The sequence below is a fragment of the Temnothorax longispinosus genome, chromosome 3 (assembly GCF_030848805.1).
Source record: "Temnothorax longispinosus isolate EJ_2023e chromosome 3, Tlon_JGU_v1, whole genome shotgun sequence".
In the NCBI taxonomy this organism is placed as follows: Eukaryota; Metazoa; Arthropoda; class Insecta; order Hymenoptera; family Formicidae; genus Temnothorax; species Temnothorax longispinosus.
Genome location: NC_092360.1, coordinates 20,347,307 through 20,491,119, shown reverse-complemented (window position 1 = coordinate 20,491,119; position 143,813 = coordinate 20,347,307). Strand labels below are relative to the sequence as shown.

The window sequence follows — 143,813 nt, the reverse complement described above, 5'->3', positions numbered from 1 at the left end:
CGCGCGACGCGCAAAAAAAAGTGTTACAAATCGCGTCTTTTCAGCAAGATTGCAAGATCTATCGCATGTTTTTTTTTTAAGATAACGGTTGTTGTTTGACGACACTACCAGCGAATACTCTTAATTGAGCACTCTCCTAATTATGCCCACAGTCACCTATTATCATCGCCATCTCACAACTAACTGTATTCAGAAACATGCAAAGATACAAGAATTATGCTTGAGCACTGTCGATATGATCTGTGCCATTAGAGCTATTGTACGGTTCATATCACACAGCTGCATCGGAATTGAATTCTCATAATGCAACGATTATATAAGTTTTTAACATCATTCCGGCTTTTCAGAAAATGCAAATAGATAAACAGGAAATCCTTTACGGGGAACTATCGCCTCTTGAATAACCATAAAGCTAAGTTATATTGTTTGCGCAACATTAAAAATTCTGTTCCCTTCCTGATTAACTCAGACAGAGTAACTTAGTTCCGTTCGCCGATAATGTAACGTTGAAAGCATTGCACTTGTTCAAATAAGTTAAAATATTTATAAGTTAATTCAAGCAAACACATTTAACAAAAATTGCAAGATATTTATATACTGCTAGAAAAAATATTCTTAACATACTCATTTCTTAAAAATTTACAAGCAGGAAAGATAGTATCGCGAGAGGCAAAGGGTCCTCTCGTAACATCGAAGGACTTTCACTCCCATCCTCCCTTCCTCCAAAACGCATTCCTGATGAATCATCTTAGGTATTTCATTTGGATTAAATTCTTCGTAGGGTGATATTAATCATCATATTGGTATGCAATAACGTAACTTTTTTTTCCAGAACTTTATTTGTAGAAAGTTTGTTCAATCTAAAAATAATTAATCTTTAGAATTTAATATTAAGCGCTTATAATCAGATTAATAAACTTATTGCGATTTTAAAGAATATATTCAAAATTAAAATTTATTTACAGACAAAACTTAATCTTACTTTAATCTTTTTGCACGTTGTAGACATAATTATCTGGAAATCTTAAACTTGTTATCAGTGAGATAACAAGCCGTCTAAAAGCATTTTGCAAAGATATCATGACATTTATTTTGAAAAATGTTCAGCGTGAATAATGTAGCATGAAAACCTGTTTCTCCCCTACCACTAACAGGTAGATCGTCCATGGGAGATATAATTTCTAGTTTGGATCGTTCCGCGTATAAGGGTGGATCCCAAAAGTTACCCGTACGATAGCTTCTGACACGAAAGGCATATTGAAACCCAAATTCACTCGGCAAAGCTATTATCTCAAATACATCAAATTCTTCTTTGTTTCCAAGTTGAAATAACGTTACCTAATATTAAATTGTCCAATTATAAATAATGATGCGCGCAATTTACACCTGACGTAAAAATTAAAACAATGTAACGCTTGCAAAAATGTTATTTGCATTTAAATCGCATAATTATTGTCACATTAATATATTCTCTGAAAATTGCGCAACGTTTATATCTCGTGCCGTAACGTGCCCTCTCTATACAGTAAGAAAATGAGCTTTGCTGAATTGCTCTCGAATTGCGGTAATTTTGGGCAAAATTGCGCCGGTTGAAAGACGAATCTCTGGTAACAACAAAGCGTACACGTTCTTCCGACCGGTAATTGTTCCTGCGAATCGCGCCCGGTACCCCTATACGCCTCTGAAGCAATTAACTCTCAAGATTGCTAATTAACCCCGTGAGAAGATCGGTGAGGAACTTGCGTTTCCACCTACTTCTCGAGTAGCCTCAAATGCGCGACGTCTAACATCGCAGCTTGAAGCTAGTTTCCTTTTTGTGCTAGATGAAACAGTTGACCTTCCACGATAAAAGCAGACAACGCTTGCGATGATGGACCAACGCGCGATTATAGTCGTGGCGGCGCGGCGCTCCTCGCCAATCACGAACGAAAACATCTCGTTGTCCGTGGAGCGTCGATCCCGTTACAATGGTTAGTCGTATCTCTACATGATTGCGAAGAACGTGACAGAGAAATGATATAATAGCAAATAAAGTCGAAGGCTTTTATTATCGATCCGCCCAACAGCAGAGAAAGAAGACAAATAAATTCATGCTGTTATTTTATATTAAAAATGTATATGCCTTCCCATTCCAATTTAAACATTTCTTAATCGTATTGTGTATGAATATTCGTGCATTAAAAGGCATTAACGATAAACGAGGCTCAATTACGTAGAAGGCTTATTACATAAAACTCGCAAAGTTAATATTTTGCATATTTATTATATGAATTGTGTAAAATATAATAATACTTTAAAAATAATAATTTAAAATACTTTAATAATAATAATAATTTAAAAATATGCATGTAAGCTAAATAATATAGCAAACTAGAAAAATTACAGTATATAATAAGCACATCGATGCAAAATTAACACCTCTGTTGTGATTATTGGTTGAATAAATTTTGTTTGCATCACAGGTTAATATATACGTGCGAAGGGAATAGCTTGCGCGTTGAATGGAAAATAATAAGCTCCCTCGCGCGTAAAGTATCAAGACATTTTATCTGTTGGGCACACCCCATTTTCGCTGTTACCGTGGGATTATTTCGAAAGATGATTCTCATTGAATTTCATATAGCGTAAAACTTATCTGGAAAAATACTCGCACACAATCTCTTCTTTGTATAAAAATTGTCCTATAAGTACTGTTTCCTTTTGCTAGAACACTAAGCCGCCAGAGCTCATCGATACGTAAAAGTGTCAAGGTAGCATATTATAAAAACAACAGCTCAAAACATCTGTCGTTGCACGCAACTACAGTTATCAATCGTAATTGTAATTAAGGGGGGAAACAAAGAGAGATGCTGTTGATGAGCATGTTTCATAAACATCTTCTCTGCGTATTCATCAAAGATTCTTTGAATTTGTCAAATCACATATAAAAGAATAAAAGATTACATTAAGGGAATTACCTTCTTCCGCAATTTTGATTTGCTTACCTTAAGTGCGCAGAAAATGCAGGATTCTCGCATGCATGCATGTCCGGAGAGCTCTCTGAAGCTTCGGCGAAAAATGTCGAGATGCCACAAGACCTGAAAAATAAATATAAAAAATATCGTAACATAGTTTTTTAAATTATACTTTTCCAAGTAAAAATGTTCTCCGGATACAGTATAAATATCATATATTAACAAGAGTTATATTCGAAATCTTATATCTATTTACATAATATTTTCCATCTAAATTTTTTTAATTTACATAAGCCAACATAATTGTATGCGCTTATATCTGACGATTGTAATGTTATAGAACGTATTTTTTTAACATTATATTACAGGTTTTATTATATTACCAGCCCGCGCAGGGACATGACTAAAATTTTTGACATCAATTTTGAATGAATTTATCGTATCCTTTGTATTAGCGTACAGTACCGAGTCGAGAAAGGTAGCACGTGGGTGTACACGTAACACAAACAAAAATGTAAATGTGTCGAAACCTTATATGGCATCGATCTATAGCCATATACGACAATAACCCAATGCGAGCGCATTATTATACTAGGGGAAAGTAAATCACAATTTCCGTGCCCATGTCCTGCATAGCGGAACATGATTTCCTCTTTTCTTGTGTCACGATGCGAAACGATATTCGACACTTTTTAGAGAATAAATTTATACCTTTTTAAAAAACTTCCCGCTTTAACAATTTAATAATCATACAAGAGAGATTTCTATAAATTAGAAAATAATATTAATGTTTATAATATTAGTATTAGAATAAGAACGTGAGCATTTTTTTGTATAAAATAATACATATTCTACGAATGTATTGCACATATCTACCGCTTTGTTTAAAATTACACCATTGGAGTTAGTTCGAATGACCCCATTAGTCTAATTTTTTGTCGTTAATTTAAAAGAAAAACTATTGAATAGGTTTTTTAATTTGAAATGTTTTTAACAATAAAGAAAAAATAAATTCAATTAATGGAAAATAAAATTACTTTTTGCTAAGAAAAAATCGATAAAAATTGTAACAGAGCGACCGGAAACACGACATGCACTTTCCCAGGCAAACAAAGCGAGCTTGATGAAATGTTCGAATGGCGGAGGAAGCAGTGTTCCATAAGAGTTACTCACACGCGAGTTCGGATTTGTAACGCGCGATAGTCAATTTATTTTAAGATGATTCTTATTACCCCGTGGTTCCTCTATTCCTCCGTCCTCCCCTAATAAGAAAAAACTAATTTTGTTATAACTTCAATAATTTTTTAATCAAGACTATTATAACATAATAATCATAGTAATCTTTATTATTGCATCGCGAAATAAAATATACTCATCACGAAAGGCCGATATCCCTGCAGGAAATATTTTTGTGGTATGTCGAAAGAATCGTGAGAATGGAAAAGCACAAGCAATCCTTTTGGAAAACGGATGTAATTCTTGAAACTAACAATAAGTGGGAAAGAAGTGTGTCATCGTTTATAATATCTGACAGTGGTACTTACAAAAAAATTTGAAAAAAATTGTATAAATGTTGATAAAAGTTATAATCCTCTATTTTGTCTAATAATAATATTATTAGATATATGTATATAATATAATATTATAATTATATTTTTATTATTTTTGACATAAAATTATGAAACCAAAAATTCTACTTTTCCCTCTCTCTCTCTCTCTCTCTCCCCCTCCCTCCTCTAATAAACTTAATTTCTAATTGTAAGTAAATTAACGCAGGCGTACTATTCTTCCATCTCATTGTTGTTATTAGTTATACCGTAAATAATGATTATGCATTACACTCTTTTCCCTTCAGCAAGGTTATAATTTCATAAAGCACACTCGTCTCAAGTGTACTCGATACCTGTTAATTGGTTTGCTACTCAATGCACAAACCAATTAGCGGCAGAAGCCTGCGAAAGACTCAAATATAACGGTTGTTAATGCTTATTAATCCAGCGATTATTTATCTAACGTATCGTATAGCTAGTGATTTGTAATTGGATATGGTTTAACTTCATGTAATTAAATAAAAACATTTAAAAAATATAAAAATATACCTATAATTAAATTTTCAATATTTTTATATCTATATTCTTCTATGTATCGCTATAATATAAATATTTTTGTATATATATAATATAAAAAAAGATATAAGAAAATCGAAATTTATTGTAATACTATAAATAATAATCATAATACTAACGTGAAATTTTTAATCACTTTCTATCTATCTATTGATAATATGTTATAAAGCAATAATAATTAGATGTAATTAGCATGTAACTAAAACTGAAATCACCATTCGTCACCATTCTTCGCATAATTTACTGTTCACCCAGGCGTGTTAAGAAAAAAATTCAAGAACGATCGCATGAATTGTGTCTGATGAGAATTTCAAAGTGCTCCAAATACCTAGTTACCGCTGCGTGACGATCGTGCGAGATATTTTCCATGGTGCTACTATTACGAAGCTTATACGGACTACTTCTGCACATAGCGCAAAATGTTTTTTCAATATTGGTACTCGTCTTGCTCCGCGCTCCGATAATTTAAAACTTTATAAGTGATCATTTATAACTTTATAAGTGATCCATTATTGCATCCATCATATATGTAACAAGAATTACAAGAAACATCAGGCTGCTACGCGATATCGTTTCACCGCGTTTTCTGCAACCGCAAAATTTATTACATAAAAGAATATGGATATAAAAATATCGAAAATTTAATTATACACATTTTTATATTTAAACAATTTTTTATAAATATATGAAATTCCATTGTATCCAATTAAAAATCATTGGCTATACGATATACTCGATAAATAATGTTTAATTTCAAATAATTGGGAAACCACATTCAAAACTTTTCGGCCAATTTATGACATGTCTACTTCATCAAAGAGTTAAATTGTTATTCTTCGTTTTGGCAATGAACTTAAAAAATCGGCATCATACTTTAGACCGCTGTATAAAGTCGCACGGTTCACGCTGGGTCGAGTTAATTAATGGCAGAAAAAAAGCGCATTGTGCATTCCACGGGATTTTCTACAGCACAACAAACAGAAACCGCTATCGTCGGAAAATTAAATAAATTATCCACCGTTTTAAAGAACCACGCCCTCAGATCGACCTTATACCTTCCTGCAATGGGAATGTACATAAGTGCAGATATTTATGTTATCTTGCAATATTTCAAATTGAAAAAGAGATATCGAGAAATTAAAATAATATTTGTTAAATAAGTAGGAGAATTAAAGAAACTCATTTAATTCAGTATAGAACGTAACTTCAGAGCGCTTTTAAATTAGATAATATTTTAATTGCAATATTATTATTTTTATCGCAAAGCGTTTTGTATAAGTACTTTGAATTGTTTTATATAAACAATAATTTACAGTTTAATATAACATTAAAAATAAATTCAACATTATATATCGCACCATCGTCCAGTCAAAATGTCATCTGTCAACATATCATAAACACATCAATTTAAATCGTTAAAGCGCTAAAAACATAATAAATTATTAGTCAATTGTCACGTTTCTTCCCCACAGTGCAAGAATATCGACGTAAGATGATCTATACGCCGCGGATGCTTTGGGAATCAACAGGTACTCCGGCACGGGGCCCCGCGGGGTAGAATAGATATAACGGTATATACATTATCGCACGCGTATCGACCCGCAACGATTTAACGACATTTGCCGATTCCAATGATGATAAACCGAGAGCAATAAGTAATAAATAAAATACTAGGAGAGACAAGAGAAACCGTGAGACCAAACCTTGGCAATCTGGAAGAGGGCCTGTCTCCGCGGCCTCTGATCCTGCTTCATAGCGGCTGGTTGGTTTGCTCCAATTTGCGGTCACCGTTACTTCCTCATGAAAATCCGTGGCGGAACACTCGCAAAATCATTGACGATCGCGTCGATTATGAAATTACACTGTACATTACACACTAGATCCCGAATAAAAGAGGAAACGCAAGACGCGCGATGCGATCGCGCAGGATACTCTCTTAAGCGGGCGTCGATGCAACAATGCCCGAGCGGAGCCGGGGGACTTCAACACCGATGGCAGCGCTACGCGGGACTCTTGTGGGCAGGTAAGAAAACGAGCGGGCCCCGGTGAACGCGGTCGTGGGCCCACAGGTATCTATAGTATGATAGTACGATGTATAGTACGCTGTAGTATAGTATAGTACGCTGTAGTAACAGCGTACGATGCTCGGGGCCTCACAGGGACGCATCTCTTCTCAGCGCGTATTGAAAAACTATTGAAAACTGTCCGCGTGAATTTGTTCAAAAGTACTGATTTCAATTTTTTTAATAAATATATACTATATAACGCATAACGTGAATTTTTATTAGTTAGTTCATTAAAATGAGTTTGTATCGTATCTATAGTCTTAAGCTGCTTTTACAAATTATCATCAAAAGATCGTACAAATCGAAACAAAAAATAAATGTTAACTCTCAATCTTTTATATTTTTAAAATATGTATAATTATGTAAATTATAAAAAAATTATGCATAATATATCAATTTTAATATATTATATCTTTGTAATATAAATACGTATTAACATATTACATGAGCGACAAGACAATAATAAAAAATAAAGTACCAATAATGAATAAATAGATACATTGTAAACGTAAGTTATTGTAAAAATATTATCATCTAAAATAATTTATGTTTGAATAGAACACCATGACGATCCGATCCTAACACATTTACTACAGTCTACACAAGAGTTGACCATTTTTACTACGAGGCTGCAGCGTGGGTGAGAGGCTCCGTGGCCCGGGGTCAGTCGGCTCCGAGCAAGGGACGGGGAGAGGATAAGCGGCTTTACAGAGTGGGAGAGGCGACCAGGTTTCCAGAGGAGCGGAAAGGGGAGCTAGCACGAACACAAAGTGCCGCGGAAGAGGATCGGTATGGGGGAAAGGGACGAAGAAAAAAATAAAGAGTGGGAAATGGCGAATGAGACGGATAGAGGAGAGGGAGTCATGGGACTGACAACGTTTTACGTTACGCTACACTGCTACGGGAGATCGTTACGCAATTTGATTCGGGAAAGAATGAACGAGCGATTTGGGAACTCTCTCTTTCCCCTCAGGTCTAGTGGCACTCGTATAAGTCCGATGTCCGACGTATGATGGACGGCCTAAATGAATTTAAAAGAATATATTCTCACGGAGATAGTAGATTACCATTTGCCTTATTAATTAGATATAATAAAACGTAACGTATATTTTTCCGACATTCCACATATATGTAAAGAACGTTCATTTCATACACGGATAAAAAAAGAAAGGGTACGTTCTTTTAGCATAAAAGTATGATCCGCTACAATAATTATCGAGACGATTACAATATTCGTCCAAAAATACTGTCTTTTAGCTGCAATGCTGCGAGAGCAGCTGTTGGCAGACGAGTTGCGCGCTGCCACACAATAGCGGAGTGCAGCACGAGAATCTCTTTTTGCAGTACAGAATAACGCGCTTGCATATGCCTTCGATAGCAATCGATACGTACGCGTGCGAATTTTTTCGAGTGCCTACACACAATAGCAAGAAAGGCAGTTATTACGATACCAGTTATTGCAACAGAGTGCATATAGGCCCACCGGTAGCGCAGTTGTATTGCGCACATGGATACCTTAAACTGTCCCATATCCCTATGCTCACGCTGGATACGTGATAACCGCGAGCACGGTGAACGCGTGATACAGCATCGCGTGTAAAAATGTCAAGCTCTTTGTTCGGTAAGGATTGAAAAAGGACGATATTCTGGTCGAGCCGCAATCAGTATTATTTATGTTGCGATGTAAATCATTGGCAGCATGTCAAATAAACAGACCGATTATGATCCTTCAGTTGAAACATTTTACCTGCAAATTGATCGTATAAGTACGATCATCGGTTGATTTATTTAACACCCACGCGAACGTATTGTATTTGCATGGCGCCAGATTCTTACTTATTAATACCCAACACATACACAGAGAAAAGAGCCGAACGCCGATGTTCTTTGTTAATCATACAATGTAGACGGATGCTCTATCTCGTAAGAGCTAGATTAATAAGAAACTAATTGTGTATTCAGTAAAATTATTGTAATTCAGCCGCTATTTGCTAAGGACTTAACAAGAGATAGCAAGTTTTACTAAAGCATCACAATACTTTGATTACATTTCTCTTAGAGGAAAGGAGTTTTATTAGGATAAATAAAAGAGAGATGTATTAACATAATTTTGTATATAGTAAAAACAAAACTATAATCTGTATTAAAAAAAATGTATATTTATCTCTTTGAGCAAGCACCTTCACAAAGTTTGTGATAATATTAGTGAAAAGATGCCAGTATTCAAAGTTCCGTGTGTATGTGTGTTAGTTCTGCATTGGGTCTGTACGTGTGCATGGTATTGGTTTACTTTAATCAGCGTAAAACATTCTACACAAAAGCGACTCGCGAAGAGGCGTTTGAAGATTTCCAGACTCCACTTGAGGATCATGGCAATGACAATACGGAACTTCCTTCATGGAAAAACGAAACCGAAGGACAAAGACGACCGTTGTAAATCTCATTCGCAGTATGTAAATTCTCCAATTTAAGGGAAGGTTTCTCCAATTTGAACATTTTCAGAAACAACACACTCTTTGATCCTTGAAGAAACATTCTACGTTTTACTATTACTGCTGCCTGCGTTTTCGAATTTAAGAGAGTTAAGAATAATATCTAAAAGTGCAGCGAAATATGTTATCCACAATTTTTACGGCTTCAGAAAAATTTTTATGTTGAGTTCTATAAATATAAAGAAACACATATTCTCTTCTCCGCGTAAACACGAAAAAATATTTTTTTTCTTATTTCATATTTAATAGAAATTATTACGCATTACGATAAAGTAAACCAATTCCATAGCAAACAAAGATTATTCCGAAAAGAGCTTTTCAAAGAATATTACTCGTTAAAATGTCAGCAGTTCATTATTTGAAGATGTTCTTAAATCATCGCACTTTGCATCGGTAAACGGGCCCCTCCAAACGCATCGCATAAGATCCTATTGTTCGAGGCGAGGCATGAAACAACTTCACGGTGGACGTTAATTTCCCACCGGAAAAATGTTCACGTAGGCGTGAAAGCGCGAGAAAAAAACGCCGGAGTACTTGAAGTGCGAATAAAATCTATTCATCGTTGATTGATTTCTATTCATCACGATTGATTCCAAATGTCAAATTGAAGAATTTAATTCTTACTGTTAGATATACACAATTACACAATATTTTCGTTGGAACGCAGTTATCATATTTTTCATATGTTTCAATAGAACATATTTCCATATCCTGTAAGGGTTTCACGATTCCATTGCATCTGCCATCTTTTAAAGCAGTGCAGGTGGCAGCCCATTTGCCATTCTATAAAAGAATATTTTCTTAATAATAAATTTATAATTCTGCCATCTTTAAACATACAAATTTAAAATCAACCCAAAACCCAACGATTGCATTTGCAAACTCTACGTATTGGAATAAGGGAACCTTTTCCGCTTTTTTCAAATGCACTAACTACAGAGCGCAGGTGTAACGAAGATTCGGCTGCGTTCGTGACGACTTAAAGGACACTATACCGAAGAGAAGGCTACCCCAAGCCGATTGGTACAAAGGGACAGGTATAAAAGTGTTCGTGCTCGACGTGAGGGTCGACGGAGACTACCTGCTGCCATTTTAAACAACCTGAAGTCGGTGTCCCGCCTTAAATTGTTAAAACCGGGGTGGATCAAGCGGAGTCTCAGGTGCGCGCCAACGATCAAGGAAGCGCCAACGATCATCCATTCGTATTCAGCGATGTGTGACTTTCGTAGCTGAAGACCCGCTTTTAACCCCACATGCGAGAAACTGTTTACACATCCGGCGAGATGATGCTGGCGCAAGTGACGAGCTCCAATTGCACCCGGGTGTTCAATTTCGAATGCGCGACACGAGAGACAGCTTAGAGAAATCTTAAGCTGGTTTTATCGCAAAATTACGATAAAAACTCTTAGTCAGTGACTTTTCAATCCTGATTCTCAAGGCTACGTGTAGTATAATAATTATTAATGCGCTATGAATGAAATCATTATTAACGCGCTTTTTTTAATTTCAGATTTAAATTACATGTGAAAGCTGATTAGAGAAATAAAATTAATTATTTAATAATTAACTGTCTTATTTTTCTGACAAATCTGTGCTTTAACACGGATATTCATCTGAATTTTAAATTTGACCAATTTGAAATTATGAAGACGAGCTGCAGAGAGAGTGAGTCGAGCTACGAAGCGGCGAATAAATGTCAACCTCGGAGCAGATGAGCCACGCATTCTCGATCTTCGTGATCGAATCGGACGGTGAAAGGAAAGGGTTTCTCGTGAAACGCGCCGAGCGCAGAATGCCAGCACGGCAGTAGAGACTGCTCATCTCCCATGATTTATGCAACCTCATTGAAGACGATGCTATCCCCGTCGACGATCCGTATTCGTTCCGCCATCGTGTCGTTACAGCATCCAACAGAATCTAGATCGTAAAAGGCGAATCCAAAAGTTGAAACAAAGATCGAAGCTGCCTCGTTGTCGCGTGAGAGAAGGCTCTCAACAGAAGAACGACGATAATATCGTACGTCCTATTTTAAGGAGAATTTTGCAAAAACTGTATTTTCTTTAAAAAATAACTTGCAAAATTATGGGGCACTTTAGAGCATTTGAATTAATTGCTCGAAGATAATAAAAAGAGAAAATAAATGCCCCTTTCCCTCCTGTTGAGAATCATGATAAAAATATATTTTGCAATAAAGCGTTTCATGAGTAAACTCTTAGTTTTGCATTTAAATTTTGCCGATAATATCGCAAGAGAGAAATACATAATCTTAACTAGCTACAAAACGCAACTCATGAATCTTTCAAATAGAAGTGATATGATTATTTCATTGAGAATTCTCTCGTGTAAAACATACATGTAATGGATCGGGAATAAATTTGTTTTGCACATATTAGGATAGTAATGATAAAAGATATATACGTATCTTTGGAAAATGTAAATCCACTTTTCATATAGGAAAACACTCGGCTTGTGAGAATTGATGGAACCTTGCTGTTTGATAAGAAAACACAAACATCACGAGATAGATTAGATGACCAGATTCTTACGAAATACATATGCGAGAGGTTTGCTATAACTGTAGACCCGGGAGATTGCATAGCTCGCCTGGTTTGGTCGTTTCCGGAAAGTTGTTAAGCAAATGAATGCACGGGCACTTCCCACAAGAAGGTAACAACCTGAAAAGAAACCGCTAGCATCCGATATGTTCTCTCACCGTAAATAAGATTCGACATATCATTATTTTTCTATAAATAAAATTATGTTATTTACACATTCGTCTACGATTTATTCATGAAAATTTTATTACATGACAATACTTTCTCTATTAGTTTCGCTTTTTATTCGTTATTTCTAAAAATTTTGCCCTCTTAATCACGAGACAATTCTTTAATGCAATCTTCTCGTAAACATATTCTGATCAAAATATTTGCATTATAATTCAATAATTAACACAGTGATCGTAATTGTACCGCGAATTAAGAAAACATTGTGATAATTTAAAATGCGTACGTGTATACCATACCGATGTCGTTTATTACACCACATCGAAGTGACACGCACGTGCTATAACTGTGAATGAAAATAAGTACTAATGTAAGAAGAATATGTTGATGTCGAATTGTATACAGTATAAAGGTGAGGGGAAAGTGCAATCACTGCATCAGCGTGCACCTGCAGCTCGATCGCTTCCTACAAGGTTCAGTAGGCGAATTCCGACCACGAGCCCAAGGCAATCAGCATAATTATCACCGAGAAAAAGGACAAACTCATTGATTACATCGAGCCGACAAGTGCTCAATCATTATGATCAAACGCTCTGATTGACAATTTAAATCTAAAAAGATTGTGACTAGCAAAATTGAATCCCGCCGCGGAATGTGGTCCAATTTGAAATATAAATTACTAAAGTAGCGAAAAAGTGTCAGAAGTCATTCATAAGTACAGTTATACAATAAAAAACAAGAAAATTCTGATTTTACCGTCTTCTAACAATATTTAATATAATATTTAATAACATTTATCTCATAATGACCATCAGCAGTTTTTTTTCCCCCAAAGAAATTCGAAAAGCAACGTGAACAAGAGTTACAATTCTATCACCAGTCGGTTTTCGGAGACTTCAATGATATCCATTATTGTTTTCCCCCTCTTTCAAGCGAAGTGTTAGCCGAGTCTCTCGACTTTCCAAGGTGCTACCCGCACGTGCGCCGTTCACCGCGATAAGAAGAAGAAGAAAACGACGACGACAACGACTACGGCGCAGAAGGAAAAAAAAATACGAAATGCCACGAAGAGCAGGCGAAGAGAGCGGCAGCGCGCGAGGGTAAAACTGGTTTCCTCTACGCTGTTACGATGGCGAATGCCGTCCACGAGGCGGCATCAACGAGGCGACGTTTATACGCACGTGGCGGGATGTCGAGATTAAAGCGAAATCATCATTTGATTTAATGCCCTAGCCCGAGCAAGACGATATCGAGAAAATGTCTGAATTGAATGCGCGAAAGAGCGGAACTTGCGCAAAAACGGTTTTGCAATGCGCAACCGTGCGCGGTTCACGTGGAATTCCCGGTGAACGTATCCGCTCCAGTATTTGCTCGTCAATCCCGAGCACGTAACAAATATTCGTCGTATATTAATGTGACGTAAATCAAATCGACTTTTGAGAAGCACTAAGCCATTCTGCGGCGTCCATAAGAAATCAGATTAAACGAATGAAAAATATTTGAAATATTTAATTGATTGATACTTTTGGTTTGAGGCTCCTGAGTAGGTACTCGCCGCGGCAATATGTTAGATCTACTTCCGAAAACTATCCTTTTCCCTTGACAGTTTAAGCAGCCGTAAAATGAATGTGCAAAGTCTAGTCATGCGTCTGCGCAAGCCTGCATGACTAGGCTTCGTATTGTACATTCGTTTTACGGCTGTTTACTAACTGTCAAGGGAAAAAGACGGTTTTCGGAATATTTTATAAGTGTGTTAAAGCGAACTGAAATATTTTTTCATCCAAATATCTTTTTATTTAGAATTCTCAGCGTGTCATTTATCGCCTTTGACGTCATGATCTCACATGATCGCGGCGAGATTCCAAGAGCCTTAACTATCTTCAACCAATCCTACAATTGTCTTTTTATTTCTAGAAAAATTAATCATTTCTCGTTATCATCGCGAAATAGCGTAAAGAAAAATCGGCAGATAGCAGAAGTGGGTTATTTTGCAACGACATAAGGAGGACGAGTTTCATGCACTCGGTAGATAGGTTAATACAGCTGACATGCATTTTAACCGCGCGCGCGAGAGGAACCATGATCGCATCGCAAGTCTCCGGCGCGAGAGGAGAAAACCCGTTGTTTTCGTATAGCCTGCAGGAGGCCGTACTACCAGGAGAAAAAGAAAGAGGGAGAGAGAAAGAGAGGGGAAAGGCAGAGAAGGAGGGACGATATGCGAGAGGAGGATCAACGGAGAACCGGTTTTCCAAGAGGCCAAGAAGCGACGGAGTTGTGTATATGAGTAGTAAAGGAGGCTAGCGTGGCCTGTTACGAGAGAGAGAACTGGTTCCACGATACAAACTGGAGTAAAAGTGTATTGTATCGTCGTCGTCGTCGTCGTGGCGACGGTCGTCGCCAAATTGTCCCGCGCACTTCCATGTTTACAATTCGGCGCACACCGTAGGTGGCCCAGAGATAAATAAATACGATTTCTGGATAAAAGATAACATATCATTTGATGCAAAACCACAGATACAAATATGTTTCTTGACGGATAAAGGAAGCTCGCATGTAGAATAAATTGAAATCAATTTATCATTTTATCAATTAGAAGTTTATATTTTAATTGCGCGATTACTTGATACATTTTCTTTGGTACAAATATTGAAGCTGCGTCTTCTATGAGTCGCCGTATGTATAAGTGCCTTTCCTCCGCTGAAGGCGAACAAGTTTCCGGACTAGAATCATTATCCTCTTTCAATTTAAAACGATTATCACCACTCCTTACTAAGAGACCCCTTTCCTTTTATCGATTGTAAAAAACTAAACAGGAATAGGTCTTGTACGATATATGAGAGATCAAATGAACGGATATCGAGTATTAATTATCATCCACAGTACGTTGTTCAAAGTTTTGTTTCAAAACGTCATAAATATTAAGCTTAAATAAGTTTATCTTTAGTTCGTTATCTGACTCTGCGCGTTCTCTTCTTTCACAGTATAGACATCAGATATTCCATTGTTCGTATTCATTGTTCGTCAGATCAAGCGATCGAAAGTGTACTCGCGGTTGATTTTGCGTAACAAAAGATCGATAACGAATATGCTGTTGTAAAGTTACAACGGTATCCACGAACGCAGATAGCACGCCGGCATCATCAGGATTTAATATTCGCTTGTAAGATTTAATTAGTCTCATCCAAGAAAGTTTCTAATTATAATCGCCATATTTTATTTTGTTAAGTAGTGCATTATAGGTAAAATTAAATAAAACGACATACAGAGATAAAAATAATTTGCAAAAAAAATCAATAATAGGGGAACTGTACCTAACATCGCACCCTAGTTTATAAAACTAAAATTTTGACTTAAAACATCTTATAAGAATATAACTAAACCATATTTAACTATCTTTTCTGAAGAAAAGCAAAAAAGTGGCATTTGACAATATCGAAAAAAAGTGTTCCTAATATCGCACCCTTACATATTTTTATTAAAAATACAATTAGGACACACAATACATGCTGAAAATAGACCCAACTCAAAAAAGGGCACACAAGCTAAAGATATCCCCTTTTAACGATTAAGAAAGCTCATGGGGTTTCACGGACTGTTGGATGAAATGATGTGGTCAGCATCCCGCCTGGGCGATTTACTCTCGGAAAAAATCCTGTTACTCATTGGACAGGAGGCTGAGGGAGCTTCACAGGTATTCTAAAGGTAGACCAATTAGAAAGAATGGGCGGTATAATGAATATTCCCAGAGGGCGGGATTAGGAATACCACAAGAAAGAAACATAACCGATTAAAGAATTACAACAATGGCTAGCAACAAATATCTCTAATTTAGGAATTAAATTAGACACAATATTACATGTTTTTATAACAGAAATTCGTTCTTGGTACGTATCTTTTTTGCTGTATTAATAACGGAAGACACCTCTTGCGAAATTTCGAAACGTCGTTGAAACTATGAACTGCCACGCTACGCTTTATATCACAGTTCTGACTGAAATAAAACAAAAGATCGCCCAAAATAGCGTTGTTCAACAGCTTCCACTGCTCACTGACAGAATGCAACACGAAACAATCTCAATATCGTAGAGTGCGGAATTAGGGACAAGGGCGATATTAGGTGTACAGTTTCTCTATTAAATAATTTTTTTACTAAATTACAAGGATAATATTCTTACACCTACATATCGCAAAAAACATTATTGCACACTGCATCGTAAGCATGAATTGTGAAAGAAACGAACATCTCCGTAAGTCCATTAGGATGACCTTTACCATCGCTTCTGCTTTTCAAAAAAAGTATCCAAGGACAAAAGGCATCAGCGCGGGAAAGGTCCCTATTGGTGCACGGTTCCCGCGAATTTATACCAAGGGTGATTTCAACGCCGGCCATCGTGGCGGGAAGATGGTCTAATGGACCCCGCCATGCTGCGTTACCATCCATTTACTCTTAAAAATTAAAATCTCCCACGTCGCTAAGGAATGCGCTGTGTTCGCGAACGTTTCTTTTTGAATATAATTATACCAGGTCATAAGTTTTAACATTTCCATATTACAATTATTACAAACATTACTACTTTACAACAAATATCAACTAATTTATATTTTTCGTGTATAACCAGAATTATTTTATATTATCCAAAGATATATTCTCAATTTTATTAAAGCAACCTCAAGATAAATTCATAATCTTCCATGATTCATGCATAAGATTTGGGACAACGCGTATATTCGAAGGAGCTCTCTCCTGGATAGAGTGAGCGGTTCTTTGTTCCTCTCTGTGGACGCGCGGACCGAGGTCAAACGAATCGTGAGCGAGAGTGGTCCACGGTCGCAGCTCGCAGCTTCCACAAACCAGTTTTCGTTAAAAAGATCTGCTCGGCGGCGCCACTATACGATGGCTGCAAGCAAGCGCGCCTTCCGCCGCAGGACCGCGTTCTCCAGGGCGGGAGGATGTTGACCCGCCGTCGCCATTTTGAATCACGGTCTACGTGATCGTAGTACTACTCACAGCTGGTACCTCAATATTACTCATGCACGACGTATATACGAGCGCAGGGAGCACGTGCACGTCTCGATATCGAGTCACGTATCACAGGAGATTGTTTTTATTGAGATTATATCTACATGTATATATGTTATAATATGTAAGATGTATCTCAATTTATACTTGTAAACTTGTAACATTGTTAGATACCGATAAGCACTAACACTTACTGTTCTACTATTTCTTCTTCGATAAGAGCGATTCGATTTCTCCTTCAAGAGACATAGAAAAGTTACTGAAAAATCTAAATTGTCAACTATAGAGATACATATAATATAAAACATTTATTTAATTTAGTACAACCATAGAAAAATAAACTTAATTAATAGCTGGAATTTATAATGTTTTAACAATAAAGATTTTTTAGCCGACCCAACTGACTCATATCTTTATTAATTATAATCGTCATGACGTTTTGACCATTGGTTTTGGTCCTTCTTAATCGAATTAACTTTGATGTTAATAAGCATTCTTTTTAAATCATCGTAAAGAATTTATTGCGAAAAATATCACTTCAGCTAGGGGGCCTATTACGTATCTTTTCACGAGGTGAAAATGAGAAAAGTGAGAAAATTCACTAGAGTATCTACGATTTCATTGGTCGAAATCTAGTAAATCTGTTCACTTTTCGCATTTTCACCTCGTGAAAAGATACGTAATAGGCCCCCAGAATTCAAACCTGGATCTCCTTACAATTCGTGACGAGCATCTTCACCAATTTGTCTCAGACATGTAATATTCATCGCAATAACCGGTAAATATTAAGGTAAATAAACAATAAGATTGATAAAACACCGTTCTTTATTAGATCAACGGTGTATAAGTAATTAAACCAAATCAGAAACTTTTGCTTTGCCATGCAGTAAATAATTACCAATAAAGATTTTTTTTACTCGACTTGATTGATTACCTAGTCGAAAACGTCGTGACGATTATAATTAATAAAGGTAGCCAATTGGTAAAAACATCTTTATTGTAAATTTTATTTACTAAATGCGAAGCAAACGTTTTTGATTTGGTTTTATAACGTTTGTTTAAGAACACCTGTTATTGAGGAAAGAAAAGCAACAGTAGAGTAAGGAATATGGTATCTGAGTTGCAACAATTTGCGATTATCACGCATTGCTTACACGTATCTACGAGGCGTGGCTATGCATACCTGTACGTTCTATCACTGGTATTCGCTTATCGATATTGAGATTCTCTCCTTCGAACTACTTACTAATACAGAATGTACCTGCTAGCATCAGCTATAAAACCTTCAAATACGTACACCTGTCGACACGCCACCGGGCATTTAAATCAACATCACCGAGTCCTAGATAGCTCCATCCGGACACTTCATTTTCTCCACTCCAAGCTATTTTAAATATTTAAAAGTACACCTCTCCGAAAGTCCCAGTGACAAAATGTCGTTTACTGTTACGTGAATTAATTAATTTACTCTAACACGAGATAAGATATTGCTTTAATGTTTTGGAAATTTTAATTAACTTAACAGGCATTGCAAAGCTGGGTTAATATTTTTAGTAAACATGAAGAAGATTAAGATAAAATTTGATAAAATTATCGTCGAAATATTTTGTACATGTAAATTGTTTATGAATGTCTTAAGATTCTCTGTCTGTATTATTCTCACAAGAGCAATGTGGATAACATTTCCATTCGTTACGACATTTCAGTCGTAAACAATTCTCCACAGATCATTACCCTTGGAAACTATAGGTATTTCTCACGGTATATCGCACTTAACTGTCAGAAGAAGGCTGAATCAAACAAATCGATACTAGACTCTATACTATAGACTCTATTAGATATTCAGATTATACTAGACTTTATCAGATATTCAGAACAATAAACAACTAATTAAAAAACACGACAATTACTTAAACTATTATGTAAAAATATAGTTAAATAACTAATGTAGACTAATTCTAAAGTAAATTACGTTTACTGCTTGTCAAACTTTATAACTTGCTATTATAACTTGTTATTTTATTGTTATAACGTATTAACTTAATGTTCTTATAATCATTAATGACAAATCTTAATACGCTATAATAATTCACTATAAGGTTATGCAAAACAAATTTAAAAAAATGTGTATCTATATAGTCATACAATCATATTATATTACAACAGTTATCTTTTGCAATAAAATCGAATTCAATTAATATAGCTTAATTTATTTGGATAACCAATTTTGATTACCTAGTTAAATAAAGTCTTGAATTCTAATGCGTACACATAGGCATCACTTTCAGTATGTAACTTGTTAGCATGTATTCATCTCTACATCTACTATCTCTTACATATTCATACGGCGTACGGTTCTTCATCCGATAAATCGCGAGAAAGATTTATTCGTAAATGCTAAAAGATACTCACGTTTCTATCTTAAGCTTGGATTTATATCTTCCAAATTTTGTTTTCTGATTTTTACGTGGATATATTTCAAGCGCAACAAAATGTCACGTTTGAAGATGCTTTCAAAGGATATTATGTCATGAATGTAGCCAAATTAATCACAATTTTTGTAAAACAAAAATTGTTTAAATGTTATTTCTTATTGTTAGTTCTCCAATGATTAAGAACATTAAGAGAATTTTAATTTAAATTAGGATACATTAGAAACTAGTAATAATTTAACAAACTAATGAAGCAAATCGAACATCACAAATGACAAGAGCAAATTTGGCGCTTGAGAAAAAGAAACAATAGGCATCGACGCAAAACCGTTTTTTTTTTTTTTTTTTTATCTGATGCAAGCATTCGCACTGACACGGGAAAATTATCTTGACCTCTGCGGGTGAACGTCGGCCATGTGAATCTACGAAGTAGAAGCTGTTCCGGTGACGGCTTCCGGTTTAACCTGACCTCCACACTCTCCTGCCCCTTTCGACTTAGTCTCCCATTCAGCCACCATCTTTCCTATCTCGTGGGCATTTTACTATACCATTGCCTACCACGTGGTCACGGTGGCTGAACCACGTGGGACCTGGCGTCCCAAGTGTGCCTTAATAATATCGGGGTCCCCGACGTGTACTCCGATTGGTTCTGATACTAGACAGTATATAAAGTGTGATGTACTCCCGTGGCATCATAATACCCCACTGGATACTTTGATTTTTCTTTCGTCTGGCGCAACACGCACCGCTTCGTGTCGTTTAATCATACGGTTACGAAAAGATTGTATACCAATAATTTCATCTTTTTAAATTTTAATAATTATTATATCCGTAATTAATATAACGCCAGTACCTACTGGTTGTAAAACGCACTAAAAAACTTATCAAAATTTGATAAATGATTATGATTAGAGAACGTGAGACTTCATTTTTGTGCTTACGTTAATGGATGTTTATTCTGCACTTTAATTGAATTATTCATCATAAAAAGTCTGCGGCGCCACTTTTTTATTTTGCCTCTTCCTTCGTACGTTTACGTTCTCGCTTTTGCATTCTCTTCAGTTATCTCGTCGCGCAAGGAAATCTCTCTTCTAGCCTCAATTAAGAGCGAGGTTATCTCGTTTACAAGCTATTATCTATATCTATCCTCTCTTTAATCAAAAAGTGCAAATTTTTCGTAAGTAGATAGATATCGCCTAAAAGATTAAAAAAGAAAACTTCCTATTCTTCTATCATAATTGTTATGGTCTTTCACGTATTATATAGCGTGTCCCACTTTTCTATCGATTGTATCAATAAAAAATATCTGAAAAAAGTTCGATTTTTTAAATCCCTAATTTCCCAATTTAATTGCATTATAATCAAAAATAGTTATACAGAGTAGGCGGAAAACCAGGGATCATTGTGTTACTGCAATGAGTCATTGTTGAATCGAAGGAAGCAATTCTCAGGAATCGAGTTAAAGACGCCAGACTTGTTCGAGACGATTACTCCCACGTGAGGCAGCTACCGTGTCCAGATACTAGCTTTATTTCTGAAGTTGATTAATTGATAACAGCGTATCTCCTGTCTCGCCTGTGTGGATAATATAGCGTAACGTATCTTTACAAATGGAGTACACACTGTAAATCTTTGAATAAAATTTTCAATCGTGATCCCCATTGTTACGGGATCGAGCAATAAAATTTACATTAAAACGTGATTATAACCGATCGTTATATACCTGTGATCCTACTTTTTGTACGACAATTAGAGATGTAGGCGTCTTGATTTTCGTCACCAATAACGCATTAATGATAGAACGTATAAAAATGATGATGATCCAGCGCAAACCTTGTTAGCGACGATATTATCACAGTGCATCATCGCGTTACATTACCTTACCAAATCGTCAGTAATATAGCGAAGCGACGGCGGCGTGGCGGCGTGTTGCGTCGAGTCGTGAGAGAGCAACAAAATTACAACGATGATGATTACCTGTCCGCCGTTAATTCAAGCACTAACGATTCTCAGCATGAGGATTCCCATGAGAATGTCTCGTACGAACGCGTGTTTACTTGCCCACGAGCCTCTCCGAGTAGGCTAAGAACAAAACTCGCTCCTCTGTATTTGCTGCCGTTGGCTACTTCCTTTTCTTCCTTTTAATGCGCATCTCCTGCGTGCGGAGGAGTTAACGCTCTAATAGTGTATACTTTCATTTTTAATTAAGCATCAGTGCACGGAAAAAACGGTTTTGCTCAAGTATCTACAAATTTAGCTTATACAGATTTGAAAATAATTTTGTCGCACCCTCAAAATAATTATAGTAGGTCGCTGAGTATGACGATAAGGCTGTAAAAAAACTTTGACATTTTAGCAATCAGTTTGACTGTTCTACATAATTATTTTGATGGTGCAACAAAATTATTTTCAGATCTGTATCAAGCTAAATTTTTAGATACTTCGGCTAAACCGTTCTTTTCGTGTGTATAATGGACGTATCTTACAATATAGATAGTAAAATCTTGATTTTAAGCAACGATCCAAACAAAACTTGAGCAATAATTCAATAATTGTAGCAATAATAATTCACATAAAGATGGATATTATCTATTAAAAAAAAGAAGTAATTACCCATAACTTTTATTATGAGTAATTAAGAAGATTCGAATGTATAATTTGTTTCTGTAAGAAAATTCGTATTATTGATAAGTGATCGGTACTAACGGAGAACTGTTTCAAGAGATCTGGAACAAAAATACGCGAAAGAAATTTGAAATAAATGATCCTCTCTCTTAAAAGCTGCTACGATGAAACTTGTTACCGGTGTTACAAGCTAAATCAGATTATATAATTGATAAAGCACAAAATTCGAATTTAATAAATATAAAAAAACATTCTTTTTTAATACATAAAAAATTAAATATTGATTAAGTGCAGATTGTATTTTGATCATGTTTTAAGTTCTAATCCTCTTTAAGTCGTCACTGCTCTCAGAGACCGTCCAGATTTAAGTTGCCTGCGCGTTTTATAGAAAGACAAAGGTAACACTCCGGTGCAAAGAAGAACCTGGGGGGAAGCCTGGACATTTAGTTTAGCCACAAAGAAGTTGGGAGGCACTTTGCGCACATTAACTGCATATTTTACGACGTTACGAGCAGCGTCTTCCGTGGGGTTTCTTCGAAAACGGGCCCTCTCCCGTACCCCATCGTGGCGAGTTACTCGCGCGAAATGACCGGCACGAGCTCGGGATAAGAAGAGCTTTCCGAATCATTATCATTAGTACGTTACGTTCCATCGTAGGAAAACATCGAAAAGACATCAGATAATTTTCTGCAACATTCTTAGCGTTCTCCGGAGGCGTCATCTTTTTTGCAATTCATGTTTATTTATATAATTGCTGCGCCAAAGCGTCAAAGAATAATTATTATTCGTGAATTGATATCTTACTCTTCGATACATTACTCTTCGACCATTTCTGAACCATTTGATATGTTTAAAACATTTCGCATATTAAGATTTTAATATGCAGATATCTCAAATTTATAAGGCAAATACCTAATGATTTTCTAATAAAGCTTAAAATCCTAAAAATTGACAATGGCTATATATAAATATTATATTCCCTCTCGTCAAAATTTAACAATACATGATGTCATTATTATTTAACATATTAATATTATTATTATCGTTATTATTTAATATTAAATAGTATTTAATATTACTATCTCATAAATATCATCAATATTATTATCATAATTATTTAATATTAAATAGTATTTAAGGCAATTATATACTACACCACGAATATCATCAATATTCACTACGCTATGTAGCATCTGTATGACATCTTCATTGGCGAAACTAAACACAGAACAATTTCAACGGCACGATAATTGGTGGCGATTTCATCACAGTAATCCATTACGACTGAGAATCGGGAAATGATCGTGCGCGCAGGATATGCGTCTAACGCACACGTAACGAAATTCCAGGCGAGGAGAAAATTGCTTAATCGTTCTGCCGGTTAAAAAGACGCGGGGAAAAAATATGATGATCAATGGAAAATAGAAGGAAATGTCTTCCATTTGCGTGCCTAGCCATCGATGCCATAGAACCTAGGAATGCGTCGAATGGCCGTGCAGCTAGAAGAACCGCAAGAACGGATAACCGGGCGCCTATCAGCGGTAGTTAACCGCCGCGCCGTGCCGGTTGCACTCTCCTGCTCTTTTCTTTTTCTCCCCGTTTTTTTTTTCACCTCGCTTCTGCAGCGCTCCTGCACTGTGTAATACGCGACCGCGCCCACAATGCTCCCGTTTAAAGCGTTAAAATTCCGTGTAAACGCAGTTTCAGCCGCACGGACGTCGTTGGTTTACTGTTAGAGAAACGATAACAGTTCTTCGTAAGCAAATTGTTTTCTCCGCCATAAAAATCACCACTGGTTTCCGGTACATCCGTTTAAAGCGGACTTCCGATCTATCGATGATGTCGAAAGGCGGTTCGACGTACCCTTTAAGGATATTCGAAATCGTGAGTCACATCACGCACGCAGGTATCGAGGCAGTTCCTTCTAGACGACCACTCATGGAATCATGGTGATCGAGATCGGGACGATGTGGGAGTACGCGGTGATGTCATTGATAGCGCCAGAGGTAAAAAGCAGTGTGTTACGCTAGAGCGAATTTCTCGAGATTACACAAATCGCGAGTACGTTAAACGGCAATCTTTCAAGTGTGTCTGTTATGTACGGCGATGTGTCATGATCTCGGCGTGTTCCGTCACGTCATTTGTTGTCCGAGAGCAAGCCCGATTATAATCCCAATAAACGTTCAACAACGGAACTGGGTCGCGTGAAATGAACATGTCGCAAACGCTTGCGCCTTTCGTCATCATTAAACAGGACACTAAAAAGCGAAACTTATTATACTACTCTCTTACGTCGTGCAAATCATTAATTAAATCCATGTTAAAAGTGTAAACGTAACCGGTCTTCTCGGAACGACTCATATCCGGACCATAAAAAGAAAATGCAACTGTCATTCACATAAAATAAACTATCTGTATATAATAAAAAGCTTAAAAAAATATATGTTATTAACGTTCTTATACTTAGCGAGATGACTCCGGTTATTATAAACTGCAATGGAAGCATCAAGCGTGGAAGGTTTATCACGAGAAAGTTTATCACTGGTGTTAGGTGAAACGTGCGCAAGCGCTGCGACTTCTATCCCGCAGACAAGATTCAGTTCCCAGAACTTGAGATGAGCGAGACGGTTCTGGTCCACTAAAACCCTTCGTGTTACAGACGCACTATAACAGGCGAGCGTTTCGAACCATCGAAAGCGTTAGATTTCACAGGCTGATCCACATTAAAGTAGTCACTCGAGTATAAAGATAGGAACTTGGATAAGTCCTGCCAGAAGACGGCCCAAATTAACAAAGTAGACCAACCGTGAGTTATGACTTAAAACTGACCGAAATTATTCCAATTGAGAATTACAAAGTGAATTTTTTATATTTTTATTTAGCAATTTCAAAAGTTAATAATAATAAAAATCAGTAGAATTAATAAATTAATATATTTATAAGTTTATAAATAAAATAATAATGTATATCTTTTTTTATAAATTATTTAGACTTTACTTTCAAATATTTTTCTTCTGCGAGCGTCAGTTCAAGGAAAACGTAATTTCTTTCGTGGAAATTTAGAAAATCAGCAGCTAATTTATTCGCGCTTCCTGCAACTAAGTGCCAATTTCCATATGCTATCTGACGAACACGATGATGTGTCGTGGAGCGCGAGTTTCATGAGCGAAAAGAAAAGTCACGCGTATATACGTTAACACGCGTATAGGTGGTCGAGATACATTTACTCGTACTGTACACGTGCGTGCGTGCGTGTGGGAGTAAGACAACACATGCATGCACGTGCGAACTTACGATCGAACGCACGCGTTTCTCAGTCTCGCATCGCAGACTTTTCCCACACGTATGGTTCTTAGACACGGCTCCCTTTTCTGTGTTCTCCTTCTAGGCCGACTTTGCCTCCGTCCTAATCCCTACCATCGCCCGCCTCGTATACTCTTCTCGCTTCTCCATTTCTTCCTCTCGTTATTCCTTTTCGTCTTCCTCGAACGAGCATTGCAACCGTTGTGTAACCGTGGTTCGCCATGTACGACATTATGCCTTTGCGTAGGCTCATTCGCGATTGAAAGCTATCTTGAGAAATTGACGAGGCCCATATCGATAACATGATTTCGAAAATAAAGTGGTTAATAACGGTAAAAAGAAAATTTATGGACAGTTAATGTCAAAAATTATAATAAAACAGATATTACTTTTTCAAACCAGTCAAATTTTGCATGTAAATACGCAATTACAAAAAAAAACTAAATTAGATTAAATCTTTCAAGTAAAATTTTTCATCTTTGTCATACAAAAATATTACAAAGATTGTTTTAATATTTTATACGATACATTATTTCGATCGTTTTATAAATATAGTAGTATCGATTTAACTTTTACTCTCGTTTGTCTACATGACCAGCAAGCTGTGTAATAGTAAACATCGAATAACCATAAAATACACCGAGTAATCGAGTATTAGATCCGTCTGCAGCGCGACATCAGCTACGGCAAGGTAAAGTTAATAAGCCGTGGCGAAACGGATGAAGTTTGAAGGATGCGCGAAGTAACGACACGGTCTCTTGATCACGAAATCAAAGCTGGAGACGAGCAACGGACGGAGCTTTGCTTTCGTTCGTGAAGAAAGCGAGAGAGAGAGAGAGAGAGGCGGTTTTGTGCCTTCTGCGGGCGAGTTTCCGGTTCCTTCCTTCCTGCATCGGGGCAGGAATATCACCTGGCGATGAGTCAGAAAAGTCGCTTCCCAGACACCTGCTGTCAGAATCGCGTAGCAGGTTCCCCATCCGCCATTAGCCACGCGTGTGCTCTCCCTCAAGGGTCCGCGGGCGCTACTTGTGCGCGCCTTCGATACAAACATGCGCCGCGTCTTACTCCTATTGTCACCGAAACGAGTCCCGGATTCATGGGCCAGCGACTTGTGACATCACGGGACCTTCGGGCACACCCGTTTCTTTCGTTACGACGCTTTGCTCCGCGGACGCAATTAAGTTTAACTTCTTTTTACCGCAAAAAAAAAAGGGACACGAAGTCGAGATCTTGCTAAAATCGTATCACTGAAATCTACATCGATCAAGATAAAAAAACACGCAGAGGCACAAAGTCGGCGAAGATAAAACAAAATTGTCACATATATATAAGGTAATTGGTGCAAATTATCGAGGGTTGCTAAATTCCTGTTGACCGTTCTCTTTGAGTAATTTCCCTCTGGATTGACACCACGAGGCGTGCATCTGTATTACGTGAATCGCGAAACAGCTGTGTCCCCGAGATGGCACGTGTTGGTATCCTATACCCTCGCTCCGCCAATCGCAAAGCTAAATCCTAAGGGAAGATCGGGTCAGGTGTACATCGCGATCACGTACCGGCAGCTGGAAGATACGGCTTTTTTTTATCCTGAGCAACAGCACCGTTTTTGCTCCAAAGAGACGTGCCTTCTCAAGTGGTATTTTGTGGTCAAATCATCACGCTATTTAGAGCATATCATGAAATATGAGCATCCAAAACGTAAGATGTGAATAAAGAGTTTAAAAACATCGAACGATAATTCATACCGTTACAGAATTTCAACAATTACATCAGCACTGAGTTTCGGCGCTTCCTTTTTCGACGGAGCTCAAACAGGAAGTCTCGCTCACGCAGCCAAGAAGAGTCAAGTTAAGATTCCAAATAATATAAATGACTCATACAATTAGCAAATATTTTATCCACGAGTTTTTTTACATGGGAATCTACGACAACGTAATCTTCAATTATGTACAACATATATGTGAATTTAGATCGTAACATACAAATAACGTTATATCCTTATAACGGATTATAACGAAGAACAGTTCATCACATACGAAAATCGCGTAAAACAGAAGCGCTGTATACAGTTATAATGGAGAAACCAGATCATCGAATACGGAAATTGCGTAAAACAGAAGCGCTGTACAGCCGGTGACACCAAGGGGAGAAAATAGTAAAGGAGAAAGCTCCGTTTTGTCTTGCACTATGGGAACATTTGTATGCAGTGTAAAATGCATTAAATGTGTGCGTTTGAAAGACATTGCGGCTTGCTTTCCATCCTTTTACGCTTGCGAAAAACGGGGCACTTATTTAATTGGATAAGAGCTAATTAACGCGATAATGTGCGTATACGAAAATGAGCGTGGGTACATTTATTTTTCGCATTAATGCGTCAGAGGTGGGAGTGTCGATAAAACGGCGGACGTATTGAGAGATCCCGCTTTCTTGCGATTATTGTTGACGGTGAGAATGAAAGCTACGCCTCTTTATGAGCGCGACCGCGAGAGAAACCTTGAACCTCGGCTGCGCTGGCGTGGGTGCAGAAAGCACGAACGCGAGGACGATGGCACAGGATCGTCCGGAAACAGAAGCAAAACAAAAAATGCTACGTATTAATCACCGTGACGTGTTACAATTCCCACCACTGCATCTAATTGCATTAGCGAAAATCAGCTTAAATAATATCTTTAACTTAAACTTGCTAAAATTGGAAAATAAAATATTTGGATTAAAAAAAATAGTTTCTCAGCAAAATATAGAAATATAAAAATATAAAAATATCTAAAAAAAACTCGACAATAATAAATTTAAATGAGAAATAATATATATTTCTCAACATATATTTTATATAGCAAGACAGATGTTAATCGATTCATCCGCACGAACGAGCAGTGCAGCCCCAAACACACGAATAGCCTAATTGCTTCCGGAAGTTTCGTTCGGATCGACGAGTTGTTCCATGACAGGTGTTCCGAAAATAATAACAGGTTACATATGCCATTACTATTGCACGCGTATAGTATACGATCAGTATTAACTCTCAGTCACGTTGCATATATGCATCATATTTCGAACTCTTTTTTTGAGGGATATAAAATATTTAAGTTAAATACGGCAAACACTCTTTTAAAAAATCTCTCAAACTTTTCGGCAAATATGCGAATAATAACAAGCATAAATCACACGAGAATGCAAAGCAGTGACAAAATAGCGTTATCGCTTGGACATTGCAGCACCGTTATGTACGGTAGTCTAGCTAAACAGCTAGAAAGAACTACTCATATACCGCTTCTTTTCGTAACGCATTCGTAACGAAAAGCAAGACAAAGGCTTGTCACCAAATTAACAGCAAAAAGAAAAAAGTATTTTCTCGCAACTCTCTCGAACAAGCGAGCTGTCATCATTTTGTTCACTTGCGATTCTAATATTACATTACGGAATTAAACATTATTTCGATTGCGTATATCAAAACTTAAATCGAAATTAATTCTATTCATCCGCAGATTCTGTTTATATGCAAGATTAATGTGCAAAATTTTATAACGATAAAAAAAAATACGGCTGAGCAATATTTCGATTCGCACAAAACGGAATATCAACAGAGAAGCATGAATCAATGCCTCGCGACCTGAAACTTTGTAGCCCGTAAGAACTTTAAACCTACTCCTTGAAGCTCCTTGAATACGCCGTACTCGTAACCTGCAATTTGCTTCTGGTAATCGTGAATGCTTTATGCGCATTCCGTCGAACGAACCGATCGTGATCGCGCGTCCGAACGCTTCCCCGCTTCTTCGAGAGATCGAAGATTTTTATGGACGTGCACCGCAAAACATTGAACATCTTACGACGCACGATTGGAAACGATTCGGAAAATCTACCGTGAAAAAGGCCGTACACGGCCAAGCAAAATCTAAAAAATTAGGTCTTTCATCATAACAATATTATAGCTGTGTATAATCAAAATGTTAAATCTATTAAAATTATAGCGAATTCGTAACGAAAATTCCAATCGATTGTCTGCTTATCGCGTCCATGGATTATCTCATTTGAATTCTGCTGACATCGTCGACAGATTGATAGCACTCTCGAAGTCGCTTGTTTAACATGATCAGCGTAAAAACACACGTCAGAAATGTAAGTAGTTTTCCGCTGGCACACTGCTGACGTTATCGATGCACGCTTCGTGCTGTTACGCCGCTATTCTCACCGGTGACTATCACGTATCACCAGAGAGGGATGGGAACGCAGATACGTATGCATTTTTATCGCGAGCTTTTAAAGCCGTTATTCACCATGGCTGGCAGCGCCAGCGTGGCAGCCCGTAAACGATAACGCGGCCGTTTAACGATCATCAGACACTTTAACGAAATCAGAAACACTCTGCAGGCTGTTATACAGCATCGCGATAGCCGACCAAAACAAGTTTCGTATCGTCGCTTCGTCAGTAAGCTCGCACCGATGATGGTGCACCAGGCCCGTTGGGTATACACCCCAACTTCCGCATCGATCCGTTTCGGAACTTTGCAAGCCGATTAAAACGGCCTAGCGGTATTACGCGGAGAAAAATTGCAACTTGGAAACGCAATTAGACCTTCATGAACAATTCATCTCAATGTCTGTACGATATTTGTTCATCGGTCATGTAATTATATCAATAACGACATATATCTTTGCGCATGATGCACCGTCGCGAAATTAATAAGTGCTATAGGCGCAAATATCTGTCGCGAAACTATTACTATACGGCCACGAAGGAAAACCGACACTGTCACGCCGTTTGTTTTCCATTCGTAACACGCCAGACAAAGCAGTTACCACACCCTGGCTGCGTGCGCGGTTTGCGCTTAAAACACTTGTATCACATGTCACGTAAGACGCAGTATTAGTACGCGTGCCTCACGACCAGGCCTCGACAACTTACAGAATGTAACTTCTCTCGAATTAGCATTTGCGTTTTTTTAAATAAAATCGACCATACGACCCATTGTTTTAAGAGAAAACGAATGAAATGTACATACGTGCGCATATAAGTGTGCAAAGGATTACTTGTTTCTTTAGAAAACAAAATAAAAAGTTTAAAATATCGCAGGTGAACCTAACACAAGTGAAGAAGATGTTTTCTCTGGTGCCTCATCATAGCGTTTAATTCTCAGAGGTGGTTACCTCCTCAAATTTGTCCAGGCAATAAATCATATTTAATACGGCACTCTCGGCCGCCTCTTAAGCGTAATATACGAATAAACGCGACTCCTCTCTTCCTCTGGACTTTAGAACCGGTGGTCGATGTCCCTAACTGAGGAAGTAGCCCGACTGCAATAAATGTGTTGTAAAATTTGCCGTTAAAAGGCGAGAAGTTTACAGTGAGGCCGAGAGATACCAATACTCTCACACGAGAGTGAGTTAAAAGCAGTCTCACGATCCGGTTGGAAAGACGTCCCCCATGTGTCCCGTCACTTACCGCCGGTCATGAATATTTACGCACGCTTCGAAAGACCTCTTAGGACAACGCACGCTTAAAGATTTGGCGATGGATTATGTTCATAAATCGCGGACGACGCAAGACTCGTAAAAATCTTCAAGAAAATGGCAAGCGAGAATCGATGCGCGACGTCTTTCGAATGCCAAGGACCACAAACTTTTGCATTTCTATTTATAGATAAATGTATAGGTTGGCCTTATTGCACACATTATTTTTACGCATTTAAATTTGAGATACATTTCGCGATAATTTTCTTACACACGTAGTTTTGAAAACTTTATAATAAAAAAAAAACTAAATATTATCATATAAACAAGTTCTCTTATTTGCCGGGACTGTTTTAATATTGGTTCTCTGTATAAATTTCTATTTAATTAAATTATTTATAACTGATCTGATTATATATAGCTTGATGTGTAACACGCTTGTTTGCGCCTACTTGCGCCGAGAAAGTCCGAACAGCAGGATCGTTCAGCGGGTTGCATATACTTAAGGCGCTTGTTTACCTTCTGGAAATACGTATACGATACCGCAGAATTGTATACGTATATGCACGTGTGTGCGTGCGCATGTGTGATTTATATATCTTTTTTGTCTTTAATTAGCCTTTATATGCATTTTCCTGCAGATACCTTTTTCTACCATAATCCAATGTGTTTTTTTGTATTTAATTAGACTTTATATGCATTTTTCTGCAGATACCTTTTTCTACCATAATCAAATAAAATACATTTATGGAATTCACTAATAATATTTAGTGAAATACGATTCGACGATATGCGATATCTCTTACCTGTACGGCGCTGTTGAGGAAACAATTGTTCTGCCCGGGTCCATTGAGCAAGCCTTTCGTGCTGGTAAAGCTGCTGTTGTGCTCCTGATGCGGCGATTTTTGACAACCCTGCACCTGTCCTTCTGTCTGATGGCATTGTGTAGATTGCAAGTAACCGGCAAAATCCACTGTGTCTTGGGATGCAGCCTGCTGCTGCAATCCCATTGTAGATGCCATCCTCAGTAAATCAAAGTAGAGTCATCTGTAAGCAGTCATCGATAAACACATTTATTTATAATAATATTTCATCTCTTGCGAAACTTTTAGAAAAAAATTCGCACAACCCTTTTAACAGATAAGCATATTTTAATAAGATATATAAATAAGATACATATAATATTTTTCTGGTAACTTCAATAGTGTGTTATCATTATATAGAAATTATTTTTAATATTGTACAAAATTTTATTAAGTTGCGGTATCGTGCACTCGAAAGAAAGACCTTATTATGCTTTAAGCTATGGCAATGAATTCAAGTCATAGCATTCGCGGGAACTCATAAAACCAAGTTAACGAGGAAACTATAGAGTATATAATTACAGGGGAAGATCAGAGAAATCAGTTTACGAGTATACGGAAATGCAATGTAAGATTTTTATGATTCGTAACCTCCAGAGAAAACCGATTACGCATGGCATGTACACGTTCGTTGGTTTCAGTTTCAATTCTCCAAATTAAAAACTAAAATGATTGTCTTGCATTTTTGCGGAAGACGGCGACCTCTCGGCAATCGGCTCACACAAGTGGAGTAGGGGAGTATCACCTCGAGTGTGTCGCCTTCAAAAAGGCAAAATCATCATAAAGAGTCGTATATAAAGGGTAAAAAAAAGAGGCAAAAGGAGAGAGAACCGCCATGCTAAATGCTATTACAACCGAGTGGACGACGGTTAATTTCGAGGAGCCGAGAGAAAAGTGGTCGGAGCGAACGTGCTTGAGAGCAGGCCTGGCGCCAGTCTCCGCCGTCTTGGCTTTCAGGGTTCGGATACAATACTCTAGTCACATTCTTCTGCAGACATCGAAGTCCCGCTCGGTGTTGCACTTATCACGAGGTCGACGAAGAAAACCAGACGTGGTCGGCTACGTTTACGTTTTCCAACTCAGTAACGGAAATCGTTGGCGTAATATTCTTAGTAACTTGGTAAAGCAGTTAACAACTGCCACTGAGAGAAATTTAAGTGACAACAAAATTTGATTTGCTGCGAAAGCAAACTTTTTGCTATTGCAACAAAAAATTTGCTACTATTGCTAAATTAATTAGCTCTCGCAGCAAACCAAGTATTTGTTGTCACTATAATGATAAATGATTTGCTAATACAACAAAATTATTTAACAATAAGTTATGAATATTTATTATATTAATTGAAATAATTTTGTTTGCCTAAATAAACTGTTTAATTAACGCTACTGTGTTAGTTTCTAATTTGAATAAAATCTATAAACGTAAAAAACAATATTATACGCTCTTAGACCATTCAATTGTATAAAAAAATCATAGAGAACACAACGCTAAACTATCAAAGGCATAATCGGACGAGATAATTCTGAATATTTATTAGCATGAAATCGAGGGACACGGTACGTTACGAGAACGTCGTACTGTAGAATAGAAGCCATCGAAAACCGGGAAATAGAGCACAATGATGACTGACAATTGCATTGATCCGTCGCTCTTCACAAACTGCACGACGAGCACAAATGAAGCATAAACACACGCTCTCGCGACTTTCCTTATACACACCCATTATAAAATTGCGGGTTTACGGCAAATGGCATTTATATATATAGATCTCCCAGTTGACCATGTGCAAACTGCGAGTAAGCTGCGGACTAGTTGGCCTCCCGATGTGTCGTCCCGCGTTTGCTGTCCTTGACACGGCATGCAAAAGGAATTTCCATTTACACGGCATGAGTCGCGGTAACCAAGAATACCCGATTTCACGCCTTTCGAAGCTGCTACATGATACCGCGTACCAAAACAGACTATTGTCATGCACGGATCTAATTTTAGATTACACCACCCGAACAGCAGACATCAATGATGACGTCGTACGCTAATTTTTCACACTCGATGAAAGCGCCGAGTATAAAATATATTGCACTATTAATAATTTAACGTTAATTATTCTTCTGATATTTTCATCTCGTATATATAATGTCAATACGTAATGATACAAAAAATACCTATTTATATGATCTAAAATCACTAATTAATTTTATTATTCAAATTACTACTTACGCCGCATTTTATATTTAAATGTGACAAGGTTTATATAATTTCCTACTATTTGTGCAAACATAATTATTTCATTCTATCAAAAAAGCTAATGACATAATGAAAAAGTAAAATGTAACAATCATGATTAACAGTTATATCAATTAATTCGTCAAATCCCTATATTGTAATAATAACAAATAATATTTTTAATAAACTTTTAAAATATAAAATTGCTCTAAATTTTATAATAAACAAGAGCAAAAAAATATATTCCGGTATCGGGAATCGAACCCGAACCTCCTGGGTGAAAGCCAGACGTCCAAAAAACCTCGAGACCATACCGGATTACGAATGACATTTCATCTCACGAGTTTGACATTGTTCGAGAGGGATGTTGCATCTGGAACATTGTCAAACTGTGAGAGAAGAAGTCCCATCGTAATCCGGTATGGTCTAGTGGCTAGGATACCTGGCTCTCACCCAGGAGGCTCGGGTTCGATTCCCGGTACCGGAATTACTTTTTTTTTTTTTTTAATTTATTATAATATTTAAATCAATTTTATACTCTTTCTCTTTTTTCGTGTTTTTTTAACGTTGACAAATTAGGTATTTTAAATATACACTAAAATGTTATTTTCTCTGCGCGCTCGTAAAACAGTCGAAATATTTAATAAATAACAAAAACTACTATACAAAGAAAAATAAAAAATTTATAATAAAATATTTGCTGCCTGATAATCACACACAAAAACATGTAATAATAAATTCTAAGAATATCATATCATAATTACGATATAATAAGAATAAAGATTGCTTTATCTATGAAAATTTTGAATTTGTATTGTTTTATATTAATAATTAATATCGTAATTTTTGTTAATCGCATAAGTTAAAACTTGTCTATATAATGAGTGTTATTTGATGCTTTGCAGGTTCTGAAATACGAAGAAATTTCCTGAACAACGACAGTCGTCTGCCCCACGTACGTGTCGTGAATACTAATGATACCGTTCCTCTCGTATAATAAGCACGAAAGCGTATATTTATAGACGATGCTGCGCAATGATTTCTTCTCTTTTACGCCCTAGACACGCAACTTCTTAATTTTTTTCACAAACATTCAGCAACGGTGATAACGGTACGTAATTTTTCTGAAAAAAACTGGAGGAAATAAACGGAGAGAAGGAATAACTCGTATCTACGAATAAACGACGAAAGAAAAAGAGACGCACGGAAGCTCACGCTTGATGACGCGAGGAGAGAATGCAAACTGAAGGAAAAATGTCGTGAATTACGGCATAAAGTTTAAACGCGGTGCTATCGCGTGGTTATTTTCGTTGGCGTTTCGCGACACTGTTCGCGAGATGTCGAGGAGAGGGAACAGTCGGAGGCGCCGCGATGGCAATTCCCTCGTAAGAAAAACATGCAAATTAAACGACACTGCCGATCCAAGTCTGAAGATTTTGACGCGTAAGGCCGTTTGGCGGATGTCAGACGGTTGTAAAAGTACAGCACGTGTAATAAAAGTTGGTGAATGAATTAAAAGACGAGGACTCTCTGGAGTTCTGGATCGATCGATTCCACCGAGAATTTTTACGCAACGATTTTTCGCACATCAAACGATTCTCTCGTCACGTTACGCAGTAAAATTTTTCTATATAAAAACTATAGGTATGCGTGTCTGTGTTTAATTTCGCCGAGAGAGGGATTTTTCAGCATATTATCACGTCGCGTCGCGTTTGCAACGTTTCGCGAGTGTGGCGCAATGAAACTTGTCGCCGCTGTAACAACCGCAGTCGACGCAAACAACAATACGTATGAACATTGCGGAAGAAGAAAGTTGGCAGAATCCGCCGCGGCGAAAGAAAGCCTTGGCCGATGTTGGTCACGACGACGGGGAGAAAAAAACCGGACGTTCTTCATTCTCGCAGAAGTAATTCGGTTTTCGACCGTGCGGTTCGCGGTTTATGCGGCAGATGCAGATGCGAAATGATGAGGGAGAAAATGGCTTTATATACAGAAACTGGACATTAATCTAAAGGCTTTATTGAACGGAAGATTCGTTGGATTACTATAATTTCGAATTAAGGATCATAGAATTTATACTTCTCTTTCGGCAACTGTTTAGAATCATTAAAGCATTGTGTAAGATAATTGTATACATAGAAAGAGATTTGCCTAATAAGATTTCAAATCCACGGCGCACGCAACAGAAATGTCGATTTATTTGCTGAAAACGTCACGCGCAGAAATACCTAACGTGTAACTTCGCTACTTTTCTTTTCGACGGAGCTTTTGCAGTTATACATTAGCACCGCGAATGAATCCCGCACGTATATTTTTGTCGGTAAACGCCTACTAATTAATTATGAATCGCATTGTACTTCCCGACCGTGCGAAGTGAATTTAACGCGAGTTAGTTCCAGGTTTATCTGCACGGCTTTCCTGTAAAGCGGCGATTTTTATAGCTCCATATTTACGTATGTGCGAACATGACGAAGTAGCACGACGAGAAGATACACCTTACAGCGGAGAGAATGTCCATGACGCTAAACCATGATAATGATAATGGAACAAGTGAATAATTTCAAAGAAACGTAAATGACCGCAAGACAATTTTATGACTTCATAACATGGCATGCGAGTTTATGTGGAAACAATAAGTTAAGAGGTAAAAGCATGCGGCAGGAAAAATTATACTGGTGCGCTAATCGAAAGACAGCGGAATAATTTTCTTACAATCAAACAGAAGAACGGACGTACCCTGAAACGAGTACAAAGCACCATATACGGAATGTAGGACGAGAGAAGCAAACGTAAAACAAAGAATCGTTTCAAGATCCTTTTTTCGTAAAAAAAATTGCAATAAAAAATTCTTACAGAACACAGAAGTATTGTGTATATTAAAAAAATTGCTTGGAGTTTAGACAATGGAAGAAGCTGAGCGTTTTTATTATATTCGGAGATTGACGTGGTAATCATGGATTTCACCGGCCATTTTTCATCTAAAAAATCCGTGGATTTTCAGGCTCGATAACTGTATTATCGAAATTTTCCGTGCCAATAACACGCAGAGTGATCAATAAGCTGCAAACTATCTATCAAATCGTATATCAACACGTCTATCAAAACCTAAATTTAGAAGTTCAAATCGAAAGGAATTCTAAATCACTTTAAATAAAATTATTTAATTATCTAACTTATCTATCTAAAAGACTTAATTTATACGGGATTACTGTCAAAATTTGCAAACATATATTATTAAAATTTTAGTATTCCACGGTTTTATATACGATATATTGATTTTTCTGCCCTATTAAACGATAACCTTCGAAGCCGGTTCAGTCATAGTATTATTAGTCTCTCACAAGCAAAAAGACTTGAACCTTTCTCTCTTTCTCTTCATGCTTCTGAAAGATCCTAAGTTCAAAAGCGCCGATTACTGTAATTTACTGGGCAATCCACAGGTGCGCTTTTGTTGGTGCTTCTCCTTTTTTAGAAACTGCTTTAGCGTAATCTACAGCCGAATTTCTTGGAAGGCTACTTTTGTGCTCGATATGTGATTGCTGATCGTAACACGCGATCATCGTTAACACATTAAATCACACATGATCGCGTGACGCACATATGTTTGAAAATTGTCATAAATTCTACATTCTTATCAGATTATTCTTTCCTTTATTGCTTTGTGTTTTGATTCAAAAAGCAGAGCAGACACATATTCTATACATATTTTTATCAAAAAGGTAGTTATTAAATTATAAAGAGTAGTATGCTAAATTACATAGCTTTTATATTTTAAAGTTTTTTTTCATAAAATATCGGAAAAATTAAAAATGCTAAAATACTGTGCTTTTACATAAACACATTAAAAGAATTCACTAAAAAAAATATATTCAAAACTTAAAATAAAAACTTATTACGTCATATATGCACTTGGAGAAGCGTTTCGCTGTTTGTTCTAGAGAGTAAATTATTGAAATATATATACATTTTTTTTTCAAAGAGTTCAAAAGTTTATTTTTACATTTTATATGATACTATTAAAGCTCCAGGCATCAACCCGCACATTTTTTCAAAGGGACACCTGCATATAAAGTATCGAATGTTACCGAGCTTCAGGCATTGCGCTTGCGGTCATCGGGGAAAAACTTGTCTGACTGGTCATGCATAAAATACATCCAGTCTATTGACACGAGGACCAACAAGAGCGAAGCACTTGGAAGAGCACGAGATTGCGGTGAAACGTACAAACCTTTAATAAATTATCTTTTTCTGATATCATTGCAGCGCGGAATTTACATAACATGAACTACACGTCTCCTTACAGCTTCCTGTTCTAATAAAAAAAAACAGGTTCAGGTTTTGTATATTTATAAGTAATGCATGAAATATCTGCTAAACAAGGCTTATGTATTAGTTCGCGAGTTAATATTCATTCATAAGATCATATAATGCAACACGATGATTTAATTCGCGTGTTATGCGGTGCCGCAATAATATAGATATGGAAAGAATGCATAGTAGTATGCCACGACAAACTAATTACGACTAATTATATAATAAACACGGAAAGGGAACGCTGTCACGGCATAGTTGGCTCCGACTGATGGTTGGCCGCTCAACTTCGTGCGAAACAGGTCAAACAGGTGCGACAGAAGGCCTGGTGAGTGTATGCTACATTTAAATAAATATCTAACCAGTCCCAAGATAAACTTTCATGCGAGTTGACAGTTCGACGGCAGACTAACTCGACATGTATTTTTTCTATGCGTGTAGTGTGTACGCACTCACGATATAAAGTCTAAATTATTTCCTTACATATTCACATTGCAGTTATTATATACGTATGTTATTACATATATGTATATCTCGATAAACTCAAATGAAATAAAGATGATTAAAAATATCCTTTTACATTCGACACAATATTTCTGATGTAAACTTATTAACTTAAAAATATAGAAATAATTGCCAAGAAAAAATATATATTTTAAACAAATAAGTTATAAGCAACGAGACGTGTTCTTTAATATTGTTTATGTAAGGTAGTTTATACATACAAATCGTATACATATATGTTATGTATAAATATATATTAGATATATATTTTTTAAAACATTTAAAATTTCAATAATAAAATAAATAGAATTACGATAAAAACAATCAAATAAAAGTAATCTAATATCATATTTGACTTGTGTCATTTGAGTTTGAAGTGCCTGTCACAGTAGAGTCGTGATACAATGTTTTTTATTAGACCACTCGTACACACTCGACTATACGGTGACTACTTTACACCTTCGAGGCCACCAATGGAATGTTGTTACTCAGCGATGATAATACGGCTTGCTGATTATCGTGGAGCTCGAAGCCTCCTCCCAGGGTCGCTTAAGATTACGTCGTAATGATGCCCAGGCGGCGAACCGGTTACGGCCGGCCCCCGGACCCTAAGGCCCTGCCACTGCACTTATTTGGCCCCGGGACCGCCCTCCATCACTAAACCGATCCCGGAGCAGACGAAAATAAAAAGAAAAAGGCGCGAAGGAACCCACAAAAATTAACCACGCGCTCGCTCGCACCTGGTCCGAAGATGAAAACACGTAGTCAAACTGGCTCAAAACCCTTCACCGCAAGGAGAGACCTCGACAACTCTTATAGATGCTACTTCTACGGAATAATTTATCTACACGAAAGAAAGATCTATAAATAAAATAATCGTCATTGCAAAAATAGGCGAGCAAATATTGATGCGTTATAAATACAGCGTTATAAATAATTCAACGTGCTGCATGTAAATTTCGCTTAAAGAACTAATAACATCAATCACTGCTCAATACAACTGCCTTCACAGCACTCGGTGTTTAAATTAATGTTAACGTCGCGAATACAATGCGATAAATATTCGTGTCGATCCGCCCCCGCAATTTTTAATTCGTTCCATTACTCCGACGACAATAGACGACGGCTGCACGACGTATACGTTCCCAAAACTCCTTCCTCTCGATAACGCGTCGATTGTAAGGATCTCCGGCGCACAATACCGCCAGATAGTCGCGCGCTCCATTTTCAGGAAGATACAATACCCCCCCAGCTGCGCCAAAGGGGGCTGGACTTATAAATCCGACGATAAATCTATCACCGGCAAAAGCTGACCGATATCGTGCTTATGGCCGGTTGCCAGAGCCATCCCGCAAATCTTGTATTATACAGTCGCACGCAGGACATTCTCTTTCCTCCTCTATTTCGCATAGCTATACGTATACCCTGCCGGTCCAGCTCGTCTCTCCTCTTTCGCGAATGAGCGAGTCGTAAGAAACGATTTATTTCAGCGACGTTATTTTTTCTATTTGCTACTTCGTTATTTGCGGCCAGAAAGCGAAGCCCTTCGAGCGAATCTTCAAGGACGGGCGCTTCCTACATAAAAAAGTCCATAAATTCTCCGCGAGATATTCGACGCGCGCTTTCATATTTACACTCATATCTTATTATGCAAATAGCTGAATTCTACAGCGATCCATTATTAACGCGGAAAAATTAAAAAATTATATATGCGTATTTGCGTGGAGCAAATTTCATTAATTGAGTAAATTTTAATAAATTCTATTTATATTACCAACGAAGTTTGATTTAATCTTAGTAACGCGTAAATTTTCATTAATTTTGTTGTTTTGAATAATTTTATCCCCAAAGTTATTAAATGATTGCATAAGCACCGTAAAAGTTTCAATGTCCAACTTGTACTTCGTTAAGGGGATCCACTCTGCTAAATGAAACATTTGCGTGTCGGCAAATTGTATAACATTGTTAGTTACTTGGTGATGTCCACCTATATGATATTACAGGGCGTCACGCTCCCATAGGGGAAGGTAAATAGGCGGTGCTCCTGCAAACTATCGTCCAGTCGCCGTCAGTAATATGCGTGTAGATCGTCGAAGCAACATGTGCCGCACCATAATTTGTCGTTAACTTCTTTCATGCCTCTTCCTGCGGTGTGAAGCGTAGTCCGATCGAGGCGACGAACGGTTGTTATGACACAAACACCGAGATTCAAGGAAAATGTGGAAGCAGGAATTCCATACGTAAGAATTTTTCGACGTGTTAATAAGAGACTTGGATAAACAGATTACAGCAAATCGCTAACCGATAAATCTTCTGTACAAACGTCGCACGATGTTCAACGTACACGATATGAAAGCATCGTACATAGAGAATCCATTCCCAGTTCAAACTAAGATGCCTATCGTAACAACTAATCCTACCAAAATGAACATCATTATACCAGTCATCCCCGAATCCATGCGCAATATCATGGACCTCGTGCTGCTAGTGACAGGCGTTAGCCTAAATGCCTTCCTCGGTCTCTTCATCGCGTTAAATTCCACCATGTACAGTTCCACTAACTGCTACGTAGTGGGCCTGGTGTTTTCGAACGTCGTAATCCTGCTCGAACCACTTCAGCGAATAATTGAATGGATCTTCGATATACGCTTAGAGATGGACCTCGACTACGTATTTCTGATCAGCTTCGCCACGTCCATCCTGACGATAATTCTGCTGAATATCGAGGCGTACATTGTCATTTGTCAGAAAAATTCGCCCCTTCGCAAGTCGTTCTTAAAAATTTCGACAGCTATGAAAGGACTCTTATTCATATGGACAACGTGTATTATGGTGATAGCCATGGAATTACATTTGTATGACCATTTCGAGAGAGATGTCATGCACGACATCTACGTTTCATCCACCATTATGTTTCTCGTGTTCCCGTGTTTCATTTTTATTATGCTCGATTACTTTATCTTGTATGACCTGATAATATCGAAATCAATAAATGGAATGTGGCCAAGCAAAGATATCGAGCATTTTATTTTTCTGGGTAAGTGAACATTTCACTTTAATATTAATGCAAAGGTGACAATTATGTCAACGTTAATCTACAGATTTCTTATACTTTTTTCTTTATACTAAAACAACTTCTATGTTACGCAGTTGGTGTTAGTATGGGATTTTTTCTAACTATGATACCATATCGGATTACGAGATCCATGGGGTTCCTATCGAAATCTTACCATAACGACACAGTGATAGAGATAACTTATACGATGGTTAAAGTATACCCGATAATCCTACCAATAATATGTTTCGCAACATCAAAAGAGTTCCATCAAACACTTAAGGTTTGTAATATATCTACAAATATATTAATTCACAAAAATTAATAAAATTAATAAAAATTAAGAAAATTAATTAATATAAAATGAATAATTCTGGTATTTCAGATAATGCTACACTGTCAACGGCATGAAACTTCCGCCATAACATAAAAGCTATTGGGACAAAACAAGATATCAAAGTTAATGCAATTCCAAGTAATCTATCTAATCTTTTGATAATCTAATCTATCTTGTTGCGAATAAGAAATATTTACTTCGTCAGAAAATGATAAACAATTAAGAATTTTAATCGACTCGACTGGCTATCATCGTGTCATGATGATAGTAAGTAGATTAGAATTCTTAATTGTCTATCTCATTACATTTACTCGGCAAGGTTTATCCATACACACGTCACGTTTTTAGATACTTTATTATCTCTGAGAAGAACTTAAAATTTGCGCATGCGATAACCAAGCACATCCGCTCTCATGAGAGAGGAAAAAACGCGATGTGCAATCTGCACACAAATTTTCGAATTCACTGAGCTCTCTGTATGCAAATTAGTTTCCATTAAAATAAGCTTCTTCTTAAAAAATCAAGTATAGCGCGTACTTATAAACTGTGTACTTAATTATGAGATAAGAAAATATCGTATTTTGTTTTGCACGAATCATAACAGATATTATTTAATTAGGTATTAAGATACATAAGTAAGCCTTATATGGTCAGACGGGATCTTTGTGCCTAATAATATTATTGCTTGAAATTTATATACATTTTTCAACTCAGCAGATTACGCGCCGATTACTGTCGGTCGTAAAACGCAATCTCAAACTGTAGCTGGAATAATATAATCACATAATTAAATTGATAATCAATTTAATAAAACCGAAAATAAGCATCTTTAAAATCATTACATAAGATTGTTGATATTATTTAAATGAAAAGTTTTTGCCATCTAATTATGTATGCAATACTATCACATTTTCATGTAACATTTAAATTTTTAAGTATTATATAAAATTATAAATATATGTTTCATTTAAAACAATGATAATAAGTTAATTTTTAGAAACTTTTATTAAAAAGTTAAAACAAAACTTATACGGTTTATATATCAACGAGCAGCTCGTTGAATTAAGATTACATTCGGGTAAAAGGTATTTCCTCCACAAGCCATTCAGCTGTAACGCGCCACTTCCTTTCTAACGAGAAGTCGGTGTTTATCAAATCGAGGATAAAACTGAGTTTACAACCACCAAGCAGCCTGCCTGTCCCTTCGCGATTAGGAATTCCTCTCGTGACTCGTTTCGTATTCCTTCCCTCGCAATTTCACGACAAGATCTAAACAAGAAGGTATGCCAACGACGCGACGGTTATAAAGATTGAGCACGTGTATATTAAAACAGATAATGCAAGATTGCTGATAAAGATCCGTTTACACTTAAGTATTTATAGTATTTTGAATTTTAATCATCCTTTATAATTAACGTCTTAAAAAAAAAGCGTCTAGATCTAACTGTATCTTGTAATCTCACGGAATTATCCTGAGAAACTGTAAAAACTCGCGAATTGGTAAAACTTTTAATTACTCTTTCTTACTTTTAGCTATTCTACTTTCTAGAAAACGCCAAACTAAAAAGCAGAATAATTTTGTATAAACAAGTTTCTCACGAAAAGTTGCAAGAAAAATATTTGAAACAATGTAGTTTTCTCTCCCTACATAAATAATCTCTGTAAAATACGTTGCCAATATGCGAGATATATCCTATGTGTTGTCGGTGCGGAGAAAAGGAAAATCACGAAGAACCAGGAAATCGGTGAAGCAGAACGCTCAGACACAAACTTCCGGTTCGAAGAACGAACTAAGTTTACCTTTCCAAATACGTATATTTCTCAATTGAGTTTCATAAGGTTTAAGTTAAGTTCACTATTAAAAAAAAAAATTTGTATCTCATTAACACTTTAAAAAAATTGCTTTAAAAATATAATAAAAAAAAAATATTCAATAATACGATAAATTATTACGCTGTACAACGAACTTCTTACAGAAGTTATTGTCATAACTTCTAGAAAACAAGAAGAATCTGTTATATTTTCATATTTATATATTCATATTTTAAATACGACTTAAAACTGCCAATCACGTATCTATATTTATTTTTTTTTCAACTTTAGGATATTAAAAAGTGATTTTGCTTCTTATTTTCAGCAATTTTTCATTTTGTAACATTAATGTATCTTGATGCATATGTAGATACTGTAAAGAGGGTATATTCATTTTGTGTATACCTATATAACTTTTATGTAATATGTTTATAAGTAAAATATTGATAAAAATTCTAATGTCATCCGTTATTATTTAAAATACTGTTATTTAAAAACCAGATTGCAACAAAAAAAATAGAATAATACAGAGCCTTGCACAAGCTTAAAATCATTCGTCGTTGTTATTTTTGTAATAGAATTGAATACTACCTATTTATAGATAGTATATACAGACCAGCCTCTAACTTTCTTCATCGGTTTGCACCAAGCTAGAATTTGATTTACATTAATCTTTTCTTAGGCCTCGCGTCTAATTTACTCCTAAAAACATACGGTATTAAAAACATCGTTTTGTGCGATATTAAAAATGTTAGTGTAGGGAGTTTAAATTATAAGCACGTGCTCGCGTCCTTGCGGTCCAAATTTCGCAACACTGTTACGAGCGGTTTGCTCACGACGATGCATCAGCTTACATGGCTCTGCGTGGTTGGCGTTCTATAAATACATACCATGCACGGGCGATTTAAAAATGCAGTGACAGTAACACAGCCAGGGCCGTCTTGCAGCCGCATTAAAATATTTTTAGCCATCTCATTGTCTTAAAAGCTCGGAAATATGTAAAGGATTGTAAAGCAAACGGGCGAATGGCAAAGCGTGTTCTAGCTCGCAGCAAAAATCGAACTAGGATCACCGGAGACCGGTGTTACAGGTGTATGCATATGCATAAACGCATCGCTGCACCGTGCAGGGGGGACATGGGAAAGGCGATAGACGCCACGCTGTTTGCGGTAGCCATCAGCGGAACGGATGAATGCGAATCGAACGTAACATTCACCCGACGCGACGTGTGAATGAAGCGACCGTGTACCTAACGCGGATAGAAACTCCATTCAGGCTCGCTACTGGAAAAACCAGCGCGACTGTATCGATTGCGATCAACGCCGAGTTTGACGTAGGGGACCGACGAACACCCAAAGCTTTGTTCGACCGCTCGCTTGCACCCTTGTGTACCCGAAATATTCGCGCTTAATTATTAACTTTCCAGCGCGAGACGACCGTGTGCTCCTTTATTGCAGATACGCGCGACGATAATATAGTGCGATAAAAAAGTCGTCAAAGATAATTTTGGCAGCAGGCATACAGTATAACATAAATCTTCTTAAAAACAGCCTTTTTCTTCGAGGCAAATGACAACGATTATATCAGCATTTTGCGCACTATCACTGTGATCAACGTGTGAAATAAAAAAATCCAGTACCGGATGCTTCACCAAACGTATCGTGCAGAATTTATATGAAACATCCTCCCTCTCTCGACATAAATTAACGCGACCTTTATTTTCACGCTAGCTTATCCAAACACCGATAGACCCCGCGCTCCTGCATCCATCGTAGGGCAATGTTTTATCAAGTGCGGGTGCCTGAAAAGCCTCGAGAAATTTCTAGCGGGCGCAGCTGCCCCGAATAATGAGTTTGGAAATACGGTGTGCAAGCCTCGCGCGAAACTCTCGTCTTGACCCGCATGATAACAGATTGCAGTCCGCGTTGTATATTTTACCTCAAGAAAGTTAAATAGCTGTCGCTAAAAATAATTAACGCAGAGCTTTATATTATAAAAGTTAATTATAGTACAAATTTATGTATATTTTATAAATAAAATAATACATATTCACGAGTATTTGGTGGAATAAATAGGTAACAAGTGAAATGAATATATTCAGAAAACGATAAACATGAGTTTTCAGGATTGAAAAACATTTCAAGTAATATTCAGGTGCAAATATAAAAGAAGAGAGAGAAAGAATTGTACATTATCATATTCAGGCTTTATAGCCTTCGTCCAAGTTAAGTTTAGTAACCGTTATAGGTTCCGGAATCGTTTCTGTTGAGTAAAGTCTCACGAAGTTTTAATGAAATCATAACTGGGAGATCCCGCGCGAAGTTATGCTCTCTTCGACATATTGCTCCTTTTGGTGCTTACGCGCAGCCACAGACAAAATCAGAACTTTATACAAAATCCGTCAATATTCTTTATGAAAATAATTATATTGAAACTTTCATGAAAAGATGGCAAGAGTACAATGTTGATTATATTAATTTTACCATAATAAAGATATACAATATCAATACGAAATTAAAGTGTAGAGAAGTCTTTCCGATTCCTAAGATTAGTTAACGAGAAATCAGTAAAAATAACACGTGGATTAAAAATTATCGATCACACGATCATCGCGATAACAATTAAATTATTATGATCATCAAAACATAGCTTGAAATGTGTTAACAGCTAACTCGATGAAACTGGCTGACTCTGTCTTATACCGTTGTTAATTTCGTCACACGTGTTCTCATAATTGTATTCATGTTACGTATGTGTGTATGTGTGTATGTTCGCTCGGTTTTCTGCCGTTCATATCGATCGAGCAATCGCAAATAAATTATTTATGAATTCCCGTCCGAACGAATACACCATCGATTTTCATCGTTGACATTTCGCATGCCCATCACGCAGCGAAGATGATTAAAAGTCGGTTCCTCCGGGCATGATTATTTTTTTCCATTCCCTCGTACGATTTCGCGGTACAGCGATAAAGGTTAAAGCGTGATTGAATGTCATATAAAATAGCTTTACATTATGTATGTTATTATTTATTCAGCCACGATAACATAATTTGAAAGACGGTATGACTTATGGAATTAGGGGAAATTTATATTCGCTATACAAATTATTCTGTCATTTTGTTTAAAAAATCATTATATATATATTATATATATTTCAGTTTATGTTTTTATTTTATTATTACCATTAATATTTTAATTATTTCTTACTATTTCTTTCATTTTGGTTAAAATTTAAATCTCTACCGTGCATAACGCACCATTAATTTAAATCGCAGAATATCTATATTATATTTATATATTAAATGCACACTGTGCACAGTACAGGCGCGCTTCCCGACGAAACAACAGAATCAAGAAGCGCTTGAGTGTGCATTCAGTGGGAACTTACACGAAGAAATGAATGGATTTCTCTCACTCTCTTTCGTCGCTATCACGACTATATAAGAAGTCGATGTATGTCTTCGCCGGCGTGTGTTGGAACTGCGAAAGGAGTCTTTCTCTATAATAAGATGAGTAAGACAGGGGCTTTGTTAACGAAGAATCTTTTGAAGTTTCTGGTTATGTGCCACTGTGCAAACGCGAAACAAAGTAAATGTGCAACAAAAGAACTTCGCGATATCTCAGCAAGTACCGCAAAAAAAAAACGTGGATAATAAACTCACAAAAGAGGAAAGACACATATGTGTCTTTCTTCAACAAATGAGGAAAGACGCGTATGTTTATCTGAATTTAAGTAATTTTGCTTCGTCCCATTTAAAGTCTCTCGTTTTTGCGGAATTGCGCTGAAGAAAATCGACGCGTGTTAACGAGCGGTTAAATTTTTAAAGTCGCGCATCTCGTAAACCGGCAGTTTCACTCTCATCTAAGAACCATGCTCGACGATCAATGTACTATCATGTGACATCCCATGTATATATACCTACTGCCTGAGGCAATGCGTGGGTGGGCGTTTTGCGACGCGGCAACAGGACCGCGGAACGTCAGCATCTCTGTGCAAACACAGGATAGGTACAGAATGGAGCGCCCAGTACAAATTCTTCGGTTTAAAAAAATGTCCAGCATGAGTCAGACTCCGCTGTGGCGAACGGAAAGGATGCTGCGCGAATATTTCGACACACACGTCTATTTATACATGCGCCACGCTATAGTCATATGCAGCTGACTCGAAATTTCACTTATCATCACTAACGCATAAATTAATTTTAATCTTTCAGAGATACTTGATTAAAACCGAATAATTCTTACCAGGATTTGATTAATGCGTTTTTTAAAACTTATCGTGCGTTTAGTTGTATAAAAATAGTTAAATAAACAAATAAAGTATTCATTTAAGATAAAAAAACTTAAGTAATAAATTTAAATCATAACACTCTATCTAATCTCGCTTGTGATTTCCTTGTAATTATCAATAATCGAGCATAATTGCTTGCCTCGCGTAAAATGATTGGAGGCATCGCCGAGCTTATCGGCGTCTAACGGTAAACATCGAACCGCGATAAGAGCGACAAAGGCGCGCCACACACACGTTCGCTTGATTTAATTAGATTTTAATGAAGGAGATGTCTGGCACCGCCGATGCAGCGGAACGACTCCGTTTATTCCCTGCCCTGAAACGCTCCAATGTTATGACGTCCTCGTAAAATTTCTGCTCAATACAATCTCGCATTAAAGAACGAGGAATGAAAGATGAAGAACGGTAGGTGGCAGCGATCGCATTAAGACCTAATAATTCTTTCTCTCTGGCCGTAACTAACGATAATCTTTTTTCCAGCAAATAGAAAGATCATATTTTTACACTGCGACAGCAAGCGAAATAAAAAATAACGAGTTTTTTCGTCATTTATTATGATTCAATGAAATATTGCAATGCACATAAAGTGCAACGTCATGATAAATTAAAAAAACAAATTCAATCTCTATCAAACTCTGCCATTCCAAAATCTGGCATGCATTCTTTAAAATGCGATTAATTATCCTAAACTGTGTTTCAAAAGAAAGCAAGAGACAAAGGAGCAAAGAAAATAGACGTAAAAATAGTACTACAGCGATATTTTTACAATAAACAATAGATAGAGTGAAGAAGTAACAATAATGTCGTTTTATAAAATTGAATTATCTACTCGCAATTGATACAACTCAATATATGGTTAAAATTTTTCCACTGTTTCATGAAAGAATGTATAAAACGTAAATCAATATTTTTCAAGAACTTTCGCAATAATATACTTTCGTGGTGATTCGATCGGAAGTCAAACTTCCCATATATTGTTAGAAATATCGCTTTTGCGATATTTACATCGCGAAATATAAGGATAGTAGGAGAGACGATAAGAAATATATTGTGCTTATGCGAATAGTGGAAGTGCCTATCAATCCAAACATTTATATCGTAAATAAAATAAATATATAAAAAAACAATGAAAAAAATAAAATTTGATTTTTACTCTCGCAATAATTGCAACGAAAAATTTTGACAAGATAAATCGCGTGTACTGACTTATCTGGAATACCTGGCATTAAAATAAAATAAAATTGAACAAAACCACATAACTGAACAGAGCAGATAATTTGCCTGATTTAAGAAACAGTCATTGTGTCTATATGCGAAGTAAACTCCGGTTCGCTTTCGCATTTAGAATGCGAACGGCGAACAAAAGTACATAGTGGAACACGCTAAACGGCTTATTGTTCTCGAGAAGAAACAATGACGTGTGGGCAAATTATCGGCAAAATTTTCCGGATAACAATGAACCGACAAACTGAAGAGAGGCTTATACCGCAAAAAAAGAAATCGATTTGCGAGACGCGGCTCCGTCTCGTACCGCAGAAATAAAGTACTGTTATTCGCAATATCGTATCTACCTTCTCGTTAGCGCTTAGAATGCGTTTTTAATTGCACGTTTCCAAGCTCGCTTATCTTACTATTAATATATCAAGTTGTGCACACTGTATGAAGTATCATAAAATGAAATAAGGTGAAAAAAGACTGCATTATCCAGATTATCGTTATATTTTTAGACATTGGACGATATCGAGAGTTGACTTTCTGCTTCTACTTGTCGTTTGCAATTAAGCAGATGATCAATATCTGCTTTTTAAATTACGATTACACCGCCGCAGTCGAATAAAACAATTATGGCACTAATTGCGTAGATCGCGGACTAACGAAGTTCCGCATAATAAACCGGTTATGATCGCGTTACTATCTGCGACAATCTTAAAGCTGGAAGATTGAAGCTTAGAGCTTAAACGCGACATCACTTTCGAGATGTAACTTTCTAGATTATGTAAAGAAGAACATTAAAGATAAGTAGTGAAACATTCTAAATATTATATATATCCTGTAATAATCAACTGAATAAACTCTCCGCGCGACTGAAACATCAAAACGGTTTTTTCATCAACGCAGATTAATATCTACGTTATAAAATAATTTTCCAACATAAATAAATAAATTGTCAGTCCCTCCTAAATTCGTCAAGCGTACTTTTCGATTTCAGGCTCGACATACACGTACAGGCTCTAACCCTTTCTTCCAACAGTCTCGCAAATCGAAGCGAGACGTTCGTTAAACTCGGCAAATAAACGCTAATCCTGGCGAAAGTGCAAGGCTAAGCTAGGATCTCCTACACCGAATGCACGACGCGATTATGCCGTTTACGCGACACGCTTTCTGCCCGGCAAGGATGCCATTGCCGCACCACATAATCAAGGTCGCTTATCGCGATGGGATCGCGCAATTTAAATTCCTATCATTTACGCGCGCGCAGGTGGTCCCCGCGTGTTTACGCGGTCGTGTCCTTATTATTAACGCCGCTTGTTATGCAAGCGCAACGACACATCCCGCGTGTTGTGACCATCGCATTTATGTGGGTCAATGACTTTCCTTGCCGCGCATCTATACTAATGTATAATTAGACAGAAAGACTGAACAGAAGTAAAAGGATATATGAAATCACTTTTAACTAATATATCTTCGGGGAATGTAAATCGGTGTTTTTTTCTTGCGTGCGAATCCAGACAGCACGCATGCAAAATCGGGGACATAAGACGTCTTTAAAGATGTCTTAGGCCGGTATTCATAATCAGATCTTATTTCAAGACCGTCTTAAGTAATATCTTAAGATGCTAATACGGCTCTGTGATTGGTTAATGACATCTTAAGATTGTACTTAAGACGGTCTTAAATATAAGAACCGACTATGAATACTGGCCATGAATAAAGCCATTTTGACCAAGCTCCAAAATCGAGACATAAGACATCTTTAAGGGCCACTTCGACAAACTTAATGGTTGATTAGTCCATTGGAAATAACCAATCGCATTTGCTCATTTATAAGCAGATTGACAAATGCGATTGGTCATTTCCAATAAACTGATCAACGATTAAGGCCCAGTTTCATAAGTGTCGGTTAACTTTTAATCTTAGATTAACTCACTTTTCGTCTCCTTCTAACGTCCTTCTTAGAAAAAGACGAAGAGTGAGTTAATCTAAGATTAAAAGTTAACTGACACTTGTGAAACTGGCCCTAAAGGGTCACTTCGACCAAGCTCTGATTAATTTAATCGTTAATTAGTCCACTGGAAATGACCAATCGCATTTGTCAATCTGCTTAATGAGCAAATACGATTGGTCATTTCCAATGGACTAATCAACGATTAAATTAATCGGAGTTTGGTCGAAAATGGCCCTAAGTTTACCGAAGTGGTCCTTAAAGATGTCTTACGTCTCGATTTTGGACATAACGCTGGTCTGGGATAAATTACTTCGAGATTCAAACGGGAATACAATCAATACAATGCAAAGTTCGCGCGGTTAAGTTAGGCAATTTCTCAAATTGCATCCCGTGTGTGCGAAATGCTCCATGCTTCGATGTATGTTTTATATTACGTTAAAACAAGACGTATCGCACTTACCTCTGCCGCATCCGCGGATGTTTCTCTCACGAGGTTCGAAGAAGCAGCCCTCGTCACCGGGGCTCACGTCGGCATCGACAATCGCCGTTGGGCAGAGAGCGGTTGATTGTCGCGCTCGACCAAACTGGTCGGACCACAATCGCAGTACCGTTTCGCCGATGTAATCCAGGATTAATTCGGAAACGTCGATCGTCGATGGGAACGCGTTGAGCGCGCGTTGCGCGCACACAAGTCGAAAAAAAAAACGCCGCGCGATCTACGAGCGCAACGCCGTGATCCTCGCGACGCGCGAAATATAAACGAGGATAGTGTCACTGACTGACGTCGCACACCGATCGCCGACAGCGAATAAACGCGCTCGGTCAAAAATCTCGATAACGCACGTCGAGCGTCATCGCCGTTCGACCAACCCTCGAATTTCGGCCCGGGCTCTTTTCTCTCGCTTTTTGTTTTTCTTTCAATTTTGACAAACGGGAGACTCGACCGCGGTGAAAATCATCCATCCCCGAACACCCAGTCGGCCGCGATAGTCGGCGTGCACTGAGAAGACCGTGGCGAGCCACGCGACTCCGACGCGAAAGCGAGGCCGCGCAAGATGGCCGCCGGCGAGCGCGCGCTCGCATTGGTCGGCAGCGCCTTGTCAGGTGCACGACGCGCGCGTTATCGCGCGCACACGGCGCGATCGCTGGCATGAAGGAATCGCGACGATAAGGGAGCCGCGCTGCGATTCCTCATTGTCCCGGCACAAAGGTGCAATTGACACCGAACGATACCGAATGCGATTATTGTCGTCGCGAGGGGAGAGCGGCTGGCCGACCTGTCAGCCGGTCAGATATGTGACTCGCGCGCAACTTCAGGACTGTTACTTTCGACAGCTTCGAAGCTTCGAAAAATATATTTGCGACATAATTACATTAGAAATTTTGGTAATTATGCAGTTTAGGGGAAGCACCTCCGATGACCTTGACCTTGACATATGTTGTCAAGGTCACCCTCCTGAGTGACCTTCAGAAGGTTTTAGCCGTCGCTTGTTTTTATTAAAAAGTTATAAACAAAAAAGTTTCGAAAATATAGCAGTTATTTTAAGTACTGAGAGGCATAAACGACTAATATTACGTTTTTCTTTGAAGCAGAGAATACTTTATTTTGCGAGAAAGTCACTGCTTTACCAAAACACAACATTTAAAGCAGTAAATTGTTGATAAATTGAAGTTTTTTTGTTAAAGCAGAGAATACTTTATTTTGCGAAAAAGTCGCTGCTTTACCAAACACAACATTTAAACCAGTAAATTGTTGATAAATTGAAGTCTTTTTGTTAAAGCAGAGAATACTTTATTTTGCGAAAAAGTCGCTGCTTTACCAAAACACAACATTTAAAGCAGTAAATCGTTGATCACTAACCTACATAGGTTAGTTGACGCGCTTTAAAAGTATTTAAGTGTTTAAAGCGCGTCAACTAACCTATATATGCACCTATATATGCTATATTTTCCAAACTTTTTTGTTAATAACTTTTTAACGAATAGCGAGCGACGGCTAAAACCTTCTGAAGGTCACTCGGGGTCATGACCTTGACAACATATATCAAGGTCATTGAAATCGGTGAGGTCACCAAACTTTTTTTTGTTAATAACTTTTTAATAAAAAACGAGCGACGGCTAAAACCTTCTGAAGGTCACTCAGGAGGGTGACCTTGACAACATATGTTAAGGTCAAGGTCATCGGAGGTGCTTCCCCTAAACTGCATAATTACCGAAATTTTATTCGGATTTTGTCATATAATTTTATAGATGTATGCCTATATCGCGGTACTATTATGTTAGATTAATAATTGTATAATTTTAACTCTCCGACGCAAATCGCCAGCCCTACTTCAGATCCCTCGCGTTTAAGCGAGTAAATGAAATAAATTCAAATTGTTGAACTTTACTTGTCGAACAAGTTTATAATATTACTATTGACTGCACGTTGTGTTTCAGTAAAAGGTCAGATAACTTTCTGATAACAAATATGAAAATATTAATTCATATAAATAAATGCGCAAGTTCTCTATATTAAATCTAAAACAAAAGCACTTCGCTATTGCTTACATTCATATATTTTCAATTGTTACAAATATACATAAATATTCTTTATCGATTCTGTGAATAATAATACAATTAATCGAAAATATCTTTAATATATAAATAAAAAGCGTTTTACTTCAGAAAAACATTAACAATTACAAAGTATTTAATTTTCTTAACAAAAATATTACCGCAATGCGATAATGTGACCAATGTCGACGTAATGAAAAATCAAATCTCGCGAAATAAATTCAAACGAAGACAACGACGTTGTCACCTTCGTGTCTCAACCTCGCGGAATTTTAAGCGCGCGCTTTCATTGATATAATAACGTAAGTATACAGTGTATACACCGTCCGACAACACTTTCCGCCGTTAAATCTATTTTTTCCATCCGGCGGATGAAAGTTATCCCCGCGCGACGAATGCAGAAATTGGAAATCCCGTTTCAGCCACGAGCAATTAACGATCCCCGCGGCGGGATCGGAGCTAGGCGTCTCCCTCCCCCGGGGCGTTCGACCCTGCGTGGAATGCAAGGTAACTGCAAATTTCCGGTAGACTAGATTCTAAGCGGGAATGGGCGTGTAGCACTTCGTTCGAACTCATTCCGCCCGTCCTTCTCGCTCCGGCAATAACCTCGGGCGCCGTTCGCTTCCGATGATGCTCTCCGCGCGCGGCTCTTCCCTTTTTTACCTCATCGCCCCGATCGCAATTGCGCCTTGCGCCTTGCGCCGCCGCCCGCCGCCTTTGCGCGGCATCGTCCTATCTCGTCGGGCTTCCTTTGCGTGGCGTAAACCAGTTATCGTCTCCCTTCGGATCTTGTCATTCCGCAATCCGCGCGTCTTAACGCGTCGACGCGTGTAAACGCGGAATTCAAATTATTCCGTTACATCAAAGAGATTTCGAGTCCTTGATTTTGATTAATTTTTATTTGATATTAGGTCGCATTATTTTCAAATTTCGACAAAGCTGAAAAGATTGTTTTCTCCCTCTTTATGCATCCCTCTTCCTCCTGAAAAAATGTAAATCCATAACTTTAAGAATGTAAATAAGCGTAACTATCGTGCAATTTTATTTTATGAACTTTGCGCAAGTAACTTGTGTAAAATAGCGCGGATTTAATGGTTCCATCGGCAGCTCGGAACGTCAACCTTTCTGACAGATATTCCGATATCGCTTCTCCCTAGTACGGAGAAAAGAAACTGGCACGACGAGATCATTGCTACCTGTTTCTGCAACAGGTGTGCCGGGGTCGTTAAGCGAATTGCAAAAGAGCGACGATTCGCGGTATGCGAGAATTATGAAGCGCGCGCTCGCGCTCGTGCTTATGCACACGCGAGAGCATTTGCGAATGGATCCCGCGGCCATGCATGTATACTATACATGCATTCTAACACGACGCGGCTATTAGGTGCGCGCGGTCGAACGGATGCTGAAAATCGCTAATACATCACGATCCTGTCATTACGGGCTGCGCTAAACTGCTGATTTGCCGCAAATAACCGCGCGACATAATCAAATGCGTACGTCGATCGCGCGAGAAGTGGTTGCATCATAATTTTGCATTACCTTTTAAACTAAACGCAATCATTGAAATGATACCATTACGTTGCTATGATCTTTACCGAAGTTGATAATAGCTCTAAAAAACATAAGAAAAGTAAGAAAACGTCCAAGTTACTGCTTAATAATGATACAATTTTGGATGAAGCTGCACAGTCACGTAAAGCTGTGAAGAGAGAAAATTCCATTCCATTAGATAGCATTAAGTACTGAAACAGAGACGAAAAAGAGGAAGAAACACGCGAAGAAATCTACAAAACTTGACTCAGAGAACGAAGAAAAATTAATTAATACAGAGATCATCACTTTCAGATGTATTAAATCTGAAAGAGTAGAGCATTTATATAGCTAGTGTTTCTAAAACAGAAACAAAAAAGAGGAAGAAACACGCGAAGAAATCTACAAAACTTGACTCAGAGAACGAAGGAAAAGTAATTAATAATACAGAGAACACTATTTCCAGATACATCAAATCTGAAAAAGAAGAACAATTACTGAAACAGAGACGAAAAAGAGAAAGAAATATGCGAAGAAATCTAGAGAACTTGATTCAGAGAACGAAGAAAAAGTAATTAATAATACGGAGAACTATTTCCAGAACTATTAAATCTGAAAAAGAAGACCAACATATGGATAAGAAGCATATTATATCAAATGCCGATCTTTCTCCAAGTAATTTAGAAGATAGCGTATCCAAAAAAACATAAACACAAGAAGGCATCTATGGAAATGTCAGATTCGGAATCAGAGGGTCACTTTGTTAAAATAAAGATTGAAAAGCAAGATCCATTTGTGTAGAGAGAATTATTAACGGAAACCAAACGTCAAGTAACGAGACTCAAAATGTGCAAAATTTAAGTGAAAATTTAGAAATGCCTAAATTTATAAAAAGAGAAGTTTCCATTGAATATGATTCTTTTGAGAGAAAAGAGAGAAAAAAGAGTCCTAAAAAACACAGACTCATAGTTGAGATCTATTAAAATTAAAACTGAAGACTGGACATAATCAACTATTTATTATGCTTTCTGACAATCTGCAACCTTGTGAGTAATCGGACTCACCTCAAAGTAGCGCAGATGAAAGGGGGTTTGCTCCTGTTATCTATTTGAGTCACGCAGCATTTCACTTTCTGCCCGATCTCGACCGATTCACCTATCCATTCCTCTGTATCGTCTGGTTTCGGAATATAATAGATACAGTATATATTTTGTGCACGAGCACTACAATATGGTCGAACCCCTTCTTTTTCACTATCCCTGCAACATAATAAAAATTATTATAAATTATTATAAATTAAGTTTATAGAACACATAGCAGCTAGCAAAAATACAATTACTTTACCTTTTGGAAAAGATCTGACTGTTGGACAAAACAGATAAAAATCTACTTCAATGTCAATATGAATGAAGGGAGAGTCATACAGCATTTCTCCCAAATTGCTAAGCAATTTAGGATTTCTAAAAGCTAGCACAAACCCTTTCAATCTAAAATAAAGAATTGTTTTGTTAAATTCTATTGTAAACTTAATAATATACATCATCATTTGTCAAAGTAATCTAACATACATATGTACTTTGTACTTTGTAATTTACTCATGTAATTTATTATTATTACTTAGTACTACTTAAGTGCAGGTGACAAATCATAGGAATAATAAAATAGCAATGAAAAGATACTTATATTTTAATAAATAATCGTTTAATCTTTATTTCACTGTTATAAACATTGAATGAAGTACATGCATAACTGAGAATCAATAAGAAATAGATATTTTGTGCTTGTGTGTAAAAAATATAGATAATAACGTACTCTCTGTCGTAAGAATTCAATGACGATCTCAAAATCTGATTAAGACCCCGCTGAACATTATTCAACGCGAGATGCTTGACGGCCCTCGTGAAGTGCAAGTGAGAATCCTCGTCTTCCAGGAGTCCGGTGAGCTCCAGAGTGGACCACGTCACTTGACGGTTTTGAAACTTCATTTCGCTTCGAAGACAGTCGACATTTCATTAAGTATCATTTAAAACGACGCAGAAAAACATCTCGGTCACGAAGTAACGCGTAGTCGCTGTAGGGGATCTTATAGTGAAGGCCGAATTTCCTCGATGTCGATAATGTCAACATTTCTAATCTTGTTTTCTACTTAAAAGCATGCAACTTTTTTTCTAGGCTTTTAATTTTAGTTCTGATTGCACGATATTGCTCTTAAATGTTTTCTCTAGAGGGCTTGTATCGTTTATCCCATTTTCTATATATAAACTGCAGTATTTTTGTATAAACAAATATTGTCGTCAGTGACAGCTCTATGTACCCAAATTTTTAATTGGCGCAAGACACTACCATGTTTCTTGAAATAAAGACACAAAGACTCGTTAAAAATATTTTTCCGACCAATCAAAAATAGTTATTATTTTACAATATTATTTTATATTATTATTTTATATTCATCATATTAAACATCAAAACTCAATATATATGTCGATCAAAAAAGTAAAAACTGTTTTATTCAGTTTTATTGTGCTTACGAGATAATTCGCTTGTAGCTCCGTTAGTAGTCACTGGCTGCGTTCAGCAAAGGAAACTGTTCTGCAACTGTTGTAAAATTTAAGAATCTGATTGATGTATGCTTTTAGTTTTTACCGGAGCTAAAAGTATTATACACTAATTCACGAATTTTACAACAGCAGCAAAGCAGCAAAGCTTTCTCTGCTGAACGCAACCATTTTCAATTTCCTTCAATTTTGTACATACATATGTTTCTAAAAAGCAACGTGTAGTTTGCATTAATTGTTGTTGGGATGTTGTCGACAAATTATAGCATGCGTTGTTATACCAGAATATTTCGTTTTTATTAGACATAAACTTCTTTTACGCAATCTAATTTAAGTACCAGACAATTTTTACAAAGTAAATTTGTAAGCATAAAAATATAAAAAATAAACATGAGTAAGAAGTAAATTAATATGTCGGAAAATGGGAGCAATCATCAGTATAGACGGACACATGAGGATATCTTTTCTTCCATTGATTAACTAAGCGATCACTAATATTACAGTTTATGAGATAAAACTCTTGCAGTTTTGGACATTGTTCCAAAATAACGAAATATTTATCAGGTGTATAAAGTCTCACGTAATAAAGACATAACTTTTTCAAGTTTTTACACTGCGCCAGTAATTCCAACGTGTGATCATTGAGGAGAGTACCAACTATATAATTGCCGATCAAATAAACTTCTTGCAAGTTTTGATAGGAGGAAAGTAATCTAAATAAGCTGTCATCAGTATTGTATAAAGTACTTTATTTGCCCCTAAGGGGCCTTAAAGGGCGTTTTTCAGGAACGTACCCAAACCTTTACAGCTCCCCATTCTTCTTCCTTTTCTCACAAATCTTTGGCGTTTTTCAGGAACGTACCCAAACCTTTACAATTTTGCGCTTCCTATCCCTGCCTGTCCTCTCTCTCTCGCTCTCCCGCTCTCTCGCTCGCTCTCCTGCGCCTCTCTCAGTCGCTTCTCGCTTAACCGCTCTATCTTATATCTAACTTAATTCTAACTTATTTCTAGTTGGACTTCCGTTTCCTTTGCTTCCTTCCTTTCATATTTTTCTTTCATACGTCTCAATCACACTGCTCTCTCCTCCCTCACTTCCCTTCCCCTCCCACCCTCTTGTCGCATTTTCTCTATCGCTTTCATCCATTCCTCTCCCTCTCCCCCCTCTCCTAGTAAATTCTCCACCACATCCTGCCACCCCTCTCCATCCCATCTCTCCCATCTCGAGCATTCCTCCCATATGTGTTCCCATGTTTCCTCCTCCCTCTCGCATATCCTGCACCTTCTATTTTCCTCTTTTTCCCAATACAGTCCTTCCCTAATTTCATTACCTAGTCTGAACCTCGCGACCCTACTCCACCTTTCTTCCTCCCAGTTTTTCTCTAAGTATCCTGGAATCCCGTCCTTCCTTATAAATTTATACCACCTGTTGTATTTCGAGTCTACGATCTTTTCCATCCTTTCTTGTTTTTTGCTTCGCCTTCTCTCTGCTCTCCAAATCTAAAGAGCTGTCATCAGTATTTCGGTATTTGTATCTGTAACAAAAATCATATAATTAGTACAGTGTTTTAATTGCAAAAAGAAAATTCATGTAATTTTTTCAAGATGCTTGCAAGAGAAGCAAACACACAAATTTCAATAAAGAATACAATAATAGATATGTATTTAAAAAAAAAATTAAAAGACATATTTACAGGCAAATTTCCACTTCACGTAAATTCTTTAAGCCAGCGAGGGCATTAATACCCCGAGATGTAAGATAACGTACTTCCAGTGTACTTATTACTTCCAAGTCAGGACACGACTTTGCCAACTCTATTAGGACTGCGTCATGGTTTATTAAGTCTCTTTCAAATTCCACGTTTAAATGTAACTCACGCATCCGTTGATTTTCTTGCAGTATATTGCAAAGACGTTGCGTTTCTATACGTGTATCAAGAAGGTTTAGATACTCCAAACCATTTAGCCTCTCGAGATACGAAAATTCTTCGTCGTCTACGCGACAATGACTTAAAGCCAATTCTGAGAAAGATATGTATTAGTTATATGCAATTTATCCATAACCTTGACAATCATATATACTATATGTATATACACTTACCTTTCAAATTTTTGCATATCTCTGAAATTTTAAGTAGAGCATGACTGTCAATTAATTGGCACCTACTTAATCTTAAGTACGTTAAATGCCTGCCGCAATTATCAATAAACTTTACGAAATCCTTAACATCAAAGTTGCTTGCTGCAAGATCTAACTGTCGCAAATATTTACATCTAGGTGTAAAATAACAAAATATATCGTGTATATATTTGTTAGGTATATTACGTATACGTATGTTCAAACGTATATAGAGATGAGGGTCCCGTATCAAATCATTGAAGCGTTTATTTACGTAATTCAAGCGACATAACGTCATCAAATCTAAGTTTTTTAATATTATTAGTAGTACTTCATCCTGCAAAAATAAAATATAAAATTTTAATACACGAGATGACATTGCAATAAATACTATTATCAGGAATAGATTTTTTAGGATACTTTACAGGAAGCTCAGACAAACTGCGTGGTAGCTCCTTGGATTCATCCAAAGAGAGTTTCATACTGTTTACACGATTCAAATGACTTTTTAATAAAATATGAGATGAGTTTTTCTCTCCATGAAGTTGCTCATAAGCAGAAATTACTTGTTGAGATTCTTCTTTGCGTTTCAAATTATTCTTATAAAAAGTCTTCCTTTTTATATCGCTGCAAATAACATTCAAACAAATTAATTTTTATTATTAACAAAAATAAAAAAATATTGATTATTACTTAATATTAACGATTATATAATACCTTTTACAAATAACGCAATATTCGGGAAAATTCTGTTGCAATTGAAGTATATCCAAGTGTGCACTTTTTAAATCTGCTGTTAAATTATACTCATGGTGTGGAGAGTACGTACAGTTAATTCTTTTTAACAAATTAGTTAAACTCTCATTAGCATTTCTAGGAAAGATCAATTCTGATGTACCGATAAGCATAACAGCGTCCAGCTTTGTGCGAGATCCAGGTGGACCGTTTCTAAATACTAGTCTGAGCATTTTGGTTTTAAAGTTACAAGGGTGCGATAGGGGTGGGGAAAATAATCTTGGTGCCGGCAGCAGTAGCGGCACAATCTGAGACGATTCACCCCACAACTTTAACCACTGATTATTAGAATCTTGAGCCCAAATTTGAATTACGGTTCCAGGATAGTATAATTCGTATATAGAGACTCTGATTGGATATACAGCTTCATGAAACTCGATATCTTCAAAATAGAAAATATAATTATACTCTCTTCTCAAAAAAAAACATATTTTCTTTAACAATATCTTATTTATCAATTCAAGTATTACATACCAATATATGTATTTTTGTGATACTGCCAGAATCCAAATTTACCAATTCGTCTGATGAAATCATCTTTCTTTTGCCACGGAGATAGTGAGATATCGATCTCTTTCCTCTATATTAAAAAATCCAAATGTGTCAAATAATCGAAAATCTTGTAGCACAAAAGATTGCGATTACATTGTAAAGGAAAATAACAGATAATACTAAGAAATACACATACATTGCTTCCTCTAATAAAATATGGTAAATGAAATGGTAGTTCGGAAATACCAACTCCATAGTTTGAAAACTTGGGTGGTCCAATAATGTCAGGAGCAGTATAAAACGTGCTAAGACTCCGATCGTAGTCACGCTTAGGAAAAAATTTTTTCTTCGCAAATTGATAGATGAAGTCATGTTCCTCCTCGCCTACGGATACTCTGCCCACATAGGGATATCGACTACAACTCTCGCAATATGAAGGTTGACAATAAGATGTCATATTTTCTCTGTAAAAGAAGATAAAAATATGGAGATTTTGGAGCTTGGCCATTTTGACCAAGCTCCAAAATCGAGACATAAGACATCTTTAAGGCCTAGTTTCACAAGTGTCGGTTAACTTTTAATCTTAGATTAACTCACTCTTCGTCTCTTTCTAATGCCCATTTCTACCAATGTAGATTAACTTCCAATCTCGGTTTAAATTACTTTCTATCTTTTTCTAACTTTTAGAGAACTAGGAAAAGATGACAGGTAAGTTAAACCAAGATCAAAATTAACCTGCGTTGATAGAAATGGACATAAGGGGGACATTAGAAAGAGACAAAGAGTGAGTTAATCTAAGGTTAAAAGTTAACCGACACTTGTAAAACTGGGCCTAAAAAAATGTCTTATGTCTCGATTTCGAACATAACGCTGGTCTGGGAAATTACTTTGAGATTCAAACGGGAATACAATCGATACAATGAAAGTTCGCGCGGTTAGGTTAGGCAATTTCTCAAACTGCATCCCGCGTGTGTGCGAAATTCTCCATGCTTCGATGTATGTTATATATTACGTTGAAACAAGACGTATCGCATTTACCTCTGCCGCATCCGCGGATGTTTCTCTCGCGAGGTTCGAAGAAGCAGCCCTCGTCACCGGAGCTCACGTCGGCATCCACAATCGCCCGAATCGCCGTTGGACTGGTTGGGCAAAGAGCGGTTGATTGCCGCTCTCGACCAAACTGGTAGGACCACAATCGCAGTATCGTTTCGCCGATGTAGGTAATCCAGAATTAATTCGGAAACGTCCGCGGCGATCGTCGATGAGAACACGTTGCGCGCGCGTTCGCATACAAGTCGAAAAAAAAAAACGCCGCGCCGGCCTTGCGATCTACGAGCGCAACGTCGGCCGCGTTCAGCAAACACAACTGTTGAGTTCGTCTTATCAACAATTTGCGTTGATTGGTTGGTTCTAAAAGTAAGAGCCAATCACGTTCAACTGCTATTCAGCGGCTGCTGCCCGTCGTGATCCTCGCGACGCGCGAAGTATAAACGAGGATAGTGTCACTGACTGACGTCACACACTGATCGCCGACAGCGAATAAACGCGCTCGGTCAAAAATCCCGATAACGCACGTCGAGCGTCATCGCCGTTCGATCAACTCTCGAATTTCGGCCCGGTCTCTTTTCTCTCGCTTTTTGTTTTTCTTTCAATTTTGACAAACGGGAGACTTGACCGCGGTGAAAATCATCCATCCCCGAATCCCGAACACCCAGTCGGCCACAATAGTCGGTGTGCACTGAGAAGACCGTGGCGAGCCATGCCCGTTTTAGAGTATAAATGGTGTAAAGAATTTGGATTCGTGTCAATTAAATATTTGCATTCTTTGTAGGTATCTTTCAGTCTTTTTGGTTTTCGCGATCTACGTAGATAAAACGCATTGTGTCGGCTCCGCGATGATTATTATTAAAAATAGAAAAAAAAACGCATACAACAAAGTACGAATTGTTAAGAGAATTTAAAACGTCGAAACGGCTCTTCTCGTGCTAAACTCCCTGTTCAACAGCGAATATCTAAATATTTCTGACGCGTTTACACGTTGCAATAAATTCGTCGTACTCGAAGCAGGTATTGACAGCCGTCCTTTGTAGCATAAAGAAAGCAGATCGGAGAATAACTATCGATGTATTTAACCACAACATGTAATGCGCTGACGGGATGACAAAACCAACCACGAGGCTGCGGTAAATCGGAGGACAATGCAAAGCGTCTGCAAGAAAGTCCATTATCGCGGACAGAGAAAATTGTAGCGGAAAACCATTAGTAAAAAATATATCAAACTGTAACTTTGTCTAAAATAAAGAGAGCAAATGCAATATAGTTTTTTCAACATGATACACAACCAAAAATCTGAATTTCTAAAGTGATGAATTTCTCACAGAAAATTTGCGCACAACGTCGCATTTATTTTAATAAGATCTTCTTCGCTATAATTTATACTGCCTGTCAATTATATTTTACGTCGATAAAATAATGTATGTGTCCACAACCGCCGCGCTTATAATGTAAAACATGTGAATGATAGATATAAAAGAAAGTTCTACTTTTGGAATAAAATACTTTGGAATTATAATTTGCCTCACCATGTTCTTAATTACATTCTAATACCTCGATTTTCAAGAATTTATATTTTCACGAATCGAAAGCTAATTGAATTAACCTGAAATTTTAAAAATTTTCGAAGTTGTGATTTTTCAAATTCTTGGAATTTTAGATAATGTAGCTTCTTTCGTATGATTATTATATTCTCCACATACCTTTTCAATTTTCGGTATACTTAATTTCCGTAATTCAAAATTCCTAATTTTTAAAATTGTAATTTTTAAAATATAGAAAAATCTTGAAAATTTTGGAAAATTCTTGGAACTTTAGGTAGTACAATCTCTTATTATATTCTTCTAATCTCTTTAGCAATTTTCGTGAATTTAAATGATTACTTGAAATCTTCAATCTTGAAATTCTAGGAATTGCGATTCTTAAAATTTCGTTAGTTTAGGACCGATTGCACCGTCTGTGATTAACTTGATCCTTCGATTAAACTCACTTTTCGTCTCTTTAAGAGACAGTTAAAAGAGATGAAGTACGAGTTTAATCGGAGGATCAAGTTAACCGGAGACGGTGAAATCGGCCCGTATAGAAATAGGTATGGACGATCATATATTTATACAAATGTTTCAAATTATTAATGTAGATTTTATTATATTTTTAGAAATTGCAAAATATAATATAAATTATTAATAATCGTATATGCATATATTAGTAATAATAAGTTTTAAAATGGAAATATAACAGTTTACAAAAAGAAGAAACAATAATATATGATATTCAGTTTAAACTGAAGCAATTGCTGGTCTATTCTGCAAGAAATTTTTCTTCACATAACTGAATATCTGATTGAATAAAAAGTATTTTGATACTTGATGCTATATGTAACAAATATGCGAATATCAATTAAAATATAATCAAACTGTAGAGCGAGAAAGGAAGAAAAAAGTCCAGAAATTCTCCATAATACAGAAAAATATATTCATCGTTTAGATCCCAAAAAATAAAATTCATTAGCAATACAATCAATTTATCTTTTTCCACAATAATTTTTTATCTCTTTCCAAAATGTGTCTCGATTTCCTCGCGTACCACATATGCGCGTGAAAGATAAAAATTCCTCGTGCCGAGTCGCACGCGCCTAAATGCAGTGTAAAGCCCTATCCTGGCACGCAACAGGAAACACCAGAGTGGTCCGGTTCGAACAATAATGTGCCTGAAAAAGCGTATGACATACAACAATACAGTACAGCCGCGACAGCCGGTACGTATTGCGTTTTACACACGCATTTGGGAGTGCCGGCCGATATTGCACGCGATATGCGAATAAAATTTCGTGAAATCGCACGTGAACCGACCAACTAATTGTGAATCGAAAATCTATAACGTAGGATACACCGTTATATTAAGCGCGTCTACTTATTGAATTGTTTTTGTAATACATCTTATTTTCCAGATAAGATTATTTGCTATATATACAGGCTCACTTATGGTACATAAGAAGATTTCTCTCTACAAATCGAAGCGTACGCACATTACCGTTTGTACGCAACACTTTGTCACGGTACCGTTATGAGAGAGAAATCATCATTCCAAATACACACATACTATACACACCTATAAAAGATACTATTGAGGGCGGTGTAATAAGTGATGCCCAAACTGGTTTTAGGTAATTACTGAGAAACACAGAACTGTCTACGCTTCATCATGAATAACCGGTTTCCCTGAGAGCAGGCAACTCTTCGTACTTGGTGCAATATCGCGTACAAATCTGAAGGCGCAATAACATGCCAAAATGCGAATGGGATATGGATGCGATAAGAAATAAATATAACGATTACAAAAGTTGAATGCGTAAAATCCTATTCCTGATATGCCAATATGCGTGCATAATTATATTTGCTCCATACATGAACCAATGTACATTCGCTATTTATACTAATACTATATGTCCTCAAATTAAATATACAGCAGGATTATTTTAAATATAATCGCAAAAAAACATATATCGCAAGATATGTATAGGATTAGACAGATATTAATGCTTATTTACATATGTATATATTATATCAATAAAATTGAAACATACAGTAAAATTACATGGTAAATGAATTTTCTTTACATTTATTTATGTTATAGATAATTCAATAAGTGTACATACTTCAATAATAAATTTATTCATTAAAAATTAAATCAGCATACTTCACTTTTCTTACACAATTGGGGTTTTGACAGATTAGTAATAATGGACGCAATATATCAGAAAAAAATTCTCCAAAAACACTGGAATGACCAGAAAATTATAACAATGATGCTAAAAGTGTCAAGAAAGTATTAAAAAAAAAATGTTTTGAATTATATATCATATTATCTGTACCAGAATATATTATTTTCAAACTGGTTGTATAAAACAAAGAACATCTTCTTTCAAATATCTCTTAGGCATAATTTCTTTATCAGATACATTCCAAGAGAACTCCAATATAGCTGTAGGAATTAATCGTAATTCTAAAAGTGTCTTTGCATGGCATTCTTCTACTAGCTTAATCCCATCCGGTGTTATCAGCAAAAAGGACACTTTATCATCGACTAAATTTTCAGTAACAAATTCGATTACATTCTGGAACTTCTCATGTACCGAGAAAGTACCTTGCAATATTATTCCGTCTGGAAATTTAATGCGAAGTACGGCGAATTTATATCTCCTAAGTACACGCTGCTCCTCCTTCTCCCTCATAGCCTTTGTTCTTAACATTTGGTTTCTTTCTACAGCTTCCGTCCTAATAATAATCAACGCTTCCATTTAATTACATTATCTAGATATTCCGAAAAATCCTACCATCAAATATATTACGTTATAAACTTACCGCAACTGTTGTTCCTTTTTTATTTCTTCCGGAGTTATTGTGAAGAAGCTAGGTGGCAATTCATTTCTCACACGAGCTTGACTAGGCATCAATACTTGTAAATTCCTGTCTAACTCAAGAGGAATAGGCTCAGCAGACCTTAATGCTTCATCCAACATCATGAGATTTTCAATGTTACAATTATCAGGACTCCACACTAAGAAATCTTCTTCGTTCTCGTTGTGCAGCAATTTTTTCTGTTCAAAACCAGCTGCTTTTAAAAAATCTAGTGCTCCTTCAACAGGCAAAACTTTTTCCTGAAATAATAATGTATGTAAGCTTCTTTAACATTTATTGAAACTATTTTAAACAAACAATTCAAAATGCAGTATTACTTGGAATATTCTGTTACACATTCTGATTTTCCAATACTTCTCGACGTCAGGATTGTTAATAATATTGTCCAAATATTTGCCAAGTGTTTCTACACAGCCTTCAATTTTTTCTTTTCCAAAATTGCAGCTCTGAATAATTAGACATGCTGTTAATCCTGCTTCCTCGCCCATTAACTGCTCATACAGAAATTCTCTTATTTTCTTTTTCCACTCATCCCGCAACAATATCTCATCGGATAAATACGGGCAACGGAAGAACACATCAGTGACTGCAAAAATAGATGGATCTACAACTTTATCTTTCTTCTCTTTCAACGTCGTATCTTCCGTCTGTTGTAAACTCTGCTGTGCTTTTCTTTCCAATTCCAGTTCACGCTTAACACGTGCTTGAATAGCAGCATACGATCTGTAAATAGTCACGATATTAATCAGATTGACAGAACAAAGGATGGTATACATATAGTCGGTTCTTATATTTAAAACAATCTAGGTCTTAAGTACAATCTTAAGATGTCATAAATCAATCACAGAGTCATATTAACATCTCAAGGAAACCACCTGGTTAGAGCGCTGAAAAATGATTTTCATACATTTTTTCTAACAGTTAGTGCTATCAACTTCATGTTTTGTACATATATTTTATTTATATTTTATAGAAAATATCCATGAATTTTGATATATATACAAAAATAATATAAAATTATCTACAAGGGCAGTTGACGATTCGACAAAATCAATGTGAAGACATCTACTGCCCGTGTTGTAGATATCTCGACAATTTTATATTCTTTTTGTATATAAAAATTCATGGATATTCTATAAAGTATAAATAAAATATGTACAAACATGAAATTGATAGCACTAACTGTTTAAAAGAATATATATAAAAATCGTTATTGTTTAGCGCTTCAAACCAGATGGTCGTCTTAAGACATTACTTAAGATGCTCTTGAAATAAAAACGAACTATGAATACCGACCAAAAACTCTAATGATATTGCTAATAATAATATACAAGAAGTCAAATAAAATAAGCGGACCACTTCTAATGGACAAGTAGAGCAGATTGAACTGAATAAAAAAGTCCTTTACCGTTTTGTAAGTTTCTAAATAATTAATAAGAAATTAATTATTAAGAAACTAAAACAATAAAGGACTTTTTGATACAGTTTAATCCACTCTATCTGCCCACGAGAAGTGATCTGCTTATTACCTGACATCTTGTATAAACATGCATAGTAAGTAAAAATGATTTTAAATGTTACGCACGTATTAAATCTTGGTTTGTCAGTTTTCTTCGCTTCCAATCTTGCTAAAGCAGCTTGGCCTGCTGTCTTAGCTTCCTCTGTAGGTTCCGTTCTCTTAATTGGTCCTTTAGACTCTGTTGGAGTACATATAGTACTGGTGGACTCAGTCAATCTATATATAAAAGTAAATTCAAAATAGTAGAATTGTCATTAATTAATCTGTCGATCGACATCATCGCTAAATCTCTATCGACAATTTATATTATTATCGCAATTACTTGTATCCCTTTCCCGCTTTCATAAATTTTGCGCTTGTTTTCTTCTTTTGAAAGAAAGATTTGATTTTATCAGCCATATTTTATATTTGTTAGATTGCTGTCCAGCCAGTCAGGTATCTAGTATATTACTCAGTCGATGAATTACAATCTTCAGAAGCGCCTAAAAAAATAAAATATTTAAAAATTGTTATTAATCCGTTTAAAAGTAATCAACATTAACTTTTACATTATTATACCTTTATCAATTTATATATTTCTCAAGTGTAATATTGAGATAAGATAAAGGTGCAGATATTATATTCATTTTTACGCTATTGCGCGCAAAACGAAAATGCGCTTTGTTCGCGCGATCTTACCTGTCTTCATGAATTGCTCCGTAATTCTGGAGCCATAAACGTGCCAGGCAACGAATATCAACGTCACGCTGCCCACGAGGGTCAGCAGGAAGACTTTGAGCAGCTGCAGCTGAAAATCGTCGAACGAGAGCAATGCTACCAGCTCGTGAAAGAATTCGCGGAGCTTCAACGACGTCTCGTCATCGAGGACGACGATGTCGCCGAAATTAAAGGTTAGACCGAATGTCGTCGACAGCAACGATAACAAGTTGAGCACGCATTTATTGATCGTCTCCGACAAATAGTTCGTCCAAGGACACGAATCCTCACATGCGCTGCTCATCACATGAGGAAGAGATTCTTGGAAGAGAAATTAATATTTCACGTGCACTCGAGCCAATCTCGGCGCTTATCGAGGTGTCGCAGCAACCGGACCACCGGAGCAGCTCACGATTCACGAAATATTAAATCTATGGAAAGCCACAAGTTTCCAGTCATCACCCCGATATATGGCACAATTCGGAGGCCGCGCCTTTCTTGATGGTTCTTGGAACGCGCGAATTTGATCAACGGGAACAGAAATCAAATAGATGTAAGATGTAGATTAGATTAGATTAAATTTTTTTTATTGTTTAATATATAAGGAAAGAAGATTAAATCAGGGACAACGAAATATATAAATATTTAGTTTTTAATCTTTTTATTCCGAATTATTTAACAGCTGGAAAAATATATTTATATTTTTTGTATTGTTTGACAAATAAAATTAATTCATAAAAACACTTTGACATTTTGAAAACATTTATTAAAGACTTTTCCTTATACGTATTTTTTTATTGCATATATAAAAAAATTGTTTTCCCGGATTGTTCTTTATCTTTGGTAATTACAATAATTTTTATATCGCTTTAATTGTAATGGCAACAAATAATAATTTAAAAGACGATGATATTCTAAATGTTATCGAGAAATTTTTAAACACATATCAAAATACATATGTTATCTAATATACAAGCGTAAAATATTTATATACATATATGCAATTATCTGAATTGTAAGATTAATAGATATGAAAATCCCTTATAGAAATTTAATACTGTAAGTGATTATTTGGCTAGTAATTAATTACTTATTTTGAGTATTAAAATAATTAAAAACAGTACTTTTAATACTCAAAATAAGTAATTAATCACTAGCCAAATAATCACTTACAGTATTAAATATCTGTAAGGGATAGACTACAATAATATTTTATTTCAACCCAGACAACACGCATATCCAAAAGACGTCGTAAAGACGTCTTTAAGATTTCTCTTGCTGCGGTCCATTTGATGCTAAAAATGCTTCGAAACATTCTTCTTCTCCTTTCTTTCAATGAAGAAAGAAGAAGAAAAAGAACGCTTCGAAGCACTTGTAACATCAAATGGACCGCAGCCTTAGACACGTACATCTAAAAGTTATCTTAAAGATGTCTTTACAATGTTCTTTAGACATGCTGTCTGCGATTAAACCGATTACTGAAACCTTATAGGAGACCTTATGTTCCACTTGGGATTTAAAGGAACTAATCATTATCATCATGTACAAACAAGTGTCAAATATAATGTTTGATAGTTACAATGGCTGAAATTTTTTCAATACAGTACAAAAATGTAAAAATGCTATAAAAATTGTTACATGCTAAGAAGAAATACTTATTTAAATGTAGATATATCTAAAATTGTTTCAGGAAAATAATGTAACTAATTTAACATGCATGCAATATCACAAGAAAGCAGAATCTGTCATATTTCTGAAACACCTAAATCATATGTAATTACAAATATAAATTGCATAATTAGCAAGTCCAATTACTGATCGTTTAGTAAAAATAATCTACATGTTATTGGTTAAATTTTTTACAACAACACAGGGTCCCGCATAGCCATCCTTAAGAAGAGCAACCTACAAACATAAAAGAGTTTAAGTTTACAAAATACATTTACAATTATTTCTATTTACCATATTCAATTACAGGAATAGTTTATACACTCACAGGTTCCCATTCGTTGAGATGTGGATCATAGGCTTCCACTAGTGTGAGATATTGTTGGCCGTCATCTCCTCCCACGGCCATAAGTCGGTCACCTAATACGCACACACCAACTCTACTCCGGGGCACACTCATTGGCGCAACCATAATCCACGTATCGGTTTTAGGATCATATCTATATTGTTACATCGCATTATATATAACTTGAAAGTTTTAACATATAATGTAACAGCGGCTTTATACCTTTCTACACAGTCGAATCTGCTAGTTTCATTGAGATTGGTAAGTAAATCGTCGACACCACCGAGTGCATAAAGACAACCATTCACTACTCCTACGCCTACGTCGCCTCGTCTCTTCGACATAGGTACGCACGGTGTCCATTTGTTCGTGTGCGGATCGTAACATTCTACTGTATTTAAGCAGGAACTGAAATCTCTTCCTCCTACGGCATACAATCTAAAACATGATAAAAGATTTAATATTTAATCAGATTTAAAGTTAATAAAATAATATTTACACGAAGACACGTACTAAAAAGGAAATTAAAATGGTTGAAAACAGATATGACATATAAATTTAATAATTTATCTGTAAAAAACAATAGGAATATTAATCGACTCTACTGACCATTATAATCGCCAAGACAATACAACCACGATTTTGGTTCGATTATCGTCAAGACGCTTTTTTTTAACCAATATAAACTGACGTTTTAATTATTTAAATGAAATGCTCGTATATAAGTATCAAAGATTACATCAGTTTATATTAGTTTAAAAAAGTGTCTTGACGATAATCGAACCAAAATCGTGGTTGTATTGTCTTGGCGATTATAATGGCCAGTATAATAAAGTCGATCAATATTCCTATTGTTGTTTATTATCTGACTGACAAAAAAAAATTTATTTATTCTGTTATCTGTAAAGACGGTAATCATTTAACACAGCTACACCGACTCCAGCTCTTTGTACGGACATAGGACATATTGAACTCCACTGACCTGTTCCCGGATCCCATCTCTCTACCGCATTAAGAAAACAACGACCGTCGTGACCACCAACAGCATATAAAAGTCCACCTAAGACTGCCATTCCTGAGAAAGAATATTATAACGTATTTGCTAGGGTTTGATTATGAATAAATGAAATAAATTGCACATTAATTTTGCAAATTCTCATGCATTTGCACATACCTAATCCTTGTCGATGAACATTCATAGGTGGTAGAGTGCTCCACGTAAGAGTGGAGAAATCGAGGCATTCTACTGTGTTCAATGTTTTAAAATTGTCCATACCGTCCATACCGCCCGCGATAATCAATTTTTTATCGACTACCACTGCGCCAAATTCTATTCTGTAGCTCATGGCTGCTAAAGATTTCCAGGCATTATCGCGTAATGAAAATGCCTCTATAGATGTTGCATCTAGAAAGTACGTTGCAAATTATTTCGCTTGAAAAAAGTAAAATAGTGCGACAATATTGGCATAATATATTTTCTTTACATTACATTACATGTGATCGATTAATTATCAGTTATGCGATTAATATTAAATAATTCATTTTGGATATAATAAATTACCTTCATTATCGTCATTCCCTCCGATAGCTAACAACGTACCCAGAGTGGCTTTTCTGGGTTTCGTTCTGCCTGTTTGAAGCAAAGGTCTTCGATCAGGCAGCAAATGATACTTCAATGCTTCCATTACTAATTCCTGCGACATTCTTTGGTCTTTGAACATTTCGTTACTCTCAATATTGTCAGCTATAAACTGTTTTGATTTATTAGTGCTAATGTACAAGTTCTGTCGAGTAAAAAAAAATTGAGCTGTCGGACTTACGGCGGGTGATAGCAATGGTAATTTGACTAAACCTAATAATTTACTGGCATCTTTGCTCCTGTTTTCTGGATCGTGTTCCAGCCAAGTCACTAGAGCCTGAAATAATAATAAAACAATAACGATTCAATTTATTCTGTATCTCAGCTTAGTTATTTTAATTGCATTTGTATGAAATATTTGCTCAAACAATTATAGAAATACATATTTGTATATTTATGATCAATAGTATAGCTGTAAAAAACTTATCGCTATGGTAACATCTGCTCCTTAATATTTCATATAAATTGGTTCGCTCAACAAACAGTTGTCTTACATGAAAGATAGTTTCTTCCGACGGAACATTAAGATCCTCAGACTCAAGTAACTTCGCAACTTCATTGGCAGATAGCAGTAAGAATTCTTGATTTTTTGTAACTTCCATGAAATGTTCGGTAGTGTATGCATGTGCGTATTCAACCAATTCCGAACAACCCTGCGTATCGGCGAACATCCGTATACCCAGACAGTTGCTTGGGTGAAGTTGTTTGACGAGAAACTGACAGCACGCTTTAATAACTGGATTCAATTGTAACAAACATGCTGTTACAAGTAGAGTCTCTACGCTATCTTCCTGTAATTCTATGCAACCTGCAAGTATACAAAAGAACACGTTATTAAGAATTGACAAGAAATCCAGAAATTAACAAGAACGACTTAAAAAAATATCTGCAAATGCCTTTATCGTAACGTTAATATTCGTGAAATGTTTTCTTACATGAAACATCTTCTCAAGCAAAATTACTTGTATAACAATAAAGAACCAAAGCCCATAAAGCATCTCCATCAACATCCATTAATTCTATTTCATTTTGTGCCGACTCTCGCAGAGAGTTTGTGAACATGGCAGCAAAATATTCTGAACCAGCACTGAGTACTAATCGATGAGCTGGGACACGCTTATTTCCTAAGAAAAGCACAGAACAGAGAAAGAAAATATGAGAAATGGAACGTCACAAGTTCATCGAGTGTGAAGAATATTTTCAATATGTTGTGTAGAAAATATACTCTCTCTTCAATTTTTACTGGTTAAAAACTTTGAATAACAACTTTTAACAATAAAAAGAATTTCTCTCGAATCTCTTAATTATAATAAAAATATACATAAAATTATATTAGAAAATGCACATTTTATGTAAACATATTGGGTAAAAATAATAACTCTCCTCGTTTTTATTAATGAAAACATTTGATTTGACCATTATCATCTGAATCATTACAAGTCCAATTGACAGTTGACACATAGGTGCGTTGTTATCAAACCAAAAAGCATCGCGGAGCCCGGTAAAGGGCGGGTACACTCACCCGCGATCAGCGTGACGTCTGTCAGCTGTTGCTTATGCAGATAACTCTCCATAATTTGGAGGCTACTTTCCGCGTGCTTCGGCGAGATGGACACGCATGACATTGTGGGCACTACTTCAAAAGCTGTTCGCTTTGGATGCGAGGTTGAATCAAAAGATTGCTTATACCTAAGGTAGTTTGGCCATCAGAGCATGTCAAAGAAAAAAATCTGAATTAAAAATATGTTATAAAGAATACCTAAATAATACACACACACACTTAAATTTGCAATTTTGAAAAGATTTGACGTCTAGTTTTTGAGATATTAAATCTCAAAGTTGGCATTTTTAACGTAGGTTTTATGGGAAATTGTACCGAAAACATACATTTTTCGAGAATTTCACTCACTGTCTGTAAAGAAACAAATTCAAAAAACTGAAAATAACATTGTTTGATTCTTCTAGCACTTGTTAAGTATAAGACAAAACGACGTGTACTTAATAAGACTAAGAATTCAATCAAAAGTTGATGAATTGTCACGTTTCTTGTCGGCCTTTCGCGCCGTGTAGGGTTTTCTTTCCACAGCACTATTCTTTTGCAAGCAAATCTCTCATTATCGAAATTGTTTGTTACCTTCTACTATTTTTCAACGTAAACACAATACATAACCTCACGCGAACACATGGCACTGGCATTATAGCTGCCTACAGCGAAGAGATGCAATGTCGCGACATTTCTCTTGTACGAATGTCAACATTGTCAACTGAAGTCAAATCTTTAACTGTTTACATTTATCAGTAGATAAATTGATACATAATCGAATGAAAAGTTATATTATAAAACCTTCAGATTTACCAAAATATATTATTTTTGATGATTTTTGCTCGCTGAAAATAAGCGTCGAGCGTCAACGTGAAATGGCACCTTTCGAAGCACAGCTTTACATATATTTGAAGCAATTTTTACTGGTTTGTGTACTTTCCTTATGAAGTTCAACACGTGGCTTTGTATATCTGTAAAAAATCTTTTTTGGTCCTTTTTCCCTTTCCTTGAGAGGGTTCAACTCAGTAAAGAATTTTTTAAATATCTCTTTTAGAATTCTTTAATCAATCATTATTTACTAAAAAATGGAATTCTACAAAAAATTATGTATTTAAAGATTAATTTTAACGATAAATTTGCATAATTAGCAAGTGCAATTACTGATCGTTTAGTAAAAATAATCTACATGTTATTGGTTAAATTTTTTACAACAACACAGGGTCCCCAACGGCCAACCTTAAGAGGAGCAACCTATAAACATAAAAAAGGTTTAAATTTACAAAATACATTTACAATTATTTCTATTTACCATTTTCAATTACAGGAATAGTTTATACACTCACAGGTTCCCATTCGTTGATATGTGGATTGTAGGCTTCCACTAGTGTGAGAATTTGATGGCCGTCGTATCCTCCCACGGCCATAAGTCGGTCACCTAATACGCACACACCAACTTCACTCCGGGGCACACTCATTGGCGCAACCATAGTCCACGTATCGGTTTTAGGATCATATCTAAATTGTTACATCGCATTATATATAACTTGAAAGTTTTAACATATAATGTAACAGCGGCGTTATACCTTTCTACACAGTCGAATATGATAACATTGGAACTGCCAAGTGAATTGTCGTGACCACCGAGTGCATAAAGACAACCATTCACTACTCCTACGCCTACGCCGTCTCGTCTCTTCGACATAGGTGCGCACGGTGTCCATTTGTTCGTGTGCGGATCGTAACATTCTACTGTATTTAAGCAGGAAATGAAATCTGCTGCTCCTCCTACGGCATACAATCTAAAACATCATAAAAAATTTAATATCAAATTTATTTATTTTAAAAAATTTAATATTTAATCAGATTTAAAGTTAATAAAACAATATTTATACGAAGACCCGTACTAAAAAAAAAAATTAAAATGATTGAAAACAGATATGACATATAAACTTAATAATTTATCTGTAAAGACTTACTTATCATTTAACACAGCTACACCGACTCCACATCTTTGTACGGACATAGGACATATTGAACTCCACTGACTTGTTCCCGGATCCCATCTCTCTACCGCATTAAGAAAACAACGACAGTCGTGACCACCAACAGCATATAAAAGTCCACCTAAGACTGCCATTCCTGAGAAAGAATATTATAACGTATTTGCCAGGGTTTGATTATGAATAAATGAAAGAAATTGCACATTAATTTTGCAAATTCTCATGCATTTGCACATACCTAATTCTTTTCGAGGAACATTCATAGGTGGTAGAGTGCTCCACGTAAGAGTGGAGAAATCGAGGCATTCTACTGTGTTCAAAGTTTTAAAATCGTCCGTACCGTCCATACCGCCCGCGACAATCAATTTTTATCGACTACCACTGCGCCAAATTCTAATCTGTCGCTCATGGCTGCTAAAGATCTCCAGGCATTATCGCGTAATGAAAATGCATCTATAGATTTTACATCTAGAAAGTACGTTGCAAATTATTTCGCTTTAAAAAAATTAAATAGTGCGACAATATTGGCATAATCTAATTTTCTTTACATTAATCGTGATCGATTAATTATCAGTTATGCGATTAATATTAAGGAGGTTCTACAGGTACTCTCTAGTCAGTTGAGAGATGAAGAGAAAATCTTCAAATTCATCGATTCTAAGTATTCATAAAATATTTTCGTGAATTTTGATGACGTTAGAGCTTATATCATACCCATATTAGTCGAAGCGAGGAATAATTAAAAATATCGTGTAAGTGCTCCTTTGACTCTGGCGGCTTATAATGGAAGAAAATGTGGTAACGTCGCGAACTTGACAGTTCTGCTCATATGACCGTGGTTATTTCACAATTTCACATAATTCTAGAGCGAGTACTTCTCCGTAAGCGCTCGTAAACGTTAGGTGCTTAAGTTTGAGGTGCTGTCATACTGTTGTGCTGTACTGGCTGTACACTTTTCGCGCGGGTGCAGTCGCTGCAACATTGCCAAATCTCCCTTGTTATTCGAAGCACGCTACGTGAACTGTGATATGGCCTGTTTCAATAGCCAATATCACAAAAATTTACGCGATAACCCTTGTTTTTCTTGATATTTCTGAAAAGCTTAGATTAAGATCTATAAGAGCTCCGTTTTTCGAATCTCTGGTAGGTCGCCTTTATATAATTAATATCTTGTTTCCTGTCTCCAAGAGCCCCTCTGCCATATGTAGCTTATGTTAAAAACTGTGATTTCAAAATTCATTTTTGCAAATTTTTACACGGTAACCGATGCTAAAATTTTTCGAGCACTTTTCTCGCATCTCAATTTATACGTCCATAAAGTTTTTTCCAATTTTTAGATCCATCCATTATCTGTAGAACCTCCTTAAATAATTCATTTTGGATATAATAAATTACCATCATTGCCGGCAATCCTTCCGACAGCTAACAACGTACCCACAGTGGCTTTTCTGGGTTTCGTTCTGCCTGTTTGAAGCAAAGGTCTTCGCTCAGGCAGCAAATGATACTTCAATGCTTCCATTACCAATTCCTGCACCATTCTTTGGTCTTTGAACATTTTGTTACTCTCAATATTGTCAGCTATAAACTGTTTTGATTTATTAGTGCTAATGCACAAGTTCTGTCGAGTGAAAAAATTGAGCTGTCGATAAACTTACCGCGGGTGATAGCAATGGTAATTTGACTAAACCTAATAATTTACTGGCATCTTTGCTCCTGTTTTCTGGATCGTGTTCCAGCCAAGTCACTAGAGCCTGAAATAATAATAAAACAATAACGATTCAATTTATTCTGTATCTCAGCTTAGTTATTTTAATTGCATTTGTATGAAATATTTGCTCAAACAATTATAGAAATACATATTTGTATATTTATGATCAATAGTATAGCTGTAAAAAACTTATCGCTATGGTAACATCTCCTTCTTAATATTTCATATAAATTGGTTCGCTCAACAAACAGTTGTCTTACATGAAAAATAGTTTCTTCCGAGGGAACATTAAGATCCTCAGATTCAAGTAACTTCGCAACTTCATCGGCAGATAGCAGTAAGAATTCTTGATTTTTTGTAACTTCCATGAAATGTTTGGTAGTGTATGCGTGTGCGTATTCAACCAATTCCGAACAACCCTGCGTATCGGCGAACATCCGTATACCCAGACAGTTGCTTGGGTGAAGTTGTTTGACGAGAAACTTACAGCACGCTTTAATAACTGGATTCAATTGTAACAAACATGCTGTTACAAGTATAGTCTCTACGCTATCTTCCTGTAATTCTAGGCAACCTGCAAGTATACAAAAGACCACGTTATTAAGAATTGACAAAAAATCCAGAAATTAACAAGAACGGCTTAAAAAATATCTACAAATGCCTTTATCGTAACGTTAATATTCGTGAAATGTTTTCTTACATGAAACATATCTTCTCAAGCAGAATTACCTGTATAGCAATAAAGAACCAAAGCCCGTAAAGCATCTCCATCAACATCCATTAATTCTATTTCATTTTGTGCCGACTCTCGCAGAGAGTTTGTGAACATGGCAGCAAAATATTCTGAACCAGCACTGAGTACTAATCGATGAGCTGGGACACGCTTATTTCCTAAGAAAAGCACAGAACAGAGAAAGAAAATATGAGAAATGGGATGTCACAAGTTCATCGAGTGCGAAGAATATTTTCAATATGTTGCGTACAAAATATACTCTCTCTTCAATTTTTACTGGTTAAAAACTTTGAATAACTTTTAATAATAAAAAGAATTTCTCTTTAAATCTTGATATTATACATGAAAATATACATAAAATTATATATGAAAATGTACATTTCACATGTAAACATATTGGGATAAAATAATAACTCTCCTCATTTTTATTAATTAAAACATTTGATTAATCCTTATCATCTGAATCATTACAAATCCAATTGACAGTTGACACATAGATGTTGTTATCACAACAAAAAGCATCCCGGAGCCCGGTAAAGGGCGGGTACACTCACCCGCGATCAGCGTGACGTCTGTCAGCTGTTGCTTGTGCAGATAACTCTCCATAATTTGGAGGCTATTTTCCGCGTGCTTCGGCGAGATGGACACGCATGACATTGTGGGGAAATTATTTTGAATACGCGCTGCACCTCGAATATCCAATAAAATTATGCACATTCGACGAGTTTTGACACGAAACGAAAGAATATGGCAGAAAAATGCGACGGCCTGCCCTGCGAAGCGAGATATCTAGCGTGTTGACGCGTAGGATCCTGGACATGTAGCGAACATGAACATGCCCCGCGGCCCTCGGCCACATGTGCATGTGCATGCCAGCAGCATGCTTCTGTCATCTCGAGCTCTGTGGCCACATGCGCATGCTCCGTGGCCGCACGCGCATGCGAAAGTGCGCGAATTTGAAACGTATGCATTGGTCCAAAATATAGCTGAAAATTGATAGGTGTATCTCCTATTTGTCACCATGCCAGCGTGCTGTGGGCTAATCACACCGTATACATCTGAATTTAAAGCGATTACTGAAACCTTATAGAAGACCTTATGTTCCACTTGGGATTTAAAGGAACTAATCATTATCATCATGTACAAACAAGTGTCAAATATAACGTTTGATAGTTACAATGGCTGAAATTTTTTCAATACAGTACGAAAATGTAAAAATCCTATAAAAATTGTTACATGCTAAGAAGAAATGTAATACCTATTTAAATGTATATAGATATATCTAAAATTGTTTCAGGAAAATAACAATGTGACTAATTTAACATGCATGCAATATCACAAGAGAGCAGAATCTGTCATATTTCTGAAACACCTAAATCATATGTAATTACAAATATAAATTGCATAATTAGCAAGTCCAATTACTAATCGTTTAGTAAAAATAATCTACATGTTATTGGTTAAATTTTTTACAACAACACACCGTCCCACAAAGCCAGCCTTAAGAGGAGCAACCTACAAACATAAAAATGTTTAAGTTTACAAAATACATTTACAATTATTTCTATTTACCATATTCAATTACAGGAATAGTTTATACACTCACAGGTTCCCATTCGTTGAGATGTGGATCGTAGGCTTCCACTAGTTTGACAAATTGTAGGCCGTTGCATCCTCCCACGGCCATAAGTCGGTCACCTAATACGCACACACCAACTTGACTCCGGGGCACACTCATTGGCGCAACCATAGTCCACGTATCGGTTTTAGGATCATATCTATATTGTTACATCGCATTATATATAACTCGAAAGTTTTAACATATAATGTAACAGCGGCTTTATACCTTTCTACACAGTCAAGTGTGCTAATTTCATTGGGATTGATAATTGTAAGTGGACCGTCGCGACCACCGAGAGCGTAAAGACAACCATTCGCTACTCCTACGCCTACGCCGTATCGTCTCTTCGACATAGGTGCGCACAGTGTCCATTTGTTCGTGTGCGGATCGTAACATTCTACTGTACTGAGGCAGGAACTGCTATCTGCTCCTCCTACGGCATACAATCTAAAACATGATAAAAAATTTAATATCAAATTTATTTAAAAAAATTTAATATTTAATCAGATTTAAAGTTAATAAAACAATATTTATACGAAGACCCGTACTAAAAAAGAAATTAAAATGATTGAAAACAGATATGACATATAAATTTAATAATTTATCTGTAAAGACTTACTTATCATTTAACACAGCTACACCGATTCCAGATCTTTGTACGGACATAGGACATATTGAACTCCACTGACTTGTTCCCGGATCCCATCTCTCTACCGCATTAAGAAAACAACGACCGTCGTGACCACCAACAGCATATAAAAGTCCACCTAAGACTGCCATTCCTGAGAAAGAATATTATAACGTATTTGCTAGGGTTTGATTATGAATAAATGAAATAAATTGCACATTAATTTTGCAAATTCTCATGCATTTGCACATACCTAATCCTTGTCGATGAACATTCATAGGTGGTAGAGTGCTCCACGTAAGAGTGGAGAAATCGAGGCATTCTACTGTGTTCAATGTTTTAAAATCGTTTGTACCGTCCATACCGCCCGCGATAATCAATTTTTTATCGACTACCACTGCGCCAAATTCTAATCTGTCGCTCATGGCTGCTAAAGATCTCCAGGCATTATCGCGTAATGAAAATGCATCTATAGATGTTGCACCTAGAAAGTACGTTGCAAATTATTTCGCTTGGAAAAAGTAAAATAGTGCGACAATATTGGCATAATATATATTTTTTACATTAATCGTGATCGATTAATTATCAGTTATACGATTAATATTAAATAATTTATTTTGGATATAATAAATTACCTTTATTGACGTATATCCCTCCGAGAGCTAACAACGTACCCACAGTGGCTTTTCTGGGTTTCGTTCTGCCTGTTTGAAGCAAAGGTCTTCGCTCAGGCAGCAAATGATACTTCAATGCTTCCATTACTAATTCCTGCACCATTCTTTGGTCTTTGAACATTTCGTTACTCTCAATATTGTCAGCTATAAACTGTTTTGATTTATTAGTTAAACTAATGCACAAGTTCTGTCGAGTGAAAAAATTGAGCTGTCGATGAACTTACCGCAGGTGATAGCAACGGTAATTTGACTAAACCTAATAATTTACTGGCATCTTTGCTCCTGTTTTCTGGATCGTGTTCCAGCCAAGTCACTAGAGCCTGAAATAATAATAAAACAATAACAATTCTATTTATTCTGTATCTCAGCTTAGGTATTTTAATTGCATTTGTATGAAATATTTGCTCAAACACTTATAGAAATACATATTTGTATATTTATGATCAATAATATAAAAAACTTATAGCTATGATAACATCTGCTTCTTAATATTTCATATAAATTGGTTCGCTCAACAAACAGTTGTCTTACATGAAAGATAGTTTCTTCCGAGGGAACATTAAGATCCTCAGACTCAAGTAACTTCGCAACTTCATCGGCAGATAGCAGTAAGAATTCTTGATTTTTTGTAACTTCCATGAAATGTTTGGTAGTGTATGCGTGTGCATGTTCAACCAATTCCGAACAACCCTGCGTATCGGCGAACATCCGTATGCCCAGACAGTTGCTTGGGTGAAGTTGTTTGACGAGAAACTGACAGCACGCTTTAATAACTGGATTCAATTGTAACAAACATGCTGTTACAAGTAGAGTCTCTACGCTATCTTCCTGTAATTCTATGCAACCTGCAAGTATACAAAAGAACACGTTATTAAGAATTGACAAGAAATCCAGAAATTAACAAGAACGGCTTAAAAAAATATCTGTAAATGCCTTTATCGTAACGTTAATATTCGTGAAATGTTTTCTTACATGAAACATATCTTCTCAAGCAGAATTACCTGTATAACAATAAAGAACCAAAGCCCATAAAGCATCTCCATCAACATCCATTAATTCTATTTCATTTTGTACCGACTCTCGCAGAGGGTTTGTGAACATGGCAGCAAAATATTCTGAGCCAGCACTGAGTACTAATCGATGAGCTGGGACACGCTTATTTCCTAAGAAAAGCACAGAACAGAGAAAGAAAATATGAGAAATGGGATGTCACAAGTTCATCGAGTGCGAAGAATATTTTCAATATGTTGTGTACAAAATATACTCTCTCTTCAATTTTTACTGGTTAAAAACTTTGAATAACTTTTAATAATAAAAAGAATTTCTCTTTAAATCTTGATATTATACATGAAAATATACATAAAGTTATATATAAAAATGCACATTTCACATGTAAACATATTGGGATAAAATAATAACTCTCCTCGTTTTTATTAATTAAAACATTTGATTAACCATTATCATCTGAATCATTACAAGTCCAATTGACAGTTGACACATAGGTGCGTTGTTATCAAAACAAAAAGCATCCCGGAGCCTGGTAAAGGGACCTCAACAAAGTTAGCCCCCCCAAGTGAATTATTGGCCGGTATTCATAGTTATTTAAGACCGTCTTAAGTTCAATCTTAAGATGTTATGAACCAATCACAGAGCCGTATTAGCGTCTTAAGACATTACTTAAGACGATCTTAAAGACTATGAATACCGGCCATTGATATATTTTTTTTTACCAATTGTTTGGTCCAGACAAACTTGCATAGCGCATAAACATAAGCATGAGAGAATTGATTGGTCCATATGCATGTGCATAAGTAAATAGACCAATCCGTTTCTTTATGCGGGGAGCACACACTTCTGCACAACGCATAATGCGTAAGCATAAGAAAATTGATTGGTGTATTTTCTTATGCACATGTGTATGGACTAATCAATTTTCTTATGCTTACGCATTATGCGTTGTGCAGAAGTGTGTGCTCCCCGCTTAAGCCCTAGAGCATGCGCGTGTGACCCCAGAGCCTAGTGCGTGTATGTACATACATACGTATGCGCTCCTGAATGCCCACAATGTGTGCAATCGTCATTATACATAACTGGAATGTTAAAATAAAATTTTCAATAACTTACAGCTCTTAACATTACCAATCAACCACTAAACGTTTGGTAAAAAAGGAATTTAAAATTCCCAACAGTCAAAGTGTAGGCGCTAAAGAAGGTTAAAAAGTTGACAATTAATTCTTTCTTTTAAAACGCGAAACTACCAAAAGGTTTCAATGCGGTACCAAACATTGCCAATAAATCGCCAATCGATTAAAAAAAAAAAAATTTACCACAGTCAAAGTGGGGGGGCTAAGAGAAGATCAAAAATTTGTTTTTTCGATTTTCTAAAGAAACGCGCAACCACCAAAAGTTTTTAATGCGGTACCAAACATTGCCAATCAATCGCCAATCGATTAAAAAAAAAAAAAACTACCACAGTCAAAGTGGGGGGGCTAAAAGATCAAAAATTTGTTTTTGATTTCCTAGAAAAACGAAAAACTACCGAACGTTTTGAATACGGTACCAAATACTACCAATCAACCACCAAACGATTGGTAAAAAAAAATATATCAATAATCCACTTGGTGGGGCTAACTTTGTTGAGGTGTAAAGGGCGGGTACACTCACCCGCGATCAGCGTGACGTCTGTCAGCTGTTGCTTGTGCAGATAACTCTCCATAATTTGGAGGCTATTTTCCGCGTGCTTCGGCGAGATGGACACGCATGACATTGTGGGGTAATTATTTTGAATACACGCTGCACCTCGAATATCAATAAAATTATGCTCATTCGACGAGTTTTGACACGAAACGAAAGAATCTGGCAGAAAAATACAGCGGTCTGTCCTGCGAAGCGAGATATTTAGCGTTAAAGTTGACGACTTTCAGGTTAGGAATCCTGTCATACCGACGTGATGTAGCGACCATCAACATGCCCCGCGACCACATGTGCACAACTCTGTGGCCACATGCGCATGCTCCGTGGCTGCACGCGCATGCAAAAGTGCGCGAATTTGAAACGTATGCATTGGTCTAAAATATAGCTGAAAATTGATAGATGTATCTCCTATTTGTCACAATGCCAGGGTGCTGTGAGCTAATAGCTGTCTGTAATACCTACACTCGTTTTTAACAATGGGTGCGTTCAGCTGATACTCCGCTAGCCTAGCAATCGTGAGCAGTCGCTCGTTTCCTCTCCTTTAACCATTGGGTCAAAGGAGAGGAAACGAGCGAAAACGAGCGACTGCTCACGATTGCTAGGCTAGCGGAGTATCGGCTGAACGCACCCAATATTTGCTTCGTATAAAAATTCTACAACTTCATGTTACAAAATGAGGGTGCAGGTCCATTCAGTAGACATCAAGGAATATTATACCGTTTGTAGAATTATGCTAAGACTCCATAGACGCGGAAACGCCATGCGGCAGAGTGCGTTGACCAATCACAAATTTTGATTTTGCCGCAGGCGACTTGCGACAGCCTTCTGATTGGTCAACGCACTCTACCGCACGGCATTTCCGCGTTTATGGAGTCTTAGCATTAAGCTGAGACTCCAAACAAACAAGTTAAACGAAAAGTACGATATACGTACATTATTGTCACTACTCGCAGCGTTATTTATTTCGATGAGTTTTCCAATGCGCGCGCATAAAAAGAAACATTGGTCGTGTTCTGCAGACCAAAGCCGCTCAGTACCAGTCGAACATGATTGGCTCTTACTTTTAGAACCAATTAATCAACGCGGAGTGTTGATAAGACGAACTCAACAGTTGTATCTGCTGAACGCGGCCATTTGTTTCTTTTTATGCGCGCACGTTGCAAAACTCATCGAAATAATTAACGCTGCGAGTCTTCTCGTCACTTCTCGTTCACGTACCGTACGCGAGTTGCGGTACTGGATTCAAGATGGCACTGAAAATCACAGCCACGAAATGTATCGAGTTTGCGGCGCGCGCTTCTGTTTCCATCCTATAGTTCTCGCTGAGTAGTGACAGACATGACAGTGCTTTCTGTACTCCAATTGGAGAGAGCGGCATGAGAGCGTGAGTTCCGTTCCGTCTGCACTCCGCTTCCGCCTGCCAATTGATTATCTGTAATATACTGTATATACGGTGATCGAATTATCAAAGGTCTCGCCGTTGCGTGATCATCAGTGTCGGATTTGATAACGCAAACACGTGAAGGGAACCAGCAACCATGGTGCAACAATACCAGTCGCCCGTGCGAGTTTACAAGCATCCTTTCGCTCTCGTCATGATGGTGTGTTTCAATACTATATGCAGCCTTCAAACTTGGCCGTCATAAAATATTTATTGCATTTCGTGCCTCCTATGTCCTTCGCGGGGCACATATGCCATATCCCAGAAAATCCAATAAACGACTCCTCGTTACGAAACACTTGTATCGAACCAGACGAAAACAAGCAGCTATCTTTTTTAAATGTTCTCTTTTCCTTTTTTTCCCCACAAGCCTTTTAAATATTTTTTTTAACCAGTATGTAATTTTTTTTCTTTAATCTTTTGGCTCGCGAGACGTATTCCTCGAGCTATATATTCGGTAAACATAAGTGTTACGACACGATGCACTGAGCAAACAAAGAGATAATTGAAGTGTCATTCTTTTACAGGCGTACGAGCGTAGGTTTCCAACGTGTCCACAGATACCAGTTTTTATCGGATGTGAAGTTATGCTGGACGAAGAGAGTGAGGATGGTGCTGTTAGAACCACGGAAAGGCGATGTAAATTGAATGTTGAGGCACCCTATATCTTGAAAAAGGTTCGTTTACATGTATATGTAAAAGACATTCAAGTTCTTTTATACTTATCTATTCCTTCTTTTACTACAAAAATCCATGCTATCAATAATTAAGTGTCACGGTAGATTTGAAACACAGCCTGTATTTCCGATACTAGATTTTATAGTTTTTTTTTTAGGAAACAATAGCTGCAAAAAATCTTTCTTAGATTTTACTACTAACAATTTTGGATAAATTTAGTATAAATCCCATATTCATTAATTAGTAATTAATTTCAGATAATTGGTGTGGATTTTGTATACTTTATTCAAAGGAATGTTTTAAATAGGCGCAATAGTGTTTTAGAAATAGAAGCGTACAACGAAAGCTTTGCCACTAGAGTAACTGTTATCGAAAAATGTAAATATTTCGTAAGTATTACATATAATTATTTATTATATAAAAAAGATATTTTATATGTGATATATTTTTATAAACTTTTACTTTATGTTAGGAGTATGATATCTAGAATATTTTCTAATTATATATATATTAATTGCACATTTAGATTCATCCTGAAAATCCAGAATGGACTTGCTTTGAACAAACAGCAAGTTTAGATATTAAAAACTTTTTTGGTTTTGAAAACTCAATGGAAAAATTAGCAATGAAGCAATATGCACAAAATATTGCTAAGGTAATAACAATATATTATTAGAACAACAAATATGATAGTTATAATAAAATGATAATACATGTTACAATGTTTTTTATTTCATAAAATGTAATCACATCATGTTTAATTACAGGGTAAGGAAATTATCGAATATTTCGTAAACCAATTGAAAGAAGACGGCATTACCTATGTTGCTCCTTGGGAAGATCCACGGGAAAGATCTTCTGAAGAAGAAAAGTAAGTATGGTACATTTAATTCAATTATATACAATACATTAGAGTGTCTGGCTGAACATCTTAATTGCATAAATTTCACATTGCTTGTAAGGGAACATCACGATGGACGAGCATTTCGGACATCAAGAGCACATATATACATACACACACACGCGTATAGAAGTCATTGTTTCTGTAAAATAATATTTAAAATCTTAATTGTAACATCTTACAATTTTAATTTCCAGCAGTAAACATTTAACACATTTTACCTAAATTCATACTAACAATTTATATTGAGCAATGTTTTCGGTCTGCAATGGTTACTTTTTTTATGTAGGAAAAATGTGGACGAAAATAGTGACAAAGAATTATGTGTTACCGACAGCAAACTGCCCAGCAACAGAGGTAATATTATCTTCTTTAATATATATATTGGTTTGATAAATATAATAGTGTCATTTAACAAGTGACTTTATTTTCGTTTCCTTTAATTACAGAGATGCAACTGTCGTCGGATTATATAGAGAGATACTTAGGAAAACTAGATATGATACAGGAAAGCAAATTAGTGCAGCTTAGACATAGCATTGAAGAATTGAGGGGTAGTTCTGTACCGGGTTATGCAACGCTTCTACGGTTCCTACGGGCTACGGAATTCTCAGTCGAAAAGGCCAGAGAAATGTTAACGCAATCTTTACATTGGAGGAAGAAGCATCAGATCGATAAACTTCTTGACGAATACGAAATGCCACAAGTAATTAAAGATTACTTCCCTGGCGGCTGGCATCACTTCGATAAAGGTAATCAGTCAATAATAAATTTGCTGCAAATGTCACGCTATCCTAAGTTATGCTATGAAAAATAATGAGTCAACATAGATTCTATTTATATATTCGATCTTTGATGTAGACGGACGACCTTTATATATCTTACGGTTGGGTCAGATGGATGTTAAAGGTCTACTTAAATCAATTGGAGAAGATGAATTGTTATTACTAGTAAGTTAGGTTTATTTTAAAATATTTTAAAATCGAAAAGTTTTCGATATGATTTAATATTTTACTTTTTTTTTACAGGCTTTACATATCTGTGAAGAAGGTCTGCACTTGATGGAAGAAGCTACTAATGTTTGGGATCATCCAGTCTCCCAATGGACACTGTTGATAGATTTAGAAGGTTTAAATATGCGGCATCTATGGAGACCAGGAATAAAAGTATGATCGTCTTAAGTGAAATAAATTACTTATAATTAATTTCTCTATATAGTGTTATAACTTATTATATCGCGAGGTCTAATAATTCGTATTTGCTTAATTTGCTTCAGGCATTATTGCGAATAATAGAAATAGTTGAAGCAAATTATCCAGAAACAATGGGAAGAGTTCTAATCATGCGTGCCCCTAGATGTTTCCCTATTTTGTGGACACTTATCAGCACTTTTATCAGTATGAATTTTAACAATTACTTTAATTGTATAAAATAACACTTTTCTAATCGTGTTATGTATTAAAATTGCAGATGAAAATACTAGGAAGAAGTTTATTTTTTATTGTGGTACAGACTACCATGAACAGGGATCTGGAGGTCTTAGCGAATACATTAATCAAGAATTTATTCCTGATTTCCTTGGTGGTTCCTCAGAGGTGAGATTTAGTAACATTAATAACAATTAAATATTGTATAAATATCACACTTATTAACATGAATATTTAATACACAATTATTATATCACAACAATTATATCAGTATATTATATAAGAATACATAGGTTACATATAATATATTTTTTTTATATATTAATAATTTATTTTATCCATTTTTTCTTGAATGAATATAATGTATATTATGACGATCATGAATGCCAAAGTGTTTTTTTATGCGTTTCTACTTTTTAATAATTGATGATTATTGAATATTTTATGACCTAAAAAATTTTCTTTTTTTTTTTTTTTGGAAAAAAAGTGAGTCATTTTTTTTATTTACATTGGAGTAATATATTTTTTGTACACGTGTTGAATACTAGGAAATGAATATATGCGAAGTCTATAATATGGTACCTCGGAGATTTTACATTTTCGACGCAACTGCGACCAGTGTAAGAAAACGATACAAAATTCATGTTAAATATGTTGTAGAAGTTTTTTCTGCCGCTAACTGGTTTTAGTGGAAAAAATGTGACGTTTTTATAGTTATTAAAAATGCACATTGTGTATCATACATATATATTAGAAATACCAAAGAAAATTGTCACGTGTAACATCAGCAGTTGCTAGATACATAGGCATTGTCTGTGTGTCGTGTTCGTATGTCTTTATCTCTGTGATATATCATCCATATCTGAGGCAAAACCATTTTATACAAATCATCTGTTATAAATTTTTATTCATTTATAAAATACAGGAATTTTATCGATAGTCTACGTTGAAACATTATTTATGTGTATTGTGAAATATGAATACATAGTTTTGATACAATCAAGATCATGTACACTTATGTAACGCACACAAGTTCAAGCACTAATTCAAAAATATAGATTAACACTGCGCGCACAAAAAGTGAAGTAATTTTGTGTGCTCTCGCTAGTTAAATTTCAGAGTATTTTACACAAGTTAAGCTTAAAAACATCTATCGTAAATGACGTATTAAATTACATACTTAGACTTGGAACAATTCACACAATCCATTAAATATCTGAAATTTGATCAGCTCTATTAATTCTCGTAAAATCTTCTTTAAATATTTTCAAGATTATATAAGCAACCTAAATAAGTATAATTAAGTATACATCGAAAACGTTTTTATTTTTATTATAAATATCAGACGTACGTAATGGAAGGTGGGGTAGTGCCGAAAAACTTGTACAGAGTGGATTTGGAGGGTACCTCTGGTGAACACGAGCACAGTCTGTATCACTCCATCAGCTTGAGCCGTGGTCAAACTCATCATGTGTTCATAGAATCCGATGATCCGGGTGCTGTTCTGACATGGGATTTCGATGTAATGCGGCACAATGTCATATTTACAGTGCTTCACAAATCTCGAAACAGTGGAAACGGTGTTATCTCAGGTACACTTTAATATTATAAACAGATTTGTCATGAAATGTACGTAACATTTTTTTACAATTTGGAGTAGCAATATAATATACAATGATTATTTTACAGAACTTCCAGAGCTTGCAATAGGCGGTGATCATGAAATTGTTGCTGCAAAAGAATTAAAAGATAATTATATTAAAGTCGAACACAATATAATTTGTCACGATGGTGAAAGCATCCAAGTACGTACTCACATAATTTTATGTATTGATGTCGGATGAAGTCATTGGATATATATATCATATACTCAGTCACAAGTATGAATGAATGAGGCACAAAAATAGATATATTAAAGTATATTTCCAGTATAATTTGATTAATTCTATTGTACTAAACGAGATTCAAACTATAATTTATTGTTTTCTCTGTGTTAAGGAATTTGCAAACAAATATATTTATGGCAATAAATACATATTTTTTCGCTTAATTTGTCCAGATATTTTTGTGAATAGTTATATGTAGTTATTTCATACATGCGGATAGTGTACAATTACACACGAAATTATTAATTTTTTTTGCATTATAGGGGACTCATATCATGCAGGATACAGGTACTTACGTGTTACAATGGCAAAATCAAGAAGATCAAGCCGAATTTCTTCCATCTATTAGTTCTCATAAGGCTCAACTTATGTACTTTTATGAAACATTACCATCTGCACATTACAGGTATTTATGTAACGTACATACAGTGCATATTTTTCAATTTTACGTAGAATAATCTTATAATGATATTTTCATTGGCTTCCTTTAGAGGTTCAATGATGAGCTTGCAGTCAGCAAGTGGAAGGTCAGAGGCTAGTTCATCTTTATCCAGATGAAAAGCGATGAGTATGAACGACGACTTGCAGGAGACATGAAATTTCATTTCGTTCATAATATTTTAACAATATGTGTTATGAAAACACAAATCTCATTTATGTTTTAACGGGGCTAAAATACAATTCATATTTTAGTCTAATATTTTAATTTTGTTGACGCGATAGAGAGCATCTACACATCAACAATCCAAATAATGCTCCAAATCTTAAGCCTAAAGTACTCATCTCGGCAACTACATAACCAATGTTATCATGTTATATACATATACATATATACATATATATATAGCTGTTAAACAATAATACAATATATAATAATGTTGTCTAATATTTAAACTTTATTTTTTCATATAAAGATAAGTTAGATGAAATTTAATACTCAGAATAAAGTCATGTACATTTTATAGATCATATTGCAATATAAGCAGTAGATACCTCACTGCAAGAGCACATTATAGTTTCCCGAAGTAAACGGTAATCCAAATTGTGCAAGTGAATTGTGATTTAATATTAATTTATATACATATATTTACATAAAGAACACGGGTAATGCGCGCGTGCGTGGAAAACAAACGATCTTCCCTCATAAACATTACATTTTACTAAAATTTCATCTTAAAGGAAGATGCATAAACAAACTAATTTTTATAGTATATAGTAGTTTTATATATTTTAGTGAAACTCCATATCCATTCCATTCCATTCCATTCCATACCATTACTGAATGATACAACACATTATACTACATTTAGATCATTTCTGACATACTTCCACAAAACACACTATACAGGAAGATTAATAACTATAGAATTATAGAATCACAAGTTCTATAATTAGAGAATCAATAAAAAAATATAGTTTAAAATATGTTAATATAGTTTAAAATATGTAAATAAATATAAATTTATTATTGGTCTTATTTAAATTAAGTTAAACATTATGGTAACTATAGTTTCAATCGAGCTACCTAAAAATTAATAAGAACATTTAATATAATAATTTATTATGTGTGCCAAAACAAATGTGAGAACTATGGAAAATATTTTCAGTACAAGTGGGACGAATCTTACCATAAATGAAAGGGAAAGAAAAATAATTTTGAGATGTAACAATATAACTATATCTATATATTGTAGAATATATATAATTTATCATTTATTTACTAAATGAATATTTTGGCAACAGGATATGTTGTTGTTAATTTTCTGGTAACCTACAAGAGTCCATCAATTTTAGATATAACATTATAAAGTTTCTAATGGCAACAATTAACGATATGTAAACTAATAAAGATTAATTAATTCTAAGATGCAGGATACTCGAAATATTATATAAATATTATATAAATAATTATAGTCAATTACAGTGCATAATATAAAACAACGTTAAAAATGCTCATACTTTCAATGGAATATTGTACGCCGAGAGAAAGCTTTCATATAAGAAATTAATCATCAAGACATAATTTGTGAGAACATAAACTCTACTTATCAATTAATTATATCAATGAATAGAAACATCTTCCTATCTTAATAAATTTCGTCTTGATGATTACTGATTGTAATAAACAGTTCAAATGAGGAAACAACTATTTTTCAAGTACAGATTTTTAGAATGAACACAGAACAAACGTGTTTCTACTAGGATAGTATCGCGAAATGAAATTGTATGGCCGGCCAATGTTTGTTTAATAGTTAGATAAAAATATTACATTTATCAGTCATCACTAGGATACAATTAGCTATTTTAAAATATAGTTATATAACTAGCATACCGAAAATGTGTAACAGATTATTATATTACGTGAAGAAGTAAAATGCGTATAAATATTAATGCATTTATCGTTTGAATAATAGAAAGGAGAAATTTGTAGAATTAATTACTATCCCATAGTATGCAATTTGCTTCTTTGCGACTAGAAACAGAAGTGTAGCAATTAAGAAATTACGATTATATTAATTGTCTCAAAGTAATAGGAAAATTATGTATATATATATATCACTGATTTGAAGTGTCATGTAATCAGTAATGTATCGACATAACTAGTAGTATCGTTTTTTTTTTCTATTGTCATCACATAAAACGTTGGCAATAAAATTCAAACGGATATATTCAAGGATTATTATTGAGCATAAAAAACCTGCTTTCAAATTTTAATATTTATAAGCCGTAAATAAATGTGATACATCTTGGAGAATCTTCCCAGATTAGGATAAATAAAATAACACTCAGAATAGTTCTAACAATTTCTTTTTGGTTTTTTTTATAACACTTCTATAATTCATACGGAATCGGAGTATATATGCTCGCAACCATTTATGCATCCATTGTATATAGAGTAACATATGTATGAAATATTTCGACATTACTAGACTAGGATATACATATACACATGTAGTATATATTCCCAGAGCTATATATCCTTACATATGTCATGCAGGAACTCTCTTATACTTTTCAATCCTTCTTAAGAAGAGATAAAATATAAAATTATTAAATGTTATTAAATACATAAAAAATTCGCTCTTTGCATAAAAACAAAGAGGCGAAGTATAAAAATTGTACAAAAATCGTATTTCTATTTACGTACTTTTCTTGCAATTACGTCATTTTGCAATATGACTATTTGTTTAAAAATATTAAAAATGCAATACAACAGGCTATGTATATAAATAGATATATTCATTTGTGATTCAAAAAGTCTTTGTTTGGAATTTTTCTCGATATATTTTCCATATCTAATACGATCCTGAATAACTGAAATACTTGGAAATGTAAACAATGTGTACATAATTATATTATTATAATAAATATATATTATTATAATAAATTATACCTTTCTCTCATTTTTAATTAAAATAAAAAACCCATAAAAATATATAGCTCAATTTCTTTTCATGAGATTTTATATTCATAATATCTGTTAATAAACACTATGTTAAATGTAAGATATGTAGAAACACCTTACAAATTTAGTTTCTAATTGATAGATTAGTAATATATCCAATAATGTGATGTTACATAAAAATGTAAATATTAGGCAAATAGTTTGGAATGTTTTTTTTTTTTTTTTTTTTCATTTGTTACATCTCCAATTTATTTTAGGCATGTTGAAATTATATGCATATTAACTCTTATGTGAGTAACCGGGTACTCGGGGAGTAAAAAACTCGATTTAGGAGTTCTCACAAAGTTTTAGCCCTTTAATGCGACTAGAACGTAAAAGAATTTTAGTTTTTTTATGTTGTTAAAACGCAAAAGGTACCCTGGTACCTCGTCACTCACATAAGGGTTAAAAAAGATAGATTAATGTATCACAATAATTTGAAAATATAAGTGTATCAAAATAATGACAATTATGTGTAAATTGTACTTTTAAAAATATCATATTTTAAAGAAAATAACTCATACAGAATAATATGAATATTTGTGAATGGAAGCCTTGAAATTTCCCAATATCTTTTCTCACAAATATCAATTCTGCTTTCGCTGGAATTGAACTTTGAGTATATCAAATAAAGTGTATAAAAAATTGATATTATGCCTATTACGTATGTTTTTACTAAAGTCATAAAGTGATTATATTTCCAATTAAATAGAGAAGATGTCACCTTCGATCGAGCTAGAACTTGGTAGTCTAATAATAATATTTCTATATGTGAATTTTGTATACTGTTTTCTAACTTAGCCGATTATTTGTCGATTATTTGTACATGCCTCAGTGATCGAATTGGTAAAGACAATCGTCGTGGATTGGAACAAAATCCAGGTTCGAACCCTGGCTAGAGTAATATTTTTCGCAATAAATTCTTTACAGTGATTTAAAAGGTACTTACTAACAATCAAATGTTAAATCGATTTATTAATATAAATATGTGGATTTACTATTCCAATAAAAACCTGTGTTTCAATACCGACAAATAATTGGCGCGCAGTTTGCTAAGTTGGAAAAAGTATACAAAATTCGTACAAATATTATAATTAAGTTACCAAGCTCCAGCTCGACGAAAGATGGCATCTTCTCTATTTAATTGTAAGATTCATATCGGTCCAATTTCACTTATCATTGTTGATTATATTTAGATTTGATGACTGCGAAATGCATCAAGATAGATACGTGTAATATAAATTCTTGGCAGGATTCTTAATGGAGAAAAAATATCATTATATTCGAAGATATAACTTAATGCAACATTATTGTACTTTGGCATTTCTCTTTTTAAACTTCTTTACAAAGATATTAATAGTATCAAGTTAGCGTAACAACTGTTTGTCTCAGCTTTAAAGTAAACAGAGAAATCTAAACCTTTTTCAGTCACATGATTTAACGTCGTCTTATATATTCTGAACTAACTTCTACGTATTAATTAATAGAGGTTGCTAATACCTACTGTAATATTTGGCAGAAAAATACAACGGATACGCAAACCTCGTCAGAGTATAATATGAAATAAATATCTGTCAATAAAAATCTCTTTTGGCATTATTTTTAAGTACTAGTAACACCTTTACGGGCTACTAAAAGATTTAATACTGGATGCTTTCTTATATAAGAAACCGCCTTCTTGTGAGTCACCATCGTAAAGTCATATCCATTACATTGTAAAATTTTGTCATGCATCCTAAGACCACTTTTTGCCGCTGGCGATCCGTCGTGTACCTCCGTTACATATATCCCCTGGAAAAAGAGATTCATGTCTATGAACTTTTTTATGTTATATTAAAATTGTATAGATTATACGTATAAGAACGATATGTTTTAAAGCCTAATACGATATCTTACGTTGTCTGTATAACCCTGTGGACTTTTTGTAAAATCCTGATCAATGCCACCACCGATTTTAAATCCGCATTTCATCACCTCCTCGCCATTTTCATTGATCTCTGTCTCTTTGTGTAATGTAATTGGTATCTATAGCAAATCAATAAATATATATATATATATATGTATAACATACATAATGCAGTATGACGCACAAATACAAATGTAAAAAGGACTTGTTATAAATTCTGCAGTAATCTTTTCTGCAGTGCTCCGTTCTTCTTAAAGCACAGTATTTCAAAGAACATGCAACAAGAAAATACAACGTAGACCGAGTTCTTATAGATTTTTTGTTTTGTTTGTTAATTCATAGATTTCTGTTATTATTGTGACACACCCTTCACTACCGTGAATATTTATTATCATCATATTAATATCGACTATTTAATTTCTAATATAATATTTATTAATATTTATTAATACCGTATAAATATGAGCAAAAATTCTAAACGTACTATTGCGAGATACAAATGAAAGGGGCAACCCGGTATGTTCTAGCGGTAAAGTAAAGGGCGTGTATCGTGGACAACAATAAGTACACGACAGATTCGAAAGATACATACGCTTAGGCACTCCATCGCGGTACCCGGCTGATGCTGAAAGGCCATTTTCGCGCACATAATCAAGCGACTCGGGCTCTGCCACGCGTTCTTTTCTTTTTTAACAAATTCCCTCGGTGACTCTGACTCACGTGCGCGACTGACTGATCGCGATCGCACACGGCCAATAACAAATTCTACCGCGCGCTCCTCGGCGATGTGCGCTGCGTAAACGAACGTGCGACGTGCGATCTGAACGAGCGAGAAACTTGGCTCCCGGGTATTCGCCGCTGATGAATCAGGCAGAATCAGGTAAACTCTGTTGGAGCGGCAAGAAGACCTCTTGTCAATCCCGGATCGGAGCGCGAACAGATGATCGCTGAGCGGAGCGAAACTCAACAGCCGTGCGCGATTGCGCGGTGCGTTCCGAAACTCATCGAGAAGGAAGTGTCTACCTCGCCGCGAGTATATCAGATTTTTGTGTAATTTGTTTATTCGTCGAATAAAAAGTATCTTGCGAAACGAAAAGAGTACGATGTCTCTTTAATTATCTGACAGATCCATCATTTGTTCCACGTTCGATTTAGCATGATATAAGCGTCTTTTTCCCAAATGAAATAGTAAGCACTTTTAGGTTAGGTGCAACTACCATGCACTTTTCCTTTACATAATAATGGTCATAAGATTGACAACAAGTTCTTAAATGTAAAACGGCAATTGTTTATGTATAATTAATGAAGTGTTTTTAACGAAAAAAAGGAATATTTTTAATGGATGAAAAAAGAATTACATTTAGTTGTTTAATACTTAGCAGCGAGAAAGCGTTAAAATATTTTATCATAATGTTTAATTTATATAGAATTTTTCCTGATTAGAGCAAAAAGTAAAACACAAGTGTATAAAATGGTTTGAAAGAAAAGAAAAAGATGAAAGAGTGATACCACTTTGTCTAAATAGGAACAGGCAGTGGAAAGATACAGGGCTGTTTGGAAAACACTGCCAGTTTTCGCAAACGTTGAGAGGATGCTGAAGCACAATATCTTAAAGACATCATGGTGTAAATTGCGCACACGATATATGCATAAAAATGCCTCTCTCTCAGAGGCATCTAAAAGTAAAGAGTGTGCAATTCCAAGGATACGTAACATCGGCATACTGGCGCATATTGACGCTGGTTAGTATTTCTGTTTGATTCAACTGATTGATATCTTTGGATACAAATCTGTACTTTAGAGGTAAAGAATCGTACCTCCAGTTTTTGTCAAAATGGAGTTAATACATTTTTCAATATAGCAGGATCTTAAATTGTATTGTATAGTGTAAAGCGTCTTATATCTGTTATTACTAGTTTCTAAAGTAAAATGTTTAGAAAAAGTTGTATTGAAAATTTTTATAATGCCTAATTTTTAAAGGTAATGCATGTTATTGGCAGTTGTACCATTAAACGTGCCAGTTAAATTACTTTATTAAAATCTTATAATAAATCAAGGCGCTATTTTTATTTTATATCTAAAATAATATATATAATCCCCATTTAAAACTTTAAACCTTGTTTTCTCTGAATTCATAATAATGGAGATGCGATTCTTTACCTCTTAGATACAGAAATATATTTTTGTACACTACCAGATAGTAGAGGGGTCCAAGTTTGAGCAATAAGTCCTTTGCAGTTCTAAAGACCTTGATGGAAAAATGTTTCAGAATTTTTCATATTAATCAGAATTTCTATAAAAATTTTCAGATTTTCTCAGAATGTCAGGATTTTTCAGATTTTTTAATACAAAATTGAAACGTTTTTTTAGAAAAACAGACAAAATAATAATAAAATATTTTAAATGTTTCCTACCAATCTATTTTCATAAAAATCTGAATAAATGAGAAAATCCACGCAATTTATCAGAAATTTTCATACATATAGATACTGAAATATTCTGAAAATTCTCATCCAATTATTACTAAAAGTATCTGAAACATGAGAAATTCTTAAAAAATTAAAAAAAAGTAATTTTTTCACCAGGAGATGCTTATTAGCATCATTGTTATTAAATTGATTATCAATTTATGTGATTGTACTATTCCAACTTGAGACTGCGTTTCGAGACTGACATTACTCGGCGTGTAGTTGTTGAGCTGAAAAATGTATACAAATTCACGCAAAAATATTATTAGGTACAAAGATCCAGTCTGACACCGTACTTAAATGTATTTTTCTTCAGGAAAAACGACCACAACTGAGAGGATGTTATACTATTCGGGTCTCATCAGAAATATGGGCGAGGTTCATCACGGCAACACAGTGACCGATTATATGGAGCAGGAGCGTCAGCGCGGGATAACGATCACCTCGGCTGCCGTTACGTTCAATTGGAAGGACTATCGCTTCAATTTAATAGATACTCCTGGTCATATCGACTTTACCATGGAAGTCGAGCAGACTTTGCAGATATTAGACGGCGCGATTGTGGTCCTGGACGGTTCCGCCGGCGTGGAGGCCCAGACGCTAACAGTTTCCAGACAAGCGGACAGATATAATATCCCCCGGATAATCTATGTTAACAAAATGGACAGAGCGGACGCTGACTTTGATATGAGTTTACGGTCTGTCGAATCTAAATTAAACGTAGAAACATTACCTATACAGATCCCCGTGTTGAATGCAGGAGTCTTAGAAGGTATCGTAGATGTGATAACCATGGAAAAGTTAACATTCGATAAGAAACATCAAGGTATGAATTTAATAAAGGCAAAAATATCTGAAAGCGACGACGGAAGACTATGGGACGTTGCCAGTGAGAAGCGACGACTGTTGACCGACAAGCTGTCAAGCTTAGACGACAAACTGGCAGACATTATTATAGAGCAAGAGTCTCTGGATAATGTGCAGCCACAAATGTTGGTCGATTCCTTACGCAGAGTCACTATAGGTAGGAAAGGTGTGCCCGTAACGTTGGGAAGTTCCTATAAGAACATCGGAGTGCAGCCTTTAATGGACAGCGTCATTCTCTATCTGCCGTCGCCGACAAATTTAGATCAACTGAATCCGTATCGATATTTCGCAAACAATCTGGCAGCCAGAGTCTTCAAGATTGTTCACGATAAGCAGAGAGGACCAATTACATTTTTCAGAATCTATTCCGGTAACATGAAGAAGGGTCAGAAGCTGTACAATGTGACGCGCGAGCAAAGCGAGCAGTGTACTCGCCTGTACGTCGCTTGCGCCGACGATTATAAGGAAATGGCCGAAGTCAGTTACGGCAATATCGCTGCTGTAAGTGGGCTGAAGAGTACTATCACGGGCGACTTGGTGACGGCGAGCGCATCTGTAGCCAACCGTGCTAAACAGTCCATGCTGGAGGAGAATCCGAACCGGCTGGACTACGTGGACAATTTCTTTGCATCCGGAGTGAAATTGCTCGATCCCGTTTTCTTCTGTTCTATAGAACCGCCCTCTCTCTCAGCGCAGTCCGCCCTGGAGACCGCTCTTCAGGAACTGCAGAGGGAGGATCCTAGCTTGCACGTGAAGAACGATCTAGAGACGGAACAGATCGTTCTCGGCGGGATGGGAGAGCTGCACATAGATATCATTAAGCAAAGAATTAGGACTGAATATAAGATCGACGTGGATCTAGGTCCCTTGCAAATCGCTTATAAGGAAACGATTCAAGATGCCGTCAAAGATACGCTATCCGTGGAGCACAGGGTGGGCCAAACGACGCACAAAGTTACCATCACTATGTCCTTAATACCTAATTACGAGGGCAAGACGAAACTGCTTCTGGACAGGTCTTCAGAAACTGCTTCGAATATCGACAGTATTCACCCGCGGGTGATGAGCGCGATTAAAAACGGCGTGAACGCCGCATTGTTACACGGTCTGAAATTAAGTTGTCCGGTGATTAATGTTGGCGTCAAACTCCACTGGCTGGAGGTAGCGCGCGGTACCTCGGATACCATTGTTTCTGCTGCTGCCTTGCAATGCATTCGAAAGGTAGGTATGTATACATCTTAAATAAATTATATTATTTAAAATAATATTTGATATTTACAATTCTGATTATTGCGAATTCATTATATCGTATTTACCATAAATACAGAAATTATTTTTGGCTGTTTATTAGAAAACAGTAAAATACCGATTTCAATGTTCAATACGGTATTTAAATAGCGTATGTTTCACATGTGCACAGTTACTCCAAGAAGGAAATAGCGTGTTGCTGGAGCCTATGATGCAACTGGAAATCGTTGCACCAGAGGAATATTCACCGAAAATCAATGCTGATCTTACTCGTAGACGAGCGGTAGTACAACAAATTGATATGCGTGGCAATAATAAGGTGAATAAATTATGTTTTCTTATTTCTAATAAATTGTAACTATTTTACCGTTTGATGAATTACGATAGATTTGCGTTTAATTTCATAGGTGATCCGAACTCTCGCGCCGTTATCAGAATTATTGGGATATTCAACAGCGCTGAGAATCATCACATCGGGCAACGCGACGTTCTCATTGGAATTTAGTCACTATCAATTAATGACCCCTATCAACGAAGAAGAAGCTATTGAAAAAATTAGAGGATTCTGAAATGAATAGTACGAACAAAGAGATAATATTACCGAAAGTACAATTTCACTTCGTTTTATTGACTCAATCTAATCAAAATATATTGCAACATTATCATTGGTGCGTTACAATCTCCATATACAATTCTCAATAGCGACCACCAAGTATGATACGGAAAGCTCTTGGTAATCAGCCGGAGCAGAAAAAATTGTTAACGGGCTCAATCAGAAAATCATTACAGCTTCCACGCATCATAACTAGCAGTCGCGCATAAATATATTAATATTGCTTAAGATCATGCAAAAATGTCATACGTCGTAAAATATATATATATTATATCATATGGAGGGATTAAATGTTATAATGTCGCGTGAGACTGGAAAACCGACAGCCGCGTATAAAAATTTATGCCAAATGCGGATAGCACGAAAGCGAGATTTTCTTTTTAACGTCGCAAAGAAAATGTTGGATAAAATTGAGGAATTCTCGCATTCGTGTAATTTTATTTATTCGCCCATATTTAATATTATAATATTAAATATTTGAATTATGCAAACGGTTCTTGATTAATCTTAGCGCAATTCAAAGAGCTCTTAAGACTTAGCGTACCTAATGTACTTAGAAGTTTGAGCTTAATCTTGTTTTGTCTTAAAATTTTTATTTTTACAATATAGAATAGAATTATAGTATAAAATTCCACTTGTCTCATTGGATCGCTTACAAAATGACGAAATCTTACATTCATTATTCCTAATTCGTTATTTTAAACGTTAAATATACTTATATCACTGTGCAGACATTATTGCTCATATCTGCGACAATTTCTTTTAAGGCGCAAACAGCTGTCGCTTTTCCTCTTCAAACATATCTCTCCTTCTCTTGCGATGTATATTTGTAACAAGAACATTATTCATTTATATGTACAAAGTTACAATTTCAGATTGACAAGATTCATCTATAAATAGGAAAATACTGAGAATCAAATACGTATTCGCAGACCATCAAAATCTAAATACAATTCATCTTTTTTACGTGTAGCACGCGTTGAAACTTTGAAAGAGAGATACGCTTGAAGAGGAAAAAGCGCCAGCTGTTAATAAGCAAAATCGCGTGAAAGAGCTTTTAAGAACGATTAAAAATTTCGTTGTAAAGAGCACGCGCATAATACTTCTGCTCCCGCTTGTAGAAATTCTTCGCGTCATGGTACTCCCGTTCTCATTCGGGATCGTTCTCCTCGTTGGACCCGTGCTCCACCGTGTCATCGTGGCGTCATAAACTCACGAGCTTCGGGGGATTCGCATCCGGGGAGCTGAGATCCACGGCGGACAGATTGCTTCTCTGTTGCGTCGAGCACGACGGTATCAGGGGCGTCGAGACCGGCGTGAGACCGGTACCGCCTTCCATTAGAGACTCAAAATTAAACGGTATGCCGCTGGTCGGAGTGGTGATCGGCATACCGGCCACATCCATCGACGGCTTCATAAAGGACGGTGTCTCCACCGTCTTGAAAGCGAGGGTGTCCGGTCTCCCTTTCGGTTCCGCGAACATCGTCAGGGAATTCAGTCTATTATTGTTGTCCAATCCGACCGGCAATGAATTAGGTCTATTCGGCCTCGTTGCCGCGGCCACCGTTGTGTCGTCCTTCACAGGTTCGGCGGCATATTGATCCTCGACCGCAAGATCGGTCTTTATCACGGGTTTTATGTCCAGCGGGGACGAGGGGCGTAGGGAACGGCGACAGACCGCTCTGTGAGCATCCAAAATAAATTCCAACTCATCTCTGGCGTGTTTCAGGCTCTCGATCTCGTCCTGCAAGTGCTGTTTCTTCTGTTCCAAGCCCTCGGTTTCCTACAAAAAAACAATTAATGTCATATAGTAATGTATTCTTTTCTTTGCGATGACGCAGTCGTGACTTTTCAAAGATTGGAGATCTATAATTTGTGAAGCTACCTCTACACGAACGAGACTGAGATTTTTATTCATTAAATCATATGCGATATATAATGCTAATTCTAGTAAGCCACGCAATATTGTATTTACAATTCGCGCACTTACTTCGAGTAGGGCATTGGTGTGATCCATTCTTCGCTTGCGGCATCTCGCCGCTGCCATCTTGTTCCTTTCGCGCCGGATCTGTCGCCTCTCTTCCTCCTCGGGGCTCATCCCGATCGTTCTGGTGGGCCGCCTGCCACCCATATTGCGTCTAACTGGTTGCTGCTGCTGCTGTTGTTGTTGTTGCTGCGGCTGTGTTTGCTGCTGCTGGGTCTCGATGAGGGTGGTCGTCGGCGCCGGAAGATGTATCGCCGTTGTGTTTTGCGTCTGTGCCGGGGTCGGCTGCGACGGTTCGACCAGCGGCGGCACGAAGCCGGCCTCGCGGCTGTGCGACGCCGACTCGCTCGTCAGCTCCAGGAACGTCTGCTCGATGCTGCGGAGGGTGGTCGGCGTCAGCGTCGGCGTCGTCCTGGTCGGCACTCCGCTGTGCAATCCGTCCAGAGATACCAGCTGCAACACAAAGACAATGGACCGTGTTAGTTGAAAGCGGTGTCCACAGAATCACTCTTCGAAACGCGCTTATCTCTACAATGTTAAATGAGGAACAACAAAATCTGAGTTTATATACCAAAGTATCAGTGGCGAGATTAATGAAAAATTGTACGAGCGGCTTGTACGAGTACTAATAAAAGTTAGCCGTTTACTTCTTTCTCTCCGCCGTTCCCAGCTGCGTCTGGAAACTCAGAAAACCACCAACAACTCGACTTCGTGACCGTAAAATTTTCTGCGGCGTGTTCTTTCGCAGGAAAGAAACTGCCGCCAACGTAGGCGCGGTGTGTATATCGCGTTATCTTCGAGTTTCCAGGTCCGATATCAGCCAGGTAATCTCGCCGAGATGGCTCGATAAAAATATCCATGATCCAATAGCCGATAACGTATCGTCGCGCCAGTCAGATAGATAGATCGGTTCGCGAGAGTTACGATTTCGCGCGCGATCGTTGAAATTGCGACGGATCGCACGTCTTACGATTTAATTCGCGAAAATATCCGCGTGTCTCTCTCCCTCGCGTCTCCTCGGCGGCAATTTACAAACGCCGCGCCGGCGCACGTGCGTTATAACGTTATTGCGCAATACTGTAATTCGCGTCGAATTAAAAACGTCGTTTCCATGCGGCAGAGGTGGCTAGACGATGAAAAAGATTCGCGGTCACTCGAACGCGATTTCACCGAGAGAGCGAGAGAGAGAGAGAGAGCGAGAGAGAGGGGGGAAGGAGGAGAAGAGGGGGAGAGACGGACTTTACGAGCCCACTGTTCTCCCTAACTGCGACGGTATTAACGAGCACCTCGAATCGCAGCTCACGTAGCGACAACCTCGCGCGCCATTATCGCGCCGCCAATCGCCAGTCGTCGGGGACGTAATCTATACGCGCTGCGCGTTTCCCAGAAAAACACAAAAGGACGCGAGGAAGGAAAAGAGAAGCCCCGCGGCGTCCTTCGCTCTTTCTCGCGCGCGCGCGGGAGAGAAGACGTGCCCGCGCGCGCGGCTCTCGCTATCATTTCTAAAATTACGAATCTCCGTTTAACGAAGGCCGCCGCCGCCGCGCCGGTCGCCGTCGTCGTCTTCGCCTCTCTCGATGAGAGACGTCGAATCGCCGCGCCGCGTTAAACGAGCACACCGGACTAAAATTTATAACGATATATCTGCAATAAAAGCTCAACCTCAAATTCCAATGTATCTCTTCCATTTTCAGATTTGATTTTAATTGAAGAAAAGCAATTGGCTTAACTGTCCCCTATTTTGAAGTATCTAATCTAGTCAAGCAGCACGTGAAACAATTTTTAATTTGTATTCTGATACCTATAAACTTTCGTAATCACGTTTTCTCGCGTGTTTCAAACGCGAGGCAAAACCAACCATGTTAGAGAAATATTATTTTGCATATATATTATCGATTGATGTGTGCATCCTCCTTTCGACAAGATCACGCCGCGAGACGAGGGAAATATCGTAGGCACAGGCCGGTCTTTAAGTGTCATCGCTAAAATTACTTAGCGCAGCTCGGGAACGGCTTCGCCGATTTCAGCCGTCGTCGTGTTTGGCCACCCACCGACCATGCTTCTCTCTCACCCATCGCGCGGGGAACCTCAGGAATGTCCGGAGCGTTAAACTTAGGCGTTACCAAATCGTGTCCGTGCGCGTATAGCGGCGTCACGGTCACTGGAATTCCGATCCTGTGCGAGAAAGTGCCGACGGTGGATCCTAGAAATTTATAGAAATTGCCCGGGGCGATCGATCGATCGAACGATCCTCCGAGATCGCGGTGTCCGTTTCTTTCTCTCGGTATCGGCGACGTTCCATTATTTATTAGATCATTTAGCGCGCTTCGAAACGATATCGCGCCGCGAATTGAAATATTACAATTCAAACGAACGTTTAAGACCGTAGCAAAAAAGTGGAAATTGCAAATCTTATGCGATTACGGTAAATAATATATTGTCTGTGAATTGTAATTTTTTGTGCTTAATCGAACTGCGCAATTTCGTTTTTTAAAGATCAACTTTTATCGGTTCTGCGATCGATAAGATGTAGTATAATAATTTGAATAATTATATACCTTCACGATTTTCGCGTACGATTTATAATTTATGTTAATATTGTTCGACGTTGCGAATCTTCAAAGATGTTAATTGTCATGACAAAACCATCTTGTCAATCATTTTTTTGATTCGCTAGCCAAGCTTTTTCAGATCTTGATCAATTGCCTCGATCTCTCCGCGGGTCACGATCTTAATTTATTGCGGCATCTTTCGGCGTGGGCACCTTGCGGTTTTGGCACGGCGGAGAATTTACGATCGCAGGAATGGATTCTGTTATGATCGCAATGACCGAGTTATTATCGGAAGTTGAATTTCGAGAATCCTCGAGAGCGAACCTGACTTATCGGGCGCTGTTTGCTTTTCGCTGAAAACGGAAACGGTGAAATGTCACGCAACGAGATCGATAGGTGCGGCGTCGACAAGATAACCGTAATGCCCGATCTACAATAGCTGTAGTAAGCTGTAGTAAGCCTCAAGCCGTAAGAAATTGACCAATTACAGGCGGATGTGAGGAAAATAATCGACTGTGATTGGTCAATTTCTTACATCTTGAGGCTTACTACAGCTTACTACAGCTATTGTAGATCGGGCATAAAAGCGTCATCTACAATACACGGAGTAAGCGTGGAGTAAGGAGTAAGAGTAGGCATTTAGAGGGCTATTTTCGGTCTAAGAGAGCTGGCGTAAGGGCGTAAGCGAAATAAATTAATTTTATTTCTTACTTTTACTCTTACTCTTACACTTACGCTCGGCCAATCAAGACCCAACAGGCTATAACGCTTAATCCCGCCTACTCTTACTCCTTACTCCAGGCTTACTCCACGTATCGTAGACCGGCCCTAACTTTTAACGCGACCGGAGAGCAATAGCGGGACAAACTGAGAATCATCTACTTTTCTACTCGAAATGAATAAAAACAAAATTTATAGAAAAAAAAGGAAAGAATTGATAAAAAGATATTTATCGGCAGGGGAGAAATGGCGTTTTATTTATGACTTATATCGCCGAACTGACGGCTTCCGGCCATTCTCGACGGCCTTCGGGCCGTTCACCTTACTCCGCATTGTTTGTCGCGGGATCACTCAAACATCGCTCGTTCGAACGAGTCATTATATGCGCGTGCATCATACAGCGTCGACAAGTCTTCCCTCGTCCGAACGTGAATCACATTCGCACACCACGCGCGACGACCCCCCCTTTGGCAGCTTTGTTCGAGCGTGTTTCAATACTCCGCGCACTGCACATCACGCGACAAATACTGTATATACCCGAGTAGAGGAAAAAAAAGGGTATTTGTGCCTTTTTTATAATATCCAAATACAAAATTTAAAAGGCGCGTCAATAAGGCAAAGGTTCTTCAAACTATTAAATTAATTCGTAAAAAACTAGCGACTTTCACAAATTAAGGACACGAATAAATCTTACGCGGATGATACTTTAATTGATAAAATTTAATTAGAAAGCCATTAGACGTATTAAAACAAAATGGAAAAAATTCCGTCTAATTTAATTCCATCTATGAAGGACTCTGCTTCAAATTGATCGCGAATACCGCAAAAACTTGTTCTACGGCAGCTAATGTATATCGATGTACGATAACGCTAATATTCGTTATTATACTAATCAACTAATCTTGCCGCGGGCATATAACGAAGAAAAAAACTCATTTATTCAAATTACGCAGGATTTCGCGAATCGCTAGCTATCCCGCGTTTCAACGGAATTCCCTCCTGCGAGATGGAGCAAGAACGAGCGCGCGCCGCGCGCGACGTCGCGCTTTTTTTTTCACAAAGCCGACGGCTGTTGGCAATGTTGGCATGCACACGCGTCTTCCGTTTTGCGATGCGGTTGCTCGCTCGCACGCTCGTTCTCGTCCACACATGTGCAATGCGCACACGTGCGACGACACGACGAACATACACGCACGCACGCACACGTATGCCGGACACGTACGGCGGGCGCGCGCACGCGGTCCGCGATTCTATAAATAAATGTGTGTTCGCTGTTCTTTCTCTCTCTCTAATCTGTCCTGAGCGCGCGTTGCTGAGTCTACGAACAAAGGGCGATATCAGTCACCAGAAATCATTGCGAAACGAGTGTCCAGATAATAGCCGCGGTCGTTCCCGCTCGATTCGTTCCGAAACGCGGCGAGAGAAGCACGGAAAAGCGAGGAGGCGAGTTAGCGAGCGTGTCCACATCGGATCGTATCGTATCGTATCATGCTCGTATCATATCGCGTCGCATCACATCACATTGCATCGCCACAATCGTGTAATTCTACACCGCGGGAAAATAGATCCTCGCCTAGAACGTCGCTTCCAGAGCGAGGACGATAGACTAATTACGCGATCGAACCCATCAGAAAGCACGCTCGTGACCACTCGCAATGCTATCGCGACCGAGATACCGTGCGCTTATACGGCGGTCGAGATATAAATCAACCGAGACGCGATATATAGGTCTTACAACTGCTCGCTTATCAGAATACAAATTTCGGTTGTGGATGCACTATGTATATATGTATTGTATGTTGAAAATTCAGTATATTAAGATTGATCCTATCATACCGCTGTTATATATCTAGTTTTTTGAAAATATGAGGACTAAATCTGTTTGAATAACAATTACTACTATAATTTGCAGCTGTGCCAACGTCGGATTAATTGGCGATTTGTTGAAAACGTCGCAATGTGCAGATTAATAACCTTCGCGTGCATAGATCTAATAATGGTTGAAACATTTTGCAATTTTGTTGAGTCCTTAGCACGTTATCTTTTTAGCTAGGCTTTTAGAAAATCCCCGCACGTTAGAAATTTAGCGTAATATGTTTTGTAATTTAAATAAATCGACAATTCAAGTGAAAAGTCGATATAACGATATTTCTAATCTCAAGTATAAGTGCGTTGCAAATATTCAACAATTTCTCCTCACTCAAAAATTATAGAAATTATCTCGGAAATTATTGACTGATAGCACGAAATAGGTTTTCACTTTTCCATATGACGAGAATAGCTGAGATCGTTATAGATGTCGGACTGATTCCGAATATAAAGTCTGAACGTATTAATTTCGTCTCAGAACCCGACAATAAATCACAAATTAGATCCGATTCATGTTTTATGACGATCCCCGCCAAGCTCATTAATCAAACGGTCGGCATAAACGGTTCTCGGTACACTTGCGATAGTTTCACCGTGGCGGGTGGAACTTCCAACGATATTGCACAATGTTGCACAATTCCCCGCTCGTTCGCATCGCAATCATCATCCCGCATAAGCCGAACCGTTCGCTCGCTCGCTCCAAGGCGAGCTTTCTCTCCTTCAAGTTCACAGGAATTGCGCGATTAGAATTGCCGCCACGTTATTCGCGATCGAACGAACCGTGACGGATCGGCTGGATCTTTCGGCGAAAGTTTCTTTGCCGTGCGAGATCGACAATTCGCGATCGCAATTAATCGAGCGCCGTGAATGAAGAGCGCTCTCTTCTCATCCCGCTTCCAAAGCGCGCGCCAGCCGTCTCGCGTTTATTTTCAGATCAGAAACGATCGTCTCTCCGAAGAACCTCCTTGCCTCTTCGGAGCCCTTTTCAAGTCGACAAAGAGCCACTTTATTCGCGCTACGCGATCACAATGAGATCGAATATCGCCCCCCGTCAAAATGTATCCACATCGGAGTTCGGAGTTTACATGGGCAACGCGTGCGGTAAATATTTTTCGAGTTCTCTCTCATCACCCGTAACGAGTCGATCAGAATGATATTAGATAATGAGAAAGGTATTTGTTAAGTAATAAAAATGTGCGGAGATTTTTTCTTAAAAAAGTAAAATAATTGGCTTCTAATTTGCTTATCCCAAGAAGTTCAGAATAAATAAAAATTGTATAGTTTATCTTGCATTTGTTTAACCCTATTCGCTCCAACCATGCCTTTCGTGTCCCACGAATTTCTAACAGTCGATTGTTCCGGAAAACAAATGATCGTGGGAGAATCCCCTCCGCGCCGGAAAAAAGTTATTGTGGCAGGGAACCTCAGGTAAAAATTTCAAAGTCCTAGCTCATTTACTCTCGAAACGGGGAACAATCAAAATCTCGGTGGGACATGAAAGTGCATGGTTGGAGGATTACGTCAGTGTTGTGTGAAAGGTAAATGAGCATTTTTTTCGATAAAAATGTATTTTTGTGTATAATTTAACCGTATTTAAAATATTTTTGTCGTTAAAAAAGAAATTTAACATTCCACAGAGGTCTATTATGGCTCAGAGGCAGGTGGAAGAAGTGGGGAGGAGCTACGATTATATAAAAAAAATTAATTTTTTTACATAAAAAATATCTGTCACACTTCAAATTCGCCTTTTCTTATTCAGAAATTCTTTTTCTAGCATTCTTTAAGTCCTTAAAGTCCTTCTGTACCATTTAAAAATTACCAAATTTGCGGCGACGAAATTAAGTATTCCTATTTAATTAATAATTATCTCATATTTTTTTTCTCATTTGCACTACTTTTAGCTTTAATTTGCGTTTTGGTTCATTAAGCTTCGTCAATTGTTCGTGAGTTATGATTTTTAAGTAAAACGAGTCGTAACGTGTGTTTGTCAACATATAATTGTTGTAAAAAAATATTTAAATAAATGATTTTCAAATGTTCTTTACATTGATTTTTAGTCGAAGGTACAAAGATATTATAATAATTTTTGGGGAATTTTTCAAAGCTATTAACATTATAAAAAACACGTGGGACTCGAAGTGCATGGTTGGAGGATTATTGGGGCGAAAAAAACGTTGGAGTGAATAGGGTTTAAAATTGATTTTTTTAAAAGTATCTTTGACTTATTGCGCGAAAAGTTAAGATATTATAGCGAATTTAGGCAAAGTGTTTTATGAAATTAGATTCAATGTGTTAACGGCGAACAGGCTAATGTATTTATACTGAAACAATGCGTTCCGCTGCTTATCTTTCGGACACTTGCACAAAGAATTACGATAACGCTTTACTTTGTGAAGATATTCCGGAGATCGCGGTCGGGAGATCGGTTTTCATGATTACCTGCTGATAAAGCAATTCCTGCGCGAGTATATTCGCAATGTCGACCGGGTCCATGGCGGTGGCTGCCATAGCTCGAGGGATCGGTTATTCGTTCAATGTTTCGTTTGTTCGTGTCGTCGAAAGTTATGACGGTGAGATAGTGAGAGATAATGCGTCGTACGGGAACACGGGAAGTCGAGGGAGGGAGAGCGGGGAAAGGGGGATTGGATAACAGAGCGGGGATTGGGAAAGCGGAAATAAATAAATGAATAAAAATGATATCTCAGTCGATCGTTCGTTCGTAGGAAGATCGTTCGGGCGTCGGTGTGCGCTTCGTTCCTCCTATCTCGTTTCGCACCCCTTCCTTTGTAACCGCACCACCCTCGTGCGCCCGTTTCTTTTCACTCGTCGTAGAGTTTGTCGTCAACCACTGCGTCCTCCACCGACGCCTCTTTAACACTGAGCAAGCGACGCCGACGCCGCTCGTCGCTGGCCTTACGCGACGACGAAACTCATCCTAAAAATAACCTTCGAATTTCGAGTATGTGCGCTCCGCGATGAACGCGACGAGGGAGAGAGAGAAAAGCAGGGATGGGGGAGAAATAACATTTTGCAGCTTCGTTAGCATCTCACGTGCATGGACCATTGACCGCTAAAAAAATCCTCGCGCTTACGAACTCGTGAATCGTTTCCAAAAGATAATCGATCGCAATTTGGATTAGATTACGAATAAAGAATAAGATATTGATGTAAAAATTATCAAAAAATAAATATGTTTAATTATAATAATTACTAATTAATTTCACGTGATTATATGACTGTTATATTTATGTTTAGAATTGTATATGCATTTTTTTAATGATATACACAATCGGTCATTTGATATTCACAAAAGATAACAGAAAAACTGTCGATTATTTATGTAATCTGGAGTTTTAAATCTCCCTTAAAAAAAAAAATGAATCAGTGAGACGGTGACTTTGCTCCCGATCAGTGGTTTTCCCAGTAGGCGCGAAATTCCCTGTTACGCGGCCGCTCGCCCGTCTGGAGGGCCTTAATTAGTTCGAGTTCTAAGTTTAACACCTGTGTAGGATCGTTTGTCGTCGACGCCGGTACTCGCGGATTCGTCGACTTGGACCGGAGCCAAGAGATCTCCCGCCACTTTGACGATTTCAAGCGTGTAACGCTTCAATTTCGAGATATCAGAAAGAGGCGTGAATTAATGACCGATCATTCGCATACTTTTGCATTAACACATACAGTAAAAAATTGCTTATCTAACTCAGATTGGCTGTCTCGTTTAAATAATTATCAAGTTGATTTGAAAAAATAGAGCAATTGTAATAAGATCTTTAATGCACACAATATCTTTAATATTCTGAGAGAATTTATATTCCATAAAAAATATGTAAAATATCTAAAAAATATATATAAATTTATCTTTTTAAATATAAAATATATTTTCTTTCTGCGCACTCTCCTCCGTTGTAATTTATGCGTTGTTTTTAATATATCGGAGAAACTGGCAGAGAAGCGAAGGCTTAAAATGGTCGCGTCATGCTGGATGGAGTTGTTTGTCTATCTCGCTGGACATTTCCAGGATGCGGCTTCCTCGTATCGCGTCGTTAAGAAGCCTGATGTGGCGCCACGACGATAGCTGGCTTTATTTTCGAGATATTTCATACTGCTGCGACAACGACAAACATCTTTAATGTAAATGCCGAAAAATAGCCTCGATAAAACCAAATAAATGTAATTATTTAGATACAATTAAACTGTTAAAAAGATAAAGTTAAAAGATTAAGCCTGCTCGGACAATAAATTCAAGATTTATTTTATTATGCGATAAACTACAAAAATCAATATATATCGATACTGCAAATTAAATTATATGGAATCTTTTTTTACACGCATATAGTTTGCATTTTTCTTATCGGGAAGTCAACAATATCTTGTTAAAACCGGTTCGCTTTTGTGCCATTCAGACGGAAGGCTCTATGAACACGCGGTATGGACATTCAAAACCAGGCTTATCTCGCCTTGATATGAAAACACGTGGCAACCAGGTTGTGATAAACAATCCGCGTGTTTGACCAGCCGAGCCTGTCACAGGTTTCGCCAACACTAAACACATATCGCCTGTAATGACCGTTGTTCGTGAAAAGATTACCATACTCATAACGCTACTAGAAAAACGTAACGAAGTATATGTATGCCAGTAAATTTCCAGAGGCACTCAGATTTTTCCGGAGGAAAAGAAAACGAGCTCTCAACACTTTTTTACTCTTCAAAACAATATTCCGATACGTTTCACTTTCATGATTTCTAAGATTTAATATTTTATTATTTTTAATTTTTGCATTATTCCTAACTCTCATTTTCAAATATTTTATTTCGTTCTCCTCTACACGAAATTGCTATGTATAAAATACAATCAAATTAGAATCAAAAGCCATACCGGTCCAAGCTTAGATCTTTGACAGCCTTATATTAATTTTCATGTATATATTTTAAATAAGTTGGAAAAAATATATGTATATATATACTATACATATATATACACATGAAAATTAATATAAAGCTGTCAAAGATCAAAGCTTGGACCGTATGGCTTTTGATTCTAATTTGATTGTATATCATAACGGTTCTATTTCTCTTATTATTACGTAAAATATCGCAATATTCTTTTTAAGTAGTAGTAAATAAGTAGTAACAAACAAAGGTTGGAATTATCCCAGGCGTAAACCAGTCCTCTTATTGGATCACTTCTTTTTATCGATCACGTTCGTGGCCGAAGATTATATTTATTTTAATGTAATGCAACGTGCGATTACGCAATGAACACAGTAAACAAGTAAATTGACGTCGACCGAGCACCGCGCAATATTTACTTGTGCGTCTATCGCATTCTCTCTCTTTCTTTCTCTTTTTACTGCCCTTCGCACACTTGGATAATACCGCTAGATATTACGCGGTAAATAATAACGCAACTACGTCAGAGTAGCGTGTTCTATGTGATCGCCGGAAAAAGCGCGGTTGAAAGCCGCAACCGCCGCGCTGCGGCCGCGAGAGCGCAACCTTGGATAACAAAGGAACCTCTATCTTTACTTCCATTTTTGCTGTTTTTAACGCTTCCGCTCGCGAAAGACCCGATGCCTTCTTAATACCCGATTTCGCAACTCGCTCGCAAAAGCTCCCGATGGGGGATAATGACAAACGAGATAATGACAAACGGAGCATGAATACGTCATTTTCCATTTTACTTTGTTGTATTATACACGTACTTTCAATTCACCTCGCGTAAGGACATTCTTAGTACTGGGATATCATAACTCTTCCCGTGAATTCATTAAACTTTCTGTTGATAGTGCTCAATGGAAGAAGAATTCGAGGAGTTAACGAGAAATAAATCATTTCCATCGTATATAACGTCCACTTGCGCGTATGTTGCAAGCTTATAGCGAGTTTCCGTGAGTTGAAAGGACGGTTTTTCTTTCCACGATGCGAACGTGTCGATGCCAGTGGTACGCCGAGAACAAAGAATGTAAACATGATAACGGGCGTATGCGCGAGTAGTGTGCGTCTCGAATGCATCGCAACGACGCGACGCGGCCGTCTATACCTACATATATTGCGTGCGCGCGTAAAAGTGCAGCGTATGCAGATAGAGGAGTATATTGCACTTGCAATTAGAGAAAAATCCACGATCTCACGCAAACTGAAACGACGGAAACTGAAATACAATTGGATGAGATATGAATAGAGAAAAAGGATACTAGGCATCACTGTTTTTAACGAGTGAGAAACTGAGAAAAATACAACCATTATAAAACGAGAAGAAACGAGAGGCTAATATTAGATTGCGCAACGAATGCGATGACTATTTATTTTTGTTTTATCGAGTCCGGCGCACAGGAAGGAACTCCGTGCGAGCGCTGTGTTGGCGCGATATTCGGAAAAACACGGAGCGTGCAACGCGATTGGGATTTTCCCGGGAAGATCGCTGGTTAGATCAGTAGGTAAGTATATGATTTCGAGATTTGCCACAACCGTCGCGTCGCAAGATTCGAAGCGACGGAAAATCTGCTGCCCCGGGACAGTTTTCTCAAGTTCATTAAGTCGTTGCGCGACAATTTCGCATCGTGCCACTTACTAAAACGCAACATTTGATTCGCCGAGCAGATGCATGCGAGATATGCCATTATGCGCTGCGATTATCTGGCATTATGTGACGTCAATCAGCGCGGCGATGTCGTCACTCGGGTTATTTTCTTTTCTTCTTCAAATCGATAACAAACGATATCGCGGAATCGCAAATCGTTTAATAAATATTGCGACCGCATGCGATTTAATATAATTCATCTGCTCTCGAAAAAACTGTGCAAAGCGCAACGACTAAAAACCGACGTGAAACGTCAAAAACGCGCAGGACAGTCGCTGCTTATACATAGATACGGTGTAACGCTGGTATACGTTACGCATACTTCGGTATTAATCAATGGAATGTATTTTGTTGCATAAATTCCTCCTTTTTCACAATGATCGACATTGCTGTTATTCACCTACGATCGCAAAGCCTTTACGAGGTAGTTGTGCGTGAAGAACGGTCAAGGCGGAGAGACGTTCTGTTTAATTACTCTAAAAAGCGACGTTACGTGCACGAAATCGAACCGGGTCTAAAGTGCAAACGGCGAAACGGCGGAGAAAATATGTGCGCGACAAAACAGCGTGGGACGATAATAAGCGCTCTAAAAAAGCGCGCAATAATTATATATTTTTTTCACCGACGAGGATCGACATGCGCGCGCGCGCGCGCGTTCGTGGGGTTTTCCAACAGAATAACATCCGCAATAATTTTCTACGGTCGAAGCCCAAAATGATGGCGGCGATTAAAGGTGGAATCGCCGCCACCTGTGCGAAACGGCTCGCGCGCAATTCGTAATCTGCACAGCCAGATTACGAACGGATTGAACTCGCCGCGGGATCGAGAGCCGCTCGTTAAACCAGCGGAGTCCGTCTCGAACGAAAATCATTATCAGCGCGCTGCTAAGAGCGCAATTAACGGCGGAGCCGCGCAAGGACGCGCGCGGCGTTACGGCCTAACCAGCTATCTTTTTTCGCAACAGCCTAAAATGGGAATGATTTTTCGACTCACCTCGAAACGGAGAGCTCGACGGACGACCTCGTGCCTGTTCGTGAAACCGCGGTCTGTCCCAACGGGGCCTAACCTGAACTGAACTCGCGTTTCCTTTCACAGAAAACGAAGCGTGGCACGTTTCGTACGCGTGCGTTTCTGACAATCGTCTTGACGTCACGCGCGAGAGCGTGCGCGGGGAAACGTCGCGCCACCGTCGCCGACCTTGCGGTGAATTCGATAGGCCGCGCACGGCAGAGCGAGGCGAGATGAAGAGATAGAGAGATAGAGAGAGAGAAAAAATATAGGAGGAAAAAAGTGAGAAAGAGAGAGAGATCAAAAATCCCGACCGCGAACGCGACCGAGAGGCCCGCTGCACCACCACGCCGGACAACAGTCGCAGTGACACTGACAGCGCTTCGCGCTTCTGTCATCGCGTCGCCGCCACATGGTCGCGCGCGCGCGGCCGCGCCGCTTCGGCCGCACTCGGCCGCGTTCGGCTCTGTCTCGAGAGGACTTGGCGCGTCGGAGCCGGAGCCGCCAGAGAGTCCTCGGCACTCCTCGGCCCGCTCGGCCGTGCAGCGTGGCGGGTGGCGGGACGCGAGGGGACCGGACCGTGCGCACCGCCGCGCGCCGCGCCGACCGGCACGGCACCAATAGAGGGATACCGAGGGATGACTTCATTGGGGCCTCTCGTTGTCGCGCGCTCAAACCGCTACCAAACGCGATAGAGCTATTTGCCGATCCGCTTTGACATTAAGCATGGAAAAACGCGCGCTTCCCGCAATCGGGCCGACGGTCCCCGGTTATATCCGGCATTTGATTGGCGCCAGCGGCGCGATATGATTCACAGTTCGTCGTTACACGACGAATCATCTTACCGAGAAATGCAAAATTGAACGCGAGATCGTTGCGTCACATACACCGACTACTTCCTGTGTAGTATCGACCGGGTAACATTCCGCGAATACATTTCGACGATAGTCACCGGATATAAAATACATGTTTTGTCATACAACTAATTTTTGTGTCTTCTATGTCGCCGTGTTTATATTTAAAAAGACTGTACCCGGGATTGCATTAACAAGTAGATTCACTAACACTACGCAGAACAATTGTAACTAATACGAATAATTTATGACAGGAACTAATAAAAAGAACTATAAATTAAAGAACGTTGCATAATATGTATATTAGAATGAACGAATAATAAAACTTCATCCTACTAACTCTTTTCTGAATTTCATTTAAATCATTTCGGCAACGAGTTCTTGAGACTGATTCTAGGGTGCTTAATTGAAGTCTGGCCTTTCCTGAACCTCGATTAACGATTATCATTGAGAACAGTAACTCGTTGTCGGTCACACGCCGCCCTTCCGTCGTAGCGATGCGACTCGCAACTCTCGCAAGCTTCTGCAGACATGTACATATTCTACGATTTCGCTCAAAAAAACGCGAGTAATTAAGTTATTTTTAGCGAGATCGTCGGAAACAAAAAGAACAAGAAACTTCGAAAAAATTGTACAAAAATAGATGATAAGCCTTCTTATTATAAAAGTTATAATTGCAAGTTATACATATAGAAATGTCAAAACTGGAACAATCAATGCCTTTCTGATTAGCTCCCAGAGCCGGTTCTACGCAGCAATCATGTAACGCCGAACAAAGTAACTCCGAACTGGCCCGCGGGTACTCAATAAACACCGAGATAAGACTGGAGTGGTTCGGTCCAACTGTTTTTAGCACTAAAGCCTGAGAACAAAGGCTTGGTCGAGTGCGCGATGCTGCAGAGTCACGATCGGAGGTGAACGACACTGTAGAGTGAGTCGCATGTTCGGCATAATTTTGGAAATTCCGCGCGGTATGCCACGGCCTTGTCTGTATCCCGATGAAATCTCGTGCCAAGATTTCGTCGTGTCGCCTAAGCTCAAAGCTGTCACAAGTTCGCAAAACAGACGTCCCTCAAAAGATTTTGGGAAATGCAACTGATAGAAAATTGCTAGAAAATATTTCTCAATTTTGCATTTGCAATTTAAATACGAATGTGAAAAATCCAGGCGTTATTTTTATTTCATCTCTCTCTATATATATATACCTCTCATTTCACTCATTACTAAAATAATTCAGTTGTTAAACCAAATCAACTTTGAATAATACTTGTATTAACTAATTTTAATTTTAGCTAAAAAAAAGTCGCAAATATTTAGTTTTTTGCTTAGATAATTTGTGGTCTGCAAAGAATATAATCGCCTTCCACACGTGACAATTAAACTTGATCGTCGTGCTTCTAGGAACGATGCATCCGGATGCATCTATACGAGTGCTAACTATAGTTACACCTATATATCAGCTAACCATATGAATAAGATATTTTCGCGGTGTAGAATGCTTCTCGAAATTCAAAAAATCTAGCATAATAAATCTAGCGCACATTATTTTTCTGGGCGACTATCCTCCGTCCCATTGTCACGAATAATACGCGTGTAATCGAGCCTTCAATATAAAGGATACAGAAATGTGTTGAAACCAGTGCTTTAGTTCAAGGTTGCGCGATCACTCACTTTTCACCAAGGATGATCGATTGGATTCGCTGACGCCAACGGCGCTAATGTAGAGTAATTGGCTAGTTAGTAAATCACACTATAATTATCGTAATATCTGTCAAGCTTATTTTACGGTGAGTCTACTATTTTCCATGACATTCTTGATTTCGCGATCTTATTTCCCGTGCTACATGATCGTAATATAATGCCGAGATTAAAAGCTATCGAGACGATATTATCGGTGTGGCAACAGTAAATAAACGATTAAAACCGATATAATTTTAATAAGATTAATTTTAAATAAGATAGAGATAGCCAAATATCACTTTTCTACGTCAAAAACTGCGTTTACCAAGATTATATTGATTTTAATTTCTATATGAGACACATGTTGTAGATATACTGTAGAAAATAATTTAGCAAAATTTGGAAAACAAAGTAATTATCGCGAAAATTATGCGTATAAGAAAAATTATTTGTTACTGTTTCGGAGGAATCTCATCGATCTTCCGTATTTGAAAGGCTCTTGAAAATATCCTAAGGACGAAGGAGATGGAATGAAAAAAGGACCTCCAACGTAGAAGGAGAAAACACTATGAGGGCACAACGGTCCATGAATTCCTGACCAATGACGCAAGCACGAAGGCATTTCCGACGGGTTGCACTCTTCGACAGCCTCACTTCGGAGAGGAATACCTACATAATCGCATACATAATGCGAGCTGGACCTCAAGACGCGACTAGCCATCCTTTTTCTCTCCATACAGTAATGTGAAAAATGTTTTAATTAAGTGGCGATCTGATTTTATCTACCTCCGTATGAAATTCGCGTATCTGTTATCTCGAAAAGTCATATGACTCGCGAAACGGTCGCATTTAACGCTAAATATGAACGTATAAATACCTAATTTTACGTTTCTCTATTTCTGCATTTTCGAATTCTTTAATGTCAAGCTTTCCAATTTCAAACTCTCAATGGTAGATACATGTTTATTATTTCCTCTTATCGAATCTCTCTCTACCCCGGATTTCTTAGGAACCTACTTTGCTCTTGTATCTCCAGTCACGCGTGTCAGCTTTATCTCCTTTGTCTCTCAGAAACGGCCGCTCGACAGACAGTACGAGCTGATTACTCTTGGAAAATGCAACTTTAACAATTCCATTTATCGTAACATTTTTAAAAATATTATTTTGTTTTATTTTTAATATACATTTAATCCAATGTATTATAATCGACACTCATATTTTTTTATCTCATCCTGTTATAAAATTTTCAATTCTAAAATTGATTACATTTATAGTTATTTATAGTTATTATTAATTATTATATTTATAGTCATTATTAATTATTACAGATATAATATTACAAAAGGCTTAAAAAAATTGAAAGAATAAGCAACCTTTTTTAAAATTTTACGAATTATTTTTACTTTGATCAAGCTTATTGTTCTAATATTAGAATCCTCAACATTTGTAATTTCTGGACACATCTGCGACACAATAGAATAATTAGATCTCCGCCGTATTATAATCCCATCTCACGTCGCGTGTGTGTTCGGCTTTCAACATTAATCTATTTAATGATATTCGGACAGGTCGGCCCTTTGTGTCGCCTTGGTAGTTTTTGTGGCCTTCATGTCCGTCTCGAGCGTGGACAATGGTTCCACGAAATTGGATACGTTTATCCCACGCGTCATAACGCACTCTTTAAAAAGGGGCCCGCAGGGTTCTATGACCTCCCGAACTCGCGAGCGCATCGCCCTGAATAGCCGGGCCAGTTTATCATGCCATCATGTCCGAGAGAGCTGCTCGCTCTGAATTATGGGCCCGCGGGCCATACCGCGGTCCCCGACTCCCCCCTCGATTCACCTATTTCTCTTCCCTGCGAGAGTGTTACTCTCCCGATCCGGCAACGTCAGATCTTTCAAAAGGATCCAGATCTTATCTCCTTCTATATCGCGTTTTTCGTGACGTACAAAGGGAAATCCATTAGAGAGCGAATAATATGGCCGGTCGTTCCAACGCGACGGATTATTATGTGGAAACGACCGCATTAGATATTCATTAGTAAATCGCCACCGGAGCAGGAAACGTGACGTTGAAAAATTTAGAACACTACAATGTGAATGATAATGTAGGAATATGTATGAAATACGTATGCGTCGGTTATGTTAGTTAATTTTAAATTAACATTGCCATTTATCGTCGACAAAAAGTCAATTCACTTAAATAACTAACATTAGTGAAATAATTTCACTACACATTCCTTGATTTTCCCTATCTAAACAATATTTAAGATTAAACAAAATTATTCAAATCAGATGTCTAGTTTCGTGAGCTGCGACTATTATATTTGCATTCTAAGTTTCTCAGTGATAAACATATAAATTACATGTAGCCACGCATATCCAAAACCTTCGCGTTTTCTTGAAAATATTTCGAGATCATGTATCTCGACGGTGAGTTTTATTTCTATCTTATATTCCTAATGTCTCGCTAGTATCGCGAGTCGCGTGGTCTCGCGGTATTAAAGCGGTATTCGTTCGTACTAGGAACGACGAGAGAGTGAGAGAAAGAGAGAGAGAGAGACGGCGGACTCTTTCGGTTGACGTTATTATAAGCAGATATAATCCCGAGCGTATGACGCATGAGCACGGCTTACCATAATCCGGCGTGTGTATGTGTGTGTGTATGCGCGCCGTACGGTAATAATATTATTACGTTAATCGGCCGCGCCGCCGTCTTCGTCGGCGGCCCAGCAGGTAAACCAAGGCGCAGTTAGCAGGCGTTATTATCGCGACGCGCTTAACATTATAGACGACGTATTATCGACGACATTATGACCTTGCATCGCGGCATCGCGCAGAAATTGCCTCGCAAGACTGTGAGCGATAGCTCGGTCGGCGCGCCGTGTGAAACACGCCGGCTTCTGTCTTCTCCGACCTTATTCATGCGACCGATATACTGTCCGAGAGAAAGAATTAAAAGATTTCAAAGTAACATGAATATAACTTTCTCAGCTCTCTTAAAAGAATCTGTACGTCGAAGAATGAGATCAGTAGATTCAATACCTAATTCGAGATTCAATTGTTTTATCATTAAACGATGTTGGAATATGAAAAGAATGAATTCTAGGTAATGTACCGTGCATAAATACGCTCAGAAAAAAAAAAATGATTCTAATGTCTATTACTTACTGATGATGCTCCTAGATTTTCTTAATGCAGTTAAATGGCAATTTGTCAAAGCATGCAGACAGGTAGTAATAAATCTTATTACGTTAGAACAGTCCATTAAATGTACATTAAGAGCGAAGCGTTATTTGCAGCGGGCTTCAATATCCGGACGACAGTTCGCAAGATAAGAAATTCTCAAAGCACTTCTTCGAGAATGTGAGAAAGTTCGCCAGATTACGCGAAGAGGTCCAGCTCACTCGAAGCATTCTCTCGCGGGGAAAGTGTTTAAGCCAATTGACGTCATTCATACGCAAGATATCTTTCTGCGGAATCGACCTCCTTTCGAGGTCGACTACACCGGATCGCCAGTTCGCTACGCGCAAAAAGTTCTTACAGCTTTGCCGTAGAAGAGGGCACAACACACGCGTCGTTTCCTCTTTCGCAATCGACGCCATAAAACAAATCGAGCGCGCCGAAGTGTTGCAACAAGGAAAGCAACGGAGGATTTCGATAAATCGATGCAAAACGTTAAAAGATCTTTTCCTCCGGATACAAAAGAGATCGTAGTTTCTGTATTTTTTATACTCTCTGTATTTAAAATAAATCCCTGTACTTGATTCCACGCGAACGATTTAAAGAAGTAGAAAGGAAAAGTATACATAGGTAATTAAAAAAATTTTCTAAAAGTTTCGTTAGAGATGATTAGTTTTGGGATTCAAAAAAGGTAGCACTTGTATTTAATCGAGATTATCTCAGTACTTTAAAAGAAAGACAAAACTAGTTTGAACCTTGAACAAGTTTTCCTCCTTGATGGCGCAGCGAAGCGGTCGACTTCCCGGAATGCGAAGGCGAAACCTTCGGCGCGGCTCGACGTTACAAGTGCACAACTCGGCGATGCACTCCTTTTTTCCTGGTATCGATTTATCTCGCATGAGCGCAAGGCACAATCGATGTGTTTATGAGCCACCGCGAATAATTGTAGCGAGGCGTCACTACGAGACGACGACAACGTGCACGCGACACGTGCGTGGATTTTCATTCATAAATCGCCGGCGAACTACGCGCGATGACTCACCCGTGCCCCGCCTCTCCCAAGACGCGAAACTGAGATAAGCACGGCAAAAATAAAGGAAAAAAAAACGACTATGAACGCCGGAAATTTCCGCGTGCAATACTGTCTGATCATCGTCGAATTGCATAATTATTTATAATTTATACATCATCAAAAAGAAAAAGAAATCCGTAGACATAGCATGAATACGTATAGACACTCACGAACAAAAGAAATATTAGAAAACAAGGGAGATATTTGCGTATTAAGAATAGATTATATAATAAAAAAACTGCTAAGAAAAGCAATAAATTAGAAAAATGTTATTTTATATGAATAATTGATATGAGGTAAAAGCGAATAAATTTTTAATTTCCCGATATATGAGCAAAATTTTGCCGTAGCTACAAGTATTTATAATTCTTTAAATCTGAGCTCTCAAACCGTGCGACTTTTCAAGATAAAACACAATAGGGGTATTCAAATAAGTTAGAGTTTAACGGTTTGACAGGTTATGTCGGGTTAAAATCGGGTAAAAAGTTAATTTTTACACTTTTAACCCAAAGATTAATGTGATAGGTTAATGAGTCACTTATGTATTTTGCATAACCTTAAAGAGTAGCGCGCCCAAAATTAATTAATTAACTTTTTACTCGACTTTAACCCGACATAACCTGTCAAACCGTTAAACTTTAACTTATTTGAATACCCCTAATAAGTTTGGTTGGCCTATTTCAGAAATAGCTTGTTTAAATATATGAAAATCCTGATATATTAACGGAGAATTTACGACAGATATAATATACAACGCAAACGTGTTTGAAAGTACAGGAAATTTATTTACTTGGATTTAGATTGTCGCTCAGAAAATTACGTTGGCGCGGACTTTCTTGCGGAAGAGATAAATAACTGCAAACGGGGAAACAACAAGAAGTGCCTCCCTCCTTAGTGCTGAGAGCAGGATGACACCTCTTGTCTTATGACCCGTACGTATTGCTCTCGCTAAACTTAACCCTGCCTTCAACTAAACCTTCTAATTGGCGGGTTAACGAGCGTTAACTCTTCGCTTCCTGTCAGATTTAACTGTTTTTCTTCGGTTTTATGCAGATAACATATTAAGGAAATCATATTTTCTCTTTTTCTTCATCTTTGTTTTTCCGAACAATCTATTAAATGCAATCAAAATATCTTCGTTAATTTCATCGATTTTTATGATCATCGTATAAAATAAACCTTATAATATATTAAATTATGAATAACATCTAACATCCAAGTTCTGATATCCAAATTTGGTTTTATACAAAAGATAAAATAAATTTTTATTTATTGTGATAATAATCGATTTTAAGCTATTCAAAAAGAAATACGTATTTTCTCGCGCTTACAAGGGTTGGAATATGTTTTCCTCAAAAGGCGGAAATTGCTTTTAAAAGTTTCCACGGCAGACTTCTTATACCTATGTATAATAGACCTCGAGAAATATCAGCTTCGAGAAAGACCTTCGCGTACTTCTGCCCAGCCGTGGAAAATGTTGGTACGATAAAAACTACATGAAGCGATGAAAAATAATCTAGAAAGTTAGGACACCATTATAAAAATTATTTCGGTAAACAGTAATTAAATAAATTACTTGATAAATTATACTTAAATAGGAAAAATCTAAGACACAAAATGTAAATCATTATATAACCATGTAAATTTGTTCTTTTAATAATCTTTGTTATTTATATTATCATTTTTAGTATATTAAAATTTTTCATGATAACGAATACAGCCATCGCAAAATAATTATTTTTATATTTTAATACAGATACAAGTTTTACTAAAACAAGCATTTTTCTCGTTATTAATAAAATATATTTATTTTAAAGTTAATCTACTCTAAATTAGTTCAATAATACAAAATTATTTTGAAAAATTGTAAGTGCATTCTATACTTCTTGTATGCTTTTCCCTTCATTTGAAATACTTCTTTTTTTCATAATAACACGAAATACCAATGTTTATACATCCTTACCACACACATCACGACAATTCCTTTCAAAATTTGTACACATTTGCGCAGTAACATTTATTTGCCAAGCCTATTCGAATAAGAAAGTACCGTTCAGCGATAAAACGAGCGAACGATGTGTACTACGCCGAATCGGGATTCGTAGAAATCGGAGCCGAAATCGGTGGGATCGGCAGGTGAGAGTCGCCGAGTCGAGTATCCAGCGCGATAACTTAGTCGCTTCTTGGAAAATTTGAAACTAACACGTCATCACGAGCACGACCTCGATTATTAGCTTAATTGTAAGCCATCATTATGTAAGACTCTCCCCCCTCCCCACTCTCTCTTTTTCTATAATACCTGGTTTTGTGACACGCTAGCTGACATGTAATTATTAAGAGATTCTTTTGGTTATGCATTGTTCACGCGTGCATACTAAACGGCGAATTATTCGTGGAAAAACAGATCTAGATAACGAGTTCAAAGAACATCAGACTGATTGTAAGCTGCCACGAATTAACTCTATGACATGTGCATTGTTTTACGGTGCAAAATTAATATTTTAAACACAATAATATAAAGGTATTATAATTAAAACTCGCGCGATAAGGTGTCGTAGGTTTTTCTAAAGGTTTGTGACTTATAGCCCAAATCTTTTGAAATATTGCTTATTAATTTACGTGTCTTAAACAGTTCAAGAGATTAAATTGATAAATACACTGAGAAAAAAATTTTGAGATCCAAGAAAATATTTCTTTGAATAGTCCTAATAACATATTTACTTAATATAATACACATATTTATTTAGAATTAGATATTTTTACTTAATTTAAGTAAATATGTATAATTCTAAATAAATATGTGATTATATTAAGTAAATATGTTATTAGGACTATTTAAAGAAATATTTTCTTGGATCTACAAAATTTTTTTCTCAGTGTGTGTTTACAAAAATACGACGTTAAGAATTTCTTCTTACTAATTTAGACTATCATTCGCAGCACTCAATCGTTCCGTCATCTCTACTCCTAATCATTATTCAAACGATCTGATCCTTTCTCCGTGCGTTTATCTGTTACAAAATATATTTACGAAGTGTATAGATCTCCGACGTAGACACGCGTTTTCACTTACGGTCACCCATCGGTATCATCGCTAACAATACGCCACATTTATCTAATCAGTATGTTATTTTTGTCGGTGCGCCGTGCACCGTAGATTGCCTCGCAGTCACGCCTAATAAATCTACAGGAAGAAAATCGCGCAGGTTAATGGTTTAAAGTTTAAAACGACGTCCGACAAACACGCATATCGCCCGACGGACATTTCAGGCAGCGACATTTGAGGAAAAAAATATCTTTTGTTCGACTTCTTTCGTTTACAGTGCAGGAGTTGACAAACAGATACCTCGGCATATTAGAAGCTATTTTAAGGGTTTTGGAGTTAAAAATTTGACGAACTCTGCCTAAGAAATTTTTCGGACTTTCTTTTTCCTTTTTATAAAAAGAAAAATATATAGAGCGTGCCTCGATCGACACCGCAAATTGTTTAGCGATTGAAGTTTTTAGGAACACAACTATAGCTTCAACATTATCGATCCAGCCTTGAACCGTGACACCTGCACGAAGAGCGCGTAATTGACGATTTGTGTGCGTTAAAAGTCGATCGTCTCTTCCGTTTGCGTGTCGTGTTCACGCGCGATATGTTAATTTTACGTTTCGTCACGAATAGTTATTTCCGCGAAATTTTACAATCGTAGTTCTATCATATTAACTATTTAAAGATGTTGGGTTATACCATGTCGATAATATAACATATCTTCATAAATGCATATAAAATTAAGATAATTCATAGTTATTATGAGGAGAATATTTAATTAAATATTTAAGGCATTCTATTAAATAATATGTCGAAATCAAATTTTCTTTTCTATATATATATGCTGTCACTTAAAAAAATTCTGATTACAGATATTGTGTGTATATCTAATGTACACTCTACCGGCAGGAATGCCTGGACATAATACATATACATATACATGTACATATATGTCATATACGTATCAAAATGTCCAGGCATTCCTGCCGGTCAGTGTACTCAATGGTGGGAGATAAAAGAATGTCAATGTTTGTTTTGATAAAAGACGCGCGTCAGCCGCGAGCTAATTCCCTAATTTTCCTGTCCGAGATTCGGTTTCGAAATCGATGTCACTCTCTTACCATGCCATTCTCCTCCTTCATGAGCTGCCAATCCGCGATGTTCGTGGTCGGCGGATACATGGAGAACATCGTGTAGCTGTGATCCTCGATGATATTGTCGTAATAGCCGGCGCTGGGCACTCGTTGCGTCATCTTGCGCCTCAGCTAACTTCACTCGGAATCAACGCGCTTTGAACTTTCGAACGTTCGAGGATTTCGAGAGATCGGTGTTCAAATGTTCGAAAGAAAAGACTGTCGAGAAGATTGTCTCGCCGCGAAGAGAAGAGATTTGAACGCGACAGATAATTCAACACTGTCACAAAAGTTATCGGTTACCGACGCGTTTGTAATCACTTTACTCCGTACCACACGTGCCTATGCACATTTGTCGACTGAGCGCCCGCCAACGTGACCGAGTAACTATATAGAAAGCCAGCCGACCGTCGCCGCCGTCGCCGCTTCCCCCACCACGTCGCGATACGGGCGCGCTCCCCGTGACGTCACCGCCATCTTGATCGCTGATTCGCGCGATAGCGCGCCCGGCCAATCGACGCGGTCCGCAGCCTCGCGCGTTGTTTGCTCGCTCCGACGACGATTTCACGGAATTGGGGAACGCACGGGGAACCAGATCCCCTTTTCCAGGTAGCGCGGATCGTTCCGCGCTTAACTTGCATAATCCGATAAATCGATCCGCCCGGCGAGAACGACCGAGGGGGATTTTCGTCAGCATGCCGGAACCGGAAGCGGTGCAAATTGCGATCCGCGACATATTCAGGATGTGCGCTGTGAAATCAGCGAAATTGGTTGAATCGATGTGTCCGAGGGTGATAAAAAAATTTAAGGTCCCGATGTGAGACGGGAAGAAAAAATATCAAGCATTGGCATAAACTTTTGAAATTTCTCTCTGTTCTAACGTCGAGAAATCCAGTCTTTTTTCTCCATCGAAAGTTTGTTTTGTTGATTATTATTTGACTGTGTTAATCCTCGCACTCGCGTTCGGCAAACGTGCGCGATAATATGCTCACAACGTCACATTAAATAACGTTACACGATGAGCAGTAGTGACTCACTATTGATGTTGATTGCTATTTTTTAAATAAACGTACTTAACGGTACGAATACATTGTGTCGCAAAAACTGTCTTCGACAACAACGATCCGCTACGTATATGATTATCCTCCCCCTCTTTCTTTTTTCTCTCTTTTTCTCTCTGTTTTCTGCCGCGATCATATATATAGTATTTTCCGCGTGCAACAAACTCTCGGGAGCGCGAAAAAGTGCGCGTAGGTGCAGATTAACCCCTTTGACTATCAATGACGAAAATATCCGTAAAAATAAAACTGGCCAGTGTTCATAACGGAATATCCGCACATTCAAAAAAATATACTTATACCGGAGCAATTAAATTCAAAGTAAAAATTCAAGAATTGAAAATGGCAAATTTAATATACCTAATGGGCAAAAAATTTAAAATATGGTTCAATTTGCATAAAAAGTTTTGAAGAGTTTTTGAAGCCGTTGAATTTGTTTTTAAAATTGAAATTTAATTCAAAATAACGAATTTAATATGACGACCAAAAAATTTAAAATATTGCTCGGTATAAAAATGTATAAAATATAATTTATAAAAATTGTTGGATCTTTAGTTCGCTATATTTAATTATGAAATTTTGACCTCAGACTTAGATTCAGCGACTCAAAAAACCCCCAGAAGTATCCTCTGATAATTTTATTAACTCTTTTGTCAAAAGTATTTTTAACCCAAAGCATTTTTATCGCCTAAGAGCTAAGGGATTAAATGCGATTTAATTTGCAAGCTGTTCGCTGAATGTTTGTCCAACAAATTATACACATTCGTTCATAAAATTACAAGCTACGGCAGCGGGGAAAGGCAGAGGTAGGAAATTATTTATCCGCGGCAACACTACCGCCAGATCTGTTTGTGCAACAACCAAATACTCTTACGCTGCAGCGGTAAGCGAGGAGTAGGATGTTTGCGACGGAGCGGAACGGATTGGAAACAACCGTAATGTTTCCACGTATTCCTCGAATTGTTAACTTAATTATTCCCTTGGCACATATATACAAACGTAAGATTACTACACATCAGAATAACAAAATTACACGTGTACGCACGCCGCATTTTGCTTACACGAAATTTTTCCTACTGTCGTAAAATTAACGCTTCTTTAATTTACTGACTACGAACTATATCTTTCTATAACTATTTAATGAAAATGTGATAACCATAAGATTTTCTTAAAAAAAAAAGTAAAATCTATTCTTTTTTGCCAATTTGATTCAACTTGCCTATCTGAAAATATATGTGATAATAAACCCTAAATTTATAAAGTTATACAATAATTAATTGTATATAAAATTACTGTTCCCACAAAACATTGTTATAACTGGAAGTTACATAAATATAATTAAATTTTTTATTTGTAAATTGAAAAAGTACATTCAAATCGAGATAAAAATTCTTGTCTTTGAAATATCTTCATAGAAAAATTTTTCAAACAAAAAGAATTGTTAAGTAATTTAAATCGACCGTGACTGGCAATATATAACGTCTTTTCGATATGAACATTGAAAAACTGTGAGCCAACTTGGTTTGTCGGATTCACACAGCACTTTTTTCCGGATCAATCATCGAGACATTATTAATTTTGACCATGGTTTTTGGTCAGTTGATGTAATTTCTAAATTAAATAGTTTTTTAAATTTTATTGCGAAAAATATTACCCCAGCCAGGGTTTGAACCTGGAACCTCCCGTATACCGTGCGGGCGTCGTGCCAATTCGACCACTGAGGCTGTAGTAATATTCATCGCAATAACAACTATAAGATGGAGCACCGATTACTAGGTCGACGGTGTATAATAAACAGAATAATAAATTTCTTTCGCCAGTATATAGAATAACAATTAAGTAATTTAAATCGACCGTGACTGGCAATATATAACGTCTTTTTCGATATGAACATTGAAAAAACTGTGAGCCAACTGGTTTGTCGGATTCACACAGCACTTTTTTTTCCGGATCAATCATCGAGACATTATTAATTTTGACCATGGTTTTTTGGTCAGTTGATGTAATTTCTAAATTAAATAGTTTTTAAATTTTATTGCGAAAAATATTACCCCAGCCAGGGTTTGAACCTGGAAAACCCCGTATACCGTGCGGGCGTCGTCCCGCCAATTCGACCACTGAGGCTGTAGTAATATTCATCGCAATAACAACTAAAAGATGGCGCACCGAACTAGGTCGACGGTGGATAATAAACAGATGCCAGAGCATAGAATAACAAGTAAGAATTACTCGACCGTGACTGGCATATATAACGGTATGTAAATTAATATACTGGCGGAAAGAAATTTATAATTTCTTTCGGTGCTCCATCTTATATTGGTATTCGAAATAATAACTACATTAGTGGTCGAATTGGCGAACGGACGCAATCCTTAAATCGAATATTTTCGCAAAAAATTTAAAAACTATAATTTAGAACGTACATAAACTTGACTGGTCAAAATAATAATGTTCTCGATTGATTGATATATGGCTAACAGTTTTTCAATGTTCATATCGAAAAGACGTTATATATTGCCAGTCACGGTCGATTTAAATTACTTAATTGTTATTCTATATACTGGCGAAAGAAATTTATTATTCTGTTTATTATACACCGTCGACCTAGTAATCGGTGCTCCATCTTATAGTTGTTATTGCGATGAATATTACTACAGCCTCAGTGGTCGAATTGGCACGACGCCCGCACGGTATACGGGAGGTTCCAGGTTCAAACCCTGGCTGGGGTAATATTTTTCGCAATAAAATTTAAAAAACTATTTAATTTAGAAATTACATCAACTGACCAAAAACCATGGTCAAAATTAATAATGTCTCGATGATTGATCCGGAAAAAAGTGCTGTGTGAATCCGACAAACCAAGTTGGCTCACAGTTTTTCAATGTTCATATCGAAAAGACGTTATATATTGCCAGTCACGGTCGATTTAAATTACTTAAAAAGAATTGTTTTATATGCTTTTCAATTGTATTCTAGATAAGATACTCGATAAGAAGCCTTCGATTTGTTTAGAAAGTGTTATGTCCGTCGATGTAAAGATTTATAATCGGTAAACAATATAAACTCTATGTTTGCTAACGTTTCCTCAAGGAAAAGTAATCACGTCGTATATTCTGAAATATTTTCATTTTAATACTTTGAGACATTAAAGTATCTATTTTTTTTTAAATTATTTGGGTCAAATAATTTAAATGTTTTTGTTTGAAAATATCGTGATTAATTAATATAATAAATTGTTTCAACAAATAATTGCGTCTCGAAAAATTTCGAATTACAGTAATTATCTTGGTTATACGCGTAATTTTTTCTGATTGTATTTTAATGACTCTGACAATGAGTGAAATCTAAAGTTCTCTCTAGCCTGCTATAACGCTATCATTGCCGTATTTTAACCCAACATTTAAAAGCAAAAATGTTAGAAATTTTTTACAAGTGGAAAAAGAGGATTTATTGCAGTATAAAAAATTATCAGTATAAAAAAATAAAAAGCATTGTTTGCCTAAGTTAACTAATGGTCTTCGTCAATTATTTGATTATTCGATAATTCAGAATTATTTACAGTTCGTATCGGCTAAGTCCATCATATATGTTCAAAAACATGTATCTAATCAATTGAAATATTATGTGTTGGAATTTTCTTAATAGCATTCAAGCATCAATAGCGTTCATATATATCTTAATTATACATATCATTAAAATGTACATAGCACGAATTTTCAATCATTTTGCTGAGTTTATTGTTTTCAGGCAACTTGATAACTAGAGACATGTCTAGAGACACCTCTAACGAGCGTAACGGAATAACGAGAAGATCGGCGAGCACTAGAGGATCCAGCTTTGTTCGCGCGACAAAGAGATATTTTAATGAGGAGGGAGGTTGCAGCTTATCCGGCTGAGCTGTAACGCGCGCTGTAGGACGTTGTGTGCGCGACATGACAAGCGCCGAATTTCGTACGAAGAAAAAAAAAGCGGAAGTTTTTAATCGGCCATCACCCGGGAAAGTTCTGTAGGAATTTTCAATATCCAAGAGGACAATGGAAAATAAATTAAAGGCCGTGAATCATCCGGTTTCTTTGTACGATGAGAGCGTGCCTGTACTTTAAGCGCGAGCCGCGCGAAGAAAAACATACAGCTGGTTCTCTTTATGACCGTGCGTGCGCGATCGTTTATTGAGCGTCATTCGATTCATCAATTTTTTGTAACTTTCTCTCGGGAAGAAACGAGATCTTCTACGCGGATTTGCCGAATTTTATGAAATAATTATGTAACTTTGAGCGCGAGAGCTAAAAACAGAAAAACTTAATGCGGGCCTAACAGCCAGATGTACTTTCGCTCTTGATCATTATAAGTAATATTTGCATTTTATCGGTCGGTTTCTTCGTACGAACCCTTCCATTATTAGAGGGAAAGATATAATTAGGTGACAACAGCTGGCTCTCTCGGGAGTTCCTATCTGGCAGCGTAAGCGTTATACTACGCAGCGGTAGAATGTAATTCGTGTCGCGCGCGCCACGCGCGTGTGCGTGCATGCGTTTGTTCGTGCGTGCTCGTTGCACGCGTGTTTTTAAATGGTCGAGCCATCACGAGACAGCCACGGCGGCGGCACTTTATAAAAACAGCTGTTGTAGGCGGCCGAAGCCACGCCGGACGAAATGCTAGCTAGATCAATACTCTAACCGCCATGCTACTTACACTCGGGGAATACATTGGGTGTCCTCGAATTATACAACGAAACCGCATGGAATTATTCGTTACGAAATTTCAAGTTTAACCTCAGCGAAGATATCGAGGAAGATTTTATCGTAACTTTCAAATCTTTTTCCTAACTTTCAAAATGTAAAATCGTTATTCTAATTTCTTACATCCGCCTCTATAATTGCCTCAAACGAATTCTTGCTGAAGCTGAAATAGTCCATTTTTAAATTGGACGGCGGATAATGTTGCGACATTCATCCGTGCTTGCTTCTGATACTTAACTCTCGAAAGCTCCTCGTTTTCGATGATTTATGACAGAACTGTCAAATGTGTGACGCTACTCGGGCCAGTGAACAAACGAGCAAAAAATCGTCAAGAGAAACCTAAGCGTCTAGTTAAACAGTCCTGATTTATGGTTGTACAGAAAACGATTAGTTCGACACTTCGGCACTTTCGCTAATTTTAAAATTTCTAGAAATAACGGTATTGGTGTACTTCCCGTCAATTTTGGGACATCCTATATAAAGGGGAGACGCACCGGCACTAAATCCTTGTCGATGCCATGGAGATATTGTCCGTCGCGTCGAAGAGAATTTTCTACTTCCTGTCTGCATCTATAAATGTGCACATGCCACGCCGACGGTAACAAATTACAGCACGAATAGGCTCGACTACTGTTATTATTAAATAAGTATACGTTTAAAGGAGTGATAATGACGCGATTGACAGACCATTTAACGAATACCATTCTATACAGAATGCTTTGAAGTTTAAACGAACATTTTCTGCATCGTAGATATTGAGGAACAAATTAAAAAAGAATAGCGATTATTTCAACATGCTAATAATTACGAATAATATGTAAGTAATAATACAGTTCTAGGTATTAATCTCTTATCGAGTTCCATTGTGCACTATAATTTGTAAAGAGTCACGAAAAATCACAAATCACATTTACAGTTTTCATAACATAATAAACAATCACTTGTCTAAAATATAAGATATACAATGCGTCTGTTTTCTATTGCTGAACTAGTGCAGCCAGTTCAGCAGACCCCATAACTAATGAGATTACTATCGAATAGATAAACACCTTTTAAAAATCTAATTTAAAGGCCAACACGAGAATAAACTGCGAATACGTGCGATAAAATGAGTGTTTTGAACTTTAAACAGTTCTTTTAAAGTTTGATCCACCGTGCACACGACAGACTCTTCTCCTACAGAGACCGGTTTCGACCTTTACTAAGATCCTTGTCAATCTACAGCCTAGAATAAACTGACAATTCTTTTTTGTGTGTAATTAAACTGAATTCTTAAATTTAACTCTATCTCTATATGAACAAAATTATCTCGTATGTTTCAAATGTTTTATTATGTTCTTATTTAAACGACTCAATAAAGTTTTTAAGGATTCGATTGTTCGTGTGCCTAAAAATCACGAAAAGCAAACATTCTATCCCGCGGTTCAAAATCAAAGTCGCTCTCTCATTCGTAGCGGCAAGATTGATTGTCAAACTGCACCGTGTCGTTGACTTGTTATTTAATAAGCCGCAGTTTGACCCGCGGAATGGACGGGAAAGAGAGAATTAACCACGTCTCTCTCGCGTTTTAAAGTTCGCGCGAAGACTCATTAGCAAGCGCGAACACCCGGCGCGATCTCGAGAGATCATTGATCTCTCCCGATCGGTGAATGGACGCGGTAATACGAAAGATAACGTCCGATTGGATAATTCCGTAGTAACTCGATGGTTTACTGACAGTGCACGTGGTATGCACCTTAAAAGGACACCTATGCAAGGACCGGAATGAAAGTTGTCTTTTATCTATGTGCGCAGGGGCGTTTAATTTATTTGTGAGCTCCACGCCGCGTGGAGTAAAGTAGGTTCTACTAGAATACAGGGTTCGAGTAGTAATTGTCCAACAACTAAATGTACTTAATTAACATCTATTGCATTTTCAGGATTCTTTTTTTTTAATTGTTATATTATTCAAAAATCGAATAAAGTTTGACAAATATCTGTCGCTTTATGACAGGCTCTTCGCGAGAGCCTAAATAATAAAACATGCGTAGTTATTATTATCGCACATTGTGACGTATAATTAGATGCAGTTCGCTTGATAACGCCGCGCCGGTGATATTTTCGCGCGACCGAAAATATGTTTTTCATTCGAACTCGAGCAAGTTCGGTTTATAGCGATGACGGCACGCGCTTTGTAAATTTAGCAGCGCTCTGTCTCTAATTCCCGGATAAAGGCTCTTCGACGAAGTGGCGGGTTTGACAAGTGCATCGTGTCGAAGGATAATTTAACTCTTTGCACCGAGAAGTACAATGGTATTAACAAACGCGGGGTTGTCACGCTAAATTGCATAAAAAATTATCAATTACTGAATCAAGTTATTTGGAAAATCAATAAAAGAAATTATAAATTCTTACTAGATTAGATGTTAATTAGTAACATTCTCTAGTTGTTAAATTTTACAAGTGCTTAATGGTTTTTAAAATAGTCAATGTAGTTAATTCTACAACATCTTTTGTAATCGTTATATGTATATACATACATTATATATCGAATCACAGAAGGATCGATGGAATCCAGGTCACTAGCACAAAATCTTAATACTTCAATTATATTTGTCATAAATGTTTTCATTACACATACAATAAATATTAATCACCCATTCGATTCTTTACACACTCGTTCAATGCGAGCGCTCGAAATCGATCATCGAAGTATATCCTGCGAACATTTTACAGTGTAAAATCGCTAATGAGTCATCACGCGCGAGCGACACTGCGAGACAAGCAGCACTTGTCCATTATCTAGCCTCAAGAATTCATGTTCCTGTGAAATAGCATGCAATTTCCAGATGCGCGATTGATATGCGTCATACAGTAGCTGTAAGCCAGTAGGCCACGTAATTCCAAACGATTCCGCTAAACGTTTAACAAAGAGCAACAAAAGCGTTACATCACGCGCGTACAATCTGTTTACATAACTGCTTCACATCAGCTCTCTCGTAAATTTATTTAAAAAAAAATAAATATTTTTGAATAAAGACCAACGAGACCCGTTCAAATCCAATAATTGTGGTTGCGAGGAATCGATAACGCGTTTTATCGCTCCGCTTTGATCAGCTGATGAATCTATAAGCCCGAAAGTTCTTCACAGAAGCTTAATAAGATATATTTTCGACGATGAGCTAATTTAATTTCAGCTTACACTGCGAAATTAATGATATCTCGAGTATTTTTCTACCGCGGTGACTTGAATCTCGATGTACAAGCAAGAGTAATTATTGCAGGCTTTATCTATCTGTAACATGTGTTGGTAGACTGTCTCCACACATCGAGTTGCTTTTTTCCGTTTGCAAACAAGATAAGAGGTTCCCGTAATTGCGTGCAATTCTATATATATTTTAAACATTCGTCCATGTTCATTTATTCATATATTTATCAAAAGAAAAATAAAAGCATAAAATATCTCGCATTTTTCGTCTGTAAAATTAGATAAAATATAGCTTCCATTCATGTGTTTCGAAAACGCAAATGCAAATATTTATATACGACTCGTATACAAATCGTGTCTTACTTAAAACTCTTATCTCATCCGATATAAACTTTTTTCCTTTTTTTTTTTTTTAATTTTACATGTACTACGATAATTCACTCACGGAGTGAAATTACTACAAAACCCCGTTTACGCGGAAGAAATTATCGTAAGTTACCACCAGAAGTAACGCCCGCGTAAACATAGGCTACAAATGCTTTGAAGCATTCCTCTTCTCTTTTCTTTCAATGAAGAAAGGAGAAGAAAAACGCTCCGAAGCATTGTAGCGTCAAGTGGACCGCAGCCATATAATGGCAAAAAGACGCTCGATTGTTGCAAGTTATCGGAGTGAAGGAAGATAAGTGAGTGAACGAAAATCTCTTCTGTGCCCGCCGCTATACGCGATGCACATCACGAGGCACGTTCGCGCCGCGTACGAGACGCCTAAACGTGGACAACCGCTTTAACGTTTAAACGCATTATTGTCGCGCGTGCGTTACGTAACGCGTGCACCCGTGACGAGTCGTCGATCGTTCAGCGGGACGCGATCGGCGACGCGTCCCGCGACGAGAATCTTCCGGGAGTCGAGGGGGCCGTGTTTTTCGTTGGCATATTCCTGCTGGTACTTACGTTATTCGGCAGCACGGCCGTGTTCGCGATGCTGGAGAGAAAATCATGGCTGACGCGGGAGCTCTGCGAGGCCCCGCTGTCGCTGGACACGCTCGAGCTGTCGTAGAGCACGTCGGAGACGTCCAGCTTCATCCTGCCGTTCACCCTTCTTCGCGAACCCGCGTCGGAGTTGAGAAACACCGGAGAGTACGTCGCGTTCTAACCTCTCTTTCTCTCTCGCCCGTCCGACGCTCCTCCGAAAGATAATGCGGCGAGAGCGAGCGAGGCGGAAGCCGAAAGATCGTCGTGGATCTTAATGGACGTACGTGGAACTCGAAGGCGGCACGCACGAATCGCAGGTCCCTTTGCTCGAAACTGTGTGAAACTGCACCCGATGACTCATACCGTGGGGGAATACCTCGCGCGCGCGTTCGGCAAGCCGTTCGAGGCCCGCGGAGAGAGTCGAGGCCTCTCCGAGTGCGGGTGACGTCATGGGTTATTCCCGGCCGACCAATCGCAGCCGAGCTGCCGGCCGACGCGCGGCAGTGCCGTGCCACGGCGTTCGATAACGCGGCGCTTATCGGCGACGAAACCCCGAGAGTTTTATCTACCACGCGGCGCGGCGCCCGGGTGCATCATAATCAGCTTATAATTAGAATTAGAAACGTTTTAATTATCTCTCATCTTTATTCTTTGATCTTTGGTCTGCATAATCGTTTCTCGGTATTTCAACCGTTTCAAGGTTTGCAATTCTGCGCAAACTTGAAGATATGCTAATGTATATAGCGCGTAAATTAATTCGGTTGTCGAAAGTCTTTAAGTGTCATATAATTTAAACGAGATACACAGATAAAGTTAATTTTAATAAAAAAATCTCGGCCGTACCGTTAATTTTCTTTGAAGGATATTGACGTAAAATGTATTAAATGTTCGATTAATTAAAAAAGATTTCGCGCGTGTGTCGAATAAAATGTTGAAAATGGATTTCTAAACTATATTTATGACTTGGCACGCGATAGCTAGTGTTGTAAACATCTAGAGACGAAAGTGCGTCATTTGATATCGGTATAATGACCAAGCGTTTTACATTCCCTCGGAGAGGCAAGTTAAAAATGTTGGAATCCGAGGAATTTTTATACCTCGCGTCTCGCGTCATTACATTATCTCGCGATCTTCCGTAGAGCTTACGAGAGGTAACTTGCGTCAGAATTTAGGATAGAGTTCCATTTATAATTTTTCACATTACGCAACGCGAAAAGCATTTTTAAAAACCATAAATACACACGTAGAATATATATTAAAATACACATACAAAAAATACACGGTACAAAATTATAAATAGAATTCTATTCTCTGATTCACGAAATTTGACCTGAATTATAGAAAATCATTTGAAGTCTATTTTATTCTCCACACGATTTCTCACGTTCCCGATCCTTTTTGCTGCGAACAGCGAAAAAGAGTAAATACTTTTTGTCACGATGCAGCATATCTGATAATTATAATTATAATTGTAATTAATCTTAATGATAATTAATGATATCTTAATAATATCTTTAAGACGTACGTCTTATTACGTCCCGATTTTGATGGAGATTGTGCTGCCTGGGAGGGCTTCGTCCTACAGATGGAAAGAACGAAGTTTTTTCGATCGATATCTTTATTTTAACGACGTGTAGAGACGCTTGGATTTACAACAACTTTATCAGACCTGTATCATATTGTGAGATAATCTCGGCATTCTCACGAAGGACGCGCGTCGAGAGTGCACACACGTGTGAGCATCGCAATAATTGTCGTTCTCACGAGCCAACAATTGCGTCGCCGTTTTTTTTCGTAAGTCAGCATCGCGCACGAGCGACTTGGTCAAAATAATATCGCCACGTGTTTGCTCGATGTTTATTTAATCGGAAGGAACGGCGCGCGTGGACACGTTCCAAGATAGGCCGGCTAACGCGACACGTGACATCTCGCATTGTCGCGATTGGACCCATCGTATTCAATAAATTAACAATTAGGAATGACGGCTCGTTTATTTTCGAAGACACGATACAGTTTATTGTGTTAATCATTCGTCGGCGTGTCACTCAGAGTTACGTATGGTTTTCGCGCGATCGAGAAAAAAAAATAGTTTCGTCACGCTTGACTGAAAGTGACGGACGGCGCCTCGACCTCGAAGTCCCGCGTCTCCCGCGAGTGGACCGAAGCGCGTGACACGTGAAATTGTGCGACACGCGAATTTCCCCACTAACGGTACCGCTACACGGCGAGTGACGAAAATTCCGAGAGCGCGAGATCCCCGAGAGCAGCGGCGCGCTTCCGAGAATCGCGCGGATGAGTCATACGTTGGTCGCGTGGGCGCGGGCGTCGCGAATGGGGTAGCCGGAACATATATCGAACAAGACTTCACGCGTGACTCATCGATCTGATATGTCGAATATTCACGCTCGTAACCTGCCGCCTAAACCATGGGTGACCAACCTGTTTGCGAGCGATTTCTAGATACCTCTTCAACCTGTTCCGAAAGATGATCGACAAACAAAAGACATCGATGGGATGGGAGATGCCAATATAAGGGAAATGTGTCGTCAGAAAATATATGGAATAACATAAGTGGGAAAGAATGAGGAAAAACAGAGTTTTTTTTTACATATAAATAGCTATTTTATAATTAACTTAACACTGTTAAATATTAAAGGATGAAATTTAAACCAATATACTTTGAATTAAATGACATTTTGTTATTATTAACTACCATGTGTGTGGAAATTTATTATTTTAACACAAAACAGTAGATATTATTTTAACTCCATTGGCTTAGTTAAATTAACATTGTTTTAGTTAAATTAATTGAGTAGGAGCAGTAGCGACCTATAATAAAAACGGTTAAAAAAGACTCAAATTGAGTATCTATAATTTGACACTAATGCATTTAACAATGACAATTTTAGGCTCTGCTCTACATGCGATCTTTATACAATCATAAATAAGAGCGATGAAATAACTGTTTTCTTTCATATTGTCCAGGTCTACGAAATACGAAAAGACGCTATTCAAAAAGAATATACCTACTACATTTTAATATAAATTTTATGATAAGTATATTGGATTTTTAAATTGTGACTTTATAATCCATCCACCTGCCGCAACTTATAGCGAGTTCAGCGACTATTATATACGTTTATTATATATATATCGCTTGATAATTTATATAAGCATGTAAACAGCCGTGTAATATCCGCGCAAGCGTAATTACGAGTTTCCTACAAAAGTGTTCGCATCTAGGAGCTCTCACAATCAGCCACAGGTGTCACCTGAGAACATTAAGATAGAGGAAATGATAGGTCGAGGAGAACGTCTGACACAGGTTGCCAACCTATCCAAGGTCTCGCGTAATTCTGGAGAGCACATGTGACGACTTTTAAAATAGCTCTACTTTTATGATAAAAAGAGTATAGCTTGTTTTATTAATATACGCTCTTTTGTAAAAAAAATCTCTGCGCGCACCTTTAATAAAGAAATATAACACACTCTCTCTCTCTCTCATCGGTCGTTATATCATTTTTATAATATTAGCGGGATTTCTCTTAAAGAGAGAGAGGAGAGAGAGAAGAGAGGGATGGGAGGGAAACACGGGTTTCGAGTTATTGCCTTATAAGGAACAATTCTACCTCTTCTTTCTATTTTTTATTAATACGCCAAACACGTGCTCGATGGACGAACTCGCGTGACTATAGCTAAAAATAAAGACTACCTAAGCAAGTGGCGGCGAAACATTATGCGGCAAAGATACGTCTCATTACGGGCATGCGATGTGTACGAGGCTCCACGAGACTCTGACATTCATCCGCTTAGCTTCGCACCATGATGAAATTCGAATAGACAGACAGCGGTCATCCTTGAGCTAGCTTCTGCTTGCAGCCAAGGCCCCGTGTCGACGTCGTCTTAGCCGCCTGCCGTACATCTGAAACGATTAGAAAAATCGCGACGCCACGGAATGTCATTGTCGTCCGGCATGCACACGTCGTACACATCGGAGTACACGTCGGAGTAACGCGTAAATGCAATCGGTCGCGAATACGCGCGAAACTCGCCTCCGCCGTGTTGTTGGTCAGCCGCAAAAATAGAGAGCGCGAACGCGAACGTTATATACTTGCGAAACGTACACGAATTTCAGCGGGAAATTCCCGGTGCAACCGAGTTGCGCACACCTGGGCACTCGCGCTGAAAAATCGTGTTATCGCGATCGCATTTAAGCCAGCAAGAACACCCGTTCTACCTCCAAACCTTGTATTCTTTAATTGAAACTTTACACGCGATAAAATATTCTGTGAATATAATTCGAATTATTACTCGCAGTTTGATAAAGTCGTAGATATTAATCAACATGGCACAAGCAAACAAGTAATTAATTTAAAAAAAATTAATTAAATGCCGATCAAGTAAATATTTGTCTTGACCATGTTTTGACGATTAAAAAATTTTCCGTTACGTTGATGAACAGAACTATTTCTGATGCAATATAGACTCTCTCCATATATCTTTGTCGTGAATATCAATGACGTGTAATTGCTTACCGCACTCTTCGGAGACAAAGGTTTCGATCTAATAATCAAGAGTGTGTGCTTATCTTCTCTACGTTCTCGAATCGCCGATCGGCCACGATCCAGATACAAAGAACTCTGCATGGAAATGTTTTTTTTTTTTAGCGACATCAACCTCGATGTCGTCGGTGGCGTAACGCACACAACTCCCGACGTTATCTTATCAGCCTGATTTGGATAAAGGAATTTCTGCTGTTTCTGCTACGCTGCATCTAATAATAATGAAACAGCGTAGTACGACGAAGCAAAATGTAAATCAACGTTTTTTCTGTTTTGTTAGAATTTTTTTTACGACTAAAAAAGAACGTTATTAATTTGTTATCTAATTCTATTTATTATTTGTACATGTATATTAATGTTTTTAATTATTACATAATCTAATTTTGATCTAAATTTGTGGAATGCAAATGTCTGTGCGTAATCGAGTGAAACATATACGCAATTTAATTAAATAGAGAAGTTCTGCTTCTTTCTCGATGAGAAACGTAAACAATTAGCGGGCTGCGTGCGTCGCGTCGACGCGACCGCTTGCGCGATAAAAATAATGCTGTTTCTTTGTTTCGCAAAATCATCGCGCGAGCTCATCTCATGCTGCGCACGATCGTGCCTCGCGTCGTTCTGTGTCGAACGAAACTCGTTATTTTTTCCCACTGTTTACGTCGATCGAGTCACGTGCTCGCTGATCTCGCAGTATTTTCTCGGACAAAGCGGGACAAAGAAGGAATCGGGGCGAAGCCGAACTCTCGAGCGGACTCTGCACTCGCAGCTGCTTGAGCGAGTATCCGTTTTACGCGGAAATTACTTGCGCGAAATGACTCAACCGAACACTCCTTTACCTCGGCATCCGAAAACACGCACGTGCGTGTTCAGTTCGTTGTACGGCGAACGTGCTGGACCCGACAAGTTTATCATATTTTTTTTTATTCGTCTATATAGTCATCGAACAGTCTGTGGACGAGCGAAAAGATTAATCGCGTCTGACTTTCAAAAAATTTGTCTACCAATCAACAGTGAATTTAAGCAACACAATTATCATTTATGGTTTCTGGAAATCTTTTTTTTTTTTTTAGAAGAATATAATCTTGTAAATGTACGATGTGATAATTTGACGAATTTCGCAATATAGTCGGCGTATAACAGAAAATTTTAAAGGCAGTAATATTAAAATAGAATTTTCAGAAACTATGTGATAAATTCTAAAACTTTTTTTTCATTATCGTTGAATTATGTTTTAAAGCTCTATGAAGATGTATAAAGTTATGTTGTTGTACTTTATGGAAAAATCAAAAAGTGATCGCGATATAAATTACTAAGTCAATATTAAATAATTTAAACGAAGTAAAAACATATATGGCGCAGTATAAACTGAAAATTGCACAAAAAGCATCGGATAACTCAATATTAACGACCGCAAGCAGTTAACGGGAAAAGCTAGCGTTCCATTTCAAATTCTGCAAAATCTACGCACCCACGCAGCGATGCTGATGAGCCGACACGTAGTTTAATGCGTTCATCGTGTACGCTTTATTAACGGCTCGCGCGACAAAGTCGCTGCTTGTCGTAGACGGGAATATTAAATTATTGTCGGGAAGTATTTTACATACAATGGGCCCGTTGTTGTATTAGGCACTGGGCCACACAAAGACCCACGGCCTCATTGTTTTCTCAGCTTCGCCTCTCCTGAATAATGAAACGGACCGACGAAATTTTGGACGTGTCATCTAAAATTTATTAATTCTTCTGTAGAATATGTTTCTCGCACATGCGGGGGCGTGTGTAATTTATGGATGTGTCGTATTCCGCGTGCAGAATTTATAGGAGTATCTAATAATGCAATCAAAACAATTAGAAAAAAATATTTATGAAATTGATTAAAGTTTGCAAGCAAGAAAGAAGAATTTTTTCCACGTTAAATGAGTATATCCACTTTGAAATTACTTTGATATTAATAAACCTTGAAAAATTGTGCATTCCTCTCTTTACTTTCGAAGGAAGGCATTTTCCCA

At 37.2% G+C, this 143,813-nt stretch overlaps 11 protein-coding genes, 1 long non-coding RNA gene, 1 other non-coding gene and 1 pseudogene across 22 annotated transcripts in view; 4 read left to right on the top strand and 10 right to left on the bottom strand.

Moving 5' to 3' along the window:
• Ec (ubiquitin specific peptidase echinus) overlaps positions 1-34,194 on the bottom strand; it is a 51,527-nt gene extending 17,333 nt beyond the window's left edge. The window contains 3 exon segments of the mRNA XM_071773707.1: positions 2,985-3,077; positions 31,996-32,236; positions 33,773-34,194. Coding sequence (XP_071629808.1) covers positions 2,985-3,077; positions 31,996-32,211 — 309 coding nt within the window. The 5' untranslated portion in view covers positions 32,212-32,236; positions 33,773-34,194.
• Positions 34,195-34,691: 497 nt separating this feature from the next.
• Positions 34,692-34,763, top strand: Trnae-cuc (transfer RNA glutamic acid (anticodon CUC)). The gene has a single exon. It is a non-coding gene; the product is annotated as a tRNA-Glu (tRNA).
• Positions 34,764-41,126: 6,363 nt separating this feature from the next.
• On the top strand, positions 41,127-43,275 carry LOC139810438 (uncharacterized). Its single transcript, XM_071773991.1, has 3 exons — positions 41,127-42,128; positions 42,242-42,429; positions 42,532-43,275. Exons 1-3 carry the CDS (start codon positions 41,423-41,425, stop codon positions 42,574-42,576), a joined length of 939 nt encoding a protein of 312 aa, XP_071630092.1. The 5' UTR covers positions 41,127-41,422; the 3' UTR covers positions 42,577-43,275.
• An 11,026-nt stretch (positions 43,276-54,301) lies between these two features.
• Positions 54,302-58,563, bottom strand: LOC139810288 (DNA-directed RNA polymerase I subunit RPA43-like). Its single transcript, XM_071773706.1, has 5 exons — positions 58,369-58,563; positions 57,653-58,190; positions 57,185-57,327; positions 56,905-57,099; positions 54,302-55,292 (listed from the first exon to the last, which is right to left on the bottom strand). The coding sequence occupies exons 2-4, from the start codon at positions 57,823-57,825 to the stop codon at positions 56,996-56,998; spliced, it is 420 nt and encodes a 139-aa protein (XP_071629807.1). The 5' UTR covers positions 57,826-58,190; positions 58,369-58,563; the 3' UTR covers positions 54,302-55,292; positions 56,905-56,995.
• A 67-nt stretch (positions 58,564-58,630) lies between these two features.
• Positions 58,631-63,105, bottom strand: LOC139810369 (F-box/LRR-repeat protein 4-like). Of its 3 annotated transcripts, none has more exons than XM_071773853.1 (9): positions 62,837-63,105; positions 61,995-62,262; positions 61,781-61,886; positions 61,229-61,688; positions 60,937-61,138; positions 60,494-60,848; positions 60,087-60,414; positions 59,915-59,927; positions 58,631-59,131 (listed from the first exon to the last, which is right to left on the bottom strand). In XM_071773853.1, exons 1-9 carry the CDS (start codon positions 62,845-62,847, stop codon positions 58,802-58,804), a joined length of 2,073 nt encoding a protein of 690 aa, XP_071629954.1. In that variant the 5' UTR covers positions 62,848-63,105; the 3' UTR covers positions 58,631-58,801. The 3 variants fall into 3 exon arrangements, with proteins under 3 accessions (XP_071629954.1, XP_071629956.1, XP_071629955.1); XM_071773855.1 differs by having other exon boundaries at positions 59,017-59,131; positions 60,161-60,414; XM_071773854.1 differs by lacking the exon at positions 58,631-59,131 and having other exon boundaries at positions 59,136-59,927.
• Positions 63,106-66,383: 3,278 nt separating this feature from the next.
• Positions 66,384-69,608, bottom strand: Gint3 (GDI interacting protein 3). The gene is made up of 6 exons (XM_071772390.1): positions 69,467-69,608; positions 69,111-69,270; positions 68,855-69,004; positions 67,587-67,992; positions 67,213-67,508; positions 66,384-67,125 (listed from the first exon to the last, which is right to left on the bottom strand). Exons 2-6 carry the CDS (start codon positions 69,185-69,187, stop codon positions 66,738-66,740), a joined length of 1,317 nt encoding a protein of 438 aa, XP_071628491.1. The 5' UTR covers positions 69,188-69,270; positions 69,467-69,608; the 3' UTR covers positions 66,384-66,737.
• Positions 69,609-70,772: 1,164 nt separating this feature from the next.
• Positions 70,773-75,606, bottom strand: LOC139809479 (kelch-like protein 5). Its single transcript, XM_071772389.1, has 11 exons — positions 75,494-75,606; positions 74,660-75,401; positions 74,100-74,261; positions 73,632-73,945; positions 73,319-73,414; positions 73,060-73,249; positions 72,673-72,903; positions 72,414-72,573; positions 71,721-71,939; positions 71,481-71,652; positions 70,773-71,389 (listed from the first exon to the last, which is right to left on the bottom strand). Exons 2-11 carry the CDS (start codon positions 74,760-74,762, stop codon positions 71,321-71,323), a joined length of 1,716 nt encoding a protein of 571 aa, XP_071628490.1. The 5' UTR covers positions 74,763-75,401; positions 75,494-75,606; the 3' UTR covers positions 70,773-71,320.
• Positions 75,607-75,776: 170 nt separating this feature from the next.
• LOC139809477 (kelch-like protein 5) lies at positions 75,777-79,911 on the bottom strand (annotated as a pseudogene).
• Positions 79,912-80,456: 545 nt separating this feature from the next.
• On the bottom strand, positions 80,457-85,039 carry LOC139809478 (kelch-like protein 1). Of its 4 annotated transcripts, none has more exons than XM_071772384.1 (10): positions 84,709-85,039; positions 83,046-83,207; positions 82,576-82,889; positions 82,269-82,364; positions 82,006-82,195; positions 81,624-81,854; positions 81,362-81,524; positions 80,968-81,189; positions 80,728-80,899; positions 80,457-80,636 (listed from the first exon to the last, which is right to left on the bottom strand). In XM_071772384.1, exons 1-10 carry the CDS (start codon positions 84,809-84,811, stop codon positions 80,568-80,570), a joined length of 1,722 nt encoding a protein of 573 aa, XP_071628485.1. In that variant the 5' UTR covers positions 84,812-85,039; the 3' UTR covers positions 80,457-80,567. The 4 variants fall into 4 exon arrangements, with proteins under 4 accessions (XP_071628485.1, XP_071628488.1, XP_071628486.1 ...); XM_071772387.1 differs by lacking the exon at positions 84,709-85,039 and adding an exon at positions 84,169-84,656; XM_071772385.1 differs by lacking the exon at positions 84,709-85,039 and adding an exon at positions 83,775-83,960.
• A 1,015-nt stretch (positions 85,040-86,054) lies between these two features.
• On the top strand, positions 86,055-94,462 carry Retm (real-time). Of its 2 annotated transcripts, XM_071774395.1 has the most exons (16): positions 86,055-86,339; positions 86,707-86,856; positions 87,115-87,246; positions 87,384-87,512; positions 87,625-87,728; positions 88,048-88,115; positions 88,208-88,510; positions 88,620-88,708; positions 88,787-88,924; positions 89,035-89,155; positions 89,229-89,353; positions 89,734-89,805; positions 90,531-90,777; positions 90,875-90,990; positions 91,335-91,477; positions 91,563-94,462. In XM_071774395.1, the coding sequence occupies exons 1-16, from the start codon at positions 86,277-86,279 to the stop codon at positions 91,627-91,629; spliced, it is 2,067 nt and encodes a 688-aa protein (XP_071630496.1). In that variant the 5' UTR covers positions 86,055-86,276; the 3' UTR covers positions 91,630-94,462. The 2 variants fall into 2 exon arrangements, with proteins under 2 accessions (XP_071630496.1, XP_071630497.1); XM_071774396.1 differs by lacking the exon at positions 89,734-89,805 and having other exon boundaries at positions 86,057-86,339.
• On the bottom strand, positions 93,864-97,152 carry LOC139810655 (tax1-binding protein 3 homolog). The gene is made up of 3 exons (XM_071774400.1): positions 97,015-97,152; positions 96,413-96,541; positions 93,864-96,307 (listed from the first exon to the last, which is right to left on the bottom strand). Exons 1-3 carry the CDS (start codon positions 97,069-97,071, stop codon positions 96,119-96,121), a joined length of 375 nt encoding a protein of 124 aa, XP_071630501.1. The 5' UTR covers positions 97,072-97,152; the 3' UTR covers positions 93,864-96,118.
• A 317-nt stretch (positions 97,153-97,469) lies between these two features.
• On the top strand, positions 97,470-102,406 carry Mrrf2 (mitochondrial ribosome recycling factor 2). 2 transcript variants are annotated; one of them, XM_071774393.1, is made up of 5 exons: positions 97,470-97,610; positions 97,948-98,164; positions 99,207-100,978; positions 101,178-101,324; positions 101,413-102,406. In XM_071774393.1, the coding sequence occupies exons 2-5, from the start codon at positions 98,014-98,016 to the stop codon at positions 101,572-101,574; spliced, it is 2,232 nt and encodes a 743-aa protein (XP_071630494.1). In that variant the 5' UTR covers positions 97,470-97,610; positions 97,948-98,013; the 3' UTR covers positions 101,575-102,406. The 2 variants fall into 2 exon arrangements, with proteins under 2 accessions (XP_071630494.1, XP_071630495.1); XM_071774394.1 differs by lacking the exon at positions 101,413-102,406 and having other exon boundaries at positions 99,207-100,982.
• Positions 101,598-137,596, bottom strand: Kay (transcription factor kayak, isoforms A/B/F). 3 transcript variants are annotated; one of them, XM_071774398.1, is made up of 3 exons: positions 137,225-137,596; positions 103,609-104,055; positions 101,598-103,401 (listed from the first exon to the last, which is right to left on the bottom strand). In XM_071774398.1, exons 1-3 carry the CDS (start codon positions 137,354-137,356, stop codon positions 102,823-102,825), a joined length of 1,158 nt encoding a protein of 385 aa, XP_071630499.1. In that variant the 5' UTR covers positions 137,357-137,596; the 3' UTR covers positions 101,598-102,822. The 3 variants fall into 3 exon arrangements, with proteins under 3 accessions (XP_071630499.1, XP_071630498.1, XP_071630500.1); XM_071774397.1 differs by lacking the exon at positions 137,225-137,596 and adding an exon at positions 127,278-127,655; XM_071774399.1 differs by lacking the exon at positions 137,225-137,596 and adding an exon at positions 111,183-111,629.
• Positions 137,597-143,550: 5,954 nt separating this feature from the next.
• The window catches only part of LOC139810373 (uncharacterized), a 19,482-nt gene continuing 19,219 nt past the window's right edge, over positions 143,551-143,813 (bottom strand). The window contains exon 3 of the long non-coding RNA XR_011731307.1: positions 143,551-143,813. This exon is cut by the window's right edge and continues 121 nt beyond it. This is a non-coding gene — a long non-coding RNA (uncharacterized lncRNA).

What these genes read in the sequence shown, in the direction of transcription:
- LOC139810438 (XM_071773991.1), top strand. Translation starts at nt 41,423, where the DNA reads ATGTTCAACGTACACGATATGAAAGCATCGTACATAGAGAATCCATTC. An exon ending in CGAGCATTTTATTTTTCTGG is followed by an intron (nt 42,129 to 42,241) that starts GTAAGTGAACAT and finishes TATGTTACGCAG; the next exon opens with TTGGTGTTAGTATGGGATTT. An exon ending in AGTTCCATCAAACACTTAAG is followed by an intron (nt 42,430 to 42,531) that starts GTTTGTAATATA and finishes CTGGTATTTCAG; the next exon opens with ATAATGCTACACTGTCAACG.
- LOC139810288 (XM_071773706.1), bottom strand. Translation starts at nt 57,825, where the DNA reads ATGAAGTTTCAAAACCGTCAAGTGACGTGGTCCACTCTGGAGCTCACC. An exon ending in TTGAATTCTTACGACAGAGA is followed by an intron (nt 57,328 to 57,652) that starts GTACGTTATTAT and finishes TCTTTATTTTAG; the next exon opens with ATTGAAAGGGTTTGTGCTAG. An exon ending in AGTCAGATCTTTTCCAAAAG is followed by an intron (nt 57,100 to 57,184) that starts GTAAAGTAATTG and finishes ATTATGTTGCAG; the next exon opens with GGATAGTGAAAAAGAAGGGG.
- LOC139810369 (XM_071773853.1), bottom strand. An exon ending in GCAGTTTGTCTGAGCTTCCT is followed by an intron (nt 60,849 to 60,936) that starts GTAAAGTATCCT and finishes TTATTTTTGCAG; the next exon opens with GATGAAGTACTACTAATAAT. An exon ending in GATATGCAAAAATTTGAAAG is followed by an intron (nt 60,415 to 60,493) that starts GTAAGTGTATAT and finishes TATCTTTCTCAG; the next exon opens with AATTGGCTTTAAGTCATTGT.
- Gint3 (XM_071772390.1), bottom strand. Translation starts at nt 69,187, where the DNA reads ATGGCTGATAAAATCAAATCTTTCTTTCAAAAGAAGAAAACAAGCGCA. An exon ending in GACAAACCAAGATTTAATAC is followed by an intron (nt 67,993 to 68,854) that starts GTGCGTAACATT and finishes GACTATTTACAG; the next exon opens with ATCGTATGCTGCTATTCAAG. An exon ending in AAAAAGGAACAACAGTTGCG is followed by an intron (nt 67,126 to 67,212) that starts GTAAGTTTATAA and finishes GATTATTATTAG; the next exon opens with GACGGAAGCTGTAGAAAGAA.
- LOC139809479 (XM_071772389.1), bottom strand. Translation starts at nt 74,762, where the DNA reads ATGTCATGCGTGTCCATCTCGCCGAAGCACGCGGAAAGTAGCCTCCAA. An exon ending in TACCATTGCTATCACCCGCC is followed by an intron (nt 73,250 to 73,318) that starts GTAAGTCCGACA and finishes AAATCAAAACAG; the next exon opens with TTTATAGCTGACAATATTGA. An exon ending in ATCTCAACGAATGGGAACCT is followed by an intron (nt 71,390 to 71,480) that starts GTGAGTGTATAA and finishes TTATGTTTGTAG; the next exon opens with GTTGCTCTTCTTAAGGATGG.
- LOC139809478 (XM_071772384.1), bottom strand. Translation starts at nt 84,811, where the DNA reads ATGTCATGCGTGTCCATCTCGCCGAAGCACGCGGAAAATAGCCTCCAA. An exon ending in AGGGATATACGTCAATAAAG is followed by an intron (nt 81,855 to 82,005) that starts GTAATTTATTAT and finishes CGTACTTTCTAG; the next exon opens with GTGCAACATCTATAGATGCA. An exon ending in ATCTCAACGAATGGGAACCT is followed by an intron (nt 80,637 to 80,727) that starts GTGAGTGTATAA and finishes TTATGTTTGTAG; the next exon opens with GTTGCTCCTCTTAAGGCTGG.
- Retm (XM_071774395.1), top strand. Translation starts at nt 86,277, where the DNA reads ATGGTGCAACAATACCAGTCGCCCGTGCGAGTTTACAAGCATCCTTTC. An exon ending in CTGGCATCACTTCGATAAAG is followed by an intron (nt 88,511 to 88,619) that starts GTAATCAGTCAA and finishes TCTTTGATGTAG; the next exon opens with ACGGACGACCTTTATATATC. An exon ending in TTACCATCTGCACATTACAG is followed by an intron (nt 91,478 to 91,562) that starts GTATTTATGTAA and finishes GGCTTCCTTTAG; the next exon opens with AGGTTCAATGATGAGCTTGC.
- LOC139810655 (XM_071774400.1), bottom strand. Translation starts at nt 97,071, where the DNA reads ATGTGCGCGAAAATGGCCTTTCAGCATCAGCCGGGTACCGCGATGGAG. An exon ending in CCGCGATGGAGTGCCTAAGC is followed by an intron (nt 96,542 to 97,014) that starts GTATGTATCTTT and finishes GATTTGCTATAG; the next exon opens with ATACCAATTACATTACACAA. An exon ending in CACAGGGTTATACAGACAAC is followed by an intron (nt 96,308 to 96,412) that starts GTAAGATATCGT and finishes CTCTTTTTCCAG; the next exon opens with GGGATATATGTAACGGAGGT.
- Mrrf2 (XM_071774393.1), top strand. Translation starts at nt 98,014, where the DNA reads ATGCTGAAGCACAATATCTTAAAGACATCATGGTGTAAATTGCGCACA. An exon ending in ACTGGCGCATATTGACGCTG is followed by an intron (nt 98,165 to 99,206) that starts GTTAGTATTTCT and finishes ATTTTTCTTCAG; the next exon opens with GAAAAACGACCACAACTGAG. An exon ending in CCTTGCAATGCATTCGAAAG is followed by an intron (nt 100,979 to 101,177) that starts GTAGGTATGTAT and finishes ACATGTGCACAG; the next exon opens with TTACTCCAAGAAGGAAATAG.
- Kay (XM_071774398.1), bottom strand. Translation starts at nt 137,356, where the DNA reads ATGAAGCTGGACGTCTCCGACGTGCTCTACGACAGCTCGAGCGTGTCC. An exon ending in CGGCCGTGCTGCCGAATAAC is followed by an intron (nt 104,056 to 137,224) that starts GTAAGTACCAGC and finishes TTTGTGTTGCAG; the next exon opens with CTGGTATCTCTGGACGGATT. An exon ending in ACACCAATGCCCTACTCGAA is followed by an intron (nt 103,402 to 103,608) that starts GTAAGTGCGCGA and finishes GTTTTTTTGTAG; the next exon opens with GAAACCGAGGGCTTGGAACA.